General features: G+C 42.5%; 1 long non-coding RNA gene across 13 annotated transcripts; it reads left to right on the top strand.

Annotated features, from left to right (window-relative positions):
- The first annotated feature begins 28,741 nt into the window (after positions 1-28,741).
- Positions 28,742-129,178, top strand: LOC138925004 (uncharacterized). 13 transcript variants are annotated; one of them, XR_011440581.1, is made up of 15 exons: positions 28,744-29,766; positions 36,355-37,040; positions 39,060-39,153; positions 40,716-40,822; positions 53,274-53,439; positions 59,068-59,245; positions 61,375-61,571; positions 96,149-96,846; positions 97,868-98,040; positions 98,674-98,726; positions 99,488-99,603; positions 112,550-113,842; positions 114,964-115,025; positions 126,193-126,277; positions 128,405-129,174. It is a non-coding gene; the product is annotated as an uncharacterized lncRNA (long non-coding RNA). The 13 variants fall into 13 exon arrangements; XR_011440582.1 differs by lacking the exons at positions 126,193-126,277; positions 128,405-129,174 and adding exons at positions 48,716-48,951; positions 116,533-122,729 and having other exon boundaries at positions 28,742-29,766; positions 112,550-115,025; XR_011440585.1 differs by lacking the exons at positions 126,193-126,277; positions 128,405-129,174 and adding exons at positions 36,074-36,158; positions 116,533-122,729 and having other exon boundaries at positions 28,742-29,766; positions 112,550-115,025.
- Positions 129,179-144,179: the final 15,001 nt, after the last annotated feature.

Here is a 144,179-nt window from a genome sequence, read left to right as displayed (position 1 = left end):
TGGGGCTCTCAGAGGGTATTGGGGCATTGTGCTGAAGTTCTGCCCCAGCAGACACAGTCCAGTGTCAGCGGGCTGAGGCAGATCCGTCAGTGGTTCTGGCCCACACGGATGCAATGATAGAGAGGCACAGAAAGCTAAATCTGTAGATGCACATTTGGGACTGGGGGTGGAGAGGATGACTCCTTAGGAGAAATATGCTATATGAATTCTAGGCTTTTTTCCTGTAGTCTGGACCAAGTTGAAGGCTCTGCAAATGTTATAAACCAAAAAGAAATTTTTTCCAATATTGTCATAATTGAATTGGTGAAATGAATTCCTACTATAAGTATTTAGTGGTTTATTCTTAATTGATGGGTTTAAGCATCATGCTTTTGTGATGCAGTCTATGTTTATGATCACTTTATGTTTCCATTGTCTGTCCTAGCTCATAATCCCCTGGGAAAACAGGGGCCACGTCTGTGTCAATATACTCTGTACTGTCCAGTAAAGTTCATACCTAAGATAATTCAGCATATTTCTTTTGAGTATTGTGGATTACAGAAAAGATATTCTGTTAATAATGGAAAATGTTCCCAGTGTGGGAAGCAGGGTTCAAGTATTAACGTCCCCGTGTTCTGCACGTGAGGACGGAGGGGCAGGAAAGGACTGGCATCCAAACCCTTGGTCCCTGGTCTCCTGGCTCTGCACTGGTGTCTCCTCCTAAGGCAAATTTAGTTCGTAAACTTTGCTGCACATTGGATTCAAATGGACGTTTAAAAAATATATGAATGCCTGACTTCCACCCCGAGATTCTGACTGAAGTGGTGGTGTGGAGTGCAGCCTGTCACTGTTTACAGGCTCCCCGCATGGTTCTAACATGCTGCGAAGTTTGGGAGTCACCGTCCTAAGGGCTTCTCTATGACCACTCAAATGAATAATGTCATCGCTGCATCTTTCAAAAAACAAATAATAAAATATTATAAATTATGAAACATTATAAATCTTTATTATTATAAATAATAAAAAATATAAATCATTTTGTAAATCTCTTTATAAATAAAACATTATAAATCATACTAAATAATAGATTTATTTATAAATCTATAATTAAAAATTATAAACCTATTATAAATAGAATATCATAAATATTATCATATTATACAATATCTATAGTATAGAGTAGAATAAATCAATATCATAAATATAACATAGAATAGACTAAATAGCCTGGGCTTAAATACATAAATATTCAAAGATATAATATAAAATGAAGGAATTCTGATGGATTAATGAGGAAGGAAACTATTATTTAGTTAGAAATATTGCCTAGCTATTTAAAAAAATCAATTTAAATTTTTAGGATTTTAGGGGGTTTGATAAATAACCTCCTCTATACTGTCCATGTTCAAAACAAGTTGAGAGATGGACACAGAGTCAGAGAAATGGAGACCCAAATATTCAACATATTATGCTGATTGCTGGAAAGATGGGTGGAGAATGTGGGCCTTGATCTTTCAGGAAATAAGACTTGCTACTGGGCTGGATAGATTTCCCCGGGTAAGCTGGTGGCAGCACTCCACGCTGCAGGTCTTCCTGTGGGGCTGGCTCTGTGGAGCTGCGGGGTGGAGGAGCAGAGCAGGAGAGCTCTCAGCGCAGGTCGCAACCAAAGAGGACAAGGGGAAGAGCTGAGCCTCCCCCCATGCGAGCCAATGGGCAAGCCACCCACCTGTCTGCCATGGGGATTTGGGTAAAGAGCAGGAGGAAGACAGCCCTTCACATGGAAGCAGGAAAGAATGGGGAAAGGAGGCTCCACCCCCAAAAAAGAGCCTCTCCTTCCACATTCACTAGACTATCGATTATAGATAGAGTTCAGAGTGAGAGAATGAATTCCTGAGAAAACAGAGTAATATTTAGGTGGCTGTTTTTCCGCCTGCTAAATGAAGATGGTCTTTCTTAGCATCAGAATGGTGGAAGAATCGCAAGGAAACAGATCAATAACTTGACACACAATTTGGGGGATACTAGGTTATTAAAGATTTTTTAAAAATAAAGATAATAGATATTGGTGTAGCATAAATTGAAGCAACCTTTCTGGATATAAATTTGGCAATTTATTTTAAGAGCTTTAATATGCTCATGTCCTTTGACTCAATAATTCCATTCTTAGAAACCTGAGACTGTAATCACTGGTAAGGTCAAAGATTTATGTCTAAAGATGTTCATTCCAAGTTATTCATCACAATGAACAAAATGAAAGCCCCTAAATGCCCAACAATAGGAGAATGATCAAATAAATGACAGTGATTCCATACTGTGGGAGTTTTGTTTCAACTCAAAAATGAAGCATTTGAATACTTTTCAACGGGGTAAATGCTTGCAAAAAATTAAGTAAAAACTACAGGGTACAAAAAATTGCATAATCCTAAAAGCGCAAAAAATAAATTTTATTTTAAAAAATATTGGAAGGAAATACATCAGAATGTTAATAGTGACTGGGATTGTGGGTATTTTTGCTTTGTTTTTTCAAAAATAAAAATTCCGGTTTTTACATTATTTTTTGATGAATGTTTATTGATGATGCTATTATTTTTTTAATGCGCATATTCTTCTCTGAGGTCTGAACGTCACGAGAGCCTTCAGCATGGCGGTCTGGAAGTGTCGGAACCAAGAATGAGAACCACCTCCAAACAACCAGGGAGTAGGCAGCGCGGTGACAGCTTCCCTGCCCGAAAGCTAAGAGGTCTGAGGGTGAACATGACGCGCTGGAAATGGAGTAGGGTGCTTGCCATCGCCTCTGGACGAGCAGATGTAGTGTAGCAACAAACACACGGTTTGAAAGAATAGATGATACTTGTTCTTTTTACTGATTTCTTGAAGTAGGCTATCAGCCAGTAATATACAGACTCCTCTTAGGACTCAGGTTCTAACAGAGGCCAAGCCCATGAAGTTTCTGGGGAAAAGCCTTTTGGGAAGAGGTGTGTGACTGAAATCAGGGCAAGGGAAGCGGTTCGGCGAGCGTGCAGTCGCAGCTGCTGGAGCGAATCCCGGTACCTAAACCATTCGGCTGGTGGCACGCCGGAGCATCTGCCGGCGCTCCTGCCCAGGCGCCCACAGCTGCGCCGCCAGCCTAGGGCGCCCAGAGGCCCGCGCTCGGCGCAGGGCGGCTCCGCCGCTTTAACTGGGACATCCAAAATAGCCCCACAGAAAGCCAGGTGGATTTATATGCAAATCTAGCTTATAAAATTCCTCAGAATGCTATTTCATCCAGGGCTGGAGAATTTGGCCTTGTTCGGATTCAAATATCACTGCAACAGAACCTCCAGCTTCCTAGCGTTGAAAAGCAAAGCCTGCGATTTGGCTCGAGGGAGAGCTGAGGCCAGGACAAACCGTGCAGAGCGCAAGTATCAGGACCAAACAACGCCTCCGAAGTTAGGCGCTTCTCTCAGCCTTTTCTCTTCCACCTTTTTGTTGTTAGTAAGTTTTCCTTTTTACTTAAATCTAAATGTTTAGAGACAAAAACATCCCAGAAAACAAAAGCATATTTACTCAGATTGGTGCTTGACCTTGATGAATCATTAGCTGAAATGAGGACTATTCAGGAACATCTTATTTCTTCTGTTTGAAATGTGCCCCTTTTTGGAGTTTTGGTATTATTTATTAAAAAAAAAAAGCTGTGACAAGTGGGCTACCAGCTCCTCTCTCTGCATAAAGTCTCTGTATTTTCAATACAGCCCTGAGTTGCATTGGACAGTGACCTTGGAAGATTAGAGAGAGATAATGGAGTGATTACTGTCTTTTCTGTGTTTCCTTAGAACTGCATTCTTCTCTTTTCTATATTTTATGCTGCTGAGCCCAATCTAGTTTGAATTGTCTAAATTATTAAATGGTAAATGATGTAATTGATCAGGATTAGGAAGTTAAACCAATATGCTGTGAAACGTGGGAGGCGGGCAGCAAGGGTGAGGTGGAGATTTTTACAACGTGCAGTGACGTTTCAGCGATATGGAATTAAACAGCAGTACCCTCATGTTCCTCACACTGCCTCTAACTGGAGTTTTTTCCTTTGTACTTGGCAAAGATGTGGTTCTATTGGCTGCATAGTTCTGCCTTGAGGCAGGTCCCTCTCCAGGCATTTTCTGTAGACTTGGGAGTAGGTTGGATCTGGCGACTAGAAAGGGGAAATGTCTCATGTCTCAGCGTCTCATTTGCTTTTCCCCACCGACTCCAGCAGGCGTGAGGACCTAAACCCACCAGGGAACAGTAGGGAGGAGTGGGAGAGAGGGAATCAATCTGTTCTGATGTCTGGCTCCCTGATCCTTGGAACAGGCAGACAGCGTCACCTCTGAGCCCAAGTGTTCTTGTATGGGGAAAGCGTCCTTTTAAAGAATTAGTCTTCAGCATTCTGTCAATTACGGCCTCCAAATCTGGCTGAGTAATTAAATGCCAGCTGACAGTAAATATCAAACTGCTTGGGAGCCTTAGAGAGATATAGACAAGTGGATTCTGTGTGATTGCTTTGGTAATTTGCTTTTTAATCTTTAATACCAATTAAATGCAGGGGAGCTGAAGCCCGAGCATTGCCCAGATGAGACAGCCCATCAGCTTATGCCGTGAGCTGTCCAGCACGGATTTCTTGGCTCCTGTGACTGCAGCAGGCCTTGGGAGACCGGGAAGTCTGATGGGCAGGGACTAATGGACGCTGTGCCATCAGCAGGCAGACAAGCCCTTGCCCGCAAGGCATTCTGAGGGCTGGTTCCTCAAAGGCTATGGTTAGTTACCTCCCCTATGCTTTCTCCCCTCGGTTGTCCCCAGCACCACTGGGGGTCTGATTTTTTTTGTCTTCTTGCCTTGAGGAAAGGGGGAGAGGAAGAAGAGAAGCAATGCTTACTGAGCACCTATCAGGTGCAGTTGCACGGCAGAGGTTGTTCTTTGGTGGTTCCCACCAAGACACCAAACTAGCAGGGGTGCAGGCTCCCGCCCCCATGACCAAGCGCTGAGGAACTTAAGAGCAGTGGTTCTCAACCAAGATGATCTGTCCCCACCCCAGGGCACTTCTGGCAATATCTGGAGACATTTTTGGTTGTCTAGCTGAGGAGGGGGGTGCCTCTGGCTGATAGTGGGTACAAGCCAGGGATGCTGCAGGCGTCCTACAACGCGCAGGGTAGCCCCCACAAGAAAGAATTGTTTGGCTTAAAGTGTCAGCAGTGCTGAGGTTGACATTCTGGCTCTAGAGTGAAAATAGGAACTTAAAGAGAAAACTGAGGAAATTCTTGGGGTTATAGAGAATTTGTCAACTTGTGAGTGTGAGGGAGCGATGGCTTTGACTTGGGCAGATAAGAACCGCTGGAGGCTGCTTCTGCTTTCCCTCCATCATTGCTTTAGGAAGTACAGAGCCTGTTCCATACCTATGGCAATGCAGCTCTAGTCCAGGTGTTCCTGAGAATAAATTAGTACAGCACGAAAGCCCTGTGATTGTTAGGAGCTAAAAAACAGGTGAGAAGTAACGTACTTTGGGCAGTTGCTTCCTACGTTTTCTCATCTAACCCTTCTCTACCTCCCTCTCCTACCCCACAGTGAATTATTCTCTAAGGAGTGTCTCCTTTTACTGTTGTTTCTTTTAGGTTGACAGAAAGTAAATGCTTGAACTAGGTGGTTGTTTTGGGGAGCAGAGGGTGATTGACTATAGTTTACTGGTACCTGAAGTTCTCTAATCTAGGGTTCATTCATCTGAGCGAATTAGGCTAATATTGACTGGGTTCTGGCTTCCCCACACTCATTGTCTGACAGAGTGGCGGATACTCCTAGGAAAAAGGAGCTCACTAGCCAAAATAATGAGACATATGAGAAATATAGCTATTTCAAAAGAAAAAAGGCATAAAGAATAGTGCATTACAGATTCTACCAGAAGCAGAAATATTAGAACATGTAGAACAAGATTTTAAAACAAGCCTAATAAGCATACTAAAAGAGACAAACAGAACAAGAACAGGAAAACAAATGGACAAAGTAAAAATTTTGGTGTGAAATATATAATAGCTGAATAATGATGGGTTATTTAGCAAAAAGAATGTAACTGAGGAATGAATTAATGATATGGAACACTAGATTTAGGAAATTTCCAAGAAAGAAGATAGAAAGCACAAAGAAATAGAAAAGCTAAGAGAGATGGAAAAAAGAAATAGTAGAGTGGAAATCCAGTCCATAGGAGCACCACAAAGCCAGCCCTGCAGAGGAGATCGAAGGATGCAAGAGATAGAAGTAGAAAAGAGAAATTCTTGGGAGAAATAATGGAAACAAACAAACAAAAAATAAGAGAAAGGAAAGAAAGAAAGAAAAAGAAAGAACTCATGTAGTACCAAAGTAGAGAAATAAGGGAAAACCCCAAACCTTATTAATTACAACGAGGAAATAGTGACTTTATAGTGGAGAAGCCTGGAAGATCCCACCGTAACCAAGTGATGTGTCGACATTGTTTACGCCTGATCTGATGCACTAAGAAGGGTGCATCGCTTCTGTGGTATCCTTCCCCAAACTCTGTAACCTCCCTCTAATAATCAGAAAGCATCAGATAAACCGAAATTGAGGACATTCTATGAAACGCTTGACTAGCATTCCTGAAAAGTGTCTTGGTCATGGACGACAATGAAAGATTGAGGGACGGTCACAGGTTGAAGAAGGCTATGGAGATAGGACATCTAAATGCAATGTAGATGCAACATAGGATCCTGGCTTGGATCCAGAACAACAAAATGGACATTAGTTGAAAAATTGGTGACACGTGAAGAATGTTTGTAGTTTACTTAATAATATTGTATCATTGTTAATTTATTCTTGTTGTTAGTTTCACCATGATTATGTCCAATGTTAACTTTAGGGAAAAGGGAACAGGGAACTTTCCTCACTGTCTTTGTAACTCTTCTGTAAGTCTAAAGTTCTTTGAAAATAAAAAACTAAAAAAATACTATTCTCCAGTGTTAAAAAATGTGATGACAAACTAGTTATTGTATGAGCATTCCTGTGGCTCCGCGTTCTCATGAACACATGCTGTGGATGAGGAGCACAGGGTAAAATCTTTATAATCTTGAACATTCTAATAGCTGTGTAGTGGCATTTTGTGGTTTTGATTTGTATTTCCATAATGACTAATGATAATGATTTTGGGCGTCTTTTCATATGCTTATTTGACATCCACTTGATGAAGTCTGTTCAGATCTTTTACCTTTTTTTAAAATTTGGATTTCTATTTTTTCCTTATGCTTTGAGAAGTCTCTATATATTCTGGAAACTAACCAGAAATGTGATGTACAAGTATTTTCTTGGACATTTTGTGTAAATCACTAAACTTCTAAAGGGAAGATAGATATGATCTATGTTACCTTGGGTTAGGAAAAAAGTTTTTAGAAACAACACTGAAAGTACAACCCATAAAATAAAAAATTAGTAAGTTGGACTCCATTGAAGTTAAACCTCTGGAATGTCTTTTTCTGGTCTTAGCATTTTTAGGGTAATGCCGGCTTCATCAAGTGAATTTGGAAGTGTTTACTTCTCTCCTATTTTCTATTAGAGGTTGTGTAGAAATTGATATTATTTCTTCCTTAAATGTTTGGTAGAGGGGGCCGTTCCAGTGGCCAAGCGGTTAAGTTTGCATGCTCTGCTTTGGCATCCTGGGGTTTGCTGGTTTGGATCCTGGGCGTGGACCTACACACTGCTCGTTAGGCCAAGCTGTGGCAGCATCCCACATAGAAGAACTAGAATGACTTGCAGCTAGGATATGCAACTATTTACTGGGGCTTTGGTGAGAAAAAAGCGTAAAGAGGAAGATTGGCAACAGGTGTTAGCTCAGGGCCAATCTTAACAGAGAAAAATATTTGGTAGAATTTGCCAGTGAAACCATGTGGGCCCATAGTTTTCTTTTTTTAGAGGGTTTTTTTTTTTTTTTAAGATTTTATTTTTTTCCTTTTTCTCCCCAAAGCCCCCCGGTACATAGTTGTGTATTCTTCGTTGTGCGTCCTTCTAGTTGTGGCATGTGGGACGCTGCCTCGGCGTGGTCTGATGAGCAGTGCTATGTCCGCGCCCAGGATTCGAACTAACGAAACACTGGGCCGCCTGCAGCGGAGCGCGCAAATTTAACCACTCGGCCACGGGGCCAGCCCCTTTTTTTAGAGGGTTTTAACTATACAAATTTAATTTCCTTAATAGATACAGGGCTGTTGAGGTTATCTATTTCTTCTTGAGTGGGTTTTGATAGTTTATGTCTTTCAAAGAATCAATTCATTTCATCTAAGATGTCGAAGTTATTGGCATAAGTTTGCTTCTAATATTCACTCTTATCATTTAATGACTGTAGGAGCAGTAGTCGCGGCTGCTCTTTCATACCTGATACTGGTAATTTGTGTCTTTTCTCTTTTTTATTGATCAGTCTGACTAGAAATGTATCAATTTTACTGATTTTTCTCTAAAATCCAGTTTGGAGGTTCATTGATTTTTCTTAGATTATTGATTTGAGATCTTTTATAATGTAAGCATTTAATGCTATAAATTTCCATCTAAGCCCTACTTTAGCTGTATCTCGCAAATTATGATATTCTGTATTTTCATTTTCATTCAGCTTAAAATATTTTTAAATCTTGCTTGAGACTTCCTCTTTGACTAATGGCTTATTAGTAGTGTGTTGTTTACTTTCCAAATATTTGAATTTTCCAGTTACATCTTTGTTATTGATTTCTAGTTTAATTTCTTTATTGTCTGAGGTGATACTTTGTACAATTTCCATTCATTTAATTTTTTAAAGCATTGCTTTATGTCCAAGAATATGGTGCGTTTTGGTGAATGTGTCATGTCAGTTTAGGAAGAATGTGGATTGTGTGTCAATTTGGACTATTTTGGTTCATAGTGTTGTTCAGGACTTTCATATCCTTAGTGGTTTTCTGCCTACTGGTTCTGCTGATTACTTAAAAAGAGTGTTGAGGATGCCAACTGTATTTGTGGATTTGGTTATTTCTGTTTCAATTATGTAAGTTTTTACTTCATATATGTTGAAGATCTGTTGTTGGTTGGATACACAGATAGGGTTATTATTTCTTCTTTGAGAACTGAACCCTGTGTCATGTCCTTGCTTATCCCTGATGATATTCCTTGTTTATGAGTCTACTGTGTCTGATATTAGAATATCCACTCTAGCTTTCTTTTGATTAGTGTTTGCATGGTGTGCAGTAAAGAGTTAACGTAACAGGCCTAAGGCTGCTCTCCTTAGAAAGGCCTGTGGGCAAGCTTGGCTCTTGGTTGGCATCCGGGAATTTGGATTTTGGAGGTATTTCTGCCATTGCCTCACTAATGAAGGAGGCTTACTGTGCTTCGAGTGTTTGTGTAAACAAAGAGTTGCTCACGGGAGGGAGCGAGCATACGGAAGCCGGCAGGTGGACTCCTCCAGACTCCACCTCTGTCTTTTTCTTTTGTAACCTGGCTGTGTATCCTCACGACTCACTGTAATAAACTTTAGCTGTGAGTACAACTGTATGCTGAATCCATGCATTCTTCTAGCAAATCTCCAGGCATATTATGGTCTGGGGGACCCCAACCCACGTAGTGTATTATTTTCATCTTTTGTTGTTGTTGCTTATACATTGTTTTCTTTTAGTTAAATTTTTTATTTTGAGATAATTGCAGATTTACATGGTTTGTAAGAAATACTACAGAGAGGTCCTGTGTACTTTTTTCCAAGTTTCTCCCAATGATATGATACAAAATTATACAAAACTATAGTGCAATATCACAACCAGGATATTGGCATTGATATAGTCAAGATGCATAACGGCTCCATCACCACAAATATCCCTCACGTTACTGTTTTCTAGCCACCTCCTGTGGCCCCCTCTTCTAACCCCTGATGACCACTAACCTGTTCCCCATTTCTATAACATTTGTCATTTCAAAAATGTTATATAAATGGAATCATACAGTATGTGATCTTCTAATATTGACGTTTTCCCTCTCAGCATAGTGTTCTTTAGATCCATACAAGTTGTTGCATGTGTTAATAGTTTGTTCCTTTTTGTTGCTGTGTAGTGTTCCCTGATATGGATGTACCACAGTCTCTTCAACCATTCATCTATTGAAGGACATCTGTGTTGTTTCCAGTTTGGGACCATTATGGAAAAACATTCATGCACAGCTGTTTGTGTAAATATAAGTCTTTATTTCTCTGGGATAAATGCCCAGGAGAACAAACACTGAGTCATATGGTAGCTGTATGTTTAGTTTTTTAAGAAACTGCCAAACTTTTTCACAGTGGCTACATTATTTTACATTCCCACCAGCGATGAATATACAAGTGATTCAATTTCTCGTTGTCCTTACTAGCATTTGGTGTTGTCACTCTTTTTTATTTTAGCCATTCTGATAGTGTGTAGCAATAACTCATCGTGGTTTTAATTTGGATTTCTTTGATGGCTAACAATGCTGAACATCTTTTTGTGTGCTTATTCACTATATCTTCTTCAGTGAAATATCTCTTCACTGTTCTTTTGCTCACTTTCAACTTGATTGTTTCTTTTTTCACCATTGAATTTTGAGAGTTTTTGTATATTCTAGATACAGTTGTCCCCCCTTATCCACAATTTTGCTTTCTCCCATTTGGTCTACCATGGTCCAAAAATAATGCTGCATCACAATGCTCACATCATTCCCCTCACTTCATCTCGCGTGGTAGGCACTGGATCATCTCACAGCATCACAAGAAGAAGAAGAAGGGTGAGCACAGTACAAGAAGATATTTTGAGAGAGACAGAGACCACATCTACATAGCCTTTATTACAGTATATTGTTATAATTGTTCTATGTTATTATTAATTATTGTTAATCTCTTTCTCTGCTAATTTAAAATTGAACTTTATCATAGCTATGTGTGTATAGGAAAAAACATAGTCCCTATATAGGGTTCAGTACAATCTGTAGTTTCAGGCATCCACAGGGGGTCTTAGAATGTATCCCCTGTAGATAAGGGGGTTTACTGTATTAATCCTTCGTCAAATATACGCTTTGCAAATATTTTCTCCCAGTCTGTAGCTTATTTTTTATCCTGTTAACAGGAACTTTTGCAGAGAAAACATTAATTTTTCAGTCCTGCTTTCTTTCTTGCCTCTTTCTGGGATTCCAATAACAGGAATGTTAGATTTCTTATTATCGTTCCACAGATCACTGAAGCTCTCTTTACTTTTTTTCCCTCAGTTTTTTTCTCTTTGTTTTCAGATTGGATAACTGCTTTGTTCTACCTTCTAATTCACTTATTCTTTCATCTGTCTTTTGTATTCTGCTGTTAAGCCTGCCCACTGAACTTTTTCCTCTGATTATTGTGTTTTTTCAGTTCTAAATTTTCCATTTGTTTCTTCTTTATATCTTCTGTTTCTTTGCTGACACTTTCTATTTTTTTCATTTGTTTCAATGAGGTTTGTAATTGCTTGTTGAAGCATTTTTCATCATGGCTGCTTTAAAATCTTTCTTAGATAATTCTAACATCTCTGTCATCTCAAAGTCTGCATCTATCATCTTTTAAAACTCAGTTTGAGATTTTCCTGGTTCTTGGTATGATAAGTGATTTTCAATTGAAACTTGGATATTTTCATATTATGTTATGAGACTCTGGATCTCATTTAAACCTGCTTTATCTGGGTTTTTCTGACACTGTTCTAAGAGGGGAAGTGAGAGTTGCTGCTTTATTATTGCCAAGTGGAAGCAGAAGTCCAGGTTCCCCACTCAACCTCCACTGACACCCAGCACAGTTGCTGTCCATTATTGCTGGCCTGGAATGGGAATTCTGACTCTGCGTGTGGTCTCCAGTGACACTCCAGTGGATGTGGTCTTGTTACTGCTGGGCAATAGTGAAAGTCCTGACTCTCCACTAGGTCTCCTCTGACATCACTCCAGGAAGGAGCGGCGGGGAGGCCTTGTTACTGATGGATTGGAGTGGAAGTCCGGATGCCCCTCAGGGTCTCCACTGCAGCTGTGTTGGCAAGGGAGGATTCCTTACTGGCTAGCAGGGATCAAGTCCTGACTCCTTGCTGGGACTTGCCTGACACCAGCTCAGCAGGGCTGTTGAGATGCCTTGTACAGCCGGGTGAGAGTGGAAGTCTAGAGTCCGCACATGACTTTTGCCAGCATATATGTGGGTTCAACCACAGCCTTTACTGTGATGTTTGCCTGGAATAGAATGGATGTTTCATAAAAGTATTCTGTCTTGCTGGACTGCCCTTTCCTTGTCCTTTGACTAGAGAGAGTGGGCTTTTGTTGGGGCTTATTTTGCCTGCATCTGTTGGTGTTTCTAGGTTGCTGGCTTCTTCAACTGCAAGTCTAGGATATATAAAGAAAAAGGAAAAACACAGGCAACCCACTGCAGTGTTATTTTTTAAGTCCCAACTTACCTAGCTGATCAGCCTTCTTTTTGCCTTTCAGAGTTTTCTATTGTTTGCTTTAGATATAGTTTCTAGGGCTTCAGGGGGAGGAATAGAGAAAAGTATTCACAGGCTCAGCTTCCTGGGACCAGATCTCATACTTTTATTTTTATGTTTAATGTGAGTTTCTTGTAGACAGCATATTTTTAGGTCTTGCGTTTTTTTAATCCAATCTGATAATCTCTATATTTTAACTGCCATTCACATCTAATATGATTACTGATATCTTTGGATTTAATTTTACCACCTTGCCACCAGTTTTTCAGTTGTTCCATCTGTCCTTCATTTCTTTTTTTTTGGTTAATTGAACCATTTTTATTTCATTTGTGTTCTCTATTGATTTATTTATACCCCTTAAAATTTTTCTTCAGTGATTGCCCAAGGGTTTGCAATATACAATATTAATTAATCAGTTTACCCTCAAATAAAATCATACCATTTCATGTGTAGTGTAAGAACCTCACAATCACATATTTCCAATACCTCCTTCCCACTCTTTGTGTTATTATTATATATATATTACTTTTATATGTGTTATAAGCACTCACTATATTGGTAGTATTTTTGCTTTAGACCACCCATTGTCTTTTAGAGTAAATGAAAATATGGGAAATCTTAATTCTGTTGTACCTTCACTTATTCCATTTCCCATGCTTTTTATTTCTTTGTTTAGATCCAAGTTTCTGTGTCATATCATAATCTTTTTGCCTGAAATACTTTCTTTACTATTTACTGAAGTGTAGGTCTTCTGGCAGCAAATTTTCTTAGTCTTTGTCTGAGAAAGTCTTTATTTCTCATTTATTTTGAAAGATACTTTCACTTGGTATAGAATTCTAGTTGAGAATTTTTGTTTATTTCTGCACTTTGCAAACGTTGCTCTACTGTTTTCCAGCCTTCATAATATTTGAAGAAAAGTGTAACGTAGTTATTATCTTTGTTGCTCTATACATAATGTGTCTTTTTTCTCTGGCTGCTTTCAAGATTTTCTCTTTGTCTTTTGTGTTCATAATTTGACTCTTCTATGACTAGGTATGCTTTCTTTTGCTTCTTTGTTTTGGTATTTGTCCTGCTTGGTGTTCTCTGAGCTTCTTAGATCTGTGGTTTGGTGTCTGTCATTAACCTTGGAAAATTTTTGGCAATTATTTATTCAAATATTTCTTGTGCTCTGCTCTCTCTCTCTTCTTCTGCTGGCATTCAGTTGCCTGTTTGTCAGATATTTGATTTGTTCTCAAATTCTTGGATGGTCTGTTCAGTTTTTCTCTTTCTTTTCTTTTGTTTTTTGTTTATATGCTTCAGTTTGAGTAATTTCTTGAGATTTTCAAGTTCCTTGATTCTTTCTTCAGCTTGCTGAATCTATTGATAAGCTAGTTGAAGGCATTTTTACCTCTGTTACTACATTTTTCTTTCTAACATTTCCATCTTATTATTTCTTATAACTTCATTTCTGTGCTGATATTACCCATAAAGTCTTCCATCTGGTTTACCTTTTCCGTTAGCACCCTTAACATATAACATACTTATTTTAAATTCACTGCCGTGCAGTTCCAACATACATCTCCTGTCTGAATTTGGTTCTGATGATTACTTTTTCTCCTGGGAGTCTGTTGCCTTTTCTCACCTTGTATGCTTTGTAACTTTTTCTTGAGTGACATACCCCTTGTGCAGGACAATAGAGACTGAGGTAAATATTTTTTATGCCTGATAAAAGATATATCTTTCATTTTGCTAAGACTTTAGTACAGGAGTTTGAGTTAATATATTTAGGAGTGGGGCTGGGTTTGTTACTGCTATGGTTGTGCTTGGTGAATAACAGACTTCAAACTTCCTTAGCAATACCTTGTGTTTATGGTGGGGGCTGGTTTGCTAGAGAATATTTTTCAATGTATGTTCCATCCTCTGGCTTGAGGTCTTCACTGTGCCCTGCATCTGAGAGAAGGTATGTGTCTTATAACTTACTTGTTACTCCTTGCTTGTCAGCCTAGCCATAGGGGTAGGGGACATTTTCTTTTGTTCTGACTAAGCCTCCATCTTTGTTAATCACTGTGACCCTGGGTCTCAGGGATGTGGCCTTGACCGTGCTGGTTCTCCTCCCCCTGTGTGATTCCCCTCACCTAGGGATGGAGAGGTGTTTTTCCTGTTACCTTTTCTCAGCTGCAATAGGTCTTCACTAGTGCCCCAGGTGACAGTGTTTGTTGTCTGTGCCTCACTTGTTAAAGCGTTTGCTCCAGAAAGAGGATGGAGAATAAAGGCAGCAGTGGAGTTTTGCCCCTCCTGCAAAGTCTGCTCTTCCCCTCCTTTAGGTCTGCACCATAGGGAGACTCTGGAATCTCCCAATCTTTTCTGTGAGTACCCAGTAGATTTTTCAAAGGAACAGCCTGTAACAACGTGTGGGCTCCCCTAGTTCCTATGTCCCCTACAGGCTTCATCATCTATCACTAGTGCCCTCTCATCCTCTGTTAATTTGTCAGTTCTCCCAGCTAAATTCCTCTCACTGGTGTCTGACTGCCTCTTGTCAAGGTAAACGAGTTTTTGCATCTCATCTCTCCTATTGGCACGTCTCTAAATTTTGGAACTGTTGGTTGTCCTGTGAGCTCAGCACTCCAGCTAGTTTAAGAAAAGTCATGGACTTGCTGTTTGCACTACTTTCTGAAAATATTGTTGTAGGGTTGGGATTATGGTTCTTTGCCAATCTCTATCTCCCTGAGGTAGTTTGAAGTTCAAACCAGAAGTGCGAAATAGTATTTTTAAAGTATTGAAGAATATTGTATTTAGAATTATATCCAGCCAAGTTGCTATTCAAATATGAAAGTATAATGAAAATTTATACAGATATACGAGGCTTTGTCATACAAAGATTCACACCAAGACAGTTTTGGTGAAATACTTAAATACCAGGAGAGAATAATCCAGAATATTTTACCAACGTAAAAGAAGTAAAGGTGATAAAATACCTAAGCATGCTATCTTTTAAAGAAGGAAATTGATTCATGGTGATCCAGAGTTCAAAGTCCAGAGTTATATAAATATGATGGGTGTTGAGGATCAAAGATCCTAAGAGTGATCTAAAGTTTCTGTTTAATTTGGGGAAAATAATAATATTTTTTAAAAAGGTAAGAATGGAATAAAAAAAGGTGCGCTAAAATAAAAAAGTTAAACTATATGATAGAAACAGGTTCAAATATATCAATATGACAGTAAATCTTAAATAGACTAAACTCACCATGTACAAGACAAATATTGATAGATTGGAGTAGGAAATATCTAGACATAGTCAGAAGTGCAGACTTCTTCTCTGGTTCAAATGTTCCTGGTAGAAAGTTCTTTTCACTAGTCAAACTTTATAAAACATATACTTCTTGTGCAACATTTTTCATCCAATATTTTAATGGGAAAAAGTTGTATTTATACCCACCAAACTCAATTTAATTTTTGGCAAAATGATTTCAGGAAAAATAACAAGTTATGTTATAAATATAATTGGTGAAATCATTTTAGAGATTCTGAAAATCTTGACAAGTGTTAGCAAGGAGAATGTTCATCTTGGATTTTGCTGAAAGGCACCTCAGGATGCTTCTCAGTTGAGCAGTTCTCTGCCATTGTGTGGTTGTTCTGAACATGTTTCTACAGTGCCTTTCGTATTTGGCTTAACGTGGTAAAACAAGTCCCCAAGAAAGTTGAGAAAGTGTTGGAGAAAATTGTGGAAGGGAAGCAAAATGAGTAAGAAAAACGATTGAATGGAGGAGATATTACTGTGAATGAGGAAACTTTTGTTAACAATCATGTTGATTTTTGGCGATTGAGAATGGATATTTTAAATATGTTATGATGTAACAAGTTTGTTACTGACATATAGGCATTTTACTGCATTTATTTATGTTTTATGAAATAGATCAGGGGTTTTGGTTGATATGTAGTGGATTATTGGAAAATAAAATCAAGCAGAGTAGACTCCTGGGTGTTGTTTCCACATAAGATGCCTGATTTTCAGGAACAGATTGTTGACCTTAAATGGAAGTTGCCTGTAGATGAGATAGCGCACAAAGATTAAAAGTGAAACGATGTAAGAAGACAAATAAGGCAAAATAAAGTTAGTGTGGCTATCTTAACATTAGATGAAATAGACTTAGGCATTTCTAGGGATGGAGTGGATCACTCTATAAAACAGGGTTCAATTCACCAAGAGGATATGGTAATACCAAATATGTATGCATCTAATAAAAATCCCTCAAAATCTGTGGAGTAAAAATTGGTAGAGCTATGGGAAGAAATGGATAAATCCGTCTTCAAAGTGGGAGATTTCTACATACATTTATTGATAATTGAATAACTATTCTTATTTGCCTGGAAAGTTCCTCTTTGTCTTTGTCTCAGTCCTTTCTCCCTGTAGTTTCCATTTAATGTTTCTTAATTCCACTTCATCAGGTCATGTAGAAAAAGACTATTCCCATGCATGTGATGTGGAGCAATTTATTTTGAGTTACTATTTTTGTATAGTATAAGGTAAGGGTCTAAGTTCGCTGTTTTTTTTGCATATCCACTTGCCCCAGCACTATTTGTTGAACAGATTATTCTTTCCCCAGTGAATTTCCTTGGCACCATTGTCAAAATAAGTTGGTTAAAAACATAAGGTTTATTTCATCTGTTTAATTCTGTTCCATTGATCTCTATTTCTGTACTTGTGCCAGCACCACACTGTCTTAATAACTGTAGCTTTGTAGTATGTTTTGAAATCTGGAAGTGTGAGTACACCAACTTTGTTGTTTTTAAAAAATATTGTTTTGGATTTTCTAGATGTTTTGCATTTCCACATAAACTTTATAATCTGCTTGTCAATTTCTGCAAAAAATGCTGCTGGAATTGGGGGTGGTTTATTACACAGCAGTGGATAACTGAGCAACACCATTTCCTTGGAGTCAGTTTGTCATGTGCTAACGTCTGAGTCTTCCTCTCAGGAGCTGCTTCAAAGACATGTGTCTCTTATCTCACACAGTGGGTTTCTTTTCCTTTCCTTTTTTTTTTTTTTTTTAAGATTGGCACCTGAGCTAACAACTGTTGCCAATCTTCTTTTTTTTTTCTGCTTTTTCTCCCCAAATCCCCCCAAGACACAGTTGTATATTCTAGTTGTGGGTCCTTCTTGGTTGTGCTATGTGGACGCCACCTCAGCATGGCCTGATGAGCGGTGCCATGTCTGCACTCAGGATCCGAACTGGTGAAACCCTGGGCCACCTAGGTGGAGTGCGTGAACTTAACCACTCGACCATGGGGCTGGTCCCCTCTTTCTCTCTCTCTCTCTCTCTCTTTTTTCTTTTTATCCATGTGAGGTTCTGAAGGGAAATGGAGGCACTGTGGACAATTAGACCGGAGCAATTTGCCGGCAGACATGACTCAGCATGTCCGCTGCAGGCAGCGTATGAGTCCAACCATGTATGTAAACACTTATGTAACCTGCACTGTGTGCCTCTTTCGTGTGAAAGTCCTATAAAAGCAGCCGCAGGAAAAGCCATGGGCCTCCCTCCCCCTGTTGGCCAAAGAGAATAAAGCATGTCTACACTGCCATCAGCTCTCTGCATCTTTTTTCAACTCCCCGAGCCGAGCCCTTTGGTCCAGTCCTCCGCTGTTCCCCTCCTGCATACACTTTGTGTAGTCAGCAGGATTCCGAGGTGAGTGGACCTACGGCTCCTGAGGCTGACGGGATGGACACACTGCCACCCACTAGTATGTGATGCCCGGTGGCGGAGGTCCTGTTGAACTGGGCCCCTGTGGAAGGGTGGGAGTCCGTAGATGGTACCCCTGTCAGCATCAAGACGTCTCTTGTAGCCCGAGAGAGCAGGTGCCGGAAAGGCCCGGCCTGCCGTGGGACGTGCAGGTTGGCAGTTTTTGACAGCCTTACACTGCAACATGGATTCTGCCTAGCTGGATGCGGCCTGTGTATGGGAACTGCAAGCCAAGGAGGACGCCCTGGAGGCGCAGGTGCGGCAGTTGGAACAGGAGTTAGAAATGGCACCTCGCAGCCAGCTGGGTGCGTGTGGTCAAGACTGTTGTCCAGGGGTATACACACCACCCGCCGCAGGTGTTGCCGGTGCCGCGGCATGGGGTAGGCACCGAACAGTTTCGCCTTCCAGGTGGACATGAGGAGACACACAGACCATTGCAAAACTAGAAGAGGCTGGGATCGTGTGACCCTCCCACAGTCCTTATAACTCCCTGGTTTGGCCTGTGAGGAAGCCTGATGGCACGTGGCGTATGACTGTGGACTATCGGGAGTTGAACAAGGTGACTCCTCTGTTGCATGCCACTGTGCCCTCGGTGCATGACATAATGGATCAACTGACAGTCCGGCCGGGATAATACCACTATGTTGTCGACCTTGCTAATGCCTTCTTTTGAATCGATGTTGCCACCGAGAGCCAAGAACAGTTTGCTTTCATCTGGGATGGCAGACAATGGACTTTTTGCGTGTTGCCGCCAGGATACCTCCCCAGCCCCACTATTTGTCATGGGCTCATTGCTCAGGACTTGGCTGCCTGGGTTCACAGTGATGCAGTACTTGTGTTTCACTACATTGATGATATTATGTTAACCTCTGACTCTCTTGCAGATCAGGAACAGGCTGCTGACTCCCTGCAGAGACATCTGGCAACATGTGGTTGGGCTGCCTGCGATGCCAAAGTCCAGGGGCCTGGCTTATCTGTCACATTCTTGGGGGTTGTCAGGTTGGGTAAGACAAGGGTGATACTCCCTGCCAACGACTCTAATGCAACTGCAAATGTTTCTGGGCCTGCTGGGGTATTGGTGGTTGTTGAGCCCCCATTTAGCCCAGGTGGCGAGATCCCTGTATGGTAAAGAAAGGCGCCCCTTGAGACTGGACAGACGCTGTGGATCAAGTGTTTGAAGCCGCCAGCATGCTGCGCAGCAGGCACAAGCCTTACAGGCGGCTGACCCAGGACAACCGTATGAAACGGCCTTACAACAAGCCAACCAGGAGAATTTGCTAATCCAGACGCTGATGGGAGACCCGCTACAGGAATGGTGGTTTAACCTGTCCTCCCTGTGGCAGTGGGTTCTTGTTACATTGGGGGTGTAGCTTGTCTCTTGATAGCCATTTACTGTTCTCTATATTGTTGTTGTGGTATTTGGGCCCAAGGCACTGCGCCATGTGCACGTGCTTCATGCAAGCCCCCTGGTACTGCTACTGCGGTCTAATGGGGGTGGAGTGAAGGGAAATAGAGGCACTATGGACAATCAGACCGGAGCAATTTGCGGACAGGGGTGACTCTCATGTCCACGGCAGGCAGCACATGCGCTGAACCGTGTCTGTAAACATATCTTATGTAACCTGCACTGGCTGTGTGCCACTTTTGTGTGAAAGTCCTATAAAAGAGGCCGCAGGAAAAGCCACAGGGCTCCCTCCGCCTGTTGGCGGAAGAGAATAAAGCGTGTCTACACTGCGATCGGCTCCGCGCATCTTTTTTCAAGTCTCCGAGCCCCATGGTCTCGTCCTCGGCCGTTCCCCTCTTGCATACAGGTACTTAACCTTTTCTCTACCACATTTTATATGATTTAGTTTTGCTCATAATTTCATCCAGTCAGTCACGGATTCTCTCATCTTTGTCTCCCCTGTCTCTCAGCTGTGAGTCGCTTACGAATTCAGTAAGGATACTTTTATGTAACTTTATGCGAGCGCTGAATAACAATTGTTGAGCAGATCAGGAGCAGCTTGGGCCCAGGTGTGAGCCATAAAATCCAGTCTACAGGTGACCCTGGGGCTTGACTCCTTAAAACAATACTTTAGAAATTATAGAAGAGTACTGAGAAACATCAGGGAGAGAGAAATTTCATCTGTGAGGACAAAGCTGAGGTCTTCTGAAGAAATTTTTTGTCTTTGCAAGTGCGTAAGATTACCATTCGTTTTTGATGAAGAAAGAATTCAAGATACTATCCCTTCAGCCTTACCTCATCAAAGATGACTTAGGGTGAGATCTCCAAGTAAAGGAACACATCTTGCCTGGAAATGTGCAAGACGGCTGAGACAGGGCTGTTCTTCCTCAGTGAGAGCTGGGCGGGAAAGATCAAGGCACAGTAGGAGAAAGGCCTCGCTCCGCAGCGCTAGCGAAACCACCCAAAGAGACTCAGGCAGTCTTTTTGTAGTTGAAATTATATTAAGGGAAAAAGAGATTCAAGAGGGTAAAGTTGACCCACTAATAAGTGAGAGGTGAAAATTAATGCTGACTCTCCTTCTGCCTGAGACTCAGGACACACTTGGCAAATCAGTTCCCAGCAAGAAAAACAAAGCCATGTGGACAATGAGAAAAATGAAGACCTTGCAGAACCAGCCCCTGAGGGAAGTGTGGTGATGGTGGGGAAAGTGAGCCATACAAAACCTGAATGCAGTGGTCCCCACTTATCTGCAGGGGATACATTCTAAGACCCTCAGTTGATGCCTGAAACTGTGGATAGTGCTGAGCCCTATATATTTACTATGTCTTTTCCTATACATACATACCTGTGATAAAGTTTAATTTATAAATTAGGCACAGTAAGAGATTAACAACAATAGCTAGTAATAAAATAGAACAATTATAACAACATACTGTAAAAAAGTTATGTGAATGTGGTGTCTCTCTCATTCTCAAAATATCTTATTGTAATGTCCTCACCTTTCTTCTGGTGATGTGAGATGATACCATGTCTAAGTGATGAGGTGAAGTGAGGTGAATGACCTGGGTATTGTGACGCAGCATTAGCCTATTGACCTGATGATGTGTCAGCAGGAGGATCGTGGAGCCATGATGATGCCGATGGTTGCGTGTCAGGAGCAGACGAGGTCAGTGGTTGGGGATCCTCAATAGTTGAAGGTTTATTGCCGAAAACCTTTGGAAGAACGTTGTAATTAGAAGTTGCTGTCTCTTCATCAAAGTGTTGCTGCAGAGGTTGTAATCCTTTGATGATCATATGAGTGAAAAAAATCGCTATGTTTCATCCGAGGATTGTATTCCATAATTTTGTCCTTTAATGCCTGTGCACTTTGGTACACTGGCAAATTTCAGTAATGTCCGCATTGCTCGTTCTGCTTCAGTTTCTTCTTCTTCATCTTACTATTCCTCTGTAGATGACTTCCAATTCCTCATTTATTAACACTTCTCAATGGCCTTCAATATGTTCTTCCACTTCTTCATCAAGTGCATCAGCAAATCCTTCTCCACCAGCTTGTCTTGCTGTGTGACTGATTTTCCTGACTTCTCCATTGATCCCGGGGAAGCCTTTAAAATCATTCACAACTTTACTGCATAGATTCTTCCAGCAGGCATTTACAGTTTCTGGTTTTAATTCATCCGTTGCCGTTTGATGAATGTTATTCTGTCAGCAATGGTGACTGATTTCTAGCATTGCATTATATCTAGATTGGGGTCTGCATCAATTGCTAATCGAATGTGGTCAAATACCAAGTGGGTCTATGTGGCCTTGACAAACCAAATGATGCCCTGGTCAAGAGACCAAAGCAATGAGGTTGTATTTGGAGGTAAAAATACAACCTCGACATTTTCATTTTCATAGCAAACAGATTCAGGGTGGTGAGGTGCATTGTCTATTATTAATAGGGTTTTAAATTCCAACCCTTCCTCTTCCAAGTATTTTTTCACTTCTCAGATGGCGCATTGGTGGAACTGTTTCGTAAACAAGGTGGTCGTCACCCACACTTTCTGATTATGTTGGCAGAACACGGCAGATAATTTTTGTTTTGTTTTTGAGAGTGTATGGGTTCTTCAGTCTGTACTCTACGCCTGGCTTTATCACATGCCCTGCAGTGTTGCCACATAGCACCATAGTTAATCTGTCCTTCCGTGTTTTATGCACTGGTGCCTCCTTTGCGCTTTTATGAACATAGGTTCTACTGGGCATCTTCTTCCAGAAAAGCCTGGTTTCGTCACAACTGAAGACTTGCTTTAGATAGTGTCCTTTCTCCTTAATCAATTTCTTCAACTCTGCTGGAAATGTGGTAGCAGCTTTCTCATCGGCAGAGGCAGCCTCTCCAGTAATTTTTATATCTTTCAGTCCAAGCCTATTCCTGAGTCTGTGTACCCATCCCTCACGTGCAGTAAATGGCTTGGTGTCACTGGTTTCAGGAGATCCCTTGCCTAAGTCTTAGTACAGCCTGAATGGTTTCTGGTGCAACACATTGCTGTCAATCAAAACACGTTTTCTGTTCATGTCTTACACCTATAAATGCAATGCCTTTCCATCTTAACTAAGCAGTTATCACGCACTGTGGCCAACTTTTGCAGTTTGAGGTGTGACAGCAAAACTAGCACAAATTTCTTTTTTCTTCTTCACAATTTCACAAATAGAAGATTTGTTTTTACCATAGATCTTAGCAAGCTTAGCATATGATTTTTTTTTACTTTCCTTATTAAGTTGAGAACTTTTACTTTTTCACTTAGAGGAGGCACTTTAGGGCTTCTCTTTGGCACATCTGAATTGCCAGCGTCATTACTCTTGCGCTTTGGGGCCATTGTTAAGTGAAAGAAGGGTTACTTGAACACAAGCACTGTGATACTGCAACAGTTGGTCTGATAACTGAGACGGCTACTAAGTGTCTAATGGGTGGGTAGCATGTACAGTGTGGAAATGCTGGAAAAAAACGATGATTCGTGTCCTGGGTGGGACAGAATGGGACGGCACGAGATTTCATCACTCAGAATGGTGTGCAATTTAAAATTTATGAATTGTTTATTTCTGGAATTTCCATTTAATATTTCCAGACCCCAGCTGACTGTGGGTAACTGAAACCACGGAAGGCAGAGCCGCAGATGAAGGGAGACTACTGTACATGAAAGGCTTGCTTATGCCCTTTCTCCATGCCTCATTCCTCGCTCTGATTTATCCTTTCCTGTGATATGCCATTTGTGATGAGAGAATCCCAGAGATTGTTGTCTCCGGGAATGCGGCTTATCAAATCTGACTCATGAGGTTGCCTCTAGTGAGTGTGCCCTGATGAGCGTAGTAGGATAGGAGAGGGAGACCGGGTTCTCACTGGCAGTGTGATTTTAGGCAGACCTGTTACACTGTGAGTGTCCTCATCTGTGAGGAGACAGGCACAGTGCTTATCTGAAACAGTATCCTTCCCCCTCCTGTGTAACAACACTCACAACCACTCCTCTGGGCAGCTGCCCCTTCTCCATTCCATATGCTTTTGGTGGAACTGCCCATCAGGGTGCCCTGCTTTGCTGAGTATAAGATCAATCCACAATCCAAGCCAGGTCAGCCTACAACAGATACTCTGTTAGACTGAGGGGAAGATGAGGGGACAAAGACGGTCAGAGTGGAGCCATCTGGGGCCACACCAGAGAAACGCCACGAGACATTGTGCTGCTTCCTGGCCTTCCCAAGGAAGCTGAGGCGACGCTGTATCCTCCCACTGAATACTTTTTTCTCTTAAACTTAAGTTAACAAAAGTCCATTTGGTTGTTTCTAACCAAAGAAGGTTATCAGGTATCAGAGAAGAGGACATCCCAGTGTGTAAAGAGAAAGCTTTACGCGGAAGCGTGGAACCACTGTATTTTTGGTTACCGGGATGGGTAAACATGTACATCAAGTCCTTCAAGTCTGTGTGGGTGAGGGGCTCCCAGCGGGACCTGCAGCGGTATGCTGCGCTGCTCGGAACCTCGCTTTCCTCCTTGACAGCCCCGCCTCTCTGGCTGTCTTCCAGGGATATTTTTAGAGTAAATAAAATGATAGGAAGTGCTTTGATGATTTTGGAAAACTGATTAAAAATTAATCCAAGATAGTATGAAAATCTGGGCCAAGCCCCTTTAGCCAGCCCTCGGGATCTCAAAATACCTGATAGTGATTCATACGAGAGTGTGCTCCTTTGCGTTTCTTATTCTGTCACACTCTTCCCTATTGATTTGCCAATCTGGCCTAGAAAGGAAGGAAAACACACAAAGACAAAAACCCTCGGCAACTAATTAATTATTTTGCCAGTTTGAGAAAGAAGTGGGAAAAAACCCCTTGAAAACCAAATAATTTTTAAAGGAATTCAACCAATACATTTCTGTAGAGCGAATATGTTGGACCTGGTAGGAAGCAGAAGGCTCCGCATTTGCATATTTTTTAATAGGGGCTGATAAAAGCAAACACTCCAACACAAATAATTATAATATTTTAATTGCATTTCTTCAGGGCTTAAACATTTTTTTAAAAAATAAACATATATAAGACAAAGTCAGTGTTACTAAGTAGCAAAGATTCTGCCAGACCCAGTTGTTCTTCTTGAATGACATGATGAGCAAGTGTGGTTTGCTCATCGCCTGGAATTGCAGACTTGCCGGGGGTGCAGTCTGGTGCTCTGAGTCTTGTGGAGAGAAGAAAGTCACAACTCATCTTCTGTTCTTCAGTACTTTTGTCACTTACCCACTTATTACTCACCAGCACAGTCCATGGCACATGGCAGGGAGTTTAATAAGCACTTCTGAATGGGAATCATTTGCCCCATGTTAGCAGCATCATCTTACAGATTTCGTGGATCACAGAATACCAGAGAGGGAGGGGACCCAGAGAATTCAGTGATACCTACACACTGAAAGTAAAGGGACTCTAAAATGCCCCACTCTCCCGGGGTCTCAGGGAGCTAGTTGGGGGCCATAGCAGTGGGGAAAGCACCTCCAGCAGCATCCAGCAGTGGCAAGCGGGTTTTCCCCGAGGAGCTGCTCTGAGTAAGGGGCTCCTCCTCTCCCCTCTGCTCTTCCGGAGCCACCCCCACATTCTGAGGCATCTTATCTTGTATTCCAGGTCAAGCTAGGGACCCTTTGATCATAGGATCATATTGCTGGGAGAGACTTTCATAGCTATGTTTAATCTTACTTCACTGGAGATCCAAAGAGGTTTACAAATTGCCTAAGCTGGTGAACTCTTTAGGGTCACAATTTTGTAGGCAGGACTTGGAAAAATGTGGCTCTAGAATGGCTTTGAAGTAGCTTCAAAATCTTGGGCAAATAAAGTCAAGCCCAGCTGGGTTCCCAGTGAATGGACTGCCCCTTCGCCCCCCATCTAGGTCCTTTGGGCCCCCAGATGCAGTCCCAGGTGAATCCCCAGACCCAAGTCCAACCCTGCCCTCAGGCTTGAGAGGTCTCAGGCCTTGCTAATCAAACTCACGTGCCCTGGCCTGGAGCCACCCTGGCTTCTTGTCTGGACGTGGTGTGTTACCTCCATTTCTAGGAGCGAGGCCTTTCTCTAGGTCCTGTAGTTTCTCTCCTGCCTTTGTCTGTTTCTCTAAAACTCCTACTCTTGGGATGATAAAAACCTGGATTGGAGTTGCTAAGTGTGCCTCAGGCAAAATGATAGACTCTGTGAGTCTCAGTTTCTTCCTTTGCAAAGGGAGGATAATAATACTACCTAGTAGTGATATGTTATGGTTGGTATTTAGGGTGGATTGGCATAGTAAAAAGTCTGGAATTGTCATAAGGAGGTGCTCAATGAACTGTGGAAAAAGCTGTCGTTGGTTACTCCCTTGGCCTTTCTTAGGCGTGTGGCCCTACTTTCTCTTGCCATTCTCTTCTCCGGAGCTGGAGCACTGTTCTGGCCCCCAGTCTGGCAGTGGGGCCTTACTTTTACTGGACAAACATCCGGTAACCCTAACCCTAACGTCCACTTCTCCGGGCTTCCTGGTATAGTCAGCTGTGGTTTCCCAGTCACTGGCTTCCGCTCGTCTTCCAGTTCCCCTGTTCCTTATTGTAGATTCTTCCGTATGGCTGCCTGTCTGGATTCAGCCTGGTGTTGCCACCTCCCTTGGGGAACTTTCCAGGTGCTGGCTCCTCCCCAGAGGGCAGGCGCAGTGTCAGGGCCCAGGGCCCCCTCCTGCCAGATCTGACTGTGGCTTTGACTGGTCAAGACTCCGAGGGAAGACACCAGAAGGCTCCCTAACCCAGGTTCGCTTTAGTGACGTTCACTGTTATGCACGCCTGCCCTCTGGCCCTCCTCCCTTCAGTCCTCCCAAGGCTCAGAAAGGGGAAACGTCTGCCTGCGACCCCCGACTCAGAACTGCTACCCAACTAAATAAAAAGACAAAATGTGTGGACACTGGGTGTGGTAGGCATAGAAAGAAGTAGACACCATCAGAGGTCATTGAGGCCTGCTGTCTGGTTCCTGGTGGTATGAGTGTGAAAATTCATGAGGCAGAGAAGCAGGGTGGCAGTGGAGTGGAAGGGCGGGAGGGAGGAAGGGCTTAAGAGAAAAAATGAGAGAAGAACAGAACATTACTCAACATTTTTTCAATTTATTCTTTTATTCTTAAATGCTGAAAGGTACTGAAGCTCACTTCACTTGCTTTACGAGTGCAGTTCTAGTATTTATGTCCAGAGTTTACACCACACGTTTTCCTTTGTTCGTCTGTTCCATATGTAGTCTGTGTTCTGCTTGTTTTCATATGTATGTATTTCATCTTCCCAACTCAATGCTGCGTACACTCCTTTGTGTCAGTTGCAATGCTCAGCAAATGCTCGCCCAATAAATGTTTGCACTGCAGCTGCCCCACCCGCTTTATTCTCCCTGCTACCTTGCTCCATTAGCAGCTCTCCTGGTTTGCCTTACCGTCCAAAGTCATATTTTCCCTGACTTTTTCCTCTTGTTCCTTCATCACTTAAAATCCTCAAGTTTTTGTTTGTTTGTTTGTTTGTTTGTTTGTTTTTTTGAGGAAGATTAGCCCTGAGCTAACACCTGCTGCCAATCCTCCTCTTTTTGCTGAGGAAGACTGGCCCTGAGCTAACATCCGTGCCATCTTCCTCTACTTTATATGTGGGACGCCTACCACAGCATGGCTTGACGAGTGGTATGGAGGTCCGCACCTGGGATCCCAACTGGCGAACTCCGGGCCTCCGAAGCGGAACGTGCAAACTTAACTGCTGCCCCGCTGGGCCGGCCTCCCCATTACATTCTTTTTATTTCTGCATCTGCCATTTTAGTTTCGGCTGTCATCACTTCATACCTGGATTATTGCAGTTGTCTCTTTACAATACTCTCTTCTGCTACTCTCTCTACCAATTAGCCTTTCAATCTTCCTGAAAAGAAGTTTATTACCATATGGCTTTCCTCTGCTTAGAAACAGTCCCTTGGTGCTTATCAATAAATTTAGTCCTGTTGCTGGTCTGGCATCCAGGACCAGTCTACCCTGATGTCTGAGGCATCGTGCCTTTCACATTTCCCAGCTTGCAGCCTCTCTTCTCTAGCTGTGTGGGCTCACTCTCTCCAAGGCACACAGTGCCATTCCCCATCGGTGTGTGCTGCTCCCCTGCCAGGGCATTTGTTGCCTTCCCTTTCACCAACCCACATTCAGGGCTCAGTGAACGTCCTTTCTCACCCGTGAAGCCTCATCAGCCGTTCCAGGCCACAGCATCCTCTGATGGCTATGGTACGTATTATTTACTTTGGGATTTAATTGTATATGTTCGTGCACAGGGGCTCAGTTATTTCATGTATTTCCTATCTTTCTGACACAACTGTACACCTCTTATGAGCAGGGGCCAAGCCATGTTGTACAGCAGACTTTCAGCACCATTATTAAGCTCTTCCCATGGCCAGGCAGTGTGATAGGTATTGGGTACAGAGATGAATGAGCATGGATAGCTATAGCTATTCAGTAGTCAGGATTTATCTAGTGGTCTAGATTTTGGCCTCAGTAAGACCTAAGGTCAAGTTCTGCTCTGCCACTTATCAGCAACTTATGTAGCAATTCTCAGACTCAGTTTCTTCAGGGGTTAAATGGGGATATTTATAGAACGGGGTTGTTATAAAGATTAAACAGATCATATGTGTGATGTCTCCATCATGGTGCTTGACACATAAAGATATCAGTAGATACTAGTTCCCCTCTCCTGTGATGGTAAGAGAGCTGTTTTCAGAGATGGCTACCACTGTCAAATGCTCCCTGCTTACTACCTACACAGAATCATTCGATAAAACGAGAGATGAACACAGAAAATTGCAAGTTCTAGTCTTCCAGTTTTACTTAGAACTGAGATCACAGGCCTCCATGGATCTTACTCCTTGACTGAACCACGTGGAACATAAAAGCTGCCAGGGAGCAGTCTCTGTAACTGTGGATTTCCCATTTAGTCTGTAGATCAACCACTTGGTTGAGCTTCTGACCTCTTTATTGCTTTTGTTGCCCACTTGCTCACCTGGCAAGCACTAAGCACATAGTAGGCCCCTTGTGAATACTTTCTAGGTTGAATAGATGGAGGCTTCTTGTTGTGGCAGATTGAAGAAGTGGAGCGTGATGGGCTGGTGCAGACGTCACCCAGAGGGAGGTACCTTCTGGGGAGGGGGGCTGCCTCCACTTCTGTGTAGACAGAGCTGCCTTGCCATCTGTTTTTGCATCTCCCTGCTGTCTCTTCCTCCTGCCTTAGTGCCATCCTGCCTGCCTCTCTGTTCCAGCCCCATCCCAGAGACCTCATAAGCTAAGTGCTATTCTCAGGACCCTGAGTGACCCTGATTGGGGGAAGCGGCCAGATAGGAGGGTGTGGATATGTGTATGTGGAGGGGGGTTAGGAGTGTGGAAAAATGAGAGTAAGTGAAATAATAGGAAGGAGAAAGGAAATGAAGCAGAGGGGGTGAGAAAAGAAGGAGGGAGAAAGGGAGAAACTCAAAGAGAAATGGAGTCGGAAAGAGGGGCTGAATGAGATGGGGAGGTGGAAATAGAGTGTGTGCATGTGTGTGCATGCCCTTGCGTGCCTGAGAGAGGCAGAGAGACAGACAGCTGTAATTGTAAAAGCAAGAATCTGCATCCTGCAATTGAATTGCAGGGCCAAAGGGCAAGAGAGTGAAACCAGGAAACAGCAGGAGCTGAATAGCAGACTGGAGATAAGTTTGAAATTGCCGAGAGCAGTGGAAGAAGTATCTGGGTTGCAGTTGCCTCTTGAATCAGAGATGTTGTGCTCTCCAGGAGCATGGGGATTCTTACTGTTTGGATCCATGTTGGGCACTTCACCCATCCCTCTGGGACATGAGACAGAGAGGGGTGGTGCGCACACTGTTCCCTGCCATTTTGGAATGGGGACAGAGGGATGTATTGATGGAGTCTTGTCAGAGAGGTGTTACCTTTATGACAAAGGGCCTAGTCTCTTAACTCTTGCCTCCAAATTCTCCTCTAGAGCCTGGCCCTACAGTTGCTCTCTATGTAAATCTGGTCCTCAGAAGGGTCCTAAGAGATGGAGCCTTGGACTTTCTACCTGCCGTTCCTCCCCTCTGGAGGCTCCTTCCTTCTAAGGACCAGGGTGCTAGTTGGACAGTCAGAGTGGCATCTCACTTACCTGCTCATGAAGCTTCCGGGAGCCAGGAGACCACTAATGTAAGTTTTTAAAGGTGGACTGGAGCCTGGTGCCAGTGGAGTTGATGTCATGAGAATTGCTTCTCTCCCTCAGACTTTGAAATTGCCTTGCTTCTCGAAAGAGCTCTGTTCCCAGGAAACTCAGTACTAACCTAGCGAAGGCTCTGAGGGAGAGAGACTCTATGATTGTGTTTGGGGAGGTAAAGATATACCTACTGTGGTCCTCTTCTGGGTTGGAGAAGGGAGATGTATGAAGTCACGTTTGTGTCCCTGGGAAAGGTTGAGGTAAAGAAATTGAAGAGTTAACAAGAAGGAACTGGAGCCTCAAGAGTGAGATGGTGGCCTGAGCACCTTGGGCTTAAGCTTCCAGATTTGGGGCTAAAAGTCATGTTTTGCCACCAGAGAGTCTGATGACCTGGCCAACCCTCTTCTCTTGAACCTTCTGTAGTTTCCTGGGCTCACCATGAGGCTTAGCCCTTGCCCCTCTCTGTCAGGTCTGGAGACATTTGAATAATGAATTCTGGTTAAGACTGAAAACCTCGAAGTTCCATCTGTAACAAGACTCGAAATAATTACAGCTGATGATTGCCTGGTACACTCAGCCAGAAAAAACAGAACAGCTTTTGGCCGCCAGCAATTACAAGCAGCACCGGCTCCAGCACAGACAGAACTTTTAAATGAATACATGAATACATTGCTGAAGATCAGAAGGCGAGAGAGCCTGTTAGGGCTGAGTATGGGAGTGGGGGAAATGAATTGGCAAAAACTAAATGACTTCACCCACCATGAGAGAGAGAGAGAGCTCCCTCCCCCCACGCTTTGCCCATCCTAATTTATAACTATGAAATAGCAGAAAGAGTTGACATGGGGTGGCGTTCTAGGGGTTCTATGTTTTTGAGCTTTCTCCAATTTGAGCTCCCATCGTGGGAGACAGTGAGATAAAGTAGCTTGCTTGTCACTAGTATGGTTTGGAGTTAGAGAACATGGTGCTTCTTCTTGCGTGGTGTAGGGAAGATGATATAAGTTTTGGAATCAGAGGAAACTGTGCCCAAATCCCGGTTTTGCTGTAACTGTTATCTTGCTTAGCCACTGAACTACTATGAACCTCAGTTTTCTCATCTGTGCATACCTTCTTCAGAGTGTTCCCATAGGGACTAATAAGATAGTGTCTATAAAGCATCTTACATTGCTGGCTGGAATAGAATAAGTATTCAGTAAGTATTCAGTGGTCTTCATCCATCTGCTCTTCTTCCATCCATGAAGAACTCTCTACTCCTTTCTTGTTGGTTTTATCTCATTTCTTTAATCCTTACTTGCATTGGCTGAACCTATTTGACCTCACTCATTTATTTAGAGGAACCAAGGTGTTCAAGGCCCTCTGGGAAAAGATTTGGCTAGTTATTTGTTTAAGGACTTTTAAAAATGAAACTGCAAGAACTTCTGAGCCAAGGTGGAGAGGATAGGGTGATTGTGTTTTTACCTTCTACTTCCTTGACTTCTCATTTTGTACAAGTTTACTTTGATATCCCTGCCTGATTCACATCTGCCTTTGGTGGCTAATTCCAACTAGGATTAGAAGTGGAAGCCTGAAACTCTTGGGATTTTAAAAACTAGTAGATGAACCATCAAAGTTCTTGTAATCAGCCCACTGGAGTGCAGATTTGCAATCTTATTTGAAGACTGCTTTCATTTCGGTGTACTCCGGTTCCTCGCCAGCCTCTCTAACTCAACCCTCCCACTCCCATCTGTGAGTTCAGGCAGGGTTTAAAGGCTGCTTCCTGTCCTCATACACTGGAGCCATCTGAGTGAGAATTCACAGACCAGCCTCTGTGCAAACCCTCTGGTGCTCTCCAGGAAATTATCTCGGCAAACCCAGGGCAGCCGTTTCTTCTCTGCAAAGCAGGGTACCTGGCTAGCTTCCCCTCTCATTATCCATCATCTCTCCCATATTTCCTATTCTCTCATTTACAATCATCTGCATGAGGCTCTGTTGTCCCCCGTTCATTCTTCACTTTTATCTCAAACAAGAGACATCTTCAAGGGGCCCTGGGTTCTATGCCATCTTCCTGATGTCCCCTGAGTGGTCAGGGATGGGGAGTCAGCACATCTCTTGGATCTGATTGGTTGTTTTAACTTTACTCGCAGAGCCCCTCTGAACTTTAAGGTTAGGCATGTCTCAGCCATTTAAGAGGAGCTGCACTGCTTCTGGCTCTTTCTCTGCCTGCCTTTGGGCTTTCTCATTGCTCCTTGGTGCTTGCTTCTAGTAGGGCAAAGGTAGGTGGACATGGAAGAGAAAATGATGCCAGAGAAAGTAGTTTCTATGATTTAAAATGAAATGTATGGAGGCAGCATACACTGGTGAGAGAAGCACTGGCCGTGGGATCAAAGGTCAGGGGTGGAATTTGGGATGCTGACCTAGAGCAAATCTCAGGCTCTTCATGTGTTAAGTGGAGTTGCCACAAGTGTTGGGCATTATGAGTCAAAGCATGTGGAAATGATAGCCGAGGAGGGCACGCGCACTCAATAATGGCACACATGCCTCAGATTAAGTCCTTCAGGTTTTCCTGCTCCCCCTGTGGACACAGGGATGTCACTTTTACCTGTGCTTTAAGGGGATTTAGGAGAAGGGGCTACAGAGGTGTTGGGGGGCAGGGGGACTTCCATGGTCCTATGAGGGCTCATACTCTTTCTACCGTAAGAGAACTCTTCTAGAATTACCTAATATTGACAGCCCTCCCTCAGAGTTGCTTGGGGAGTAGTGATGCTCTCCCCTGATCACTCAGGTTCCTGCTGAAACCCCACCTCTTCCCTGACCCTTTCATACCACTCCCTAGTCAAGGCCAACCTTCGGCTCTGTGAAGTGCTGTGTCAGGCTAAAGGCACTGGCCTGGCTGCAGAAAGCCTGTTGATGCTACTAGCTGACTGGGGTCCAGCCAATTTAAGCCCCTTTTAGATCAAGTTTGGGTACATAAATGGACAGTAATTATAACAGTTTGTGATGCTGAACAATTTTCTTAATCTCTCTAAGCTGCTGGGTTTTGTTTTAAAGAACTTTAACTGCTGAAAAAAAGCTTGACTTCATTGGTATTAATTCTTTTAAAATTTACTGCCTTGCATTATCTATATTATCTACACATATGTATCTATCTACCAACATATCTATTCTTTAGATGAACTTGAGGTTCTCTGAGGGCTGGAATTGTCTCATAGATAGTACACAAATATTTACTGATTATTAAATAATCAGCATTGAGATGGTTCTGGAGCTGCAAAGATGAATGACACATGATTCTTATACTCCAGGAACTCAGGACAGAGAGAGAAAGCCAGGAAGACAGACAAGAAGAGAGAGAGAGAGACAGAGATACAAATAGATAGTTAGAGGGAGACAGAAACTGAGAGACCCCTAATAAAAAAATTGGCGTCTAAATTTCCTGTTCCTATGATAGTACCTTCCATATGGTATGTGAATTTCTCAGTAAATACTTATAAATTGACTGATAAATAAGCCTAATTCCCTCATGGCAGCAAAGAATGTTCTGAACTTTAAGTGGAATTAGTAACTGGTAGAGGATTTTTGGTTAAACTTGGTGGTGTGAACACATGGTTTCATCTTGACTCCTCCCCTAAAGTCCACTAAAATGGCAGTAAAGGAGTAAAAGAAAGAAATATCAATAAATACAAGAACATTAACAAAAGAGACAGCATATGAAAGAAGACCATAAATATTAGGAGATGGAAAGAAGATGAGAGAAAGGCCTTTCAAAATAGATAAGCTAAAACTTAAGCTCCTGTGTGTGTGTGTGTGTGTATGCGTATGTGTGTGTATTTGAATGCTGAACACACCGAAAGCAAACTGAAAAGTCTTGGGCCTTGGATTTGAATTCACTAGCTGCCTCTGTGGCTGAAAAGAGAAGGTTGGTTTGCCAAAAAGCAGTAGACCTTAGATTACCTACCCCTGCCTGTGCAGCTCTGTGACTGCTCTGTCCCTACCCCGGCAGAAACTGGGAGGTTTGCACAGGGGAAGAAGAGGTGAGACATTGTTCCGAAGATAAAGCAGGACTAAGTGACAGTTTGCATACTAAACAGGGAGACTTCCAACCGCCTTCTCTCATCCTCCTCCCCAAACCGGGCAACCAACCCTTCTAGTGGGAGATGGGATGATTCCTCTCTGGGAAAGTTGATTGGCATTTAATCAAAGATTTTCAGATATTGAGCATAGCCCAATCAAAATGAAGCCCGCTTGAGCTATATGTCCATCATGGACTGGCTAGGGTTACTGTTCTAAGTTGTCCTCACCCTGGGACTCAACGAGGCAGCTATTATCGGTCACGTTAGCCATCATCATGGCAGAAGGAACTAGTGTTGTGAATTCTGTGCAGGTTCCTAAAGCTCCCCACGGAATGATGCATATCATTCTCGCACACTTTTCATTGGCCGTAGCAAGTCATTTGGCCATGTCTAACTTTAAAGTTGGTAAGGGACTGAAACTTTACCATGTGCCTGGAAGGAGAATTGGAATATTTGTGCACAATTTGGACAGCAGCCTTCCCATCTGGTCCCAAAATATTCTATGTACTCTTCTTCCCACATGCAAAGTACACTTATCGCTCCTTGGGGTAGATGGCTCTGCTGTCTCATCTAGTGATAATATCAAGCTCAACCTCTGGAACAGTGGTACATGCTACCAGTTTCTTTCTCAAAGGATGCTGCTTGGGGGGTCTGTATTTCAGGCACACATGTGGCTCCCAGCAATCTGGTGCCCCAGGAATTAAACACACACACACATACAGATACGCCACACCCCAAACAAAAAGCCCAATAACAAAATAAACAAGTTCCTTGCCTCCCCTCCATCCTTCCAACATATAATCAGGGAAGAGGACAGAACAACTCTGCTCTTATTCAGAAAGGGGATAGTGGTGAATGCCTGGGCAGTCATGCTTAGCCTGGCCCCTGGCCTCAGGAGGCAATGTTCCTTTCCTCAAACTTGCTCCCTGGCCCGCTGTGTTCTGTGGGTCCTTGCTCTGCCTTTTCCAATGTTCTCCCTTTTTTTTTTATTATCCTTCATTGCCTCGTTTGAGGTGGAGGTTGGGGAATAGCCTTCCTTTGGCACAAAGCAGACTTGTTATCCTGCTTCTCCACAGATCATGGGAATTCAGGGGTCATTTTAAGTTTTGAAGGGTCACCGTCCAGGCTGACAGTTCACTTGACAGGATAAAGCTCTCAAAAATGTAGTTAGCTTATTACTTATTTGATTATAGTCAGTGCCATGTGCAAATAACCACACACACACATAGTCCCTTTATTAAAAAAACTTCTTAAATTTGCTACATATATTTGCTCTCTTGCTCTCATGTCTTTGTCTTTCTCAATTTAATTATAGGTACCTTGGAAAAATCTGATCAGGCTTTGCTGGGAGAGCTATACCTGTAGCCTCATACCTAAGTCATTTTTTCATTTGAAAGGATTTTCTGGATGCCATAACTTTTTTCCAAAAAATGAACATCTTAGTCCATTCAGGAGTTTTAGCATTGGAGATGGTGGCCATGCTTTTGTGGACCTTACTTTAAGGTTAATTTATAATCATTCTTTAAAAAATTTTTCTGATAGACTTTCTTGTTTTTTTCTATTACCATTTGGGTTTGAGAAGCTACTCCCTCTTCCAGCCATGAAAACGGTTGACACTGACTCTGTTCCATTGCATTCCTATTTGGTTACCCGCAAGTTCTTTCCTAGGCTCATCACTATCTTTTGTATTTAGCTTTATACCAAATATAACTAACATCAGCAAGTGCACACTCCTAATACTTTGGTTTCCTAGGCAACAAGTTCACTAGGTTACTGGATTAGAGTTCTCCAGAGAATCCAAACTGATAGGATGTATCTATATCTATATCTATATCTGTATCTGTATCTGTATCTATATCCCTCTCTCTCTCTCCTTTTCTCTCTCTCACTCTCTTTCTCTCTCTCTCTCCATAGACAGTCTGAAGGTCTGAGAACCAGGAAAGCCAGTGATGTCAGTTCTAGTCAAAATCCTAGTCTGAAAGCAGAAGACCTACGTCCAAGCTCTAATGAGGTCAGAAGGAGAGAGGAAGAATCTTTTTTTATTCAGACTTTAGTTCTCTTCAGGCCCTCAGATGGTTAAGGCCTACCCGCAGTGGGAGATGCAATCTGCTTCCCTCGGTCTACCTAGTCAAATGTTAATCTCATCCAGAAACACACAGACACGCCAGGCAGTGATTAGCCAAATATCTGGCCACCTTGTGGCCCAGTCAAATTGGCACATAAAATTAACCATCAAAGTTATTTTCTGTTTCTCGAGGTATCTCTGGTGAAAGTTTTACGCAGTGTTTCCCAGTGTCAAGTGTTCCCCATTGTCTGGCGTGGACCACCGCTCCTCTGCCCCTGTAAGTCTTCTTGTTGCTCACTGCCAGACCAGTGATCTGGCGCCACATGTTTTAGGTATTTGATGTGGCAGCCCCCGCTCCATGTGTCAATTTCTGTATCTTCAGGATAGTAAGAAGCAATTCTAGAATCTCAGTGGCTTGTATTAACATAGGTTTATTTCTTACTCACATTGGCTGTTTCTTGTGGATTGTTTAGGGGTTCTGCCCTGAGTCATCTTCACTTCAAGACAGAGGCTGGCACAGCCACCACCTGAATGTCTGCTGCTTGCCGTGGCAGAGGGAAAGAGGACGTGCATCGCTTCTGCTCACATGCCATTGGTCAAAATAAGTCCCATGGCCACAACTAACTTCAAAGGCCACATGTCAGACCATGTGTCTGGAAGAAGGAGAACCAAAATATCCGTGCATAGCCCAGATGATCACCATCCAAGTCCAGCTCATGCACACAAAATCTCCAGTCCGCTTTTTGGTGGTTTTCTCTTAAATATGAATGGAGAGCCAAGGATCACCCTATACTTGACAAAAGCCTCTCACATGGAAAACAGAGACCAGTGCAAACAAATTTTAATAAGGAACTAGGAAAAAAGAGATAATTGAGGGAACAGAAGAAAACTTTAAAAAAATCCTTCAATTGATCTCAGAATAAAAATGTTGCATCCCTGAAAGAAGAACAGGGTGCTATGAAACGGAACAACCACAAAAGAAGGAACTGCCCTTAACAACTGAATATGATCAAAGGAATTTTAAAGTTCAATGGAGGAGTTTGAAGATAAAGTTGATAAGGCAGAAGAAAACACCCAATAGGTCAGATGTAGAAGAGAAAAGATATGGATTGATCCAGAAAGCCCATCCTTCAATTCATAGGAATTAAACAGAGACAAGGTATTTTTCAAAGAAATATTTCCAGAAGTATCCCAGAACTGAAGGCAATTATACCATATTGAAAGGGCTAAACCAGTGCCCATTACAATGAACACAAACACTTCTACCTCAAAGCCCATCACAGTCAATGTTCAGAATACTAGTGATGGGAGAAGCTCCTAAAAGCTTCCTGGGAAGAGGGGTGGTTGTGGGAGATGGGGTGGCAATCCCAGTGTTAGGGATCAGGTTGGTGCTGGTCTTTCAACAGCAACTTGAAAGTCAGAATAACATCCAAAGATGAGGACCTGGGGTTCAGGAAACTGTAAGACAGAAGTGACAGAAAATGCCCAGGAGGAAGTGGACAGGATTCCAGCGGAGCAGGGGGCCTAGAAAGCAGACAGTCCCACTTGGAGCAGAGGAGTGGAGGCCTCCGGGGGTGGAGGGGTCTGCTCCTCGAGAGTGGGAATTTGCAATGAGGAGGGGTGGGGCGGAGAGCTGCCTATTTATATCATAGCCCTTTTTATTTTTTTAAGTGATGTGTGTGTATTATCTTGTTAAAATAAAACCCAAATTTAAAAGTGTTTTGGTGTAGCAGTGCACTGTAAGTTGGAAAACCCACGACATTGATTTCTGATTACGGTCACTAACTCATTGTGTGACCTTGATGAAGTCATTCACCCTCTTCAGTGATGTATTTCATATCTCTTCATTTACAGAATAAGGTGGTAGGCTTAGACGATTTCTGAGGTTCTCTCTGGCCCTTATGTTCCAGAATTCTATAGGGATACAAGTGTCACAGTCACCTTAAACAGAATGGCCATGGCTTGCCTCAGTTTGCCCTCCTCTTGAGGCTAATGTGCTGTTGTGTGAATGAGATTCAATCTCCTTTTCAAAGAAAAGACCAGGCCTGAGGGCCAGGATCTGAAATCCAGGGCTGAGTGCCAGTGTGGGTTACATGGGAAGATGGCTGGTGCATATGGTTTATTTTGATGCTTTTAGTTCTGCATCCTGGGGACCCCTCTGAGGCTCCCTGCTGTGTAATGGGGCTGGCTAGAAGCTGATCTGGCAGCTCGTTAACACTCAATTAAAGCTCTTCTCTACAGTGTGGCATTAACTTTTAAAAAATTTATACACTCAATTGAAGGAATTAAAGTGCAACTGTGGTTTTCAAAGCGGCTCATGTGAGGGAGGCTGTGAAATTGTTCTCATCTGCCCAGTATTCAGTTTTCAAATTTATATGTGCAATTGAGTTGGAAATTAAAGTGCAGTTTTAAGGTGGGTGTGAGTGTCTAACATGGCACCACATTAACCATTTTAAATTTATAAACGTAATTAAAATGGGATTACTTTGGAATTAAAGAATATAGGGAGAAAAAGATATGTGCTTTTTCTTGGGGATGCGCTGCCTTTTCCCCTTCCTATAATCTGAATTCTTGATGCGTATGTTGTCACCAAAGTCTCAACTCCTGTAGAATAGGGAGCTAAATTTGCCATGCCAGAGCAGTAAAGATATCCTCATCACGTTTGACACCACCCTTCCTTGCTTCCCTTTCCCATGTCGAAAACAAGGAGGTCTACTTCCCACAGCATTTTGGAGCGTGTACAAGTTGTGCACTTATCATTTTAAGGCTCATTAGTCTTGAGGATGTTAACTTACCTCAGTGAGGTTATGGCAAAGATCCAGAGATTACATTTCCCAGTTCCCGGAGTTATGTGTGAACTGGTTTTCTGGAATTAAGGGGACAAGTGCTCTGGACACCTTTCTGTAGGCACCAGGCTGGGAGTCTCTTGACTTCATCCCCAGATTGAACGTGTGGCTTTTTCAGGTGGGGTGCCCCACATACAGAAGGCACCTTCTAGCACATGAGGAGTTTGCAAGGTGGGGCAGATGCTGGTGAGAAATAGGGGCAGTTCCCCATCCTTCCATGGATCCAAACAGCATATTCTAGAAAACTATAGAATTACTCTGATGCTTGCCTTTTCTAACTCCTATGACATGCTCAGAAAATTCTTTAAATATTTTCTCCTCTTCCGGTTTAGACTGGTTCGTTTAAGACCACTGGCTCTTCTAATTGTATGGTTACGATGGGTCTGAATTATCTGCAGAAGGCCCGCGGCTCTGGAAAACTCCAAGGTAAAGATTTGCTTTGCTTGTTCTCAGAGACCATGAGACACAGGGGATGCACATCTGCGTGGGCTTGCCTCCAAATGCTCCACCTTCCCTGTCCATCGTGCCTCCTCTAAGGTGGGCACCTGGTCTAGGTTCTCCTGTCACCCCTCCCTCCTCCCTCATTGCCACTCAGTTGGCTCCACTGTCGTCCCGGAGCGGTGCTTAGCTCAGCAGGAGGATAGTGGTAGCTCTGGGGAGCACCTCCCCACCGAGGCCTGAAGCCCCGGGCATCCCTGGCTTTCTTAGGCTAGCACAAACTGTCCTGTCTGGGGGTCTTCCTCTCTTTACTGTGCTGAGCAAGCGGCGGGGGATGGGCATCACCTCATTGTGTCTGTAATCTCTGTCCCTTTATCCTTCTTCCTTGCCATTTTCAGAAGTCTTTGAATCAAGACCCCTTTCTCCTTTTTTCCCCCTAATACATTTGCATGCTCACTGAGGTGAAAAATTATGATTTCAAGATTTCACTGAGTCCTGTTTCAGACCCTAGGCCTACTTAGCAGGGCCATCACTTGGCAATTTGGCTGGGACTCGCAGTCCTTATTGAATACCTGTGCTGCTCCAAAGTGAGGACATGCTGCTCTGCAGCCCCCAGGGTGCCTCTCTGCCCATTCAGAGTCATATATATGGTTTGTACACCCTTCCGAGGGCAGGCCCAAAGAAACTGCCGCGTAACCAACCACACAGTGAATCACGGTAAATGAATGACAGGAAGAATAAAGGCTTGGACCAATTCATTAGAAAAAAATCCTGCTTAAAAAGTTCATAAGAAAAGGTTAGGCCTTAATCTTTGGTAAGAAAGTTAGTCTTGATATTAAAAAAAGACAAAACAAACAAGAGGACACCGTTGACTGCTTTACCCTGTGCCACATGTCACCAAAGATTTGCAGGAATCTCAACAAATATATAAAGGACAACAGGTTAGAAATTGAGAAATTTAGAGTGAAGAGAAAACATAAATGTGAAAATAATAAATCCTTTACTCCTCCTTTTTTTTTTTTGTAAAAAAAAAGATGTGTTATAATTGTTGGTCAAGAGATATACAAATAGGGGTACCTACAAATGTATAGGGCACAGCAGCCGGGCAGTGACCCTGGGGCACGTGGCAGGGCCTCTGGGACTCTGAGCAGGTTGTGCCATTGGGTGCAGAGCATTTGCCTTGGCTGCTAGGAAACATGGAGTCAGTGTGCAGCTGGCCCACCCAGCCAGGTCCATTTTACATGCAGTTCTGTGAACCGATCTTCACTGGACTTCATTATTTTCTTATCTATCTTTTCTCTTCACCCCCAATTCCTCAACTATTTCAAAGTTTCTGCAAGTCTGTGGTGACTTGAGACAAAAAGAAAATTAGTCACTGAGTTAGAAATTATTTTGGGGTTTACTCAGAGGATGTCAGAAGGCTCTTATGATGAATCCTACTAAATTAACCTAACTGAAGGCAAAGATGGAATGAATTGTCTGATTTACTGGACTTTATCTGTGAGTATCTTTACCAATTTTCAATTCATTTAGTGAGAATTACTGCACAGCTATTTAGTGCATGACCCTGGTTTGGGGAGACTCTTCTGGAGATCCTGGGAATAACAAGCTGGACGGAGTCCTTGTCTCCGCTGGACCTTACTCGCAGGTGGAAGAGGTGAGGGATATGTGCTTTCCAGGTGCTGGCAAGTTGGAGATGGAAGTGTGTGGGCACTGGGTCCACTCTCTCTACCCCAATGGGTAGGTGGTCCTGCGAAGAGTGAGCCCATCTGAAGGATCAGGGGGACATGATTTTGTAATTGGTTTCTTGAACTGTGAACGCCTCTTGAATGGTGAGAGGAGCTCTGAGTGTAAGAGAGCGGGAGAACAGCACTGAGCTTCCGGCTCGGGAGCGACCCTGCCTGGAGCATGTCACTGAAAGCTTCTGGCTCCTCCATCTGCTCCCCTCTGGAGCAGAGCTTCTCTGTATTGAGAAGATGGAATTTGGAACTTAACCAGACTCTACTGTGCATGTGCGGTCTCTCCCTGGCAATCCATAGGCCACCAGAAACACTTTGCAGGGAAGCAGACAATAAGCCTATAAGTGAGTAGGATAATTTAGAATTATATGTGGTGTAAAGCAAAATGAAACAGGGAAGTGTGACCGAGGGTAATAGAGTGGTCAGAGGTCGTTCTCAGAAGGCAGTGTTCTGGGCAGAAGAAACAGCCACGCCAAGGCCTGTGATGCGAACCATCTGGGGCTGCTTATGGCGCTGAGGAAGGCCTGGAGCAAGCGGAGCCAGAGAAGCAAGGCTGTCGGCGAGCTTGGCGAGGGTCTCAGGGTCAGATCATGGAGAACCTTGGAGGCCACTAGCACTTCTTCCAAGAGCGATGGCAAGCCACTGGAGGGGTTTAAGCAGGGGAATGATGTGATCTGATTCATGTTGTAAAAGTTCTCTGACTCCTTTACTGAGAATGGATTAGCAGGGGAGGTGGGGTGGAGAGTAAGAGTTGAAGCAGAGAGACGAGTCCCGGACTGTCTCAGCAGTCCAAGCGAGAGAGCAGGGTGGAGCGGTGGTGGCCCCGCTGTCTGGGACATCTCCCCAGCATCACCGTTCTTGAGCATACTCACTGGGCCTCTGCACCTTATTCTACACTGAGTCCCTCAGAGCCCACACCACACACTTTAACAGGTGGCTTAATGGATTTCCATCCTGTAACTTTTCCCTAAGCCGGACCTTCTTAATTAGACTGTGAGTGTGTCTAGGGCAGATGCTAATGCTCACAGCTGGGAATGCTTGCTTAAGTTATAGGTCCAGGGGAAAGGTGTGGTGGTGTGGGAATAAGTGTGTGTGTGTGTGTGTGTGTGTGTGTGTGTGTCTACTTCAAACTGGCTTCCAAGGGCTCAACTTCCTTTATTCCTGCGAGTGGGATGTTAAACACTGGTAATGAGCATCATGGAAACACTCAGACATTCTGGAAAAGTCTTTTTACTCATTGGGCCTCACTTCCCGTATCTGTAAAATGACAATGTTAGATCTAAAATGCACTTTCCATCTCAAATGTGGACAAAGACCTATACTCTGGACTTGGACCTACACAGTGTCTGACAGCCTTTGAGAACCTCCCCTTGACGTGGGGGCGGTGATGTGAGCGCCTACTGCTGCTATTTATATCAGCTTTGTTCTTGTACAGAAGTACAAGTCTTCCCCTTAGCTTATTTATACCATTTTTTTATTTTACCCAGAATACCTCTTTCCACCAATTATTCCCCCAGATCAATATAAAGCTGGGTTTCAGCCTAAACTGAATAATCAGTAATAACAAATGAGTGAGGTGTTACCGTGACATTGTAGGAAATAACTGGCTGCCGAGTGGAAGCAAAATCTCCGATGAGTCTGGAGGACAAATCGGTGACAGAGTCCCTGCCTTGTCTCTTCTGGGCTGGAGCAACTTGAGGGCAGTGTCCTCGTTTCTGGGTATGGGACCATGTCGAGCTCACCTGCAGGTACTTAACACCTGTTTACTGTTATCACGGAGACTGACAAATAATGGAATGCCTCCTGCCACCCAACATGTGGAAAGGTAATTTGAACTGGTATCAATTCAAACCACACCACTGCAGCTGAGACAAGAACTCTGCTTATCTTGAGGCCTCACAGCTCCTAGGGGCTGCAGGCCAATGTAATTTGCTGGTGCTTTTTAACTCAGCAGTAATTTTTTCAGCAAACACATCAAACTCTTAATGGGGTTTTTGAAAGTAAATCTCCTTTTTGAAGCAAGAAGGAAAGAAATAAACAGTTATTATTTCATTTCTCTTCTTTAAAAGAAATTTCTTTTGGTTTTGGGAGGGGAGTGTTGAGTGAATGGACGGGGGCAAATGACTCTCAAAGCAAATAGTCCCACTGCAGCATCAGCGTCACGTAGCCATTGGTCGGCCCAGGAGCCGTGTGGATAAAATAGTAAGCGCCAGGGTAGCAACAATGTGGTTGCCACAGACAGAATCAGATGAGTAGTTAAAGGCCTGGCATTCTTCAGGGAAACAAATGATGGATCAACCCTGCAAAAGTAAATAACCTGGCTCCTTAGATCTATGTGGCAACTTTAAATATTTAATAAATCCATGTGCGTCTGAAGAATTTGTCCTCACCTCGCTCCTGGTCACCTGTGATTTTGGATGAATTTACCAAACATGTCTTTTTAGGGGCTTCTGATCTAGGCCATGGATGCAGGAAGCACCATTTAAAATTCTCATCCTATCCCTTTCTGGGCACAGTGTTCATCACTGAGACTGACACAACACACAACTGTTGGGGAGGCCGGGTTTTGGAAATTGTTGGGGATGGGGGCCATCTGGGACATTGGCATACCTCACAGACATCCATCACAATGTATATCTTCAGCTGGAAAGCAGCGCATTGAACCCAAAACATGACACAACTCAGAAAAGTAGCTTATTCCTTGCTGACAGCTGTTTGTGGCTGTGAGCATTTCCAGGCTGGAAGGCCTGGGATGAAGAGGATGGCAGAGCAGTGCCCTACAGCACCCTTTGTGGTTCACATCATGCCCCACAGAAGGTGGTGGCCCCATTAGAAGAGGCTACTCAACATTTCGTGCTAGAAGGCCCATGTGTGTGAAAGCAGTGACATGGCTTTGCATGGTTTTTGACGATGAGCAGTTGCCGCTGTGCTCCAGGAGTGCTAGAGATGGGTGGGGTAGGTGGCCAGATTTGCACAGCCTTAGTTGTAGTAAGTTTGCCTGAGGAAGGAACATGGTGGAAGCTACAATGCAGATGTACCTCTAAGGTTGTTATTGCTAGACGCCTGTTTCTAGCTGCCCGGTGGGTAGCAACTGGCAGCTGATACCTATTGATTGGTGACCAATGGCAGGATTCATAGTGTGAAATGGGCATGACCTGTTTACTTAGGGAATGTCAATATTTTTAGTCTTATTTGGAAACCATACTGAGTTTAACTGAATTCAGAGATACTAAAGGCTGCTAGAGATCTCCAGGAAGGTGTGTGGTTTGGATTCATTGAAGGGACAAGATGCAATGTCACTGAGCCTTTTTATGCTCCACTGTCTAAGTAATTAGACAGTGGTGCTCAATAATGAATGATTTTATTTATTAAAGTCAATACATAGTAATAAAGTGCTTATTATATGTCAAGTCTTATGCTAAGGATGTCAAGATAAGGCCCAAAAGATGTAATCTTGGCTCAAAAAAGCAGTAGGTCTCTACCAGAACTGTGATCTCGTGGATAGGATGATACCTGTGGATCTTATTGGATAGTTTGTGCAAGTATATTCTTTGGTAAAGAGTAAAGAGTAGAACATTTATTCAGGGACAATTTCTGTGGTTATCTGTAGAACTTCAGATCAAGTGGGAAAAACAGGGAAAGACAATGTTATTTGGAACTTAAAAACAAGTAATTAAACTTAGGAAGCAGCAGAAGTAGGCTTTGGTGGTAGAGTCCAGATTATTGCCTTTGTGGGTGCACAGCTGGGACCAGGCTCAGCAAGTCCAAAGCAGCGTGTGCTGAAGCGAGCAGATGGTGAGGTGGGCCCTTCTTCTCTGGTCTTGCTCAATGCTGATAATGCAACAGATGGCCCCTAACAGCCAAATGAGGACAAGTTGGGCCACACAATGGGTCTACCTACTCATCTGTGTGCCCTGGGTTTCCCAGTTCCCCAGAGAGGAGGGGAATGCCGGCTGTGGCGGACATGGTTTTCTGGGGCTGATCTTCACATTGAGTAGAAGAGAGGATGGAGTGAGGGTCGGGGAGGAGGGGAGGCTGTGGGGAGGCTCTGATGGCTTGCTTTCCTGAAGTGACAGCTGGCAGGCAGCTGTGGAGAGATACTGTGTGTGTGTTAACAGCCACAGTGACTGGATGTTTATTGAATTGCTGTGGATTTTCTAAAAGCAAAGCAAGCATACTAAATTGCTGCAAATTACCAAGGGCTTTCCTAATGTTCGATAAAAATACTGTGAACGTTTAAGGACACAGGCTCGGCAAATAGTTCTGAATGTGGTGGTAGGGAAGCTCTTGCTTTGAGAACAAATACACTGGCTCTTCAATACAAATACATGGAGTTAGTAGGATGATGACTGTGCCAGAGGCTGGACATTACAAATTCAAGTTGGCATCCTTCCTTTTTCAGTATTTGCTTCCGTTCACTTCAAGCTGTGTTCCTCTGCCTGGCCTCTGCCTCTGCCCCGGCCGGCCCTGCCATGGAGAGAGCGTTATTTTGCTGTGTCACCTTGTGTGACATGGTGCATCTCAAATCTGGGTGTATCTGCTTATCTTCTGGTTCAGAGAGAAAACAAGCTAAGGAGGATGGGCTAATTTTTAACTGTCTTCCTTGATGGTCCCCAGTTTTTGTGACCTTTCTCAGTGTCCCGAAGGCTACTATCACTTTCAAAGAACAGGACTATCTTGAAGAAGGCAAGGCCAGAGGTGTAGACTAGGATGCATCTCCTTTTTAGAAATTAACCCCCTCTGTACTTCGTACCTGGTTTCCTCAGGTTCAGCTTAATTTCTCTCTGTCCCTGGGGCTTTGCAGTTTTGCTCATTTCCTCCCTTACTTAGGTCATGTTCTTTGGGCAGAAATAAACCATAGATTTTGGCCTAAGGAAAAAAGGATCACTAGCTTTGGAGGTTTGTGGCTTCCAGCCTTGTACTGGGAAGTACAGGAAAGTTGGATCTCTGTGGATTAAATTGCACCCCAGTGTGTAATTCAAAAATCAAAAGGAATAACTATTTAGGGGCCAAGTGCTCTTTGAGCACGGCAGGTGGCTAGGTTTGCATTTCTTAACCTGTGTCATTTGACGTTTTGTTTCCACAGGGAGGGTATGAGGAATTTCATTGCCTTCTAGCAGTTAAATTGCATTGAGAAATCTTACACTAGCCTGAGTGGTTTGCAACAAAATTTCAAGGACTAGATGGTCTGGCTCCTGTCTGATGATAGTTATTGTGTCTAACACCATCATCTTCAGGTCTCAGTTTGGAATTCTTTTGGTAATGAGATGATCTTATTGTAAACCAAAAAGACTGATACAGTTTCCCAAAGCAGTGAAGCTGTGCTTTAGTGGTATTCCCAGGCATGGCAGCCAGAGGTATTGAGGTTTAAAGATAGAGTAGGAGATCAGGAGGGAAGCCCAAGTACTTTTGGGTTAGACTAGATGCTTCTCAAATCAAGATACTAAGTGGGGAGGAAGCAACAGAGAATACAGTGGGGCCAGAGGGGGACCGGACTAGCAAAGGGACAAGGCACATTGGAAATGAAAAGGAAACCAGAGCCATATGTCCTAGCCACTGCACACCAGCCAAGCCATGACTGAAGTGGCATTAGCGTTGGGACAAATAGGGGAAGACAACCAGCAATGGGATAGAAACAACAGATGTTTTCCCTCAAGAACAATTATTGAGCAGTAATCACAGGAAGAGGCAGACTCCTGCTGTAAGCACATGGACTTTATTAGAGCCTTGCAAGTTGGTGCTCTAAGCCCCATCTGATGATCTTTGAGTCCTTAGCCAGGACTCATTCTCTCCTGATGGGACAAAGGCATGGTCAACCTTCTGGGGGAAGCTAAGTGCATTCTACAGGTAGCCCTCCTGAAGCATGGCTTCTCTGGGTTGAGGAGCTCTGGGGATGAAACTTAACTTTCCTAGGATGTGATCCCATTCCAGGACTTGGAATCTGTGCTGCTGGGTGGCTATGTTTGTAAAGGTGGTCACAGAATCGAACACGTGTGACCTACATCTCTCTGAGTGCCACTTTTCTTATCTGTAAAGTGAGGGAGTTGGGTTTCCTGATCTCTTAGGTTCCTTCCATCTCCTAAATTATCAGATTCAGTCTCTCATGCTACACATCACATTCCTTGGGGGAAAAAATTAAGGAAAGACAATTGTGCAATGTCCTGTGCACAAAGCTCAAAGACGCATGTCCTTGGAAAAGCCCATCCATCAATCCATCTGTCCATCCATCCGTTGATTCATTGGCAGTTTCAAGGATTAATTTGTTGATTCAATAAATATCATTGAGCACTTATAGTGTGGCCAAACCCATGATATTGTAAGTTCTGTGTGGGAAAGGACTATGTTCTTTATGTTGACACTGTATCTCTCCCCCATGCTTGGCAAATCATAAATGCTTAAACATTTGCCAAAGGAATGAGAAAGATAACTACACCACCTGTTTCACAAGAACAACAGGGTGGGAAGTGGTTCTGCTTCACCCGTGTCCACTTTCCTGATTTCTTGGAAGTTGTACACATTTCAGTGTGAAATAAATATTTGTTAAAGGAAGGGAGGAATCTGTGCAGCCACAGGTGTTTGTGTTTGTGTATCTTGGCCATATGCTTGTGTGTTGTCTCCTTAGGCAGTGTGGGGCAGTGAGGAGGGCGTGACGGGTCTGGAGTCAGGGGACCTGGATTCGCCTCCTCGCTCTGTTTCTGATAAGCTGTTCCCACTTGGATAAATCATGGAGGCTGCTGGACTTGTCTTTTCCCATCTGTAAAGTGACAAGTCTCTTTTGGCTCCTTCCAGGTTTAAAGTGCTTGATGAGAACATGAGGATAAAAAGATGAAGGCAGAGAGCATGCCCCTGAAAATGATAGCCATTATTACTTGAAAGACAGGGGCTTATCTTCTTCATTGCACTATTAAGGAAAGGGGTGTATAGCCTTTGACTATTCAGTGAATCTTTTGAGTTACAATAATACAATAATTGGCAAGTGTTTACTTAGCAGACACTTTCGTAGGGATCATTGTGTCACAGGCACTGCTACACATGCTTTACAACTATTAATGAATTTAATCTTCATAACAACTAAATGAGGTAGGTACAAGCATTGGCCCCACTTTATAGAGCAGAAAACTGGGACCCAGAGGAGTGAAATTATCGCCCTGCGGTTCCCCAGCCTGAAAGGTCAGAGCCGGCATTTGAAGCCAGGCGTTCAGCCACTAAAGCCTGTGATGTTGACCACCTTGCTACGCTGTGTATGCTTCAACCACGTTATACTCTAAGACGCCTACAACAAAATATGAACCCTGGTCTCTACCACGAGGTTCTCACCGTCTAATTGGGCACATGAAATATTTAGAGAACAAGAGAGTGGGCAGTAAAGCTGCAATGGGAGGTATAGATCATTGAAGAACAGGAAAGCACATAAAAGGTACCTTACTTTTATATAACACTTTATGCCTTTCTGAGAGTTTTTACATCCATCATCTCCTTTACTGCCCATAACAGCTATCATTATTTATTGAGGGCTCACTCTGTGCCAGGCACTGGGCTAGGTGCTTCACTTATGTTATCTCAACCAGCCTCACAGCAAGCCTATTTTACAGGCATCACTTCTATTTTGGTGTCAAAAACCCAATTCAACTTGTTCATGTAAACAAAAGTGGAGGCGTTAGGACTGACTGCAAGCACAGCTGGTTCCAGGGACTCAAACAGCATCACCGGGACTTGGTCTGTTTCTCTTCCCTCTTCTCTCCTTCTCCCCTCCTGTTGTGGCTCTGGCTTCCTCCATGTTGGCTTCACTCTCAGACGAGTTCTTTCCTTAGGGTAGCCCCAGACAGTCCTGGGCTAATGTCATCCTTACTGCCATTGATCCTGGCAGAGAGAGGACCTCTCCTCCACAGCATGTTCAGCAAACATCCTGGGATTGAGCTCTGTGCATGTGACCTGTCCCTGAACTGGTCACCAGCGGGGGATGGAATATGTTGATTGGTCAGACCTGAGTCATGAGGCGAGCCCTGTAACTCCTGGAAGGAATCGACCTATCAGACCCCAAAGGAAGGTAAAGATGATGTTTCTAGAACAAGGGAGGATGGATACTGGGCAGACACAAAAGTAAAAAGTACATCATGATGATTTTCCCCATTTTGTGGGAGGGGGAACAGGCTCTCAGAGGTTGGTGCTGACACGGCCGCACCTCTAGAGAGAAGTAGAGCAGGGGTTTGTGTGAGGCGTGTCTGGTTCTTCTCATCCATTTTACAGATGGGAAAAGTGAGGCACGGACTGGTCAAATGCCTTCTGGATGTATCCAGATGGAGGTGTTCAAGGACTCGGGGCAGTGCTCTGCAGAGTGGCAGCTGACAAAGACAGTCTTGAGACAGACATCTCCATTGTCTCAGGGAGCCTACGTGGCGTAAAACAATCTGAAGAATTGGCATCGCATCCTCTATCAAAACCTGACTTGGGCTTTTGAACCAGAGCTTCTGGGGGAAAACCCACATGGTCCCTAACTTTGGAGTAGAGACATGAGTGGTTCCTGTTGGGTGGCTTCTTTCAGAAGCTGTTTTTCAAAACGTGGTGCAGAGTGGTGGCACCAGGTCCAGGACCTGGGAGCTTCGGCTGAGTCAAAGGTGGCAGGCTCACTAGTGGGCCTCTGCCAACACCGTAACACACAGCCAGCCAGAGCGCTCGGCCTCCTGGGCGGTGCACAGCTCTTTCTTTGCATCTGGTCTTTGGAAGAAGCTGACTTGGTCAGGGGCCAGTGTTCAAGAATGTCCCACTGAGAAATGGACCGGCAGTGTGTGGCGGGAAAGCACGGTTGAAAGGGTCAGATTGCCCTAGGTGTAAATGTTAGTTTTTGTTATTATCAGCTGTGTGGCCTTGGATGTCTTAGCTAACCCCTCTGTGGCCACTTCCTCATGTGTGAGATGGGACCTGTAGGCAGCTTTCCTTATTCAAGAGACAGGTGTCCTTGGACTGAGATCGGACCACAGTTGTGGAAAAGGGCCCTCACTGAAGACAGGGCTCCCCAGCTAAGGAGGAAGTGGACAACCCACCAGTTCTGAGCAGTAGTCCCAGTGCAAGTGCTCAGAGAGCTGGCTCCTGTGTGGCCTTCGTGCCTCTGGGTACTTGTGACCGTGCCTGCAAGTGCTAGGCACACACTGTCATGGGCTCCTACCTCCCATACCTCCAATGATCACATGTCCTCCCAGCTCTGTCCCCTCAGGTCCTCTGCCAAGTCCCCTGAGGTCTGTGAGCATAAGCTTGTCTATAGCCCACCCCACCCTCCTTGCCTTTCATCCAAAGGCCAGAATTCAAACCCCGGGGCCAAGGAGGGGATCCCTACATGACTGACCTGGGCTCACATCTCTCCGCCTCAGCTGGTTGCATGTGAGCAAATCTCTCTATACGTCCTCAGCCTGTTTTCTGACTTGTTCTTATACAGAATAAATCAGATAACATCTGCCAGGGCTTAGCTGATTGTTTTGTCATATTACTCAGAGACTGACAATGTGACTCCCGAGGTCTTGAGGCCTCCATGTCGCTTTTCTCCCCCGACAGGCCCAGGACAGCCCACCTCTGTGTGTCCTGAGGGAAACTGACCTGGCCCCTCCCGGGGCTAAGTTTGGGGAGGTCCTGCATGGCTGTGCGCCCTTCCAGCTCTCTGCACTCCCTTCTCACTTACCTCTATTCATTGCCTTCTAACCCCCTTCCAGCCCTGCGCTCAGTCAGACCTGCCCTGTCTGGGTTATTCTTAGTTATTCGCTCTCTATCCCCTCAACTGCCTCTGTTCTGTCTGGTCCTAAGAGCTATTTGTATCCTGTCAGATAATGAAGGACCCTGGTCAGAGCAAGTTCCCAGTTCTGCACAAGGCAGCCCCCTCCCTCCATTCCGGGGGATTTGGGAAGAGGGAAATCTGTTCTGTGTCACATTCTTCCCCAGCCTGCCCAGCTGTAAGGGCTTTCCTGCCGTTCACCTTCCCGGACTAGCATCTCTTCTCCTCGCTCTCCCTCCTGCTTTATGCCTCTCGCTGCTTTTCCACAAACTTCCCAATCCTGCCTCCCACTCTCTTCCCAAGTGTCCTTCCCAGCATCCTGGGTGACCCCCTCCTTCCCCTCCCTCAACCACCTGCTCCTCTGCGCCTACCTTCTCTATGAGGACGTCCCCGACTGCAGGAGAGGGAGGAGGGAGAGCTGTCGTTGTCCTCTAAACCCGCCCCACCATCAGCTCCAGGCCTGGGGTCTCGATATGGGGAGAAGGTAATGTGGTACGGTTTTCTTTTTGTTCTAGTTCTCAAGTAAGAAGTTTGTCTCCTTTCCCATCTCAAACTTCCCACTTGCACACTGCCATTGCAAAGTGGGTAAACGGAAGTTCTTCACCAGCACAGCACACGGTGGGCGCCACTTTAACCCTTGTTATTAAGGGCAATGTGTCAGTAGCTCAGCTCCTCCTGTGCTGATCGAGGTTCCACTCCTGGCCTGAGTGCGGCTGTGTAGGGCTGAGAATGTGGGCTCTGGATGAGACGGCCCGGCCTTATCCCCAGGTGCTGCTCATAACCCCAAGGCAGGCAGAACCTCAGCTCCCTCATCTACAAAAGAGGAGTGGTACCCAGGCTGAAGGGGGATTAAAGAGTCCACTGTACACTATAGGAAAATGCCTTACAAGATACAGAGAGGTTTTCTTGTTGTGGTAAGATACACATAACATAAAATTTATTATTTTAACCATGTTAAAGGGTGCAATTCAGTGGCATTAAGTACATTCACAACATTGTGCAACTATTACCACAATCTAGTTCCAGAATATTTCCATCACCCCAAACAGATACCCATCCCCATTCCCTGCTCCCCTCAGGCCCTGGCAACCACTCATCTACCTCCTGTCACTATGAAGTTGCCTATTCTGGGTATTCCGTATAAATAGACTCGCACCATATGTGCACTTTTGGACCTGGCTTCTTTCACTTAGTATATACTGTTTTCAAGGTTCATCCATATTGTAGCATAAATCAGTGCTTCAGTCCTTTTTATGGCTGAATAATATTCCACTTTGTGGCTACATAACGTTTTACTTATAAAAAGGTAGTTTTAATTTAAAATCTCATCCAGAGACTAGTAATCATAATAGAGAAGAGGTGATTTGAAACTAGGGAAGACAATGCTTAACCTGGAGGAGAGGAGGCCTGAGACCACCTTTGAAACACCTTGGAAGCTCTCATGGAAGAGCTAGACCTATTTCCTGTGCTTCCCACTGGAAAGACCAGGACAAATGGGAGACAATTTTTGACTCGCTTCTGATAGGCTTGAGAAAACCTGGTAGGACTAGAATGTGGTGATCTGGGGCCTTGGAGCCATTGAGCACAGTGATCTGATAGAAGAGAGCAAATGGCACTGAGAAGCTGTCGAGCCAGAACCGAGGAGCAGCCACAGGAGTCCAATGGGAGGTGGGGGTGAGGCCCTGGGCCAGAGCTGAGGCAGGTGGAGGAGGTCGTGAGTGTATAGAGAGGCTGAGGTCAAGGGAGAAGAGGAAAGGGGCTTTGGACCCAGGCCAGGAACAAAACTTGGGAGCTGGTCATAAGGGCTTAAAGGCACATGAAATCTCAAGAGTGCGTTCTTTCTCTTCACCCTGGCTGCCACCACCCTAGTCCATCTGGTCATCTCCTACAGCTTGCTTACAAGTTCCCTGGCCCTGGTCTTCTTCTGACTCCCCCAAGTCATTCTTCCCCCTTAGTCCCCCTTTGACTTGATAACCTTTAGATCAAGTTTCAGCTTAGACGTTAGTTCTCCCAGAAAGCTTTTCCTGACCTGCACCACCATAACCCACGAAAATATCTCAGCTGGCATCTCTCCTATGTGTCCCTGTTGGTCCCTGCATGCCCTATTGTAGCTCTAGACTGTGAGTGCCTGCTTGCTGGTGTGTGTCCCTGCAGGATATACTCTGTGAGAATGGTATATCTTGTTTGCCATGGCATCTCTGTCGTCGTAGACCAGTGCCTGCCGCATGATAGGCAATCTGTACATATTTGCTGAATGAGTGAATGAAGAAATGAATGAATGGCACCGGTGGAGATAGTGGTTAAAGTGAGGTAGGCTTGAGCTTATTTTTCTAACAAATAACTATGGAGTAATACACCTTGTGGAGCAGCGAGGTCTCCACATCTACCAGTTTGGATGACCACCTATCTGACGTGTTGTAGGAGGATTTGAGCCAGTTAGGGGAAAGGACCACATGACCTCTGAAACCCCATCCAGCTCAAATATTCTGACATTTGATGACTTGAAGAACTGCTCCTTGCCCTCTGCCTGGGCCATTTCTCATGCCAGCTAAAACCCCATGGGGCCCAGGTGTGACACAGATGCTGACCAGGATTTTTCAACCTTGCAGGTGCTGCTCTTCATAGACTTTAATCTTGGAATGCATTGCCTATACAACATTTTCATTAATCACCCCTTCTGCCATGGAAGCCTGGAGTGGAGGCCAGGGAGGTGATGGAGAGGAGGGATGAGGAGAATCTGATGTCTGAAGGAGCACTATCCAGAGCCAGAAGAAGGTAAGAGCTGTGAGTAACACGGATGACTCTGGGTTTGGGGTATGGAGAGGGTTGAAGAACAGAATTGTGGGCTGATGATGGACTGGACAGAGATTTCACTGCTTCCCTCTTGGTGGAAGCTGTGCAAGTTCAAAATCTATGATTCCAAATACTCTCTCCACCAACTTCCCCCAGACTCTTTACCCTTGTTCTTCCTAAAGGCATCAAAATCCACTTGTCTCCTTTGTTGCAAGTGTTGGAATAGTGCTTTACCTCCAACTAGTTCAGAGTACTTTCATATCCAAAGGCTATCGTCCTCTCAATTCCCTTGGTGTGGATGGGGACGTCATCAGAGCACTCCTTTTATAGAAAGAGAAACTGAGGCATTGAGAAGTGATACCACTTGCCTGGAAACTGGCCCCCTTCTGGTGAGCTATGAGCAGCAGTCAAAGGGTGAAGAGCAGGATGAGAGCCCACGTGGAGGTTGGGGTGTGGTGGTAGAGTGATGGGACGGGGAACCAGTAGATATGATAGAAGAGTCTTGGGATCTCATTCTTACTCTTTTTTATTTCCTGCCAAGTGCCCAGAGCTCATTTGGTTTTGTTTTCCAGGAATGTTTTTACTTTGGTTTCCTTCTGCAGAGTTGCTTGCCATTCCTCTCTGAGCGAAGCCTCACAGGGGCCATTCTGCCCCGAGACCCTTTTATGCTGGACACCACAGTGTGTTCAGTGAGCTATTTTCTTTTTTCTTTCTACTTGTCTCTGAGTTTTTCCTTTGTGCAATGCATGCAGAGGCCCTTTCATTGGAGGAGCTGCTCCCCAACACACAGGCGTGCTCCCTTTATCGTGTTCTTTCTTTCTTCCTCCCTTTGGACCACAAAAATTGAGAACTGTAGCAAAAGACAGAAATTTCCACAGACACAAGCTCTTGAAAAGGAGCACATGGAATGTAACAAATTAAATGCCACCCAGCAGAGTAGGGGGCCTGAGAACAGAGATACAGGGAATAAAATGTGGATCAGATGAAGCAGGAGAGAGCACGCAACAGGAGTGCACTTGGCAATGAGGCTTCTTGGAAGAGAAGCATCGCATGCTGGTGAAATGATTGTGCCTTCCTGATGCACCCTCCACCTCCTCGCAGCCTGCCATGCCAAGTTGACCGCCCTCTGCTAGCTGTTGCAGTATTTTTAGTCTCTGATGGGAGCCCTCACTCACCAAAGTGGAGAGGACTTGATTAATTAGCAGAGATCTCTTTCATCCAGACAGTGGGGGAAAGGCCCGAGCAGTTTAAGGAGAAAGACGGACAGTGCTGCACTGGACCCCTTCTCTCACCGCACCCTCGCCTGCCACCAGCCCACACCCAGGCGCTGACGTGCATACGCACTCATAAGCACTCTTTCCCCACTTGCCACCGCAAAACTTCATCTCTTTCCTTCTTTCCTTGGGTCATTTCAAAGGCCCTGGACCTTTTGGAGGAAATGGCACTTTCTCTGTTGGAAAACAGGGTGTGATGATTGAGGCGGCAGTTGGATTAAGTGAGCAGAAGTTGGGGTCTTTCCAGCCATGGGGCCTTTGATGTAAACTAAACATTTCCTGTAAGCTGTCAAGTGTGAGGGAAGGAGAGAGATTGGGGCCAGCGAGGAGGGCAAGGGTGGCCCCTCTGTCCTCTTCTGACCTCCACCAAGCACAGAAGCATCCTCAGCCCTTTAGTCCTGTCCATTCTCTTCTTAATAGCTTTGCCCTGTGGACAGGTCTGGGTGGTCCAGGGCTTCTCCCTTTTCAGGACAAATGCATCCAACTGGGGTTCTTCCCAGGGGGCCCCCCACATCACTCAGCTCATTAACAGAGAGCCATGCCTTGGAGTGGCACAGGTAATGAAGCATCACAGGGTGCCCGTCAGCTCTAATAAGACGGAATGAACGGAGGGGAGAATTAACCTGGTGGGATTAGTTCACTCTGCAGCAAGATGCTTGAATCACCTCTTATACCTCGTGCTGGGAATCTTAAACACACTGCTCTCTCAGGAGGAGTGCTGGCTGGGGAGGAGGGCGCCTGGTAAGGCTGAGCTAGAAAAGACAAGCAGGGCTGCACAGTGGGGGCCTGTGGCTGGTGGCCTGCAGCCCATCTCTCTGCTGGGAGGAGGCCAGTTTTCTTCCCAGGACATGCCTCTGAATGCTGGGCTGAATTGGAGCCCCATGGACCAGGAGCCCCCATCACTGACAGTCCTGGCTGGGCCAGGGTTGGCAGGGAGAGGATAAGGCAGCAAGTCTCTAGGGGCCATGCTGCACTTGGTGATACAAGGGTGCCTTGGGTCTGGACAGATGCCCAGGTTGAAACTGCAGACACTTGGCTTGCCAATTCTGATCCTCATTCACGTGTCTCTTGGCCACAGGAGGAGGTGGAAAGAACAGAAAGAACACAGACCTACAGCACTAAGGGCATCACCATTCAAAATTCACTGTGTGCCTACTGCACGCCAGGCACTCTTCCGGGTGCTGTGGATAGAACAGAGACATGAATAAGACATATCCTCTGCCCTCGAGTGCCTCACAGACTGTAAGAGAGGTGAGCTGGCAACCAGCTCCAACATGGGTCCAAAGGTAGCCAGGGATCAATTAAGTGTGCATGGCAGAAGGAGTGGAGAGGGCTCAGGGAAGTCTCTACAGCAGGAGCAGCTTTCCTGCCTTCTTTGACCCACATCAGCTGCTGCATCACACCAGTCAGAGGATCCGAGAGTATTGGGATCAGAGAAGGGTGTGGAGACCCAGTGGTTCCTGAACCTTGTGATTCATCCTGGGTCCATGTTAAATATACAGATTACCAAGCCTGTACCCGGGACTGACAGAATGGGAATTTCCCCAGTGCCTGGGAACCTGCATTTAGACACACATCTCCGGTTATTCTGGTAATTAGCTAAATTTGAGATATACTGAAGTAGACCAATTTCTCTCTATAGAGGAGACACCTTCGACTCCAAGACGGGGGTGTGCAACGAGTGGTTCAAGACAGTTAGTTGGTACCTGGGTAGTGCCAGGCCCCAAGCTCAGATTCGGTGTTTCCGAATTCAGTGCTCTCTTCACTAAGGAGGCTGCATGTGATGACTCGCAGGGCAGGGAGGGAAAAGCTAAGAAACATACTGTGGGGACCCGAGACACATACCATTCTGTGTCAGGGCAAAGTCTTCTGTGGGACTTGAGACGCATATTCAGAAAAGTGGGGGGTTGGGGTGTTCAGCAAGTTCCCTCTGCTCGCTGGCTCTGGCTAGCTACCCTCCTGTTAGCCCCTCCTTCTCCGGGCCGTGCTCACCTCACTCCTGGGAAGTCATGTTTTCCTACTTGGAGGCTTGCAAAATGCCAGACAAACTAGTGGCTTCCTCATACTCTAAACACAGATGGCGGTGTTCAGGAGGGAACAAAGCCTTACCACAGAGAGTTGCCAAACTCCTGTTTTCAGAGACACTGCTCTAAAAAAGTCACGGAGCAGTAAAAGTGTAACTTTAGGGCATAATAGCTTTCTTGAAAGAGCACTGGATGCCTTTTCAATCCTGGGGTGATGACTTTCATAAAATCTTTCATTTGTTGAGCACGGAGCTGCTGTCGCTTGTTGGCATGTGGCCTTGGCTTACCAGCCATCTTCTATTCAATATGAGAAAAAAAATGTGTTTCCACAAAGTGTGTGTCCTGTTACATCCAAGCTGAGAAACCTTCACTGGTTTTCCAAGGCAAATGGTTCCGTTCTAAATCTCTGCCTGGCTCTCAAGCCTTTGGCAGGCTGGCCCCATCCTACCCAGCTGCCTTGCATGTCCTGCCCCGCTTCCTGTGTGTGCAGCCCTTCCTCTGACTCCACGAGGGCTCTCTGAGGTAGGTAAGGGCGTATTGCAGGTAATATCTTTATTTAGTGGGTGAGGCGAAAGGCTCAGAGACGTTAAGTGACTCACTGTGTGAGTGGTACACTTGAGACTCCTACCTAGGTATCTGGATCCTAAATCCTCCTCTCTTGACACTTCTAAATCTGATCAGGCCACTGCGTCACTCCGGGTTCATTCCTACCTCCGAGCCTTTGCAAATGTGTTCTTCCTCTGGATTACCCTCTTTTTCTTAAACTTTTCATACCTTCAAAACATAGCTGAAACTGCTCCAAGACCCTTTCCCAGTTGCTCTATCCCTCCACCACTGTTTACTGCTTTTGTTCCAATCATAGTGTTTGCTAATTGTCTAACGCGTATCGTTTTCTCAGCACATCTAGTTTATAAATTTCATGATGGCAGGCACTTCATGATTCTTTGATCATACCCAGCCCAATAATAAACACAGAGTTTAAAACTGTTTGCTGAAAATCTTTGTGGAGAAAGCCAATGGCATTTATCTTCCTGAGGGAATTAACGACAATGACCCCATTTAGCATATCTCAATGTGTTTGGTTTCTCCCCATCTTATTAGTGTAGAGACGGAAGCTATCTGGCTCAGAAAAAGCATCCAGCTGTTCAGAGCAGCTGGAAGCCAAGTAAGGGTTATTTTGGGATGAATTATTTCTTTTCTTAAACCCTTTCAAAGAATATTCTCTGGGATGGCGCTGCTTGATGGAGAGGACTCCCCTCACTCTCACAAAACTGAGGTGGAGAGATTACAGGGAAAGACCAGGGATGGGCTAAGAAGAACAGGATGCAAGCTCGCTCAGCTTTGAGCCAGATGTGTTAGGAGCTCCCGCTTGGTCCTGTCACTGTTCTGTCTAACACCTGTTCCTGGGGGCAGGGAGGGACGATGGATGGCTTCAGAGCCTGCAGGGGTTCTTAACTTGCCTTTATCCATTGCTTTGTGCATTTGGGGCCTACTATTTGCTTATTCCCCTTACTCTGTCCCTGCCTTTAAGGATATCACAGTTTGATGAGGATGTAGAAAAGAAACATGCATATAAATAAACAAGATAATTGCAGTTGGATCAGTGCTTGGAGGGGAATAATCTAGGTGCTGGGAATAGCGGAGGGAAGGGAGTGGTGGGGGGAGGAGCTACTTTGGGCAGGTGGTCAGGAAAGACAGCTTCCTTCCAGCTTCAGTGTCACTCTGCCACACTGCACTTCCTTAGCAGGGACACCTCCAGTCTCAGTTTGCGAAGCACCGTCACTCACGTTGTCCCAGTGTCCAGGCACATCATTACTGAGAAGGCAATTTCCACTCTATTCCTCCACAATCTGCTCTTTCCATTTCTACTCTTTAGAAGACGGCTAAAAAAAGAGGAAAAAAGAGGAAAGAAAAGGGAGAAAGACAAAAGAAAGGCTGCAGGCTTGGATTTTGGAGATTGGAGTTCTCAGTCAGGTTGTGCTTCGAGTGGCTCCTCTCACGCAGGCCCCAAGCCTGAGCGCTCCGGCCAGGCCTCACGCAGCCGCAAGGCCTCCGCTCCTTTCCCACCTGCTAAGTTACCATCGGACTGTTCAGGAATGGAAAGCCCTTCACTGCTTGAATCACCAGGAATTTATATTTCTCTTTCTTTGCTTCCACAGCATGTTGTGTCTCTATTAAAATAGTATTTTCACCTTTCTTCTCAGCATAGCCATGTGCCTATGTCTCACCTTTCCTACTGATTTTCTCAGTCCCTTGCTACAAGGGCCAGGTAGAGCATCACTAATTCTGATATTTTTACCCCTATTTTGCAGATGTGAAAGGTGAAACTCAGAAAGGTCAATCAACTTTCCCCAGGCCACATAACTGATAAGGGGCAGTATAAACACTAGCATGAAGACAGGATGAAATAGTGGTGGATAGCATGGATTCTGGAGTCTCTCTGCCTGGGTTCAAATCCTAGCCCTGTATTCAACAAGCTGCGTGGCCTTGGTGAGTTTTTTAAACTCTCTGTGCTTCACTTTATTGATCCATAAAACAAGGATAATAGTGCCTACTTCATAAAGTTATTGTGAGGATTAAATGAGTGAATGCATGTAAAAAGATTAGAAAATGTCTGGCATATAGAATACACTCACTAAATCTTAGGTATTTTTATCGACCTTTTTCCCTGTTTACATCCGGTCACCGCTAGCAGCCCTCATCTCCCAGACACTGACGCCCACGGGATCTGCACATCACCTTTTCTCATCTTATTTCCCCTCTCTCCTTCTCCTAACCTGACCACCTGCCCTCTAGACTGCAAGGCCGATCATTAGCAAGAGCCCATGTCTTCACTTTCTTCTTGAAAGACTCCATGTCTTTGCCTTCTTCTATAAACGCTCCACCATCTTGTGCCTCTAACTAAAACCTGGCTCTTCCCTGGAGACATGGCTTCCTCTTTGGGCCTCTCAAAGGGCTCCTTTGGCCTCCGGGCCCTCCCAGGATGCATCTGCCCTCCTCCTTAGGGTGCCCCCCCTCTTCGCTGTGCTCCACTATAAAAGGACTTGCTTGGACCTGCATGTCATCTGACTGAACCAGCCACCTGCCGTCCCTCTTACAGGTACCTAGAGCCCCTTTTACTCTGGAGAATTTAGCTCCTGATAATCCCTCTCTGCAGCACTATTTTTGTGCTCGCTTTGGTGATTTAATAAACAAATAATAATGCTTCAAATACCCTGACCTCCATTCCTCCATGGAGCTTCTCCTCTTTCTTCACTTATCCAATTGTCCTCTTGGTCATGCCTTCGATCTCATCATTACCAAGAGCTGCAGTCTCCTGAAAAGCATAATTTCAAACATCCCACATTCTGACCACTACCTCCTGTATTTCAAGTCCACTTCCTCAAGGAGCCCATCTCCAGCGCTCACTCGACCCTCTCTCCCAGGATTTCTGATGCATTGATTCTAAAACCTGTCCCTGTCCTTGCTGTGCTTATGTCCCCAGCTTAGATCCCAGGTCAATAATGTGCTATACCCCCACCTTCAATGCTCTTGCCCTCGTTCTCTCTACTACCACTTACTTTCTTTCACTCAGCCAAATCGCAATCCAGTTTCATCCAACCAGGTTGGACTGCACTTGCACAACTGAACAAGTTTAAGAAAAATATACAGCCATACCAGCTTACTTTAATAAGCCATCAACAACTCAAGAGGGCTGGGATGCTGTCTGACGTTCATAACTACGGAGCACTTACACACTGTCTCCCTCTGCTAGATGGCTACATCATGCAATCTCGTCTTTAATGTTGGACGGCTTCCCATCAGTCCTCTCTCTCAGCTGATGACCTTGTTTCTATTTGATTGAGAAAATCGAAGTAATATGAAAGAGTATCCACAGGCTCCCACCACACATCTATCAGCCTTGCACTTGTACATGTAACATTCCCTTCTCTTCTGCCGCTGCGAGTCACCGACTTCCTATCTAAGGCCAGTCTTCCACTTGTTCATCTGATCTCATTCCCCTCATCTATTCAAGGACAATGCTCTAGCAATTTTCCTTTCTTTCTCTTGCAGCATCAATTTTTCTCACTCTACTGGATCTTTTCCATCAACATACAAACATACTGTTGTTGCCAGTGTTTATACTGTCCCTTATCAGTTATGTGGCCTGGGGAAAGTTGATTGACCTTTCTGAGTTTCACCTTTCACATCTGCAAAATAGGGGTAAAAATATCAGAATTAGTGATGCTCTACCTGGCCCTTGTAGCAAGGGACTGAGAAAATCAGTAGGAAAGGTGAGACATAGGCACATGGCTATGCTGAGAAGAAAGGTGAAAATACTATTTTAATAGAGACACAACATGCTGTGGAAGCAAAGAAAGAGAAATATAAATTCCTGGTGATTCAAGCAGTGAAGGGCTTTCCATTCCTGAACAGTCCGACGGTAACTTAGCAGGTGGGAAAGGAGCGGAGGCCTTGCGGCTGCGTGAGGCCTGGCCGGAGCGCTCAGGCTTGGGGCCTGCGTGAGAGGAGCCACTCAAAGCACAACCTGACTGAGAACTCCAATCTCCAAAATCCGAGCCTGCAGCCTTTCTTTTGTCTTTCTCCCCTTTCTTCCCTCTTCTTTCCTCTTTTTTTAGCCGTCTTCTAAAGAGTAGAAATGGAAAGAGCAGATTGTGGAGGAATAGAGTGGAAATTGCCTTCTCAGTAATGATGTGCCTGGACACTGGGACAACGTGAGTGACGGTGCTTCGCAAACTGAGACTGGAGGTGTCCCTGCTAAGGAAGTGCAGTGTGGCAGAGTGACACTGAAGCTGGAAGGAAGGTGCGTTTGCAGGTATGGACCAGATATCTTTGGAAGAGTCAATCTAAGCCTAGAGGTTGATAATTGTAGGAAGGCAGCAGTTCTTTTTGTAGAGAGAAGGCGACAGACAGACACTTCCAAGGTGCTTGTTCTAGGCTGGAGCCCCCAGTTTGCGCTTGGCTCAGATGTACCATGTTACCTGCTGGCACTGGCAGTCAGGGGAGAGGTGAAGTCCATCCACCAGCGCAAAACAAAGTACCCTTGTCACATGGCTACGCGTCTTTATATGTGGGGGAGGGTCAGATTACCTGCTTTGTACAACAGTGGACTTTACGTGTTGACACTGCCATTTGGACCAGTAGTGTTAAAATGGACACTGCCCCCAAATGGCAGAGTCCCAATACCCCCCTTCATATTGTATGAAGAGTTGGCCTCAGGGCTTGCTAAGGTTCTTCGATGTTCCAACTTACTGAGATTCCCTTTCTAACTCAGGGGTAAATCAGGACTCATGGGAGCACAAAAGACTCTGGTTACTGACCTGGTGGAAGGGGGTTGGGACATGGAAAGTAACCAGACCCTAGAAAAGGCTACTTGAAAACAAAAAATGCTGGGCTTACTGACAGTGAAAGCACACTCCTCCACACCCCATTCCAAGAAAGTTCTCTGGGCCAATACCCCCAGGATAGAGAAGATGGTGACCCTTCACTGTTCAGTGCCCACTGAGCAAGAGAAAGAAGATAGTGATTCAGCAGGAGGGATTTGAGGTGGACCCATTCCACTTGTTTCTCCCCTGCAGCTTGTAAGAGTGGCTATGAGAAACCCAAGTTCAGCAGGCTAAGATCTTCTCCACCCACCTCAAAAGTGTAGAGGTGGCTGCTGGGGCAGCAGGCAGGTGGGAGGAGGGAAGGCAAGGACAAAAGGGTTCAGGCTGAGTTTGCTTTGACATAATATTCCCCCAGAGCTGAGAGGTGGGAGATTTCCCGGAGGCTTTGGTTCCCCAACAGGCCTATTTGCTAAGCTGGGGGCATGTAGAGCTCCTGTCTCTTCTCTCCTTCTCGGCTCCAGCAGGTTTTCTCTCCCTCTGCATACAACATGCATACTAATTGGAACCTCTCCCTGAGAAGAAGCCTTCTTTCTGACAGATTCTGTAAGAATAGACATAGGTTTTGAAAAACCCAAGATGGCATTGCCTGTAATTATAAAGTAATTGGTGTAATTGAGAACTCAGGGTCTTATGCAAATCACCCTCCTGTTTTTAACCTTACATCAAGACAATTTTTATTTTTAAATGCAGAAAAAAAAAAACAACAACAACCAACATGTGCATTTGGATATGGCTCTTGTGCATTTCAGCCTGGGCCCCTGTATATGCAAACTACCAGAGAGGCGGTGGTGGAGCAACTGGCCTTGGATTGAAGCTCAAACCACTTCTGGTCCTTGTGTGTCTTGGAGAAAGTCGCCAGACTTCTTTCAGCCTTTGTTTTCTCCATCTGCAGAACAGGGATAATAAGAGTAACCTCCCATTGTTGGGAGAATTAAATAATATAGGTGCATAAGCATTAGAAACTATAAAGTGCTATTCATAAATATTGTTTCCCCCTGCCCCCTGGTTATTTCTTTTCTCTTTTTTGGAACTGGAGTGTAGTACAGTGGGAAGAGAAGTGCTTTGAAGAAGCAGGCTGGAATTCATGTCTCAGCTCATATTTAAAAACGGTATAAGTGACCCTATTTTTTCTCTTGTGTACAAAGGAGATTGGGTGGGGTCAGATGATCAAATGACAAGATCAATGGGAAAGCACTTTGAAAGGTGTCAGGGGCTACTGAACTACTTGTTTAACTGGTGCTCCAACCAGCCCTGTGTTTTGTCTTCACTGAGGTCTTTTCGTGAGCAGTGGTGTTAGCTGCTATGACTTCACTGGATGCAGCTGAGGTTGAAGTCTTTTAATATGAAACACTCCAATACCCCAGGTAGGAGTGATGATAGTTTCCTGTGGATGCTGTAACAGCCACCAACTTGTTGGCTTAAGGCAACAGAAATTTATTCTCTCACAGTTCTAGAGGCCAGAAGTCCCACATCCAGCAGGACCATGCTCCCTCTGGGGACATTAGGGGAGAATCAGTTCCTTGCCTCTTCCGGCTTCCTTGGCTGCATCATTCCAATTTCTGCTTCCATCTTCACGTGGCTGTCTCCTCCATGTGACTCCTACTCTGTGCGTCTGTGTCATCTTCCTGAGTGTCTCTTATAAGGACACTTGTGATGGCATTTAGGGCTCACTCGGATAATCCAGGGTATTCTCCTCATGTCAAAATCCTTAACTTAATTACACCTTAATTACAAGATCCTTTTTCCAAATAACAAAACATTTACAAGTTCCTGGGATTAAGACTTGATGTATTTAGCGGCTGTTATTCAGCTGACTACAGGAGTGAAGGCAGCCTGGAGCCAGGCTGTCTGGGTTGGAATCATATCGCACTACCACGTAACTGTGTGACCTTGGACAAGTTACTTCATACTTCTGCGTCTCAGTTTCCTCATCCGTAAAATGGAGAAAATAATAGGATCTACGTCATAGGATAGTTGCGAGGGTTAAATACATTAATATACACAAAACATTTAGTAAAGTCCTTGATTCGTGGTAAGCTCTCTCAAAATGTTCACTGTTATTATCTCTGATTTTTCTTTAATACCTGGTTTTAGATTTGCCATCATAGTTTCATCCAAACTCTTCCAGAACTGGATTATGTTTGGCCTGAACAAGCCTTTTGGAGTAAATTACTTTTCGTTTGCTCAAAAATTACTTTCTCATGCTTAAAGAAGTATCTCCTATAAAAATATTTAAAACTATACAATCTGGTCTGTTTTTGCTTTTACTATCATTTCATGATTTTATAAAAGTTCATCACGTCCCCACTTACGCATTTTTATGTTGGGGAAACAAAGTCGTTATAGCCTGACCCTGTACAAAAGAAGGAAATTGACTCCTCTTATGTTACATCATATCATATGCTAGTAATTCCCAACATTTCCCTATAAACAACCTGTTACATTGACCCCTTCCTCTCACTCCCAACCACCTCTGAGCCACAGGTTTTAAATTAATGTTACTTATGAGGTAATATAATTAAATACTAAATACATCAGTTTTCACCGCTAAAGAAACAAATATGCCTGCCAATAAGTTTGTTATCAAGCTGATTTGACATGCTTTTATCAAAAGGCAAAATTGGCTATTTTGGGCATTCCATTAACTTTTAAAATAGCACATAATCCTCAGTATGATAAAGGCGTATATGAAAAAACACACAGTTAACTTTATACTCAGTGTTAAAGACTGAAATGTGAAAGACTAAAAAATTACTTTGCCATCAGGAATAAGACAAGGATACTCATTTTTATGACTTTTATTCAACATGATATTGGAAGTTCTAGCCAGAACAATTAGACAAGGAAAAGAAATAAAGGGCTTCCAAACTGGAAAAGAAGAAGTAGAATTCTCTCTGTTCATGGATGACATGATCCTCTTATATGTAGAAAACCCTGAAGATTCCCCAAAAGGTTGTTAGAACTAATATACAAATTCAGTAAAGTTGCAAGATACAAAATCATGAAAAGAACCAGTTGCATGTCTATATACTAACAATAAACAATCTGAAAAGGAAATTAGGAAGACAATTCCATTTACAATAGCATCAAAAAGAATAAAATACTTAGGAATAAATTTAACCAAAGAAGTGAGAGACTTCTACAATAAAAACTACAAAACAATGCTGAGAGAACTTCAGGAGGACATAAATAAATGGAAAGACTGGAAGACAATATTGCTAAGATGACAATACTACCCAAAGTGATATGTAGATTCAATGCAATCCCTATCAAATACCAACTTGTTTGAAGAAATAGAAAAACCTGTCCTAAAATTCATATGAAATCTCAAGGGACCCTGAATAGCCAAAAATAATTTTGAAAGAAAAACAAAACAAAGTTGGAGGACTCATACTTCTGGATTTCAACACAATATAAAGACATAGTAGTCAAAAACAGTGTGGTACTGGCATAAAGACAGGTGTATAAAACAATAGAATAGATAGAGAGCCCAGAAATAAACTCTCACATATACGGTCAAACGCTTTTCAGCAAGGGGGCCAAGACCACTGAAGGAGGAAGGACAGTGTTTTCAACAAATGGAGCTGGGAAATTGGACCCTCATCCCTTACACTATGTACAAAAATTAACTCAAAATGGATCAAAGGCCTAAATGTAAGAGCTAAAATTATAAAACTCTTAGAAGAAAACCTATGGTAAAATCTTCATGACTTTGGATTTGGCAATGACTTCTTGGATATGACACCAACAGCATAAGCAACAAAAGAGGAAATAGATATATTGGACATCATCAAAATTAAAAAAAAAATTTGTGCATCAAAGGACACTATCAACAGAGTAAAAATGCAGCCCATAGAACGGACAAAATAGTTGCTAATCATATATATATGATAAAGGATTAACATCCAGAATATATAAAGAACTCCTACAAACTAGCAACAAAAAAACCAAACAATTAAATTAAAATATGAGGAAAGGAATTGAATAGACATTTCTCCAGAGAAGAAATACAGATTGCCATTAAACATAACAAACTATGCTCAACATCACCAGTCAGTAGGGAAATGCAAATTAAGGCTGCAATGAAATATTACTTCCTGCTCATAAGGATGGCTACTATCAGAAAACCAGAAAATAACAAGTCTTGGCCAGGATGTGGAGAAATTGGAACACTTGTATTTCTGGTGAGAAAGTCAAGTGGTGCAGCTGCTGTGGAAAACAGTATGGTGGTTCCTCAAAAAATTAAGTGTAGAATTACCATATGATTTAGCAATTCTACTTTTAGGCATGTCCTGTAAGAATTGAAAGCAGGGACTCAGATATTTGTATGTCAATGTTCATTATTCACATTTTTCACAAGCAGCATTATTCACAATAGCCAAAAGATGGAAACAACCCAAATGTCCATTGAGCGATGAATGGATAAACAAAATGTGGCATATGTATACAATGGAATATTATTCAACCATAAAAAGGGAGCAAAGTATTGACACAGCTATAACATGAATGGACCTTACAAACGCTATGCTAAATAAAATAAGCTAGACACAAAAGGACAAGTATTGTATGATTCCACTTACATGAGGTATCTAAAACAGTCAAATTCATAGAGACAGAAAGAGGAATAGAGGTTACTAGGGACTAGGAGGAGGGAAGAATGACGAGTTTGTGTTTAATGTGTACAGAGTTCTAGTAGAAGATGATGAAAAAGTCCAGGAGATGGATAGTGGTGATGATTGTACAACAGTGTGAATGTACAACAGTGTGAATGGCCACTGAATTATACACTTAAAAATGGTTAAAATAGTAAATCTTACATATTTTTATCACAATAAAGAAATAAAAAATAAATAGCACTAGTCTTCCTTTCTTCCCTGTAAGATAAGAAGCCACAGAGTGGTACCTGAGGGGATGTCACAGAACAGCACATGTCACAGACCATTTAGGAACTCTCCAGCCACACCTTGGTCTTTCAGGCAAGGAAATGAAGACTTGTAAGGTCTTGGTTGGGAAAAAATCATGATCCAACTGTTGAGTCATCAGGAGGAGGCTGTAGGGCTGGTGACATGGCTGCTGATCTGTAAGAGTGGAGGTGATATGTTATGTGTTGCTATGATGGGCAGACGCTGGTGAAGATCCTGCAGAACCAAGGGCTCTCGGGTGTGGTCTGCATTTTGCCATGCTGAGCACCCCCAAAACAATCAAAACATGATTGATAAGTCTCTTATACGAACTGGGCTTGGTACTAGGGTGCAGATAAATTCCTTCAAGGAGCTTACAGGCTCGTTGGAGAGCTGAGGCACAGATATCTAAATAAAGGCAACAATAGTTCAAGACAACAATAGCTGAGCTATCAACTGTCAAAGCAATTGAAGAGGCACTAACTGCTGGAGGAACTCACAGCCGGGCTTGATGACTTGAGGCTGGTGGCTGTTAGGAGGCAGAATTGCCTAGTGGCTGATGTCTTTGGTGTGGAGAGGCCAGGCCCTGGGCTCCTACTCCAGCATTGCCTGTCCTTGTTGACCTAGGACCAATTTCTTAACCTGTTTGGGGCTCTGTCCTCTCACCTGTGAAATGGAATAAGCTTATCTCCCCCACACGGTTGTTGTGCGGGTGAAGTGAGGTAACGTGCACAGAACACTTAGCACAGTACTAAGCACATTTAGTACACATTCACTGTGCGTGCGAGAAGGAGGCACTGGAACTGTGTCTTGAAGGTGAGAAAAGAGAAGAGAAGAAAGGAGATTCTAGGAATGAACAACAGTCGGGTGGGTGGCTGGGGTGTTCAGGAGCAGAAGCAGTCAGTGTGGCTGGAGTGAAAGGCTTCTTTCTCGTACAGTTTTCCTTTCCTGCAGAGAGGAGGTTAGACACTGATTTGCCAGCTACAGGGCTTATGGAGGAAAAGTGAGTTTGGACAGTCTCAGAAAGACTGGCTCTGAAGCAGGAGGAAAGCCCAGCTGTGGGCATATTCTTGCTGCCTTTTCTGGGTCCTGTCCACCTTTGGCCAATACTCTCTGGGTCACTCAGCACTATCATTCTAAACATTTAGCCTTGATGCCAATGTACAGACTGGCCATAGGAGTCAGCATCCCACATTGGAGTGTTGTATACCATCCTTGGAAATAACTTTTCAATCATTTATTAGTTCATCAGAAATTTAATGAGAAGTGGGTAACATAATTTCTGCCTCATAGAATGAGATGAGATTGTTTGCAGGATATTTATGGTCTTCAAATGGTGCAATACAAGCAATAATGTTATCTTGCAAAAACGAACTTTGAATAATGAATAATATTCAATAGGTATCAGGGGCTACCCTGTGGGGAATTGGGAAATAACTAAAATTTCATTTTAAAAAAAGGAAAAATGAATTAATATTATCCCATATGCCTTGTATACTAGCTTTTACTTATGGTTCCATGAAATTGTGGATGTTTATGTTGTGATTCTCTGAAATTATCTTGTTTTTCTAACTCAAGTCTATTTAGGTATTTAATTAATCTGTGTAGTAAATGTCATAGCTGAATGCTAGTTTTATTTTGCTTTTCTCAATGAAAATTGATTTACCTGCTCAGTGAGACCAAGAACTTGATTACTATGCTTTAGAACTTTTTCTTTTTCTTAACATCTCTTTCAAGATGCAATTCTATTACGGTACAATCCTGGTCGCAGCGGAGTCAAAAGACCATCGTCACCCCCTGGCATGGGTCAGACATCGATAAGCACAGGGCTGATGCCCCTGCATGGGGATTGAAGACGAAACATTTCCAAGCCCTGCCCTATGTCCTGTTCTGCTTCTTTCTCCCTATCTCTTATTCTTAGTTTCTCCAATTTCCTTTCTACCTTCCTGTTCACTTTCTTTCTTCCTGCTGTATGCCTTCAGCCTTTCAGAGAAACCTGTGGCCGTCTATACTATGCTGGCTGCAGTGGCATATAGGGCTGTTGAGGTGGCCCTGAGGCCTGGCCTCTGCATGTGTTGTTGGGCCTTCACTTCTCTATCCCCTCCACTCCCAGATCTCTGCTGCAGCCTGAGATCCACCAGCTGTAGTCAAAGTAGCTCTCTAATGCCTCCTTCATTCATTATGCAACAGATATTTATTGAGTACCTACTATGCCTCAGATGCACACCTACCATGTCAGGGAGACAGCATTGAACAAAACAAAGCTCCTGTCCTCACAGAGCTTAACTTCTAGTGAGGAAGCAGAGGACAAACAAGTAAATAACAGGTGCATGTATGGACTCTCAGATGGCGATAATGGCTTTAAGAAAGTGAAAGCACCGAAAGTAAAAGGGTGGTTGGGAAAGGCCTTGCTGGTGAGGTTAAGTCTGAGTGAGACCTAAATGACAAGAGGAGACAGATACACAGCTCTCAAGGGGACACACATTGTAGAAGAGGGAACAGGAACTCCAAAGGCCTCAGCAAGAGACTCTACGGTGTGTTTGAGGATCAGAGAATGGTCCCAAGGGTTTGGAGTGAAGTGAGTGAGGAGGAGGGGTGAGAAGGAGAATGCTGGATGATACGTTAGCTTCTGGCTTGGCTGATGGTGTCTATCCTTCTTGGCTAAGAGTTGAGCTGAAAGATACTTCATCTTCCTTTTGATAGAGTCATTTCGACTGATGTCTTTCCATCAGCAATTCAATATTTTTCTGGGTGTAGCAAGAAGGAGTATGAGGTGGACAGCTATTACTTTTGCCACCCAATGTCTATTTCCTGTTCTATGACAACTGTATCCCACTTTCCCTCTCTGGAGCTACTCATCTCCAGACGAGCCCGTGTGTTCAGATGGGGCGCCATTCCCCACTGACAGGTGCAGTCTTCGACCTGGGTCTCCACTAATTAGTACATTGCGTTTCCTTGGCCATTAGATCACGTGGCCTGATCTAAGACAATGAGACACATGAAACCTTTGCTGGGATTGCGGGAAAAGAGATTTGCTTTTACTCACTCATGAAGTGCTATGCGAGCTGTAAGGTATGTAATGACTGCAGCCATTTTGAATCCATAGAAGGAGCCTATCTGATAGTGGAGCGCCCCAAAGGAAGTGCAGCTAAGATGGGAAAAACGGAGTCCTGGTGACATAATTTACGGCCTTGCATAAAACCATACTTGAAACCAGTAATACACCTTGAATTTCCTGTGAACCAATAAATTTTATTATTGCTTAAGCCAGCTTCAACACAGCTTGAAAATTTTTTTTGTCACTTGCACCAAAAAGAGCACCGCTTAACTGATAAAAGTGATATGAGATGGTACAGTGAGGCGATTAAGTCCACAGACTCTGAATTCAAAACTCGCTCCGTGGCCTTGGCCAAGGTCCTCAACCTATCTAGGCATAAACGTCCTTACCTGTAAAGCACAGGTACTCGTGTCTACTTTAGGAGTGCTGTGAAAATTAATGGCGTACATAGAACTTTGGAGGCACATAGGAAGTGCTATGTAAGTGTCTGCTGCTGTTATTATTTTTTTTCCACTTGGCTAAAATAAGGTTTCTGAAGCTAGGTTATGTTAAGCGACTTCCCCTAGCTACTCAGAAAGTCAGAGTTAGAGCTGAAATTAGATACCAGGATTCTTAAGGGGCAGCTTTCAGCAGTTATTCACCCAACAGAGAAGGCGTTTCTGAGTGCCTACTCTGCTCCAAGCACTCTGCAGATGCTGGAACACGGACAAAGATCGGAAATTGTGTGAGAACATGGCTGCTATTTGAATACATTTATTTTCCTCCAGTTCCATTACAGGGTTCTTTACCCAGCAGGCGATTAATCAGTGGTGTTGACTAACCTTCCCTGACACTCCTTGGCCTCCCAGAGAGGAAAGGCATTTTCTGAAGAGAGTTTCTCTGGGGACTCAGTGATCCACATGGACGGAAGCTCTGCTGCTAGGGCCAACGTGCTCTGGGTTGGCCTGGCAGCACCTCTGCCCTGCAGGGTGATGGAGCCAGCAGGCTGAGGCTTGGAGCTGCCGTTCTGCCCAGCTTCCCTGGGCATCTGCTTCTGCAACTTGCTCTTGGTCTCTTGATAAATTCATTACCAGAAAATGAAGCTAAAATGTCCTAGTGACATCAAATATTGATGAGAGAAATAAGGACTAGGATAAATGATGAGACGCTATGCGCAGGTCCTGCTGCGTTCTGTTTTGCTGGGTCTGCACACATTTGTTCTCGCTCCACATTTGGTTTGTTCCCATGAGGCTTGGTCCTCTAATAGGAAGCATATTGGAACATGACTGAAGTGCTCCAACCCCAGCGTCACACCAGAGAGGGAAAAATAGACATGTCTCCTGGTTACTGTCAAAACTATGAAACCCAGTCTTGCCACTTAACAACCTTCTTGGCAGGTTCTTGGCACCCTCAGGATAGCGTGCAAAACACATTGCTCCCTGCTCAGAAACGGCTAACGGCTTCCAACTGCTGTGGGACAGAGTCTCAGCTCCTCAGGATGCCATTCAAGGCCTTCTGTGAGCTGCTCTAGCCTGCTTTTTCAGTCCTCCCCTCCTCTGTGCTACCCGGAGTCCTGCACTTCAGTACATCTAGACTACTGGACTCGCCAAAGAGCGTCTGCACTGAGCTGCTGGGCTGAGGTTATTCTTTGAAATGTCCTTGCCCAACTATTCTGTGTATTGAAATCTTCCACTATCTCAAGGGCCAGGCCAAATGCCTCTTCATTCTCAAAAAGTGTCCTTTGATGTTCTCCCACACAGAATTAATTCATGCAAAGATAAAACAAAAGAAATATGAGCAGTGCTGGGGAGGGCATAGAGAAGCAGGCGCTCCCGCTCCTCGCTAGAGATGGCGTATGAGTGGTCTGTTTACAGAGGAGCTTGAGCTATAGGTTTCAGAATCCTTAAGCATTCACAACTGGACCCAGCAATTCCATATCTAAGAATTCATTCTAAAGAAACAATGAGGAAAGGGTAAAAATTAATTTGAGTATGAGGCTATTCATCATAGTGTTCTTTAAAATAGTTAAAAATTGGAAAGAATCTACCCACAAATAGGGAATTTGTTAAATAAGTTGTGATACATCTGTGTGATAAAGTAATATTCATCTCCTTAAAAATTACGGTGTAGAGAAGTAGTTGATGGTTTAGAAAAATGTTCATGATGTTTTTGTAAGTAAAACAAATCGGATATAAAATTATGTGAAGTATGATTTGGGAGAGAGAGACAGAAAGAGAGAGGGATGTTCGAACCTAGGAGAAGCACTGGGAGGATCGGTGCCCAAAGGTTGGGTTGTGAGACCATGATCAAGGTTTACAGTATTTTTCTCTCACAGTCCCAGTCAACAGAATCTTGCTGATGCGAATAAGTCGCCTCCCATCTTCTTCGTTTTAGACCAGGCTTCCCTGGCTTTGCTTCCGGGGTGGAAGAGAGCACCACACAACAATCCTGCCTACACTTTAACCCTGGAAATCTGTCCCCAGGCTCCTGCTGTTCAGGGAAACCCGCTCACTTGCCCTCATGTTTCCTCCAAGGGTCTTTTTTTTATTCTAGTCTTATGTTGGTGACTCTCCTCCTAACCTTTTCAAGTCCCAGGCTTAGGTTTTGGTTCTTCACATTTGGACATGACTTTAGTCAAGGTCTGACGAGCTCTGTGTTCTACAATGTTGTTTTCACATATTTTTATGTCTAAAGATATGAGCTCATCATTACTGTTTTTAATGCCTATAAGAGTGGGGCAGGAAATGTTTTCCAGCAGAGATTTTCAGCCATTTCCTCTGACACATATACATCCGGGATGCTCTGGGAGGTTCTGGTAGTCAGGGTTCTCTAGAGAAACAGAACTAACAGGATGTGTGTGTATATGATATGTGTTTGTATGTGTGTGCATATGATATGTATTTGTATGTGTGTGTGTGTGTGTGTGTGTATGAGATTTATTATAAGGATTTGGCTCACACAATTATGGTGGCTGAAAAGTCCCATGATCTGTGGTCAGCAAGCTGGAGACCCCAGAAGAGCCAAAGTTTCAGTCTGAGTCTGAAGCAGGAACAGGCCAATGTCCCAGCTCGCAGTCAGGCGGGAGGAGTTGCCTCATTCTCAGCCTTTTTGTTCTATTCAGCTCTTCAGTTAACTGGATGAAGGCCACTCACATTAGAGCAACCTGCTTTACTCAGTCTACGGATTCAGATGTTAATCTCATCCAGAAACACCCTCACACACACACTCAGAATAACGTTTGACCAATGTCTGGGCACCCTGTGTCCAGTCAAACCGACACAGAAAATTAACCTTCACAGAGGTTTTAAGACCAGTTGCTGGTAGATGCCCTTTTGATCACAGGTCATGCACACTTACCAGTGTCATCCTTTTCTCTCCAGTGCTCCCAGCCCCCCACCGTGTCCGGAATCCTGGACAAGAATAGCTGCTTTTTAAGAGCTGGAATCACAGGATGTCAGAGGTGTTACAATGAGGAAATTGAGGTCTAAGAAACAGGGGGACGTGTCCAAGGCCACATGTCTTTTAACTGGCAGAGTCAGGACTAGACCCGGGACCTGAATATCATACTGCCCTGGTGTTTGTCCTCAAGGAGGGCAGGAAGCTGAGGAAAATTTCATCCTCACGAATCTCAGAAAAGGAGCTCGCCGTCATTGCATTGCCCGAACTTGTGCCCCTGCCTTCCCCCTTACCCCATTCACTCCTGACTGCAGACTGTGTTCTCTGCTGATTTCCTGGCTCCATCAATACTCTCTGACATTTTGACACTTCTCTCCCTACAAGTACAGCTCTGATGTTGTGTCAAGTTCTGTACAACAAAATTAACTAGCTAATATCTGTGAAAGCTTTCTGAAAATGAGATGCATGGGCCTTCTACCAATGCAAGGAATGTCTCTTCTTGTCCCTTGTGAAGCTCAAGGCTTGTGAAGTCACTGACCCCTGGCAGATACCGGGCCCCGGGGGCTCCTGACCAGTCCTGGGGAGGGAGGACCTGGAGCACCAAGAGCCCTCTTTGAGTTTGTCAGTTTGGTCTATTCTGGCTCTTGCTGTTGGGTTATTTCCTGTCTTATTGATCTTTTTGTTTTCATGACATACTCTTTCCTTTTGAAATATGTGTCCAGACTCCTCCATGATTTCAACATTCAGTAACTTTGAAGGGCCATCCCTTGTTCACACTGTGACATTCTATTTCTGCTTGTTAGGTCCTTATATCTGAACAGACAGAATGCATTACCGACTGAGAAGACTGAATTTGGGGCTGGGAACACAATTAAATCTCAGTGCTTTTAATGTCTACTTGTACCAAAAAATCTGGATAACCAGAGGTCAAGGTTTATTGGTTTTAATTACGTGGAAAGCAAACATATCTAGCTCCAGATTATGAGTATTAGGGCTTTTGTAGTTTTCCTTGTTATTATTGCTTTTGAACACTTTGTAGGTATTCTGCTTAGTATTTTTTTTTAAGATTTTATTATTTTTTTTCTCCCCAAAGCCCCTTGGTACGTTGTTGAATATTTTTAGTTGAGTGTCCTTCTAGTTGTGGCATGTGGGACCTCAGCGTGGTTTGATGAGCAGTGCCATGTCAGCACCCAGGATCCTAACAGGCGAAACCCTAGGCTGCCAAAGGGGAGCGAGTGAACTTAACTACTCAACCATGGGGCTGGCCCTTCTCATTAGTATTTTTGCAGGTATTAGATTTACCCCAGAGTATGACATAAAGTACATGTCATGTCTGTCTCTTCCTCCCCAGTGTTCCATCCTCCGCTTCATTCTTTCCATTAGAAGCAGATCTACTTCCACAGATTATAGCTAAGCCTACAGAAAGCTCCACACAGGCCCCATGCCCTCCCCTCACATACTTACCTGTCCAGGTGGGAGGGTGACACTGGGGGTGACCAGGTGGGAACTGTACATAGAAAAGTCAGGAGGGAGCAGGCTAGAGCATTTTGGAACTTTGGGACAGGCACACCTGGAATCAAATCCTAACTCCCAGGTGCCTAGGGATCCTGTGTCCTAGCCGAGGGCCTAGCATGGCACCAGGAACACAGCTGTTCAGTAAAGACCAATTTCTAGCAGTGGCTGGAAGATTCTTAGGGCTCTTGGAGAGCCAGAGGGCAACAGTGGTTAGCCTTCATCTGTTGGTAGTTAGCTGTGGAAAGAGAGTGGCTAGGAGGTGAGAGGAGGTCAAGATGAGGATCAAGTCCTCAGGAATCCAACCTGGTGTTCTAACCACATGTCCACGTGCCTTCCAGCTAGTGTTCTAGGCAACCCAAGGCACCATCTCTCTCCAGCCCTGCCAAAGATCAAGGCCTGTGCCTTCACAAGGACAAGGTCCCCCCTCTGCCCCTCACTGAATGGAAGGCTGATCGTGAGCCGCCTGTGTGACAGCTTCCACAGCTCTGCTCTGGCCTTTGGTGCTGATGGCAGGAGTCCTTAGAACCAGGAAGGCTAATCCCACTTTGAGTTACTCAAAGAATCTTTGCAGGGTTAGAACCAGAGAATCTGATTTAAAACCTCTTAATGTTGCCTTTAAAGACCACAAGTACTTTCAAAGGAGGGGAGTTCTATTTGAAAGACATATTTGAACCATGGTCTTTAAAGGCCTGGGACCGTCAAAAATAGACAGTGGCCAAGCTTCACCAGCCTGTTCCTGCCTCAGAATCTTCTTAAAAAAATTCCGAAGTTGAAGACTGAGGGCTCATCCTCTGCTCCTGGGGCATCAGCCATGTCACCTCCTTCCCCCAATTCGTGCTCCCCCTCCCCTGTCCCACCTCGCTCTGGTTCTAGTCCCTCCCGAACTCCGTTTGGACTGTTAGCCTCAGAGGAATCACCAACCATCCCTCTCTACCAAACCCCAAACTTAGGCCTGGGGAGAGCTGTGCTCCACGGAAGAGAGCAATGAGAGAAGGGTCCCCCAGCTGGCCAGTGGAGATATAGGAAGGAGGAAGCAATCCAAATAATTGTTTGAGGCTGGGAGTAATACAAATCTGGGAAGGGGAGAGACAGCCAGCTGGGCTGCAGTGGGCACAGAGACCACAGTGCACCTCAGCCCTTGCCGGGTGTACTGAGCACAGACTGTGTGCCAAGCCTGGGTGAGAGCTTCGGGTGGAGTATCTGAAGTTTCCACAGCAATCATATGAAGTCCTGCTGTTATTATTCCAATTTACAGATAAGGGAAGTGAAGCTCACATACAGTTACTTAACTGTCCTTTGGTCTTGTTCGCATGCTGTTAAGTGGGGATGCCAGTCCTTGGACCTAGGTGGTTGCGTACCCAAGCCCACTCTCTTAGCTGTTACAGGCCAAGGATAGGTAAATGTTCCTGTAAGGCTTCAGATGGGAAATATTTTAGATCCTGCAGAGTCTGTCACAAGAGTTTGTGTAAGTGCTGGTCTTTGCCTTGGCAGCGTGAAAGCAGCCATGGACCACACACAGATGATCGGGCAGGACTGGAGTTGGCCGCAGGTGGCAGTACCCTAGCTGAGGGGAACTACCAGCTTTGGGAGGCAGCCAGCTCTGAACTGCACTCCCCACCTGTTCACGGAGTGACCCTGGGCTGCAAGGCCCTCTTCTGCAAAATGGGGATAATAACACCTCTCTGGGCACCCTTGGAGAAGGATTTAATGAGATAATGTGTGGGAAAGATTTACCCAGTGTCTGGCATGTAATTCTCTCTCAATAAATGTAGCTTTTTTCTTCCTACCTGAGGGCAGTCCCGAAGGAGGGAGTCACTGGTTGTAGAGCCCGAGGGCAGGAATAGTAACCTGTACTTAGCACTCTACAATGTGCAAAGGGTGCTCACAGCACTGTCACAACTGGGTTTCAAGAAAACCTTCTGAAATAGACCCCCCAGACGGTAAGGCTCCTGCAATTTTACAGATGAGAAGATGCAGACCTAGAGGGGCCGGAGACCCGCCTGAGTCCACCCAGCTAGGTTCTTAGCCCTGAATCCCACGCATTTGATAAACTCACATCCAGTTTTGCAGCTTCCTGTCTGACTCTGTGCAAGGCTCCCAGTCTCTGTGTCTGACTTTCTCTTACATACAGTGGGGATAATAAAGCTATTCCCTTCCTAAGGTGAGAATTACAATGATTTAATGTTATAACTCTCATTTATTATCCTTATGAAAAGGCTGATTCACTGAGCTTTTTAGGACCCTTTACTTTCTAAAGTAAGTCACACTGTTGTCCCTCTGAGCCATCAGGCCAGCCCTGTTCCTCCCTGCCCTGCTCTGTTTGCATCTTCTCTGCCCCCCTCACCCCTACAGTTCAGCAGCTCAAGTCTGCTGCTCCTGACCCTTTATGTAAAGCCATGGACTATGCGGATGGTGGTGGCCGTCAGTGGAAGGGACCGAGACGCCTTTGTGTGAGCAGACGGGTGTCAACCACAGTGGTCTGATCTGTCATGGTTGGCAGACACACAGTGAGCCCAGTGCCACGCCCCTTGGCGACCCCACTGGGTGATACGTGGTGTATTCTGACTCTCAGGGCTCTTGAGTTGGGTCTGGCTGGACGGTGAAGTCTTCAGGCAGAGGGTTCTTCCTGGAGCAGTTATTCCGCATTTACTGTTTTCGAGGATGGTGGCAGCAGGAGAATAGGAAAGCTGAGTCAAGAGTTGGAAAATGGCCCAAATATTTTCCTAGTAAGCCAGTGGAGAAAAGCAGTTCCGTTTACAAAACTGTTGGATTCATACCATAGCACGACTATTTCCTGCCATTGACTGTTCTTTGCAGTTTGGTTTAGGGCTCCACTTCATTGCCTACAGTGAATCCTTTTAGGCAAATCTCTTCATCCTCCAATACCTCAGTTTCCACAGATTTGGAAAAGGAATAATGATGTTGGAGAGGTTTTGAAAGTCAGTAAGTTAATGAATGAAAAAATATCCTGTAAACTGTAGGATGTGGGCCAAATGTAGTCTTGTATGTGTGTGTCAACCCACATGTACCTTTAAAATGACACTTCAGAGAGAAGCTGTTACCCTCATAGAAGTGTGGCTAAAAAGCACAGCAGAAGGCACTAGTTCTCATGTGGTACACACACCTTGGCTTTTCCGTTTTTAAAATTACTGTTGTATTCCCAGTTTTCCCCTTTTTTGGAACTTTCTCATCTCATCCCCATCAGCCTTAAGTGCTGAGAGCCACTACAATTCCAATTTGCATGACAACAGCAGTTTCCTTGCTGCTGCCAGAAAGCCACTGCTGATCATATTGTGCGTGTGTGCGCGCGCGCAAGTGTGTGTGTTTATGACAATTTTATTGAGGTATGATTTACATAGCAAAAAATTCACCCTTTTAAAGTGTACAATTCATTGTTTTTTTAGTATAGTCAGAACGTATTGTATAACCATCACCGCTATCTAATTAGAGAACATTTTCATCACCCTAAAAAAACCCTCAGTACTCATTAGCAAGCACTCCCTATTCTCTCCTTCTCCCAGCTCCTGGCAACCACTAATGTACTTTCTGTGTTTATGGATTTGCCTATTACAAACATTTCATATGTATGGAATCACACAATATGTGGCATTTGTGTGTAGCTTCTTCCACTCAGCATAATGGGCTCAAAGTTTGCCCATGTTGTAGCATGTATCAGTATTTCATTCCTTTTCATGGCCTAATAATATTCCGTTGTATGAACATACCATATTTTTTTATCCATTCATCAGTCGGTGGATATTTGGGTTGTTTCCACATTTTTCTATTATGAATTATGCTGTGATGAACATTTGTGTAGACATACGTTTTCAATTCTCTTGGGTATATACCTAGAAGGGGAATTGCTGGGTCATATGGTGACTCTATGTTCATCTTTTTGAAAAACTGGCAAATTGTTTTCCAAAGTGGCTATACCATTTTATATTACTGTCAACAATGCATGACGGTTCCAATTTCTTTACATCCTCACCGATGCTTATTATTATCTGACTTTTTGATTTTAACCATCCTAGTGGGTATGAAGTTTTGGTTGGATTTTTCTTTTCTTTTTTTTTTTTTTTAAAGATTTTATTTTTTTCCTTTTCCTCCTCAAAGCCCCCCGGTACATAGTTGTATATTCTTAGTTGTGGGTCTTTCTAGTTGTGGCATGTGGGATGCTGCCCCAGTGTGGCTCGACGAGCAGTGCCATGTCTGCGCCCAGGATTTGAACCGACAAAACACTGGGCCACCTGCAGTGGAGCGCGCAGACTTAACCACTCGGCCACGGGGCTGGCCCCTTGATTGGATTTTTCTAATGAACAATGTTAACCATATTTTAACTGGCTTGTTAGTTGTTTGAATATCTTCTTTGGAGAAATGTCTTCAAATTCTTTGCCTATTTTTAAATTATTTGTCTTTTTATTACTGAGACGTAACAGTTCTTTATATATTCTGTATATAAGTCTCACATCAAATATAATTTGCAAATATTTTCCATTTTGTGGGTTTTCCTTTAACATTCTTGATGGGATCATTTCAAACACAATTTTAAATTTTGATTAACTCCAATTTATTTTTTCTTCTGTGTTTGTGCTTTTGGCATCATATGTAAGAAACCGTCAACCAATCCAAGGTCTATGCTTTCTTCTAAGTGTTTTATAATTTCAGCTCTTACATTTAGGTCTTTGATCCACTTTGAGTTAATTTTTGTATATGGAGTGAAGTAGGGATCCAATTTCATCCCTTTGCCTGTGGATATTCAGTTGTCCCAGCACCATTTGTTGAAAATAATATTCTTTCCCCAATGAATTGTCTTGGCATCCTTGTCAAAAAAAGCTATGGATTTATCTCTGGACTCCCAGTTCTACTCCATTGAACTATACGTCTATCCTCATGCCAACACCACACAGTCTTCCATCGCTCTAGTTTTGTAGTAAGTTTGGTGAACAAGAAGTCCTCCAACTTTGTTGTTCTTCTCAAGATTGTTTTGGCTATTTTGAATCCCTTGAATTTTTATACAAATTTTAGAAGTGTGTCAATTTTGTGAAAAAGGCAGTGAGATTTTTATAGGGATTACATTGAATCTGTAAATCAATTTGGGGAATATTGCCATCTTATCAATATTAAGACTTCCTGTCCATGAACATAGGATGTGCTTCCATTTATTTAGATCTTCTTTCATTTCTTTCAAAAATATTTTGTAGTTTTCAGTGTGCAAATCTTGAACTTATTTTGTTAAATTTGTTCCTAAGTATTTTATTCTTGTTGATGTTATAATGAATGGAAATTTGCTTAATTTCACTTTTGGGTTATTCATTGTTAGTGTATAGAAATACAATTGTTTTTTGTATATTGATCTCATATCCTGCAACTTTGTTGAATTAGTGTATTAGTTGTAATAGTTTTTTATTAGATTCTTTAGGATTTTTTTTAATACATGCAAGATCATGTTATCTGTGACTTGAGATAGTTTTACTTGTTTCTTTCTAATCCAGATGCCTCTTATTTCTTTTTCTTGCCTAATTGCCCTGGCTGGAACTCTAGTATAATTTTGAGAAGTCAACAGAGGTACATCCTTGTCTTGTTCCTGATCTTAGGGGGAAAGCACTCAGTCTTTTACCATTAAGTATGATATTAACTGTGGGGTTTTTATACATAACTTTTTGAGGAAGTTAGCTTCTGTTCCTACTTTGTTGAGTTTTCATCATTAAAAGTTGTCAAATTTTACCAAATGCCTTTTCTGTATCTATGAGATGATCATTTGGTTTTGTCCTTGCTTCTATTACTATGGTGTATTACATTGATCTGTTTTATTATATTAAACTAACCTTGCATTCTTGGGATAAATAGCACTTAGTCATAGCAGATATATATTTTTCATATGTTACTGGATTCAGGTTGCTAGCTTTTTGTTGAGGATTTTTGCATCTACATGAGGATACTGGTTAGTAGTTTTATTATCCTGAGATGTCTTTGTCTGATTTTGGTATCAGGATGATAATGGCCTTACAGAATAAGTTGGGAGATGTTCCCTCCTCTCTTATTTTTTGGAAGAGTTTATGAAGATCTGATGCTAATTCTGCTTTAAGCATTTAGTAGAACTGACCAGTGATGCCTTTCTTTTCAGGAAGCTTTTTACTAATTCAATCTCTTTACTTGTTATAGGTCTATTCGGATTTTCTGTTTATTCTTGAGTCAGTATTGGTAGTTTGTGCTTCTAGGAATTCCTCTATTTCACCTAGGTTATCTAATTTGCTGACATGTAACTGTTAAAAAAATTCTCCTTATAATCCCTTCTATTTCTGTAAATTTGTGATTAGTGATGTCCCCTCTTTCACTCTTGATTTTAGTAATTTGAATCTTCTCTCTTTTTTTGTCAGTCTTGCTAAAAGTTGTCAATTTTGTTGATCTTTTCACAGAACTAACTTTTGCTTTTGTTGACTTTCTCTATTGTTTTTCCTTTTTTCTATTTTATTTTCTATTTTATGACACTTTAGTTTTAATTTTTCCTTCCTTCTCTTTGCCTAGAGTCTCATTTGCTCCTCTTTTTCTGATTTCTTAAGGTAGAAGATCTGGTTATTGATTTGAGATCTCTCTACTTTTTAAATATACACATTTATAGCTATAATTTTTCCTCTAATTCCTGCTTTCACCACATCCCTTAAGTTTTGGAATATTGTGTCTTCATTTTCATTTAATCTCAAAGTATTTTCTAATTTCCCTTGTGATTTCCTCTTTGGGGCATTGGTTATTTAGGATTGTGTTATTTAATTTTAACATATTTATGGATTTCCCAAATTTTCTTCCAAAATGATTTCCATTTTATTCAATTCAATTCAATTCTTCAATTTTATTCCATTGTGATCTGAGAACATACTTTGCATGATTTCAATTTTTATGACCTAACATATAGTGTATCCTGGAGAATGCACCATGTGTACTTGAGAAGAACATATATTCTGCTGCTGTTGAGTGGAATACTTTATAGATGTCCATTGGTTTATAGTATTGTTCAAATCTTCTATTTCTTAAATGATCTTTTGCCTAGTTATTCTATACATTATTGAAAGTGGAGTATTCAAGGCTCCAACTTTTATTGCTGAATTGTCTGTGTCTCCTTTCAATTCTATCAACTTTCGTTTCATGTATTTTTGGGCTTTGTGGTTAGGTGACACCATATTGTTTTATGTTGCACTTCAAAGGATCCCTTCTTGGGCCTGATAAGTTTCTGTCTGTCATACTATTCTTGTTTCCTTAACCTGCTTTCTCTGGACTTAGTGCAGTCAGGTTGTATTTGAACATCTATCCAAAGCTCTGTGACTTGTTTTACTCTAGAGCTTGCTTGTGATTGATTCAGTCTTTCCATTCAATGGGGTTTATAGCTGATGCTGGATAAGAGATGATAACATATTGGAAATTGAAAAGCCTGTGGATATTATTTAGTCTACTCTCATCTTTTTTTTTTTTTTTTTAAGATTTTATTTTTTTCCTTTTTCTCCCCAAAGCCCCCCGGTACATAGTTGTATATTCTTCATTGTGGGTCCTTCTAGTTGTGGCATGTGGGACGCTGCCTCAGCGTGGTTTAATGAGCAGTGCCGTGTCCGTGCCCAGGATTTGAACCAACAAAACACTGAGCCGCCTGCAGTGGAGTGCACGAACTTAACCGCTCGGCCACGGGGCCAGCCCCAACTCTCATCTTTTTTTGTAGGTGAAGAAAATGGAGCCCAGAGAAGTGAAATGATCTATCTTAGGCAATACAGCAAATTAATGGCAGGGACAAGGCTAGAATTCAAGATATTTGACTCTTTGTTCACTATTTTTCCTGACCACCCACATCTGCGTATCGTTATTCAGTGGTTTCTTTGTGTATGTCTACAGGCTTGTGCTTGGCTGGAGATTCACCTGGGAATCTGGTTTTAAAACGTCCATGTCTATGCATGCGAATATGCATATGCGTATATTTCCTATCTGTTTCTCTCTCAGGGATTCTCATTCAGTATGTCTGGGATGGGACCCTAAATCTGCATTTGAGAAACTCTCCCCCAGGTGATGCTGATGCACAGCCAGGTTTGGGCACATTGGGTACTTCCATGGACTCACAACCCTTACTTGTTCCTGTGGTTTTATGACATACACACTCTTAGTAAAATTTTTCTTTAAAAAAATAGATCTTCTTTATAATCTTTTAAGTCATTTTATCATTAGACAGTTTTGTTTATACCTGCTTATCGCAGTTCTCTGGACTGTTCCCTCTCTGCTCTTTCATGTAGCAAGTGAAACACTGAAGGAGTGAATATTTCCCACCTCATCTAGAAAGAAGCCAAAGAAGGGACTAACTGGTAATAGTGTAAAGAGGCAGATGATAAATATTTTAGGCTTTGTAGGCCATACAGTGTTGCAACTACTGCAGTTTGCTGTTGTAGCGTGAAAGCAGCCATGGACATTATGTAAATGGATCGATATGGCTGTGTTCCAGTAAAATTTTATTGATGAACACTAAAATTGGAATTTTATATACTTTGCACGTCACAAAATATTTTTCTTCTTTTGATTTCTTTCCAACCATTTAAAAATGTAAAAGCCTTTCTTAACCTGCAGACCATACAAAAACAGGCAGTGAGCTGCATAAGGCATATGAGCTGTGGTTTGTTGAACCCTGAACTCGGGTAATCTAGAAGCTCCGTATCTTAGAATCCAAGCTGAAGAACATCGTTCTCCAGTTCTCTAGTTTGGCCTTGGCTACAGAACCCAGAGCTAAGTTAGGCAGCAATTGTAATAATTGAGTTTTAATTTCAGAATATACTTAAAATTTGATTAAATTGTGTTCTATATTATATCCTCCCTTAATTATGCCTAGCCATTGTATGGTACTTTTCAGCTCACAAGGGCTTGCACGTAATTATCTCATTTAATTTTTTAAAAAAATCACTTAAATTTATTTTATTCACGTAATTAGAACATGAAAATATTCTTATTGAAAAACGATCAAACACAGAAGAAATGAAAGTGTCCATTGGTCTTGTTCTCACCAGAGAAAACTGTTTTGAGTTTGGTATAGATTCTTCCAAAACTTTTCTTGCATATTTATATGGGCATTTTAGGTGTAGTTGTGTTTTTTTGGTTTTTCTTTTTGTTTGTTTACTAATGTGGTAATGTGTACATATTCTATACTTTGCTTTTTGTTACTTGACAATAAATATATCATAAAGAACGTTCCAAGTCAGTGCATATATCTCTTTGATTTTAGTTCATGCAGACTAGTCCATAGTTTCTATGTATCATATCTTGTTTATTTATTTTTATTTATTTTTTTGAGGAAGATTGACCCTGAGCTAACATCTGTGCCCATCTTCCTCTACTTTATTTGTGGGATGCCGCCTCAGCATGGCTTGACAAGTGGTGGGTATGTCTGCACATAGGATTTGAACTGGCGAACCCAGGCTGCCGGAACAGAATGTGTCAACTTAACTGCCACACCACCCGGCTGGCCCCCGTCTTGTTTATTTTTTCTTTATTGATGATCATTTTAGTTGTTTCTATTTTTTCCCTGCTACAAACAATGGTGCAGTAAACATTAACACATATATGGAGGATGTCTGGGTAGAGGGTAGCCACATATTAAATTTTAATAGGTACTGTCTAACTGCCCTCCAGAAAGAATGAATATTTACATTCCACCGATAGTGTATAAGAATCCATATTACCCTATACCTTTCCTTTTTCTTCTTTGCTACTCAGATGAGCGCAAAATAGCATCTGCTTGATTTAATTTGCATCTTTTCACATGTTTATTACATGTATTTTCCTATCTGCAACTTTATTAATGTCTTTGGTTGCACAGGCATTTTTTTGTAGCTGTTTTGATCATCTTTCCTCTTTGGCCATTTCTTTTTGTACTTAGTTTGAGAAAACTGACCGTTGACCACAAAAGTTAAGAATTTCTGATCAGTGAAGGAAACTGTGGATAACTTTAACAGGTGAATGAAAGATTGATAGAACATACTTGTAAAATAAAATAAACGTGGTCCCACTCCTTGGTGTGTACCCTGAAGAATGTGATACGTCAAATGTGTCACATAGGTCAGATGTGATGGCTGTCAAGGAGGTCTACATAACAACATGGAGTGGAGAGCAGAATGTAAGACACAAGATCTATAGCTCAGCACCATTTCTGCACATTTATATTATTAATGCAAGCAAATGTAATGTAGGTTCCTTAGAGTGGGTGCCTGTGAGGAGTAGGGCAATTGGAGTAGTGATCCGGAATACAAGCTAGGAAACCAGTAGAAGAAACCTTGTATAGATCAATGAGAGTCATAGTCCAGCACTCGGGAGTTTGACTAGCTTAATGCTCTGCATCTGGGTTCCAAAAAGAGGCAAGGTCTCACTTATTAGAAGACTACAAACATATAATCCTATAATCATTTCTGACATTCATATGATTTGTTTTCTAGCTTTAGCTTTTTTATCTATTAGAATTGATTTTTCTGTATGTTTTCAAATTGGAGATGTAACATCAATACCTTCTCATTGACAATCAATGATTTTAACGCTGTTCAAGAATCCATGCCTTCCTCACTAACTTGATGTGTAATTTTTATCATATCCTCATGTGGGTATGGGTTCCACTGATTTATTTGGATATTTTTGTGGAATTTTCATGCTATTTTAATTATTATAGTTTTATAAAATGTTTGTATGTCCTGTCAGGCAAATCTCTACTTATTGTCCTTCATTTTCAATACTTTATCAGCTAGTTTTACACTTTTATAATCCCAATTAATTTTGTAATCAGCTCATAAATTTCATAACAATTTTTAGGGATTTTTGAAGTGGCTGAATTTATTGAGTTTATAGACTAATTTAGGGAGAATATTATGACAATGAGTCCTCTCATCGAGGAACAGGGCGCATCTTTCCCTCTTACCTGGCTCTCTGCTTTCTTCACTAAAGCTGTAATAGTTTGGTTCATATAGATCTGACACGTTTCAAATTAGGTTTAGTCATAGTACTTCATGGGATTTTTCCTATTATTAACATAACTGTTTCTATTACAACTTTTTAGTTTAATATTGCAGGATATTCAAATGCTTCTGATGTTGATCTTACCATATTGGTGAACTGTCATCAATTGATTTTAATAGTTTTAAAATTTATTCTTGTGGACTTTTTAGGCAGGCAATTGTACATTTAACAAATAATGGCAGTTTTCTTCTCTCCAGTACTGTTTTCTTGTTGCGCTATGTGGGATTTCTATTACAATGTTGTTTGGCAATGTTGAAAGTGAGCTTCGTTACTTGAAGGAGAAGTCTTCCAATGTATCACCATTTAGCATTTGATTGCCTTGCATTTTCTGGTAAATATTTCTTATTGAGTTAAGTGTAAGGAATTTTCCTTCTACTCCTAACTTTCTAATAGTTTTTTTTTTTTTAAGTCAAGAATGGGTATCAAGTTTTGTCAGTGTTTTTCTTTGGTTTAATTTAACTGGTTTTAATTGATTTAATTTTCTCAAAAACTCAACAAGGCAGGTATAAATATCTCCATTTTACAGAGAATGAAACTAAACAGCATAAAAGTTAAGAAAGTTGCTCAAGGCTGAACAAGCAGTGTGGAGAATGTACAATTAAAAACTGGACTTTCTGCAAGCTGGTATGCTGTTTGCAACGCTGTTGTGGTCATGGGCCACTTAAGTTAGTGAAACGAAGCTGGAGATTAGAAATGTCCTAAAATTTCATATTATTGATTCTACTTCTGATAGTATATCCTAGGAAAACAAAGTGTGTGCAAAATTTATGAACAAGGATGATTATCATATCACAAATTACAAATAATGAAAAAAATGGAAAAAGTCCAATAAGAAGTGGTCATAAATGAAATATGTTCTTATTAAAATACTTTTGAAAACTTAGTGACAAGAGAAATGCTCATGATAACATAATATGTGAATGAAAGCAGTAAGCATGTTAAATTCTTGAAAATCTACAGAAAGAATATGGGTGAGAGGAATGAAAGGAAGGAGCTTACTGGCGTACCAATAATGGGAAAGCTCCTCCTTGGGAGGATCTTGGAAATAAGCAAATCTTACTTATTCAGTCCTCCTTAGAGGGACAACAGCTCAAATATCTAGCTAGTCAAGTTTATGTGGGGGCTGTAGCATGTGCGCCTTCCATTCCTGCCGTGAAGTTCTCAGTATGTGCTGTGCCTGAATCTGATCAACGCTTGCACCTTGTCACTGAGAATTCTGCGTCATCGGCCTCTCTCTCTCGGTCTCTCTATCTCTCCATCTCTGTCTCTCTGTCTCTCTCTCCCTCTCTCTCTCCGGAATCCTCTGCCTCTGCCAACTCCCCTTGCCCTTCCACCAGCCAACAGCTAACAAGCTGTTACTACTGGCTCTGTTGAAAGAGCCTGGCACCCTTCATTGTAATAACCCTCTAGACAAGGCAAATGAGGCAGCTCTGTGGGTACGCCCTTCACCTGGAAAGGAATTAGTGGCCCATTAGCTTATTGGGGAGCTCTTCTGACTTCCTCTGAGATAGGAATTTGGTGCATTCAAGAACATGGAGAAGATGCTTTTTGGACCCAGGACACAGCCATGGCCTATTGGGAACTGGTCTGGGGTCTTCTCTGTCCACAATCTAACTTTCCAGCTGATGCCTATCAACTGCTTTATTGCTTCCCTTTTGCAAGCAACTTGTTATTTTATCTGAATTTAGATAGCTCTGGCTTGTCTGAGGGAAGAGAATAGGTGCGGGGCAGTAGTACAAGTAGCAAAGGTTTCTCACAGCTGATATGACAACTAGAAAGAAATTTCTTCTCCAATTTGGCTCTTGTTTCTGCCTCTCATTGTTTCCTTCTAAGGTGTGGATCAACTCCAACAAACAAGGCGTGAGCGTGGAGGCCCTCAGGCCCTTTTAGATTTCTTCAACGTGTGAACTATCAACTCTTACTATGTGCCAGGTGCTTTGCTGGGTACTTTTCAAGAATTATGACACTTAATCCACACAATAATCCAGTTTGTTAAAAGCTATTACTATCCTCATTTTAGAGATGAGAAATTAGGACTTAGAGAGGACAAGAAACTTGGCCAAGATTTCACAGGCAGAATGTAGCTTAGCATGATAACAGCGGAGATGACATTCACTGACTGCTTTCTATCTGCTAAGCATGTTATCTATGTTAGCTCATTTATCCTTACAACAACCTATGAATAGGTAGTATTATCAACATTTTAGAGCTGAGGAAACTGAGGCTCAGGTGTTAAGTATCTTGCCCAAGGCTACTTAGTGAATGGCAGAAGCGAAGTTTGTACCTAAATCAGTCTGACTCTAGAACTATTAACCCTTACACTCAGTTTCAGCAAATATTTATTTAGTGCCAATTACTTGGCCGGTGCCATGCTGGGTTTTTTGAATCCCAGATTGAATAAGGCCATGCTTTCAAAGAATGCATAGTCTAAGGAGAAGCAGACACAAAATAGGTAATTCCAACATAAGGTCGCAAGCGCGAAAGATGGGCACTGAAATCATAATAGACTTTAAATCTTAAAAGGCAAACTGGAATTAGTTGAACACACGGTTGTGGGGTGATTAAGCAGTGGTACAGCGGGACACTGGGGCAGCAGGATGGCTGAGGCAACAGTATAGTGGAGACGACAGCACAAGGCTGCGGGGCAGATGGGAAAGGCTTGAGCTTCATTGGGGCTGAAGGATGTGGGAATTTTTGTTTGGCAAAGCTGATCAAGAAGCTGATTAAAGCAGCATCCTGAACACAGAAGACATAATATGCCCCGATAAGGAGTTTGGAAATTATCTTGGAGACAGCCAAACATTCATTAGATTTTCAAATCAGTAGAGTGATATGATCAGAATGGATCAGAACAGAGACTTGAAGACTAGTTAGGAGGCTTCCATCACCACGTAGACTAGAGAAGACAAAGGCCTGAACAGATTCTGCACTGCTTGTCATTTTCCCTCCCCTGTTTCAGTCCAGGAAGCTGAGCTTCCTCTGGGTGGTATGGATGGAGCTGCTGACAGCCCCGACCCTTCCCGTGTACATCTGAGTTCTGAGAGCCAGGACTGGGTACCTTCTGGACGGACAGCTTGCTTGCCTAGGCTGGTGGCTTGGACGGTGACAGAGAGGCTGTAGATGAGGCAAAACTGCATTAGCCTCATCTAAGTCTTTGTTGACAAATTTTAAATTTCCAATTTCATGGTTTGATTACAATGAGGTTAATTTACAAAATTCACAAGCTGTTAGGGGACACTGGGAAATCCCTACAGATCAATGTACGCAGTGGCAGCCGCCACCAGCCTTAGGAAGCACAGCTGCTCTGAGCTCTCCGTGGTGCTCCTCCTTGGAGGCTCATTTCTCCTGGGACACATTGGCATTGCATGCCCCAAACCAACAAAATGTTTAATTCTAGATTCCTGCATTGTGTTGGGAAAGGAGTTCTTGGGAATGGTAGAGCGATTAATGGAGCAAAGTGGTGGGGGCAGGGGATGGAGAAGGTTGGGGAAAAAGAGAAACAATCCACTTCTAGTGAATTTGAAAAACTTATAAGTGGAAGGGATGTTTTCAGATTAGCTCTCTGTGACTGCACCCTTTTGACCCTTTTGAGTAAGAAAAGTTAGAAACACGTGAGAGAATTTCTTCTATTTTTTTTTTTGAGAAGATTAGCCCTAAGCTAACATCTGCTGCCAATCCTCCTCTTTTTGCTGAGGAAGATTGGCCCTGAGCTAACATCCATGCCCATCTTCCTCTATTTTGAATGTGGAACGTCTGCCACAGTATGGTTTGACAAGTGGTGCTATGTCCATTCCTGGGATCAGAACTGGCGAACCCCAGGCTGCCCAAGCAGAGCACGCAAACCCAACCACTATGCCACTGGGCTGGCCCCCACGTGAGATACTTTCTTGTAAAAACAGCTTTTGATTTTAACCGTGTCTCTAAAAAGCAAGGAGACCTTGGCAAGGTCATTCATATTACTCTGAGCCTTTTCGTCATCTAATATTTGAGAACCATGGGTTGGATGATCCCCAAAGTATTGCTAAAGAAAGCCTTAGGAATGGGGATAGTCCAGAGTGGGAACTGTGTGAAAGATGAAAATGGGCTGATGGGCGTTTCCAGCAAAGGAAAGCATTCCTCAGTTTTGGACCTTGGACTGAGAACTAAATGGCTTAGCCATCAGTGTGAGAAATACATTTAAAAATAGGTTTTTATTTTTAACAGGTCATGTGCATGGAACAAAATTTAAAATGGACCAAGGATGTGTAGAGTCCAAAGTAAATCTTCATCTTTCCCCCATCTACCAGCATCTTCTTCCTCTCCGTGGAGGCAGGAACCGTTATTAGTTTCACGTGTTCTCTTCCAGAGATAGTCCATGCTTTTACTACAGGTGTTTACATATCTATGTGCGTGTAACTTTTTAAACACAGTGCAGGATACTATATGTATTATTTCTAACCTTGCTTTTCAGTCATGCCATTTTGAAATACCATCCACTGTAGAGCCAGTTCTTTGATTTGGTTTGTTTTCAGACTACTTGCAAAGTTCCCTTTCACCTTGGAATACTTATGAGCTGCGAGCTTGAAATGGTATTAGCAAATTCTGACCCTTCCTCTTCAATTTTTCTGGACTGACGTCTTCCCTCCTGGCAACCAAAATTGTTTGGTTTTATAGTTAGAATTTTTCACTTGTTGGTGAACTGAGGAAGATCACAAAGAAGAAAGGAGGAATGTGTGGCTCTGCAAATAGTTACTAATTAATTGGACAGGCAAAGAGTTCAAGGTGCAAGAGCGAAAAGTGTATGAGCCAAGAAATATTACATCATCACAGTTGCTGGAGAGAGCCATACGACAAGAGCAGTTTATGCATACTGTGAGAGTCAAAAGGCACAATTTTTTATTCTCATTCAGTATATTGGGGTGGAGTGGCTGCAGAATTCTAGGCAATTGTCCTTTTCCCAGATTGCCTCCGCCAGGCAATCCTGAGTCCTTGAGAACCACAAATCCCTGGGAATGAACATCCTGATGGAGCGATGACTGGCAGTCTTTAATCCTGGAGCTCCTGTCAGGGTGCAATGGGAAGAAGAAGGCCAATTTAGCCTCATCCATATGTGCCCTGCACTCAGGAATAATGTATTTTGACATGTGTATTTCCTCTGGGATCTTTTTTCTCAGCAAAACACCCCAATTTTAGAGAAGTAAGTACAAGAATTACATAGGCTATAGAATATTAATTAATGTTCCTTGTAAGTGGAAATGTTGCTTCTCACGCTGTTTCTCCTAGTAGCTGACATATTTCTATAATTTGGTAATTTTTCCTATTTGTACTGAATATATTTTCTCCATCTACCCTGATAACTTCCAGTTTTCCAAGATGGGATGACCTCCCAAATTTTTAGTATTTTATGAAAGCTTTTGGGTTTTCAAATATCATCTTCTCATAAGCCAAGTCGCAAATTCCCATTTATTTCTTAGGTGTTTGCAATCACTAATATTAATCCTCATTAGCTCTCTGGGCTGCCAGCCACATCTCTTCACTTCCTCCCTAGGAACTGGCCTGCCATGTACTGGCTTGAACAGCAGCTGTGTGGGAAGTGTTCTGCCCCTTGTTTGCTCCAAGGACCCTGAAAATCTACATGGCCAAACATATAAAATGAAAGGTCTTTAAAAGTCATTGAATCATTTTTCCAGATTAGTTTTCCAAATGTCAGAAGAAACAGCAGCTCATTAAAACTGCAGCTGTAAAATCCACCAACACCACACGTAGAAAAGTGATTACAGAGCAAGCTTGATTAATTAGGTGTGAAAATTTAGGACCAGCGTGGTAATAGATGATGGAACTCACCCAGCAGCCTGCCTTCCTTCCACTGTTGTTTTGCTGAATGGCCAATTTTCCACTTGTCTCTTGTATGGAGATCACATTTCAGAGCTGGTAAAATTTACGTCTAGACCATGGAGCCAATGGAAGACCATGCATGCGCTGCAGACAGAGTTCCGACTTTGGCTTTGTCATCTTCTTTCTTTGTGGCCTTTGATACATTAAGAAATCTTTCTGAGTCTCATTTTCTCCATTTATAGAAGGTGAATTTCTATTCCTACCTATATCCCAAGCCTTTGGATAGAAGCAATTTTGTTAAAAAACAAACAGAATAAACTCTGCATAATCCCGTATGTGCCTTTGAGATCTTTGGGTCTAGGACGTTATTTTCATTGTTTAACATAGTTCAGAAATCTTATGATGTGTTTTATCGAATTAATCTTTTGAATGGAGTAAAATAGCATTTGTGAAAGTGCCTAGCCTGGGGCTTAGTCTATAGAAGGTATTCCATAACTGTTTAATGATTCACCATCTTCTGAATGGAGAGGGTAGATTACCAGTTCCAAACAATGACAATGGAAAACAATATACTCATCGGGACAGAACTACTATGGTGGGCAAAACACAACCCATCTTTGATGAGTCAGAAGGTAGCATTGTGCCATGCTTTAGGGTAATAAATATTAATCATTGTTGTGAATATAGTGCTGATAACATTACATTTCTGCTAAGCCCCAAACTTTCAGTGACTTCCAGTTGCCTACAAAATGAAGTCCAATTTCCTTGGCCTGTAGCAGCTCTGCACCCAATTCTAATGTGTATGGGGGTGGTTTTCCCACAGCAACAATTAATTCTCTGACACCAGCTGGATGTGCTACAATTCAGCTCAATTCTGACACTATCTACACAGAGACAAGGTCAGATTCCACAGGTTAAGGGCTCAGTCCCACAAGACTGCCCTCCACTTCAGATGCCAGTCGCAAGTCCAGGTTGTCACCTGTGCTTCTGATTGAAGGCTATAAATCAGAGGTTCCCACAACCCCCTCCTTGAGTTTTATTAATTAGTTAAACTAGAGTGGCTCACAGGACTTAGGAAACCAGTTTACTAGCCAGATTACTGGTTTATTACAAAGGATATTAAAGAATATGAATCAGCAGCCAGATGAAGAGATATGTAGGGTGAGGTCCCCAACAAAGGAGGTTCTGTTCTCGTGGAGTTTGAGCCTCGTGTTGTGGCATGTGGAAGTGTTCTGTTTCACCAACCTGAAACTTCTCCAAGCCTCATCCTTTTTGGTTTTTATGGAGGCTTCGTTTACATAGACATGATTGATTAAATTATTAGCCATTGGCTATTGATTCAACCTTCAGCCCCTCTCTGCTCCCTGGAAATCAGGGAGTAGGACTGAAAGTTCTAACCTTCTATTCATGGTTGGTTCCCCTGGCAAGCAACCTCCATCCTTAGGTTGCTCCCCAAAAGTCACCTCATTAACAAAACAAAAGACAAATTCCAAGGGTTTTAGGAGCCCTGTGCCAGAAAAGGGAACTAAGATTAAATACGTATTTCTTATTTTAAATAAAAATATCACAGCCTGCTATGCCAGGGCATCCATTATCTGGCCCCAATGTTACTTCTCACTATTTATCTTTGTGCTTCTGAAACATCCAAATTATGTTGCACTTTGCATACATCCCAGAATTCCTCACTTCCAAGCCTTTGTTGCTCATTAAATACTGTACTGAGCATTTCCTCTATCCCAGGCAGCACTGTGTTATATCCTTGGGGATACAAACATGAATGTATATAGTTCTTGACCTCTCGTAGCTCTTTGTCTAGTAAGGACAGGCATATAAGCAGACATTTATAATTCAGTGAAACAAATACAGTGATAAATGCTCTACCGTACTGTCTAGCTTGAGAGTTTCGTGAGTTTGCACATGCACACATGCGCTTATGTAACTAAGCTAGATTCTCCCTGGCAGATGTTTAGAAGTGGGTTTGAGGGGACAAGACTGAACTTGGGGAGGCTGTTAAAATGCTCTAGGCAAGGCTGAGAAGGTACTGAGCTAGGACCTTGTTAGGAGTGAAAGGAAGGAGGGGACAGATTTGGGAAATATATAGTGAGTAAAATCAGCAACCTCCAACTGGAGCAGAAAATACAAGAGGAGGTGATGATTTAGGGGAAAAGCTAATGATTTGCATTTTCAACATGTTCAGTTTTAGTTGCCTGTGGGATATTGAGGTAAAGTTTTGACATATGAGTCTGAAGCTCAGAGGATAAGGCTGATGCTGGAAATATAGATTTAGGAGCCATTGGCATATAGACGGTAATTAAAATCATGAGCATGGTAGTGGTTACCCAGGGAGCATGTGGAGTGAGAAAAACAGTGGGTGGAGGACAGAACCCTGTGAAATGGCAGCCTTTACAAAGCAGATGGAAGAAGATGAGCGCACAAGGGGCAAGAGAAGAAACCATCCAAGGTACAAGGAGAGCCAGAGAACGTGGTGTCATGGAAGCCTCAAGAAGCAAGGAATGATTAATTATAGCACACGTAGCAAAGAGATCCAGTAAGAGTAGGATTTTAAAACACCCATTACATTTGACATTTAAGATCTCTTAAGTGGCATTTTCTGAGAATATATTGAATTGAAGATGGAAGCAGAAGCCAGATTACTGAGGGTTAGGAAGAGGAGGAAGGACATTCAGCAAGTATAGATTTCTCTGGAAAATTACAGAGAAGAAGGGGAAGAGGCAGACTAGATGGTTCCTACCTAGATGGTTACTGGGTAGTCTGGATAGTTCTGGTCTAGCTGATGCTGTTTCCTTTTGATAGAAGACTCTGACTCAACAACTGTTCCGTATTCTTATCCAGAGTTCCAGGAATAATTAAATTAATAATTCTTCTATGGGAAAACCCTGAAGATCTTTCCATGGAGAAGTATTATCTTTGTCTGAACTCCTACAACATCAAGTCTATGGTCTTCTGATGGCATTCATTTTTGTTTTTATTTAAACTCCATATTGTAGTTATCTATATATTCATTCCTTTATTAGATTGTAAGTAACTCGTGTCCATTATTTTAGTCCAATATTTATTTTTCTACATTCTACATACCTGTATTTTAGAATATAAAGTATCCATTGGGATGCTGTAAGGCCAGTAAGACCTCAAGAAATAATTATTGATGGGATACATATATATCTGAACATCAATCACGATTACATAGAAGTATATTGGAACTTTGGTTGACACGGAGTTTTGTTAACAGAATCAATTAACAGAAGATGACCTGTAGGTAATATTTTTACATTAATTGTTAACAAGTTCTTTAGATTGAGCTTCTGCTACATGTAATCCTTGGAAAAGTCGAAGCTGAATTTCTCACAAAGATGACAATTCCCACAACCTCATGGTATGGCAACTTTAAATTGGTGGAAAGAAATGTCCACAGGAAAGCCTTGACTTAGGTTCTCTCATAATGTTTGATAATAACAAACATTATCTTAGACAAAAACCATTCTTAGCAGGATTGGTTCAGGGGAGTCCTAGGATTTATAGAAATACAAGCACACTTTTCTCTTTTTGTGTCATTTAAAGGGTAGTGGTTGCCAAATCCCACTTGTTTTAACATTTGTATTTATACGAAGAATTATGTGTTTGGACATTCTCATTGGACCTCTTTAGAGATCAGCGTGGATGCACGTTTTCTCAGGGAAGTAACTGTAGTAAGAGGACGTGGAAAGATATGGGTGTCAATTCCTATGTCTTCTCAGAAATCCTAGCACTAGAATGAGACTTAAATTGTTTTCTTCCAAAAAAGAATTTTAGAGAAACTGGGCCCTTCAGAATTTAAACGAATTTATTTCCTTCTTAATGGCAGTGGCGTGTTGGACCTCCTTTACCCCAAGCAGGAGGAAATGATGATTTGAATTGCTTTTCTGGGTGAAGGAGGAAGCTTTCTTGGAATGAACTGCTTACATGAGGGTTCGCTAGTGACAGCCAGCCATTTAGGTCCTCACTGGTGATGCAGCAACGTCCCCTCAACTCTGAGTTGTCGCCAAGTGAAAGACTGAAGTAGCAGCAGGCTGGCTTCCTGGGCCTGAGACCTGTGCAGCCGCATGAGACCCGGCCCTCAGAAGGCCCCACACTTGGTTGAATGCTCTGCTACCACTGACTTGAAATTCTCTTTAATTCTGAACAAAGGGCTCTGCGTTTTCATTTTGCACTTGGCCCCACAAATTATGTATCTTGTCTTAAGTGTCAAAATTGGTCCATACCCAGGGGGACCCTGAGCTCTGTTTGTTTTTATGACTAGAAGACTCTCCTTCGACTGTTGCAGGTCAGAGCACTGCATCTCCAGGAGCAGTGAATGAGAGAGTGGGAATGGCTACATGCTCACTTGCTATTGCTCTGGAAACAGCTTGCAGTATTCATCGACCAGAAGAATCATCTTCATATATGGTAAAGTGAACATTTTATGTGCTAAATAAGACCATTGGAGTGTCTCTTCCAATTACCTTTTTGGGGAGAAAGAATGGAACATGCTGGTATGAATGAATAGCAACTGAGTGTTCATTTAAAAGGTCAAATATATTTGGTCCCTCCACTTGGTATGCTTGTCTCATTGTTCTACCTCTTGGTGTCTCAATCAGGTACTTGTTTCAAAGTCTTGTGTGGCACACTCAGGATTTGATGAGGCTGGTACATTGTGTGTTTTTTGGATTAATGTGTTTTATTAAGTTTTCTTCTCAAAGAGTTTTGTGCAGAGCAACGGAGAATGAAATTTGTACTGGAATGCCATTGGGGGACATGAAGAAAAGCATTTGTTGGATAAAAGATGTTTTAAGATTGTGAATTCAAACAAGTGAGTCAGAGCTCGCTTGGGGAGTGATTTTCTCAAAACAGTTGTGAGAAAAATCTCATACAGATGCAAAGAAGATGTCTGGAAGCCTATAGCCATCCTTCATCTCAGACAACCGCTGACGACTTCAAATATTTGTGAAGTTTCAAGATGCTAATAGCGACGTGGAATTTACGGTGGGAGCATAATTCCAGTGTAGACAAGGATGGCAGAGCAGAGCCTCTTGATTAAGTTAATATATATTGATATTTCTCCTGTTGTTTTGACTTCCTAGGCTGTTTAAATTCAGTCTTGTCACAACAAGATACAAAAGAGGCTGCTATGACATTGATTTTTTTAAAATCCTGCTTCCGAAGGATAGTGTGTTTTTTGTTTTGTGTATATGTGTGTGTGTTTGTATTCCAGAGTTGACAGTCAGGAAGGAAGAAATGTTAAAATTGTGGCACAAATAATTATGTTAAATTGTTGAGCATAAATTATCAGGGGAATACATTTTGATTGTAAGCATAAATCAATTTTATGCATCACAAAATTGCTATCATTAGAGTTTGCTGAGGTGACTTATTTCTGGCAGTGGTGATCACAATGATAGTTTGAAAATAGAAACTCTGGTGTCTGAGGATGCCATAAAAACCTGGACTCACTGATTCATGGGGAAAAAACTATGAATAGGAGAGTTTGTGCATGTGAAGAGATGCCCGTTTCACCCTCTTTAACCTGTGACAAGCGAGTGTTCACGTTCCTTCAGCACAGCCTTAGCTGCCCTGGCAGCCTCTTCATTTGGTGTAGCCTACAATACTTGCACTTCCAAGTCAGAGCCAAATTTAGCTGTACACTTCTGGCTTATTCTCGCACCGTTAAATACACATCATCATTTAAAAAGATTTGTTTTCGCACACAGACAATATACTACTACCTAGCCATCTCTTTATGATCTAAACAGAAAGAACCAATCATATCTATAACTAGAATATCTGTAAACCAGAATGTTAGTCTTTGCATTTTGTGTTTGGATGTTGGGGGTGGGGGGTGGAAAGAGGGTATTTACATTTGAATATAGATGTGTCTAATCTGGGTATTTTCAATACTCAAAACAAAATAATAGTACTTTTCTTAGGAAGCCCTAGTCAGAGAAGCTAGAAAGTTGTCTTTCTTGCCCAGATTATAACCCTGTTCCACCCTCGTGTCTGTGGACAGACAGCATCCTTGCTGAGACTGACGGCAAGCGGCCGCCCGCAGAGACGTGCCTTCCCTCTCCTTCATCCCTTGTTCTGTGGTTGAACTTTCCTTGGCACAGCAGAAGTTCTTGACTGTTTTGGCTGGAGAGTCTGCCAGCGGGACTGCATGGAGAAAAAGAAGTAGAGGCCAAGGTAATGATAATGGAGGAATAGCCCCTATTCTACTTAGCTGTGCCCAAAAGGACTTTAAAATGTGTCCTGATAAAGGTGATGGAGCAAAGCTCACCCCCAATTGCTGTCAAAAGTGCTGGCAGTTTCTTTCTGAGATGGCAATGTGCCCTGGGACACAGAGGAAGGAGCATGATGCTGAAAGCATGGACTCCGGGGCCAGTCTCCTGGAGTCTGAGTACTTGGTTCTGGTTCTTACTGGCTGTGTGACTTTTGGCAAAGTATTTAACCTTTTCCTACTTCAGCTTTCCCATCAGTAAAATAGGGAAAATAACAGTAGTCACCTCAAATTTCTGTTAGGTGGCATGAGATAATACACAGGAAATGGTTAGAAGAGGTTGTGGCACATTGGAAGAAGAGTATGTGTCTTGGTTGTTATTTATCTACATATGGACAAGACAGAGCATGTCAATCACGCCTCAGACAGTCATTCAGGAAGTAGCTACAGTTATAACTTTATATCTAAATTCATTTCTACCCTTTGATTTGGAAAGGAGAGTTGCAGTATTCACTCCATAAATGGTTTTTTAACTGCTTTTATTTTCTCATCCACAGTCTGGGGTAGGTATTTTAGTCAAATTTCTGGAACTTTTACAGGAGTCTCAAAAACGAATGAGATGTTGAGATGTCCCTGGAAGATAAGACATCATGTGAGTCTCTGGAAAATAGTCAACATTGGGAGTTAAACTGACCCTAAAGCAGTTTGAATTAAAGCAGATGTTTTTAAATGACATTTAAAAAAGAATAAATGCAAACAATAAATCAGAGGTGAAACAAGTGGAAAATCCGAAACCGTCATTTGTAGATAATATGATCATATGCTAAGAAAAACCAAGAAAATTGAACCATTATAACTAAAAACAGAGGTCAGCAAAGTTTTCAGACACAAGATTAACTTAAGAAGATCAAATGCATTTCTTTCTACTAGCAGTAATCAGCTAGAATATTTTAAAAATCTAAGATACCACCTATAACAGCCGAAAACAAAAACAAAATACATAGTAATTAACAAAGTAGCACTAGCTATTTATGAAAAAAATTTATTAATGGATATATAGAAACAATCCAAATATATGACGAATCGTTTCCTACTCATAGTATGATAATTTATTATAATGATGTCAATATTCTCAAATTAATCTATATATTCAATACATTTCCAATCAAAGTACAAGGTGGATTAAAAAAAAAGAACTCAATAAACTTATTCTAAAATTTGTATGAAAGGACAAAAGTCCAAGTATAGCTAAGTCACCTTTGTAAAAGAAAAGTATTGCTTTCCCATGTATTAAGATGTGCCATAATGTCATAGCAATTCAGAAAAGTGGACACTAGTATAAGAACAGACAGATGAATGGAGAAAAATAGAGAACTCAGAGATAGACGCAAATGTATTTAATGTGTTTTGTAGGTGGTACTGAAAAACAGTCAGGAAGAGACTGTCTCTTTAATCGATGTGATTGGGGAAACTGGCTTACTATCTAGAGAAACATACAACTGGATCCCTTGCTGAACCCATATACAAAGGTAACTCCAGATTAATTAAACACATACATATGAAAGGTAAAGCTCTAAAGTTAATAGAAAGTAATATCAAGAAAATTGTTGTGATCCAGGGTTGGGGAAGACTTTTTAAAACACCAAAAGCGTACAAAATGCATAAAAATACATAAAGGCAAAACTTGATTACAGTACGTTAAGGATATCTGTTCAAAAAGGGATATCATGGATAAAGTCAACAGTAACATATTGAGAGATGATATATGTGATGGAAAACTGACTGATTAATATCTAGAAATTATTGCAAGTCAGCAAGAGAAATGCAGGAACTTCAACAGAAAAATGGGATATGAACAGGAGATATGCATAGGATGAAACTAAAAGGAGACCAAACAAGCGTATAAAGAGATGCCAAAACTCTTCTGAAATTAAAAAAATGAAAACTAACACCCCATTTAATTGCCAATAAAGAAGGCTGAGTAGTATGTCAGTGGGGATGTGGGGATACAGGAGCCTGCATGGTGGGAGTGTAGGTTGAGGGTTCCATTGTGCAGGGCGATGAAGCGGTACTTGCTTAGATATACATATACCTTAAGGTCATGCAGTTCCCACCTGGGTATATTTCCCAGGAAAGTTTTTCCAGGCCAATTCGGGCACATGTACAAGGATGTTCATTACAGCATTGTTCTTGGTAGTGGAAAGATGGAGGCAAACTGAATGTATGTCACCAGAGGAATGGATAGATAAAGCAGGATGGAATCACATCATAAATTAGAATGACACATTTGGATGTAGCAGAACAAACCTCCCCAGCATAGGGACTAATTCTTAAAACCACGGTGTTCAATGTAGAAAGAAACTGAATGAGATCTCTAGCACAATACAATGTATGTAAAGTAAGATACATGTATATAAGTCAAATAACATGTTTTATACTTATACATAAAGGAATATATATGTGTGTGTATGTATGCATGCGTGCACCCATATGTCTCTATCATCCATGTCTCTCAAAGATGTCCACTTGGTTGCCTGTGGGAGAGAGGGTAATAGGAGTGAAGATGAACACACAAATGGGACCGTGCATGAACCAATGATGTAGTGTGCCCATAAATAAGACACATGCTTAATTCAGTTCTCCGCAACTGAGGTCAACACTCATGTGCATCCACACACACGGACACACACACATGAACACAAACACACACAGACTGGGAATACATAATCAAGGAGTTTAGGAACCAGTATCCTCCACATCCTCACCAAACCCCCGTTAAGACCATCCAGGAATGCTGCCTGCTGTGCAACAGGAAAGCCCCTGCGCTACAGAATGATGCTTTTGCTTCTGCAAGCAGAGACTTTGATTTCTCTTATGCTGAGATTGATGTACCTTTATTTTTGGCATAGAACCACTTTTCCACAAGTGGAATATCAAGACATTCCTCTCCACCAGAGCAATCTGGGAATTTCATTTAGCTTCATTATGATAAAACTTCACCCAACCTGAGTGCCTGATAAGCAATTTCTATTGCCTTTTCTGTATTTGTATATCTAAAGAAAAGGTGAGTTTTACAAATTTATGCAGATGCTAGAATTCTAAGATGAAAAATAGTGGGAAAAAGCAGCTCACATACCTCAGAAGCTAAGTAACAGCAAGGTTTCAAAAACTGTTTCCAGATTTTCAGAAAATCTTTTTCATCAAGGGATAAATCAATTTGCGGGTGCTATTGACAGCCATTTAAACTGAAGATGGAACATCTCGATTCGGAAAAGCAAATTAAAAGAGATAGCCAATTCACTCTTTATGCATCCAACATTTAATCTATTTTCACAGACTTTTTAGGTCTTTTTTGCACCCTTTAGGAACTTAATTATTAGAGGTCACTATTTTTTAAATCAGATTTTATCCATTAGAAAACCCCTAATTTACAAAAAAAAGAAGGCATAAAACAGAAATGGAATCATTTACTCTCCAGTCTGAGATGCATTAAAGCTTTCTGGGAACTAGAATATTCTATGTGCATTCTATATGCCATGTATTTATTGTATCTTATATATGCCTAGTACTCAGTATTAAATAATTATTTATACAGACTGAAATAAAAGGTTAATTGTGCTCAAAAGGTTAATGAATTTCTATATTAGCAGAATTTCTTTCAAAAGTGTTTCCTATGCAAGTGATTTGTGTTTATTATTTTTATAGTCTTCATTCAGTCAGTCTTGAATCTATTCTTCCACTCGTTAAACACTGAATTCCTATTCCATGCTAGGGACTATTGGGGCCTTTGGTGTCACCCTCACTAGCCTGCTTGTCCATGACAGGGCCCGTGTCTTACTTCGTCTCTGTAGTCCCAGTCCCAGCAGAGTCCATCAGAAACAGGACGCACACGTGGGCCTGGGTGAAAGGGAGCTGTAGAGGATCGTTGGCTCTCTCCTCCAATTCCATTTGGGACATTGCACATTTTTCTTTTCGAAACTTCATAGAGAGGCCATTTTTCCCATTCCCTATATCTTTGTCCTCTGTTCTTGACTTAGTGTTTAATAAGGAAGATGCCAGTATGATATTTCCTATTCTTTATGAGGAAATTTAATTCCTATCATTGTTCCTCAGCATCTGAGCAAAGAGAATGAGTAGCAATGTTCCTTTGTGCCAGGCACAGTTCTAAGAATTTTACATGCATTTAGTCACCCAGGCCTTATCACAATCCTCTAAGGAGGTGGAAAAACAGCCAGCTCACATTTTTCAGATGCTAAACAATGTATCAAAAACTGCTTCCAGATTTTCAGAAAGTCTTTAACTTCATCAAAGGATAAATCAATTTGCAAGTACTATTGACAGCTACTATCACAGCAATTATTATTCTCATTTTACCAGTAAGAAAACTGAAACCCAGAGAGTTTAAGTGACGTGTTCAAGGCTGATAGTTAGCCAGTGGAGAAGACATAAATTCTGTCATGGGGCATAGCTCAAACAACTTTTCCAAATGAGTCTCCATCCCCTTAGACTTGACTTGGAGGATAGAGGAGTGTTCTACTCAAGCAAGAGCCAGTAATCTATGGAAAAACAAGTCTATTCCACCCTCGGCCTCCCTCTTTCCGATCTGAGATGATGTCACTAAAGGCCCCAGTGAGGATCCACTGCTCCGGCAAGTAGATGAACCAAAAGTGTCCTGAAACCATGTAGCCCATATTTTGATGGCAATGAGAGAGGAAGGGGAGGAGGGCTGGAAGAAGGATACGGGTGGGGATGGAGAAAAGACAGACCACAGAGATGAAGGTAGTAAAGAAGGGAGTATAGGTGGCCATTAATGAAAGGTCCCAGGGGAAATGTTAGTGCTAGTCTGAATAATTTGGCTAATGAATATGGGCAAAGTAAGCTGTCCTAGGAGGAAAGGACAGCCTTGCCCTTTAGTTTTACTTGTCTGTCTTAATGGAAGGTCTTGATTCCCCAGCCTCCCCAATGCTCACCCTGTTCCAGGGGGGTTTATAGAGGGCAAACACTTCATTTCAAAATCTTCTAAGATGGCTGGATTCTAATTTAAACTCTAACGTGTACCTTGCAGAATTGGCAATAGCTTATTTTATTTGGAGGAGGTGGTAGAGAGAAGTGGCTGAGAAAGAGTTCTTTCTTATTTTCATTTTTTTCCTTCGTCTTAAGCAAAGGGTTTCTTGTATGTAGAATGGCTCTCGTAAACTAGCATTTTGATGAAATTAGAGGCATACATATTAATGCCACTTGTTTTTCCAAATTCCCCAGGAAATGGTCTTGAAGCACAATGTTGTAGGTTCTGTCAAACTCACATGTCAGACAGGGGTTACTTGAGAGCCGAATTTATTATCTGAATAATCCCTCACTCGCCTGTCCCTGCCACATGCATCCTGCAGTGTGCCTTAGAGTCTGCTAAGCCGTGGATGGTACCACTCTGTCAGGAATCCTGCCTATGCCTTTGGCTCGTGATAGCTGATTGAAGAGTGTGGCATATGTCCCCTATATATAGAAATGCACATATCCATACATGGCGGCATAACTACAGATAGACACACCGACACCCCCACATGTGGGTCTGTGCAGATTTTTTTCTTGACTCTTTCCTTCAACCCAGTGATTTTCTAACGATCTGTTACCCATCTAAGACAGATTGCTTTTCATGGTTCAGCAGTCCCAGCACAGACATTCATTTTAATCAATAGAACAGTCAAAAGAAAGAATAGATACTTGTTTTTTTCTTTTTTTACATTTAATTGAAAATTTTCAGGTGATTACCAACTTGTGTACTTCTCAAAGTTTAGGAAGCAGTAGTAGATAAGTACATAAAGTAAATGCAAAAGCATCAACTGGCAGGGTTTGGGTCTGTGGGGAGGAGAGCCTAGATCTGGTGAAGTGATGCAAACTGCTTCTGCACAATAAGCCAGTTCCCCCCTGGTGTCTCTCCCACCATCACCACCAAGCACACTTAATCCTCAGGAATGTCTCTGTTGGTCCCTCTCCTTCACCCTCATGGCCAGCACTGTAGTTCAAGTTTTATTATCTCTTCCTTGTGCTCCTGCACGTCTGCTCAATCCTTCTTTCAAAATGCTCTTTGAATTAGCTTTCTAAAGAAAAATCTAACCATGCCACTTCCTCGTTCAAAGACCATATCTAACTCTCCATAGCTGTGTGGCCTTGAGCTTGTTAACTTAAACACTCGGGGATTCAGTTTTCTTACCTATAAAATAGGATTAATAAGTCCAGGTGCTTTAGCAGAGAAGGCAGAGTTCTTTACCCTTCTACTGAATTAATTAGTCTCTGAACACACCATGCCTTTTCATATAACCCTATCTCTCTCTGGCAAACTTGTACCCTTCCGTCAAGACTCAGGTCAAATGTCCCCTCTACTGTAACCATCACTCTTTGGAGGAATTAAGCATGTCCCCATTCTGGGTTCCCCTGCAGGTTTGTTGGCCATTGCCTGAGAACAATACTGACTATTGGCAGCATTGATGCTCCCCATATCTAGGCTATAGGCTCTATGAGGGCAGAGGCATGCCTCATCTTTCCATCCACTATCACCAACCATAATGCCCAGCACAGAGTTGAGGAGACACTGTGAATAAGCAAGCATATGATCTGGAAAGAGTCTGGTTCATATAGCAACATCTGGAAATTGGTCTTTATGACAAAGTCTACTCTGCTAGGAAACTTAGGGGAAAATTTTTTATTCAAAATTATCCTATTGGTTGATGTTGGGTCAGAGTCTAAAGCCCTCTTAGGTCACTGAAGGCAAATTATTAAGAGAGAAAACCATTTTGGGGGCCAATCTTGATTGATTTTGAAACATTTCAGTATTTTTCTTGATTCATTTAAAATGTGCAGATCATTGCATATGTAGACCATTTCCTTCCACAATATTTTCTCATATAACCTACCCATATATTTTCCTAATAGGACTGTAATTTTATGGGACACATATTATACTCTCCTTTCATGGTGGAGAAAGTGAGGCTTTTGTGGAGTATCACTTGGGAGAGCCTTAAGAACTCCTGCTATCCAGACCAATTACATCATAATGCTGGGGGTGGGTCCAGGCATCAGTTTTTCCAAAGTTCCACATGCAACACCAATTTGCAGCCAAGTTGATAACACTGCCCTAGCCTTAGAGAATTTAGATTCTACATCCATGGTGACTTCGAGCTGGTGGAAACAAGACTAGAACCTGAGTCTCTGACTTGTGCTGGGCCTACTTCCAGGACTTTGTTCTGTCTCTTCATTAGGACCCCACACATAGTAAGGCATCAAGTTCCATTCCAGAGTGCCCGCTTCCTCTGGTGTCACTGAGGCAGGTCTTCTAGTCTCTCTTTTCTTGTTTGCAGGCTAGGGTTGCTAATATTATTCCCTGAAAAAGATTCTATATGGATTCAATTGGATGTGACTCTTATAGGTGAGGGCAACTTAAATCACAGAGGGCAATGGATATTATAAAATTAAGAATAATAATTCCTGTTATGAAAATAGATCCCTTGGAGTAGGGTGGGCTTTTTATAGAGGACTTGGTGAGAAGCTTGGAGGTCGAGGTCCATGTATGCAATGCTCTGCTTCACGGCTGCCTTTGGGGCTGGGAATTTTCAGCACCAAGTATTTAGAGCTATCCTCTGACTCCCAGCTTGGGCAGGGTGGTATAGGCTGAAACAACTCATGTCTTCTTAGTATGTTTTTCTAGTCACCTTTCTGCCTGAAAGTGTATGGTAATTTGCCTACCCCCTGAAAATAGACTGTACGCAGACTGAGTATTCTGCAGGCAAAATTATACTTAGAGTGTCTCAGGTTATCAGAGTAAGTGGTAGTTGTCTGATTATAAAGTGGAAAGATATTATTCAGACATGGATATATCCGTAATCAGCAATGATGAAAAAGGAGGTCTACAGGAAGTGAATGGTAATCAAAGGCCATTTAGGGGACTTTTTTGCTTGGGTGTATTGAGTCTCTCATATGCCTTGAGAATGACCCCATTGCCTTTGCAAAGTCCCATTAGCACTGCAATTCTCAAATAGCTTGGGAATGTGGATGCATATACTCTAATTTTGGTAGGATTCACACGGCAACATTTTTGAAAGGCTCTAATAAAACAAGGTTGGTTTCCAATAAAAAAATATGAAACAAAAATATGGTCTTCACTAGTGGTTGCAGGATAATTAGGCTAAAGTCTGCTTACCCATGTGCAGGGGACTTATTCTAAGAAGTCTGAGACCGAAAGGATTTGAGATGAAGAATTTTACTTCCAAGGGAAGGAAGACAAGTAGTTTGATCTGGTTGTGGGACAGTCAGAGCTGCAGCGTTGAGACCTGACTCTATCCTCATCTGCTGGCTGACGGACGTGTAGGGTTAGGGTTATACGGCTCTTAGCTGCTGAGCAGACACATACTGATGATCAAATAAGCAAATGTTATCTGACTTTCTTGAAAGCTGATACTTAAAAATTAGAACATAAATATGATTTATAAAAAAGCTCAGCTTTCCTGCCGTCAGACTGGTGACCCCAGTGTCTCCACGAAATAAGCCTCTGAGACTTTGTGGGGTTCTGGGAGAGAACATAACGACAGTCTGAACAAGTGATAAAAAATCGGCACAGAAAACTGCCTTAAATTCTCTAGTGATCGCGAGGTTTCTTGGTTTTGTGATAGTGTGTGAAGCTGACCTCGTGAACTGAGGATGTGTACAGACCTCCTCTCTAGTTACGATCACTTCCTTTTCTCTGGGAGCAGAACAGAGACAACCTTTTTTCACATGCAAATTGCAAGAAATGCTCCACCTGTCCCTGTGACTTCCCTTGACTTAAAAAATCATTCATAGTCCTGCTGCTGTCTGGGGGGGCATTCACAAGCCTTCCTTGTCCCTTTAAATGGGTGTTTAATAAGCTTAGAATGGCACTGCCTCCAAGAAAGCCAACAATGGAGAATTAGAGCCTGTTTCCTTAGATGAATATGAAACTTTAAAATAGTCCAAGAAGACCCCTGCAATCCCTGCTAAATGAGATTTGATTTCTCTTTGAGCTGTTTCTAATAGCTGGAATTACAGAACATTGCTGTTTACAGCTAATAGGTTTGTGAGAAGGCAGCTCGCTTCGTGATCCCTGTGACACCGTTTACACCTGCATTCAAGAAGCAAGTCTCTCTGAGAATGGAAGCTGCGCGCATTGCTCAGGGAGCTGTGCTCGCCTGCGCTCTGCTCTCCCTCATCCCAGGCGCTGCCGCATCTTCGTCCCTGTCTCTGCCTCTTTCCCTTATTTCTCAGTATGTTTAATTTGCCTGGTTTTTTTTTTTTCGTCAAAGGAATTTTACCTATTCTTTTTTGTACCCAAATATTTTCTCTAGTTTGTTGTGCTTGAGAACCAGAAAATGGAGGAAATAAAAGAGCTCTAGACAGTTTGGCCCATATAATTAATTAGGAGAAATGTAGGCACCAGACAGACTGAACTTTGCGTTCCTCAAGGAAACCAGGTCTTTCTTTGTACATTTTGTTCTGTGACGGGACCCGGGTCACAAACATACACACGCCTGTGAGTGAGGGGCAGCTGCAGTTGGGTCAAATACAAAGAAGCAAACTGCTCTTTACACCCAGGGCTCCCCCCAGAAATATTGATGATGGTTAGTTACAATGACTAACATGCATAATAATTAGAATTAGTACCACTTTGAGCACTAACAGCATGCCATACCTGATTATTGTGTGCATCTTGCCATTTAGAGCTCTCAACTGCTTTTGGAGATAGATGTAATCATTCCCATTTTACAGAGGGAGAGCCTGAGTAACTGTCACTCTGAACCTCGAGGCAGAGCTGGCAAATGGCTGAGCCGGATTTGAACCAAGCTCCATCTGACTCCAAGTGAGATACTTGTAAGACAGTGGCAGCAAAACACCAACAGGAGCCAGCTGTATGCTGGGAACCCCGCATCTGTTAAATCATGTAACCGCCACAACTGCCCTGGGAGAGAGGGACTTGCATTATTTCCCATTTTACAGTTGAAGAAACTGAGGCACAAGCAGCTATGTACCTTACCTAGGTCATACAGGCCAGTCAGGAGGCGTGGGTGCTGGGGTACAAAACTAGGTTATCTGCTCCCAGAGCCTGTGCCCTTAGACGGCTGCTGCCTCCACATTCTCTGAGCTCTGGAGAGAGGGTCTGCAGACATTTGAATCCACTCAACAAACACATTGAGCACCTCCGAGATTTCAGTCTCTTCACAGTCATCTCTGAGAAACAACTAGAACCACCACCTTGGGTTGGGTTGGTGGGGAGTACAAGGGGGCTACTCACTCTCCTTTCCTAAACATCTTTAAAATTTGATTTTGAAATTCCTGTCTTTAAATGAAAGCTACCAAGAGTGAGGTGTCCTTTTAAGTGCAATTATTTTGACTAACCCTCACACTTCCCAGGAGGGGTTGTCCTGGGCCTTGTACCCTTCTGTGGATAGTATTGGTCCATGTGCTAGGAAGCAGGGGTCTACAGGTGAATAGAGTGGCTGAGTGAGAAACAGAGCCCCAAAAATCAGAGAATGAATCCCTTCCTCTCTCCCTCCCTCTATTCCTCCCCCTAACCCCCTCCATCTATCCATTCATCTATCCAACTATTTATCCATCCATCCGTTCATCTATGCAGCTATCCATCCATCCATCCCTCCCTCCCTCCATCCATCTATCCAAGTACCCATCCATCTCTCCATTCCTCCATACTTCTATCCCTCCCTCCATCCAACAAAATGAACTGACTACTCTGCTCCTGTATTAGAGGTAGGTACTTGATACAATAGGGACAATGGAATCAGTGGTTTTCGTAGGAGAAAGAGTTAAAAGCACTTTCATAGAATACATGATCTATTAGCATCTTCTAGAGAGGGGAGATGGCAATAGAGATTCATGAATATTTAGAAAGTCTGTGAAACCATCTCTGTGATATGGAGTGATGGTGTCTTTTCTCTTTTGATTCAGCTTATTCTGACATCACTCATCCCATCCCTTAAGCCAGCCACATTTTCTCCCTTTACTCACCTTGTCAAATTCCCCTTTCTCCTTCACAGTGTGTCGTGGGAATGTGAGAAATAACAGACCCTGCAAACAGTGTGAAAGCGGATTAATAAATCATTTTAAAGTATTAAAATTGATATTGGGTTTTTCTGCAATATTTTATCATTTGTAATTTATTAAGCATGTTATTTGTCACCTTGTTAAACAAGAACAACCAATATTTCTTTGGGGGATCTGATTTCTCAATGCCCTTAACCAATATGGATTGAAAGTGACAGGATCTTCTGTGCAGAGGGTGGTAGGATGCCAGCCTGGAGGTCAGCTGGCAGTTGATTTGTGATTTCTTAGTTTGTAGATTGTAAAGATGGTCCAAGTCTCTCTGCATACCCAGTATAGGCAGAGTTGTGAAAAGTGCACATGCTTTCCCTCCCTCATGTGTCTCCCTTCCAGTGGGGCAAGATGGGGGATGGGTAAATCTCATTCCCACTGTCTCAGGCTCTCCTGGGCTTGCCATCACTCACCAAATACTCATCAAGAGCCCACTATGTGCAGGTAATATTGGAAGCAACTGAGATATATCAGGAAACAAAACAAACAATGATCCCTGCCCTTATGGAACTTATCTGCTAGCAGGAGGGGAGCGTTAATAAAAAATAAGAACAGTAAAAACCTAAATGTGATAGCAGGTTACCAGCTGATAAGTGCTATGTCGTAAAAGGGGGAAAAAGAGAAAGGTAGAATGTGTGGAGTGAGTAGACTAATAGCCCTTGTTTGCAAGCAGCAATGCTATTGGTATAGAGTAAGTTCCTGGCATTTTCCTGGCTGGAATGACATTTGGATCTCAAAGGACTGGAGCCAAGAGTACAGTCCCCATTCACCAACTCTATGAGGTGCCTCTAGGGCAGAAAGAAATCATCAAGGGAAGGCTGTCATGGCCTGTGATGCCCAATTCCAACGGGAGGCTGCCCCTTTCCTGCACTGCCCCATCTACTATCTGCACTGCAGAGAAGGACTGGGCTAACCCCCAGGACCTTCTCTCCCTTGTCCTTCTAGGAGGAAGGCCGGGCACAGGTTGGAGAGGCCAGGTGGACCACACCTGGCTAGGGAGGTGCAGAGCGGCCCCTTCTCTTTCAGAGGATGTCTAGGAAAGCCAGCATGCCAGAAGGCAAGGTCTGTCAGCTGCTGGAGAGTCTGGGAAGCTCAGGAGGGTAACTGCTCAGCAGCATGGGTAGCAAATGTCTACATCTGGACGACTCTGGCGATTCAGCTGTTTCCCTTTCAAATCTGTGCTGACCACTCTTTCGGTGTCTGACTTTGGGCTATTTCTGGATGGAACTATAAAACCAGGGGCTTCATTCCTGGAAGTTGTGGGTGAGCTTCTGGAGAGAATGAATACGTAAACATCTGTCTCCCAGGGCTTGCATTTTGCTGATTCTACTTGGCACAGCGCTCTCGTCTGAAGTGTCTCATTGATTTCATCTAAGAGGCAGGCTGTGCTTCTAGTTACTGGTCACGGGGAATCCCAGAATGGAGGAATTAGGGAGGAATGGGCAGCCCCAGGAAACCCACCTGTGTAAGTCACCAGTGCCGCTTAAGGCAGTGCTTTGGGGCACATGGGGTTGTTAAGAATCAGTGATGAAAGAATGAAGGAGTTTCTAGTTAGCATGCAGGAAATTACAGAATCATGCAGTTCATTATATTTAGCACAGTCTTAGGAAAGAATTCTGGCTTCCCTGGTGGAAGTGTGTCAGTCACACAAATGACATCTGCCACATGTATTGCAGTGGGGGAAAGGGGTGAGAATCATTGACTTAGGAGGAGGGACGGATAGCAAGGGCTAGCTTGTTTAGAGACAGCTCAGTGTTTTTCAAATGTGCCATATCATAAGAATCCTTTGAGCAACTAGATAAAAATACTGATTCTTGGGTTCCATACCCGAAATGAATCAATCAGAATGTCTGGGGGAGGAGCCTTGGAGTTCCGTCTTTAACCAGCACCCCAAGGGACAAGGCTGCACATTAGAATTAACCAAGGAGCTGTTCCTGCTTGCTGATGCTCAGACCTCAGCCCAGAGACTCTGCTGTGATTCCTCTGGGTGGGGACTGAAGGGAAGTTGCTAGTGTTTCAAAGACTGGCAGGTGATTCTCATGTGGAGTTAGGGATGAGGCGTCTGTGTAGAAGAGCCGGGTCAGGATCTCTTCCTTGCTCACTGTGTACCCTTGAGTGGGTGACTTGTGCTGCGGAACCTCAGGCTCTCCTGGGATGAATGGGGTTGTCCCTACCCTGCCTCCTCACACGTCCTGGAAGACTGAATGAGATGGTGGATGTGAGCTCCGTCTTCCATCTCTGTGGGGAATGACCCGTGGGCACTGTAGCTCCCTCTGAGCTCCTGTCTGGATCCCTAGCCATTCTCTTCCCTGGTCTGTGCCTGTCCAGATGAGAAATGCAAAGGGCAAGGGGGAGTTTAGCTCATACGGTAGCCCAGCTAGGTTCCGTCTGCTCTGGCGTGTCCTGGTGTCTCGCGTAATGAGGAGGGAAGGCGCTGGGCAGGAATTTGCTTTAGTGCCGTCCTGTCCACCCCCACATTATCCTGACTTATTACGTCGTAATAAATTGAACCATTCCACTTCATTATTTCATATTTGAGGAGATTTATAGATTGTCCTGGTGGTTGAAGAGGCAGTGATTAAAGAAGCAGCGTGCTAATGAATAAGGCTCTGCACAAAGCCATTTTAATTAATGCACAGCCCAGGGGCTGTAAACCGCTTGCTGATAACAAACCTGCCCATTGAGGAGTTGAACTGACAAGTTCCCACAGAATAAGGGCTGACGGGCAACAAGGGAAGTTATTCAAGTGGCAATTAGGCTACTAAGCTGTGCCTCCTCCCCCACACCCGGCTCGCGGTAGCACAGCCGCCAAACACAGATTTAGATTTTTCTGCAAAAGACTTTCTACTCTCCCTGGTTGCTGCCACCTCACCGTCCTCCATCCTCTCCCATCCCAGTGGTTCTGGACGTTGTGATCATACTTGAACTTTCTGAAAGTTTTGCTTGGCTCAGATATATGGAATGGAAGATGCCTGTCATCCTTCACAAAGCTTCTGTGATACAATTCTTTTCACCCTAAACTTCTTCCAGACCTCTGGAGATTTAGTCAAGTCTCTTGTTTTTCTGAAAGGCTTAAAATGTTTCCTTGCTCTTCCTTTCAATTTTTTGTGGAGTGATACCTGTTGGCAGCTCAGCTTTGGGGCATTCCACCCCATCAGCTTCTCAGCTGCTAAACGGCCCTGCCTCCCTGTGGGCAGGTGCATGGGAGGTGGTTGGAGCCTGTCAGGGTCTCCAGAGCAAGCCCCAAATGGTTTCCACCCTTGTCACACTGCTCTGCACCCCAGGGTTGCTCAGTAAATGCTGTTTCCTGACAAATTAAGTCCCAAAGGTGACGAGTAACACACTAACCTTTCTCTGTTCTTTCAGTGGTTTCCTGCCAGGATTTGACTTGTGGAGACACAGCAGTGTTGTGAGAGGACGGCTTTTCAGCAAGTTGACAACTACGATGCTTTCTGCCACGAGACAGAGCATGATTAGTAGTATGACTAACACTAATAATAGTGATTCTAATAACAAAGGAATGCAGCCATAATAAGAGAAAAACCCTGGCCAACAGAACGATCCGACGAAAAACATATTGATAATGAAGTGGAGCTTATTGAATTAACTGTTCCATTTGGCAGACACATCAGCAGAACCAAAGCATGGAAGAATGTAATCAAGAGTGTGACTCTGATGACAGACCTGAACTCGACTTGCAGATGGGGGAACAGCCAAGTAAATTTAGTTATAATCTTGAAAGCTGGGCTGCTGTATATCTCAAGGAAGCTGTACAATCTGGAAGAGATTTCTGGATGCCTGCCATCTAACTTGGACAGTTTTATTTTGGCAATAAGTTATTATTATCTGGCTTCCTACCTGCAAGGACTCCCAAGGGAAAGGTCATCCTGTGTGACAAGGACCTCAGTCCTCCTAGGACTGAAGTCTGTAGTGTTTGCAGAGCAGAACTCCTGGTCAGGAGGGGCAAAGTCACATTCCAGTTGGGTAGGTCAGACATGCAGAAGGAAGTAGGTGATTTCACTTGTTTTCCCCATTTTCCTTGAATAAATGTCCCCTTGGTGCACACTGGCACCCAACTCTCTGCCTGTCCCCTCTCCTGCACAGCTAGGGCCTTGATGGCTTCTTAGTTGCTCCAACTTAACACCCAGAGTCTGTGATGTCGCTGTGCACCCACCTCATCTTGCTCTCTAAATTCTCTCTTCTCCCTGTGATGAGTCATCTTAGCTGTGCTGCACCTCCCTTTCTAAGTTTGTCTCCACTCTCCTCCCAGGAACATACTCTTTTCTCCCCTATAGAAGGCGGCTGCAACATTTACATAAAAACTAAAGTTTTAAGAAATGCCAAGAAAAGGCTAGGGTGCGTCAGAGAATTAATATTTTAATGTAATGTATTAAGAGCACGTTAATCTCAGAAATAATAATTATATTAATGATAATACTTTGCATTTTTCAACAATAGTACATTTTATCCTAAGTGTTTATGGACTATTCTCATATTATTTAATTGACCTGCCTTTCATATTATCTTGATTTAATATTTGGAGAAACTGAGGCACCAAGGACGTATGTGAGGCAAAACAATGAGATTCCAAGTAGGAACTCGCCCACTAGAGAGATCTACTGGCTTGACGAATTCTGCATTATTTATCTTCGATCTTTGGTAAGCAATTCTGAACTCATTGCTGGACATTTTATGACCAGAATGAGGAGGAGTCTGAGACTGAGAATTCAGGAAGGCGGATGATGGGCAAAATTTTGTGATTTTCAGTGCACTCATCATAGATCCCATTTTATCCACCATCTCCAGGCAGTAGGTCAACTATCAGGTGTATTTTGGGAATTAAACTGAGAAAGAGAGTGTTTTTGGGAAATAAGACAGAATTCACTTCTAAATGACACATTAAGCTTAATTTTTAGTAGTGGAGAGTACTATCTACGCACATTGATAGCATCGATAATCTGGGAAGACTAAGCAACACAAAAGACAGGAATTTCAGCCAGCAGAACATGGAACAGAGGCAGTTCAGTTTATGTTAAAACCAAGGGAAAATGATTTTTTAACGCAAATCCTACCTCCAGGACCTACTCTGGTCAAGTATAATGAAGGGCCAGGCTGGGAAGGAACATGCCAAAGAAACTGAAATCCTGCATGAGGACTGAATGGGGATGGCAAGTTTTCTCATTTGTCCAAACAACACTGGCTCCTGAGAGGTGCTGGAAACAGGAAGAAAGGAGGACGAGATCATTCTGCAGTGCCCCAGCTGCTTCCCCGACATCTGCTCGGGAAAAGCGAATCCTCGGTCATTGAGATTTTTTAAGGAGATATAGAAATTATTTCTTTGCCCTTAAATTCACATATGCCAACCAGAATTTCAGTAATTTTGGCCATCTCAAACTGCCTTCTGCTTCCTTGTATTCTTTCCAGAGCATGAACTGATTTATCCTTCCTCCTCCGTTCTTACCCTTTTGATTATTATCGAAGGCACTACCTTCTCTGGAGAAGTTTACAGTGTTCAAGATACTTTCTAGCACTTTCTTCTATTTCTTGTACTGTTGAGCTGATCAGAAGAATTGAATGGATATGGCATCAGCTTGAAAAGATATGGAATCCAATATTTAGAAAGGGCTATCAAAGGTCAATCAAAAAGGCGTGACAAACCCAAAGGCCTGGGGAGGCAGCCATTGTACATAAATGAGTGAGATAATACCCATGCAGGAGTGCTAAGTGGCTCTTACTAGGACCAAGCATAACACCTGTTCACTCTGAATTACTTTTAATAGTGAACGTATGGAGAAAACCAAATGGTTCCAAAAGACTGAGAGAGCTATAACTTGTTCCAAAGGTAGGTAATTTGTGATACTGGGTGGCCATGCTCTTCCAAGCAAATGCACCTCCAAGTTGCAGAGGCAACTTGGCTTCCTAGCCAAGGGCGAGAGCGGGTGGCATGTTTTCGTGGCGACCATCGCATCAGATGGATGTCTTTTATCCCTTCTCTGCAACAAACTTTATCTCTTATTACCCACCTACCTCTTCTTTTCTCCTATTTTCCTCCCTAAAATCTCCTCTTCTTCCTCTATTTTCTATTTTTTATATGTTTTTATCTATAGGCATGTTCAGACATAGGTGGATACCAGATTCATTAGTAAGACCTGGTAAAAATAGGGAGGAAGAGAGTGGTCTTCCTTTTAGACAATCTCAGATGGCGAATACTGAGGGAAGATGATTTTACAAACTCTTTGCCAATGCTTGCTATGGGTCGTATTTGAGAATTTATTGTTCTCTATCGAAACCGTTTTTGTTTCACTTTAAGCAGTTTTCACTTTTTCTTAGATTTAGAAAACAGTCAGTTATTTCTATTATTGTAATTAGCCCTGATACATTTAATAATGTAGTGGACTTTCAACTCTGTAGATTTCATTTCCTAAGTGTCATGAGTCAAGTTCCTGGGGAAATAGGGATTTGACAGCTGGTGATTGACTAGGGTGTGCTCTTGGCCACAGCACCTATAAGGGAGTGAGAGAAGCAGGGCTAGGCCGTGGGAGAAATTGAATTGCACTATAGTCACAATAATAGCCTCAGCTTATCCCACAGGACATTCTAGAAGCTGGAATGGCCCTTCAGAGTTGTCTCTGATTGAAGCCAAGGGGCCAGGCCTTTGCACTGCCAAATCAATCACTCAGCAAGGCAGCTCCTTTTGCTGGGGGAAATTCCTGGGGGAGACTCAGTGGGCACCATTCTGGGGAGGGAGCTCTTCTATCTTGGTGGATGTGGGAGTGAAGGATCCGGTCGGTGCACTAAGAAGATGAACAGGTAAGATTTCCATCCAATTCCTTTCTGGTCCAGACATCATTTTGTTTGTGAAGTATCACATGAGATAAGATTAACTTCTGGCTCTAAGAGTTGGGAACACTGAAACACCAATATGACTATTATTTATGGATGAAACATCATGCTTTCTTTCTTTACACTCTCCCTTTTTCACTTTTTTGTAAGTTTTCTGTACAATTCTGTGACAATATGCATGGTTCTCTCCCCACAAAACCTCCACTGGCTTTCTGACAGCATATTTTGTAGCTGTTTATAAGTGACATATAAAGCCTGTTCCAGGAAAAACAAAAAGATATGCCACTGTATTTTTGGGCATACATAGAGCATTTTTTAAAGGGATACTCCGAAGAAGTTTAAAATTGTTTGCCTGCCTGTGCTGCAGATGTTAGCAGATGCATGATTCCTTCGCCACCCATGTCCCAATTAGAAAGGCTCATCTGGGATTGGATTCTGAATCCTTGCTTCCCTTCATATTAGATATCCAGTTTCACCTGTGTCTTTTGTCAACTGTTCTCTCACAGGTATGTCTGTGGTGAGTTGGCATGGCAGGGAGTGGTGGAGATAAGCCACAGCAAGTTTTAAGGATCTCACATAAAAAGAAAACAAAATACGAAAGATGGTGCCTGTGGTCTACAGAGTTGATGATGTTTACTGGGTGATGGATGAATGTGGGGAATGAGGCAGTGTGCCCTGATCAGGGTGAAATGGCTGAGCAGGAGAACGGCGAGAGAATCAATCACGAGACCTGCTCCACCAGCCGGCTGGGTTCATCAGTCTCACAGCATCTCTCAACAGGCTTATAAATTACTCCTGATGGAGGGACGGCGTGTTGGGCCAGGTTTCGGTGACTTCTCCAGCAGAGATCAATAGGCTGCGGTGAATAGAAACAACACAACTCCGATGACGTAGTTGGCGATGCACTTCAACTTGATTTCTTCAGCCATGCTTGCTTTTATAAACCCATATATTTTGTGCCCAAGCCTAAAGCCTCCATCCCCCCAAAAGTCTGGGCTTAATTTAATACCTGTATGTAGTGTACCATAGCGCTTAAGGACACGGCTTTGTGGATGTGAATGCTGCCTTCACTTGCTAGCTGTCTGACCTGGATGATTAACTTCTTTGTGCCTGAGACTCCTCACTTTTAAAAATGGCAATAATTAATAATAAATGCTATTCTTTCCTCATAAAATTCTTCATAGGATTAAATTAGCTAATATTTATAAATTAGTTTTTAATGATTTTAGCAGTTATTTTTATGGGCTTAGCTCTTATTGCCTGATCAACCTCAACTCCATTTAGTTTCAGAAGATGAGCTTGTGTCTTCCTTCACTGATAAAGCAACATTCTGCTTATCAGCCTGAATTACATACACCCACATCCATCCTCACTTATTTTTTCAATCTGGGAGGGGGAAGTGTGTCTTTTGTTCTTCAAGGTCAGCTCTACCCGTGACCCTCACCCTATTCCCTTCCATGTTTCTCTAGGTCGGGCTTCACATCCTACATTCCCACTTACTGTCTCTCTAAGTTTTTTTTTTCTTTTTGATGGCCCCAGATTCTTACTCTCTATATATCTGAGTCTCTCCAATTCAAAAACGATAAACAAATAAAGCAAGTCTCTGCCGATCCTGAATCTTACTCTTGTTACTTTTATATTTTTTCTCTCATTCTTATCTAAACATTTCAAAAGAGTATTCTAAACTTCATATCTCTATTTCCTCAGCTTTTAGTTATTTATTCACCAATAGCATTTTAATTATTCTATTGAAATAGCGAAGATATTCTGGTCTATTGAAATTATTCTAGCAAAGTCAACCATCTTCTTATTGCCGAATCCAATGGACGTTTTTCAGTGCTTACCTTCTAGGGGATCTCTTTGTAGCTGTTGCTACTGTTGCTCATTCCTTTGTTGAAGTCCTCTATTCTCTTGGCTTCCATGACACCAGATTTTTCTGATTCTTTAAAAATTGCTTTGGGTGTAGTGTTATCAGTATTGCCTTTTTATAACTAGTCTCTAATATTATTTCTAAGTTTTTTTGTACCCAAGAATTCTTTAGGAAAGTGTTTTTCAATTTCAAAAGCCTAGGCCTTTGTTTACTTATTTCTTTGTCCTCTGTTGTTGATAGCTAGTTTTATTACATTAAGTTCAGAAAATGGCCTGTATATTTTGAAATATATTGAGATTTTCTTTGTAGTCAAATCTGGATCATGTTTTTATCCATTTTTCATGGGAATTTGAAAAAGCTATATTTTCTCTTCTTTATATGTATATATATATGCAGATTATGTTAAATCAGTTTTGTTAATTATAGTTTCTGTCATTGCTTATTTTTGTGTATTTGATTTGTCCATTTATGAGAGTTTTATTAAAGTCTTCTACTTCATTTACTCCAAATATTTTTGGGGTATTCAATGCCCCAATATTCAATGCCATTTAGTTGACACATAACTATTCATTACTTTTATAGCTCTTTGGGGAATTGTACCTTCTGTCATAAGTTTTGCTTCTCTACTCTGACATTTCCTCTTCTGCCTTCTTCAAGAGACGTTCCACAAAGTCGTACTCCTGCTGCCTGCTTTCTCATTCTACCCCATGCCCTGAGAAGCCACCTTGGCTCTTAGGGGTCAAATTAGACATATATGCAGTAATACTCAAATTTAATTTTTGAGTGCAGACATTTACCCAAATTTCTGACTACTCTAATCAGCTTCCCAGTGGACCGCTCCACCTGGATATTCCACAGTTCCCTCAGACTCAATATATCAAAACCTCTCTCATCTCCTTTGTCCGTAAGCCGTCTCCTCTATAGATATTCTTGGGCTCCTTTCATGGCCTCACCATTTACCCAATCACCCAAATAAAAATCTTAGGAGTTGACAAACTTTGGTCTATTGTTTTTCTGGAGTTTAAGAAAAATAACAATCTGGAGGCAATTGTAATTCATAGTTTAGGGAGAAATTCCTACCTGATTTTTCACAGTAACCTAAATGAAAGAGTTATAATCATCCTATGCCCAGGTCGTAGTCTAGTGCTCTTCTTCCAGATACAACCAACCTACGAATTTGGGAATAGGGGATCTGGCTGAAGCAGCAGTGGTGGAGGCCAATGACCTCAGGAAACACCATCCTAAATTCTGGATCCAAACTAATGGCTAGGTGATCTGGAGCGATTGTCTTGAGGGCCTCAATTCCTATATATCTTGGAATGATTTGAGGATTAAATAAGTTGATATAGATGGAGATAATTTTTTTCTTGAGGTACAAGAAAAATTATTTTGATAATCTCATTATCTGGTTGCAATGCTTTCAAAAGTTAACAAATGTAGTCTAGAGACTGATAAGCATAATATCAAAACATAAAAATGTATCCTTATATCAAGGAGCAATGGGCTTCGGCTGCCTCAACATAATGTCTCCTTTACTTCAAGAGATTTGGTCTATCCTGCTTTTTTTTTGCCTTTGATAAATCATCCACATTCATTTAACCTTTTTCCTGAGTTTCCACTCTCCACCCATTTAATCATTTTCACTCTTCTGTCTTGGACCATCTCCAATTTCTCTGTACCTTTTGGAAATTAGAATTCCCAAACTGAGCATAACACTCTAATAAGGGCCAAGTCTATGCCAAATATAGCTCATGACACTCTTTCTTGTCACTTGAGTGACAGACGACACTGTTAAGACTTCTTAGTAGCTTAACAGTTTTAAAAGGCACACGCCTACATTGCAGACCCCAAGATGAAACTTCAAGGATGTGATTGGCATGTGCTTATGGAAGCAAGTTGATGCTGTTATTGATCTTCTCTGGAGAATGGGGAGGTGAGCCCAGACTTTCTAGAGGACGCAGCTCAATGTGTCTCATGAATGGACCCAGGGGAGCCAGTACACACTTGGGATCTGGAATAAGAGCATGGTGTTTGAACTTACAGATTTTTAAAATAATAATAGAACCAATTCACCTACCATTTAGACCTCAGCCGTTTTAGGGTTATCCTAATGCGGTTACAATGACTCTAGTTATTTAGCTTGCATGACTGCTTCAAGTTTTCTTCTTCCACAGAAAGAAAGCATTTAACTTACTTAGTTGAAGTGCAGAGGGTTCCACAGGGAGTAGCGAGAAATAGAATCTGGAGCAGGAGGCAAATTAGTGCTGATAAGTGGTCTGATTGGTGTCCCGGAAAGTCTGAAATATTACGGTCTCATTACACAGAAAGCACTGTGATTCAGTGAGCTATTGAACAAATGATGTAGAGAAGGAAATTAATTTGGGAGTGGGGAGGGTGGAAGATCTTGCTTCAGAAATTTTAACAGGGTTAGAACTTTAGGAACGTAATGAAGACAGAAAGTAATGATTTTTGAGGAAGAAAGTGGATTGGGCAGTCTAGCACAAAGGTACATATTTCAAGTGTGTTGCTCGTACAGCCTTTGATATGAGAGGCAGCTAGGCAGGTGGCAGGTCTTGCAGCCAAATACCAGTACAGTGGGCAGTGCGGGCACACAGGCATTCAGCTGGCATTTGGAGACTAAGTAAGTTGCTAGGAGGATCACTCACCACTAGATCCCAGGGGCAAAAATGGGAGATGGGTAAACCATGCTGCTGACTACTATCCCTCCCAAATGGCTCGTGGCAGGAACCAAAGCCTTCCCTCTTCCTCTCCACTTGCCAGGATGAGGCCGAGTTCATGCTGAACTGGTTACACATTCTCTGCAGTTTGGAATGATAGAGAGTGGATTGTTTTGGCTGGAACTAGATGAGGACAGGTGGTACCACCTGCTACAAGTCATTTCCTTCCAGTTGGCTCTACAGCCACCATTCTTGGTCTTTTTGAGGTTTGGTGTGGTTGACAGGGAGGGGAGGAGAGGAGCGACGGTAGATGAGGAAGGGAATCTGGAGGCACTCAGCTTTGTCAGTAAATCCTAATGGGCTTTCACAAGTTGGCAACGCCTTTCATATGTTGCAGCAGATGCACTGGCATTGAAAGATGGTTGTATAAGGACATATTTGAATTATTGATGTTCCAAGATCCCTATGGTGGCCTCTTTCTACTGCAGATGCCTGAGATCTTTTTGTGCTTCACTGAGGTGAGAAAAAGTGCTTGTCTTTTTAGAAGGCTGAAGTTCTTGGAGCCAAGAGTCCTGATAAGGGACCCCCTAGGAGCCCAGCCTTTCTTTAGCTATCTCCCTGGTAGGCTGTCCCTCAGCCTGTCAATTCTTACTCAGACCTGTCCGGCAACACCCTCAGTGTCTTCTTGAAGTTCAACCACAGCAAGCCAGGCAGATGAGTGCTCTCTAGAGCAGGAAATGAGTTGTCTAAAACTGTCTTCATTAGTTATTGAAGCTGACAAGATAATCTCTTGCAAGCCCCAGTGATACGTGAAAACCCATATTTCCCAATGGTGGCTCAGTGTTTGAGTACAGTCAGGCTCGCTATCTGAGTTCTCTTGTGGGAGCTGCAGTGCCCGAGAGCAGCTTGTGGTAGAGCAGCTCTCTGAGCCTGTCTCTCTGTATCAGCTGGTAAAAAGGATGCCTTGTTGATAAATGCCAGGCCGGAAAAGCAGGTACAGGCGCCATGGCCAGCCCTGGAGAGATAGAACTGACCAGGCACACTGGTGATTCTACTGATCAAGCTCAGAGACTTCCTCAGCCTTCAAGGTCTGTGCCTGGCTCAGCAGGACTGCTAAAGTGTTTCTCTCACTGAAGAACTTGGGACGCCATGTCTTCTGTTGTTCTTGGCTGCCTTTATGCCCCTTAACCTACATGAGCTTCCATAGAGCAAGAGGAAGGAGACTTGCCAGGCCTATTCCTGAAGAATGTGGTCACATTTATCGCATGTATATCATGGGTCAGACACTAAGCCAGGCCTTTGCATACAGTATCTTTGATCCTCACTGCATCCCTGTACAATGGGTATTATTTCTGTAGTAGCTTGAGCAGGGAGGTACGCCGGCTGGAGTGAGTGGGAGATACTAACATCCCTAGGAAGAAGGGACCATTACCGTAGGATTAGGAGGTCAGGGGATGGCAAGGGTGCTCCCAGCGTGGTGAATTCTGTGGAAACAGCCAGATCGTGTGATGTGTGGTCTTTGGGTTTAGAGGAAGGTGACTTCTGGCTGGGAATCCACGCAGACTTTCTTTTCCTGGCTAATTGGACGTTTGTTCATGGTGTCTCTCCACTCATGGAAGCAGGTGACAAAGAAAGGAGACTGTGGCGTCCACAGGAGGGAAACAAAGCAAAACAAAGCCCAGAGAAGTGCAGCGCTATTAATTCAAATTAATGACCCTCAACTGCCGATGAAGCAGGTGCCTGACAGACTGCTGTCTCTTGGAGGGCAGCAGATGAGAGCAAATGAGGGGCTCTGCTTGTCTGGCAAGGTGATGAATGCGCCCCTCCCTGTCCTGGCTCCCCACATTCACCTCTTACAGGTGTTCCCTGTCTTCTGCAAATTCCCCCTCCCTGCTCTCCTGCTGCTCCAGAAGGCCTGCAGGTCCAAGCGTTGGCCCAGGGGGCTCGCCTCCAGAGGAGAGGCCCATTGAGAGCCCCAGATGCAAAGTCACAGGGAAGCCAGTGCTGGACCTCCCTCTACAGAGACTTGCCCAAAACGGAGACGGCTTCTAGGCAGCACTCGAGGGAGGTGTGGTTGCCGTTTAGGCACGTTTCTGTCGTGATCTGTCAGTTGTTATTTGTCTCTGCTGAAATAAAGATGTGTTTGATTCCAAAGGCCTCTTTTATTCACTCCTTCAGTCACTCAGGCACTATAGATATAGAGATGAATAAGACATTGCTCTTGAGCCGTATCTTCACAAGAACCCTTTTAAGGGAGGTAAGTTTAATTTTACTTTAAGTCTAGGGACTCACGGAAGTTAAGTAATTCTCCTTAGATGACGTGGCAAATAAATGGTAAAGACAGGACTCGAATCCAATGCCTCTCATCCCAAAGATTTATATTAATTTTACCACAATGACTAGCCTATGTTTTTTCCCTCTGTACTCTTTAGCATGAAGATAGAATATTAAAATAACCAAGTTTTAGAAGGATCACAGAGAATTGTAATCAGAGCAGTTCTTGAACATTGCCTGATCTAACTCCTGACCTTTCAGAGAAAGGTGGAGGCCCGCGGTGGTAAGGGGAATAGTCTACCTGGAGGTTGCAGGAGGTAGGGGATGTCAGGATGTCAGGATGCCCAAGACCTAAGAAAGACAACCAAAGGGGGAAAAGTTGAGATGTGTGTATTTTCACACACGCAGCTTCATCCATGGACACGGGCATGGCAATCCCAAAAGCAACCTGTGCTGTTTAACTTACATGTTTTTTGCCCCTCTGTCCTGTCAGTAAGAGCTGTATTAGACACTAAAATAGCTTGCCTACAAATCTGGATCTTTGCCTTCTCTTCTATCTGAAAAAAAAGGGGCTTTCTTTTAAAAGTGAATGGAAATCCAAAGGCCTCCTGCCCTGACTCTTGACACAGCCCCCCGGGATTATTTTTTGAGAAAATCCAAACTCTGATTTTCTAGATTGAAGCCTTGATGGTAAGAGGCATTGCTATTTAAATAACATGTTTCCTTTTCTGAGAAGAAGGCATCTCATTCTGCACAAGCTTTTCCATACATCTAACTGCAGACACACAGCCCCAGGAAAGCTGGTGGGTCTCGGATTCGTCCCATGCTTGCTGATTGCCAGAGACCTTTCTCTTTAAAAAGGTGCTTCTTTCATTGCAGCCTTTGCACAAACAGGACTTTGGAGAGAGTTCATACTTTGAGGGGAAAGTAAGTAGCTCTTCACTGTGCTCGACTAGCAACTGCAGACGATGCAGAAGCCGGGGTGCCAGGCACAGGGTCTCCCGCTTTGGAGGCTGTATCCAAATGCTTCTCTTTCTTATGTCATTTCTTCATTCATTCATTCAGTAAATCCATATTGAATGCCTCCCATGTGCCAGGCACTGTGCTAATTGCTAAGAATATATGTGAAAAATAACTTCCACATTGATCTCTCACAGACCTCATAATCTAGGGAGGGAGAAAGGCCATCCTACAGACTATTATACAGAGAAGAAATTGTATCATATGAAGTAAAGAGAAGGGACTTCTAATCTCCTCTGGGGGTGGAGAAGGGAGTTAGAGAAAGCTGCCTGGAAGGGGTAAGGTTTGGGTTAAGATTTAAAATAAGGAACAGAAATTAGCAAAATGCTAAGTGAGAGTGAATGCTAAGTGAAGTGAGTGGTCAGTGCAATTGAAGTTGAGAGAGCATTTTTTAAAGGTTCATAAGAGAGAATGGTGCATTGCAGGTAGTTTTATTTGATTACAGTCTGTGTGACAGATGGGAGTGTTGAGAGGTTAGGTCGGGGACAGAAAGTTAGGACCAAGTTCTGAACTTCCTAGCTTAGAATGCCATGCCAAGGTAGGAGGTTGAAAATTATCCAAAAGGAATGGAATACTATGGAATGATTTTAAGCAGTAGAAGACCTTAATTTATTTACATTTTAGAAAAATCATGGAGAATGCATCTGGAAAAGGCAAGACCATTTAGGTTTGATAAGACAGTGACTAAGCAAGTAGGAAAGAGGAGGGCAATTCCAGAGGTAAGAAGAAAGCTGAGTAATGAGACTAGAAGATGGGTTGTATGCAGGAGACTATGAGGAGAGAAAGAACGGTTTCCAGGTCACTGGTATGGAGAACTCAGGAGGAGGAAGAGTTTGGGGAATGAAGAGCATGGATTCTTCCTTGGATCTGTCGAATCTGAGGGACCTGGGCACCAGCCAAGTAGAGATGTTCAGGAAGCAGTTGGTTAGACTGATCTAGAGCTCAGCAGAGAGCTCTTCTAGAGATAGACTTGGAAAACACGAGCAGTCGAAACGATGAGAGCAGGGGAGATATTCCAGGGAGAGTGTGTTTAGTGGGGAGATCCTGGAGAGCATGGCTGTTAAATAGATGGGCAGAGGAAAAGGGGCTCGTGAAGAACACTGAAACCCAGCCACTGGAGAACAAAGGTGGGAATAAGGTCCTAGGAGTGAGGAGAGCGTAGAATTCTAGAGATAGAGCTGCCAATATTATCAAATGCTGCACAAAGGTCATGAAAGACAAATGAAAACTATTCACTGAATTTAAAAACTACAGAGACCACAAGTAATCTTCAGGAGGAGAGGATATGGAGACAACTCTTCCAGAAAGCTAGGCTGTGGAACAAAGCATAGAAATGAGCCAGTAGCCCGAAGGGCGCACGAGGGTGAGGGAACCGACTACCCCGCGTCACACAGTGCCGCCTCTGCATGGTGACAGCAAGTCTTGGGTAAAGAGTCACAGCAAAAACCAGATACCAGGAAATGGCCGAGCAGCGGGATGACCGCCTTGAGAAGGAAGTTACTACAAGTAGATCAAGAGAAAATACCACAGTTGCAAGTAGTCACTAGAAATAGTTTCCTGATTCATACACGAGGAATAATTTCTGATTGTGACCACCATTTCTTAATGGTGTCGCAACTAAGAGTGTAGTCTCCAGAATCAAATTGCCTGGATTCAGACTCCAGTTCTGTCACTTATTAGCTGTGTGAGCTTGGGAGAGTTACTTAACTTTTCTGCGTTACAGCTTCCTTGATTATAAAATGGAGACTGTGATGGAATGTCCCTTGTAGGATTGCTATAATGACAAATATGTACATTTAAAACACTTTGTATAATTTCTGACACACAATTATCATTCAATAAATATTAGTTATAATATCTTTACAATATGTTGCATCTGTACAGTGCTTTTGATCATACGTAATGTTTAAAGCTTTTGCACAATTTACTAACCTTATGGAACACAGAAAGGGTACTAATAGTGAAAATAGTGCTATATTACATCCATATGGTTCTTTCACAGTTTAAGCCAACTCGTGGGAAAACTGGGACCCAGGGATTTTGCGTGACTTACCTAAGGTGCTATGGCTTGTAGGTAGAACTTATACCTAAGTCTTCTGAGTTCGTGCTCTGTGTCTCTCCTATTACTGATTATCATAGGACTTTAGATTTAAAGGGACTTTTAGTTTGGTAGCTGAAAGAAGATGGACTTTGGAGCCAAAACCTTAAGTCTGATTGCATCCAGGCTTGGCCATCTTGCTCCCTCCTTCTTTTCTTTTTTTTTTGGTGAGGAAGATTGTCCCTGAGATAACATCTGTGCCAATCTTCCTCTGTTTTGTATGTAGGATGCCGCCACAGCATGACTTGATGAGCGGTATATATGTCAACGCCCCGGATCTGAACCTGTGAACCCCGGGCTGCCGAGGTGAAGTATGTGAACTTAACCACTATGCCGCTTTGGCTGGCCCCCTCCTTCTTTTCTCCCTCTATTCCTTCTATATCCATTCAGCATCTGTTATATGTCAGTTACTCTTGTGAGAATCAGCAATTTCTTCCCTTAAGAAGTTTATAACCTTGATGCTTTTTGTCATAAAGTCTTATTTTTGTACTATTATAACTACCAAAATGTTATTTTTGTTAGAATTTGCCCAATTAATATATTGGTTAATATGTTATTTTAGACTTTTACTTTTGAAGTCTCAACATCTGTTTTTTATGTATCTTAAACATTTTGCATTTTCTTGTACAGTACCTGACATGTAGCAAGCACTTCTTTTTCTCCTTTCACTGAACTTTCTCTCCCCCCCCCTCCTTTTTCTCTCCTTCCTCCTTTCTTTTTTCTTGGTCTCATTTCCTTAGGGCAAAGATCCTCAAACTTAGTATTCCTTAGAATTTCTTGAGGAACTGGTTAAAAAGTAGAGTCCTAGGCTTTACCTTAGAGATCTTGAGTAATCAGGTCTAGAGCGGGAGGAACAAGGACTGTTGTTTATAAACATCTCCACTGATTCTCTTGCTGGTGGACCTTCCCTTGAAAACAGGTTTCCCTGGGTACTGAGGTTAAATCCATTTATAGGATTGCAGGTGCTACATGAAGACATTTTCATTCGCGCTAAAGGGCTATGGAACCACAACATTGGTGGTGTTTAGCCCTTCCAGTCCCCAGTGAGCATGTGATTTGGATTGACTCCACAGGTTAGATTCCCTAGTCTTGTTATTGAACACAAGACAGTAAGTAGCCAAGAAAGGAATATCAAAGGAGAGGGTGGCTTCCATCGGGAGAGCTAGAAAGCCATTTGACTCTGAATGAGGAAAGTGGGGTGCACTCTTTTCCAGGCTTTTTCAAGTAAACAGCTTAAATAACTTGGATTAAAGACTACTTTAATGTATCCTGTCAATCTATTTATTTTTGCTTTCAATAAACATTTATCAAGACAGACTTTATAGTATATGACATGAATATGACCATAGGTAAGACCTATATCTATTGCCAAGGAAGTCATAGTTTGCTGGAAGTGTGGTGGGCATGAGACAAGCAATGCGAAGTGAAAGAGACAGAAGTAAAGAAGTATATACAAAAATTACGAAGGTGGGCAGTTTATAGTTGTCTTTAAAATTCTCTGAGGGGCTTCAGAGGGAAGTTGGAATTGAAGCTGATTCCTAATGACTAAGGAGAAGACTACCAAAAATGGAGAGATATATTGCAGGAAATAAAATAGCTTGTTAAACAGTCATATTAGTATAAAATAACATGATTATAGCTCATCATGGGGTTTAGCAAATAATTTTAGGAACTCAAAACTAATATTCCTTGAATCACCTGTCTGATCTCTGTCCTTCAAGTTCATGTGGTATTTGTGGCAAATTACCTAGCTCTCCAACCAGCATCAGTTGCTCATATTCAGGCAGTGTGGCTTCTCCTTGCTGAGTGGTCTGTGGGTGGTTCATTCTGCTGCATTTCTCTTCCCTCTCCAGCTCCTCACTAACTGTCGGCGGTCTTCCTCAATGTTTCATTCAATCAGTGTTTCTCCAGCGTTCTATTGTATTTGACTGCTATGGAAAACTCTCCCTTTCCCTTAGTCTCCCTTTGTCCTCTTCCAACTCTTCCAGAACAGCTAAGTCATCTCAGGCACTGACTTATTTTCTCAGAGAGTAAAGTTGTTAACTTCTTTCAAGGGTGTCAGTCTCTGAGGAAGATAAAGGGTGTTGCTGAGGGCAAGGACCTAATGGGGAATCTTGACGGACAGGATGAAATTTCATGGTGATGATAATGATATGATTGAAAATCAAGATTTGAGGAACCCTTGAAAAAGCAGCAGGATGGGCTGCGGACACTTGCATATGCTGAGCAGCAGGCTTGCAAATAGTTCTGTAGTTGCTTATCTGGAAGCTCTCTGAGTTTCAAGAAAGTTGGGGCTCAGAATTTTGGTTGAATCTCCTGCCAACTCAGCAAATGATAGGTTCTGTCAGACAGTGTGGGACTTCATGAGAATTGTGATCTCTGTCCATTGCCTCCTTGCTTTACTTACTTTTTGTTTCAATTTCCTTCCATTTTCATAGGTCATAATATGTTTATTTTTACCTTCCCATTGGATACAGAAGACGAAAGAACACCAGCCTATATTTGGGGACCATAATAGGTCAGACAGAAAAAGACGGTGGAGTCTGGCAAGAGCCTCCTTTCTGAGGCAGCTACCAAACGCGGCTGAGCTGTCTGATTCCCCTTCTGAAAAGGATAAGGCAGACTTCAGGCAGCAGCCTGGTTTCCCAAGGATGGCTGGGTGCGACCGAGGAGAGAACAGAAGATGCCACTGAGCTCATGCTCCTGCCTTCAGGCAGGACTTCAATTAAATCACTCCAGGGAGATCTGAGTTCTTTTTTTATTCAAATACAAGAAAAAGATCAGTTTCTGTAATATGTGGTGAAAAAAGATTTTATTGCTTAATAACTTTTGCATTAAGAAAATTATTACCAAAATTAACAAATATTTGCTGAAGCTTAGTTGTCATTTATTGCGTACTTATTATATGCCAGAAACTCTTCTCGATGCTTTACATACAGGATCCTGTTAAAGCCACACAAGATCGTATTAAGTGCTACTAGATTAGTGCACAGATGAGAAACTGAGGTTGGCAGAGATGACTTATTGAAGTTAACGTGGACAGTAAATGGCAAAGCTCTGATTTCTCTGACTCTAAATTGCATGCTTCTGATTGCTACTCTTCATTGCATACAGCACAAGACACAAGGATATGTTTAAAAGTATAAAATACAGTCTCTATTTTCAATGCATACATCCTGTTATGGATTCTAAATTCTTCACACTTTATTTAAACCTACTGACTCTTTTTAAATCTTAGAAAAGAAAAAAATAAAAAAAATCTTTGTATAATTTTAATGTTTAATAAAGACAGTTACTAAGTCACTTCTTAAGACTTTTTTTTTTGGTGAGGAAGACTGGCCCTGAGCTAACATCTGTTGCCAATCTTCCCCTTTTTTGTTTTTTCTCCTAAAAGCCCTAGTACCTAGTTGTCTATGCTAGTCGTAAGTGCTTCTAGTTCTTCTATGTGGGATGCCATGATGAGTGGTGTGTAGGTCTGTGCCCAGGATCTGAACTGGTAAAGCCCAAGCCGCCAAAGGGGAGAGCACGAACTCAAGTACTATGCCACTAGGGCGGCCCCAAGGCTTTTTTTATGATTAAGAATCGTTCTATAATCCATCTTTCAGTGACTTGTCAGTTCTTGTTGTTGTTCTCTGTGTTTCTAAGCTCCTACCAATGTCTCTTATGTGATATAATTCTAAGTGACTTTTGTACAGAGAATTAGTATCATGTCTCATGGGAGAAAGGACTCCACCGTCCTTAGAGATCAATCCTGGTGTCATATTGGCCTTGTCTCTCTCCCCTCCCACCCAAACCCTCAAACCTGAATCTAAGAGCTAATAGCTGGTCTCTAAAATATTGTTAATGAGAACTTAGAATTGCAAGTTCATGGGCATTTCGTCAGCTTTGGCCTTTAACATCCATCCTCTTTCCTTACAGAACTGCAATTTCTTTCTTCCCCATTGCAAACAGTCCATTAGAGCTGTCACACAAGTGCTCTGCCTCCCTCTAACCAAGCTGATGAACATGACATACAGGTTCATCCTTTATCCCTTCTCTTGAATTTGAATCTTAAGCTGTGTGAGAAAGAGATAAAAAATGCTGGGTTCATTCATTTGACCAGCCTGTTTCTGCCACATGACTATTCCTACTCTCTTGCTTTTTAGACAGATAGAGCTGCCTTGGTTTTTGTACATTTTCTACCTGAGTACCCAACATCCTACCCTAAATTCCCCTTTGCTTAAAATTGGTGAGATGTGGGTTCCCTTCCTTGCAACCAAATAAGCTTAATTGATTCTCCTTTTGGATACCATGTCTGTTCATTAATTTACTCAGTAAATTTTTATTAAGGGTCTACTGTGTTCCAGGCACTGTGATCAGGACTGACACTACAACTGGAACCATCAGATGACATCCCTACTCTCTAAAGACTCACAGTCTGGTATGGGATAGAGGAGAAAAACAGGCAGGTGAAATTCATTATAGCAGGAATCCAGTTGCACTTTATGGAAGGTGCAAGACTTTCAGGAAGTTTAATCAGAGAAAGCTTCCTGGAAGAAGTGAAGTGTATGCTCAAAGCAGAAGGATAAGTAAAAGTTTGCTAGGTAAAGAGGTGGAGAAAGAGTGTTCTCAGCTGAGGGAATGGAGAGGATCTCTGGATGCCTTGAGCGAAGAGAGAAAAGGTCCCACTGGGGAACCAGAAGCACTTTAGCCTACGGAGAGCATAGAACACAGCGATGGTAGGGATGAATTAGGTTGAAGATAAAAGGAAAAAGACAGATTATGAAAGATCTTGTAGGTCCTGTCAAAGAATTTCTACTTAATTAGAGTCAATGGGGAAGCACTGAGAAAATTTGAACAAGGAAGTGACACTTTTAGCTTTGTGTTTTAGAATGACATTTCTGACTATAGTATAGAGAATGTCTCGGAGAGGGGCAGATCGGCTGCAAGACGCCTGCTGCAGAAATCTGGGCCAGACGTGACAAAGGCCAAAGTCAGAGTTGGACCACGCAGGGTGGAGAAAAGATGACTATAGAGGCAGTAAGCTCTAGAACACAGAGGACAGAGTGGTTATTTGGATGTGGAAGTCGAGGCCGAGTGGGTGAAGAGCAGAGGATGAGGAGGAATATGTGCTGTGAACAACCAGGAGGAACGTAGGGCCCTGCTCTGAGACTGGGAGCTCAGGGAAACGATTAGATTTGGGTCAAAGAATGAGTTTACTCCCTAATTGTGGGCAAAATTGGCCTGTGCCCTCTGTGAGCTCATCATCTGAAAGTATTGGAGAGCATCAACAAGACAAACATCGCATGTGTGTGTTAGTGAGTCTACAGGTGATGAAAGTTAATATTTTTGTTCTGCCTGAAAACCTTGGATGGAAAGAATGCAGAGAATGAATGAAATGCTTGAGAAGAAAGCTGAGGACCTGCTTTGTCTGACAATCCTACACAAAATGTGAAAGAATGAGGGTCCTGGATGAAGCTCTGCTGTCTGGAGTCTGTGTCCTTTGGGGAAAATTGTTCTGGGCCCTGGCAGTGCTGGTTATGCATTCCATTAGCAGCAAGAGCCCATGGTGTGTATGCCTCAGGGCTGTTTGTCTACCTGAGAGCTGAGTGCGTGGGAGTGTTTACACTGGGGCTATTTCAGCCCAGGTTGGCAGATAATTAATGAGTTTGTTTTTGAGCTGGGGAGTTGGAGCTGACACAATGCTGGCAGGTGCCTTTGTCTCAATCCCTTCCATCCATCTTTATTGGATTTGCCCGATTCTCCTTCACTCTCTTTTCTTTCTTTACTTTACATTGAAGGCAGCTGGAAACAGACCTGCAGAAGGATCCTCCTAGGACAGTTATGACTAGGGGACGTCCTCTGTGTGTATGTGCCTTTTCTAATGATTATTGTCCACCTGCAACTCATCCTCTTCCTTCATCATTTATGTCTTGAGTAGAACAAGGAGAACTGCATTCTAAAAAAATGGTTGCCGGACATTTCCCAGGAGGATTTCTTCAGTGATGAACTTAATTGGTCTCTCTCTCTCATGTCTTGATTTTCTTCATGTGTGTGACAAAAGAAAATAGATCTTAACCATTGTGTCATATGAGACACACATGAAAAGTGGTTTTATAGCTATTTTCTTGTTTCTTCCTCTTTCTGGAAAACTTCAGCTTAACCTCTAGACCCACCCCTAATGCTGTCTTCTTGTAACATCTTCTCAAGCCCCCTCCTACTCTGCTACTCGTTTTCTACTCTAGCAATGGTAAATGGCACGGCTCAGTTGCTCAAGCCAGAAACTGGGAGTAAACTTTGACTCTTTCCTATTCTTCAGCCCCTACATTTAATCAATTATCTGATTCTGTCAACCATATCCACTTAACATCCCTTAATATTTTTGCGTCTCTACTCCCACAAAAGTATTTCAGATCACTGCCATTTTTGGTCAAATTTTTAATTGTGGAATTAGAAACTTAAATATTCAGGAGATTGTTATGGAGTTCATATACATTATTATTTTTCATCTGAATTATTCCAGCAACCCCCTGATGGAACGCCTCACCTGAAGTTTTGCCCTATTTGCACTTCCTTAATCCATGTTTAAAGGGACTAAACAGAAACCTAAGCGTTTTATTCCCTTGTTTAAAAAATTTTAGTGGGTTTTGGCTGTTCTCAAAATTGGGCAAATCTACTTAGCATCTAGTAAATAAAGTTTGGCTTAAAGACAGCTCCCTTTCCCTTGAAAATATCTTACTCTCCTTTCCTTTGAGAGTTTGTGCTCCATCATAAATATGTCAGGTTTTCCCACGTGTACCCTTCTTCCTAGGATGTCTTTTTGTCTGTCCTCATTCCTCCCGCTCCTTCCCTTGGCTAAATTCTACTCACCGTTCAACTTATAGCCATGCCCACTGGAAATCTTTTCCTGCCTCCTCTTAGCCTAGGTTATCTGTCCTTCCCAGATGATCCCAAAGTGCCCTGTACTTATTCACGTCACCATTTACTACAATGCATTGTAATTACCTCTTTTCATATTGTTTTTGCACGAGATAGTAAGCTCTTTCAGGTCAGGGATGGTATCTCGCTCACCATTATTTTATTCTCAAAGCCTGTTTTGGTGTATTAGGTGCTTAGTTATTGGAAGGCCACAGACAACAATATTTATTATTTCCCCTGGATTCTCTGCTGGGCACCTTTTTTATATATTTACGAAAGCACGAACAGCATTGCTTTGCAATTGTCTGTTATGTGTCTGTGTCCCCCACTACGTGCTATGTTCCATATTGGCTGGGACCATATTTTATCCATCTCTGTAAATCACATGGGACCTAATACATTTCTGGACCATAGTAGGTGCCTGCTACATGCTGATTCTTGCTAGGCATTGGAGGTATTGTGATGATCAAATCCTTTATCTCCCAATCTTTACAGAGTTTATTTCCCTGTCATTAATTAGCTGTACAGTCTGAAGAAACAGCAACCTTATCTATAAAGTGAAGATTCTCTAGTTGATTCTTAAAGCTAAAGCCTCTTCCAGTACCAGCATTCTAGAATTCTGATTCTCAGCCTAGTTTGCTTCCTGCTCATTCTGAGATAGTTATGGAATGGAAGATGTTGGCATGTCTTATTATTTCTTGATGCTTACCCTGTGTTGCAGCTCCTGTTCAATCCACATAGCTGAGACTGGTTTGTGGGTGTGAGGTAAAAGGTTGGGTTCTGTTGCTTGTATGCAATCCCTCTTACAATCCTTAGGTCTAGGCAGCCTCAGGATTCTTGGAAGACTTACATGGAATGCCTACTCTCAGCACTACTCTGTGCTAAGAGCCAGAGGTGAGATGGAGTGGGAATTCTTGTTATTGACAAGGGTCTGGTAGCAGTTTCAGTAAGTTTTAGAAAGAAGCTGAGACTTAATTCATTTTCCTTTTCCTAGTATGGATGCTGAATTTGGGAAGACAAAACAGCAACCCAGCCTTTCTTAATCCTGCCAAACAGCTATGATATGGAGAAGAACGTCTGGAAGTCCTTGGCAGAAGATAGTCATCTGCAGCTTCCCAAGATTGATGAACATCTCTGGAGATTAAGCGGCTTTCCCTCCTGAACAGACACCCAGCAGCTGATCCCTTTCCATTTGCTATGAATACTACTTTTTGCTCTTAAGGGCATCCAGAAGTATAACTAAACTACACCCTGCATCTCCCCTTCTCTAGAGGTTAATAGTGCATCTTTGCAGCCTGGAAGTTCCTTTAGTGTCCCTTATTCTGCATAGCACATCACGCCTGTGAGTCAACTGCTTAAAGTTACCTCCTCAGCTCCCTGGACCTCCTCACAGCAGCCTGGCTGCGAAGCCAAATCCTGCAAACCCATTTAGGGAAGGAAAAGCCTTTTAACTTAATTTCCTCCTCAGAATTATCTGTGTCCCTGATCAAAAAAGTGCTCTTCTACCCTTGCAGCGTCTTCTAAATGATGTCAGATGTTACAGATGTCACCCAGCAGCAAGATTCTCAAGTTGCAGGATGCTTAATGCTTTGGAAATGATGTAAGTCTGAGAGCTGAGTGAAGTGCAGTGGTGAGGAAAGCTTATTTCCAGAGTCCAGCATCCTCCACCCATCTGAATTAGGGACACCGTGAGTTATGGCAGCTAAGCCAGCTTCAGAATGGATGGCTCCCTCAATTGCTCAAGGCAGACCTAGGAAGCTCCATTTACCAAAGTGCCCTCCAGTGGCCTCTTTCCTAGCAGGCACTAAATGTATGTCATGGGGAAGTCTTGGAGGATTTTCCCTCCTTTCTGATTTGGGTTAGTGAGGGGCCTTTTGTGCTGAGGCGAGTAATCCCTAATGATTATGGGTCAGATTTAATGTTACTTCTCTGCTATCTTATTATCTGAGGTTTCCCCAGCCTGGTCTGACTACTGGAGAGTGAAGAACAATTGTGCCCCAAAGATTAAGATGTTCTCAACTACAAAATGGGGATAAGAAGAGCTTTTCTTCACTGAGTTTTTGGTAAGATAAGTGTCTTAATCTCTTTGGGTTGCTATAACAGAATACCATAGACTGGGTGGTGTGTAAGCAACAGAAAATCATTTCTCACAGTTCTGGAGGCTGGGAAGTCCAAGATCAAAGTGCCAGCAGATTTGGTGTCTGGTAGGGACCTGCTTCCTGGTTTACAGATGGCCGTCTTCTCTCTGTGTCCTCACATGGTGGAAGGGGCAAAGGAGTTCTCTTGGGTCTCTTTTATAAAGGGACTAATCTCACTCATGACCTAATCACCTCCCAAAGGACCCATCTTCAAACACCATCACAATGAGCATTAGATTTCAGCATATGAGTTTGGCAGTTGGGTGGGGCACAAACACTCAGTACGTAACAATAAGCCAAGGTACTTTGTAATATGTACTTTCCACAGGTCGAAGACTTAAGGCAGTGCACCACCTCAGAATGTTCACATCATCTTGTTATTTCCATCATAGAATTTGTCATCCATTGAAATTGTCTTGTTTAATTTCTGTTGGTTGTTTATTATCTATCTTTTTTTCCCCAACATCCATCAAAATGCGAGATCTAAAATCAAGCAATTGTGGACTTCCAGATTTTGACTATGATGGATTGGGTTGTAGCAGACCAGTGATCTCTATTAGAACAACTAAAAATGTCAAGTAAAAAGCATCTATTTGAAGATATCAGAAACACACTGAGGCATCCAGGACTGGAGGTCCAAAATACGAGAAAGGGGAAACCTCTGGGATGTGACTCAACATTCTGCTGCTCTTTTTTCCCTGGGGGCATTTGCTGATTCTGGGCTTAAAACAAGGAACTGAGAATTCAGATGAAGATCTCAGGCAGAGGACCACTGCTAAGAAGCACAGAAATAAGCAGAGCTTTTGGCAGCCTTCTTGGACTGGAGAGACAAAATCAGAGATTTGAGGGGTCTGGATCAGAAGGGAAGGCTGGAGAATTGAGCATAAAACTTGGCCAGTTTTGCTCAAGACTCTTGCCAAAATCTAAGATTTCAGGGACAGGAGGGTAAGAATCTTAGCAGAAAGCCTTTGAAAAACAGAACACAGACTTTGATCATCTTAGAGGAGAAAAGGACTAGAGTTCAGGATGCAACAGTATGAATGGCGGCTGGTGAAAATCTCAGGCTCCCACTTGGGACCTCTAAATGGCAGCCAGAGGGAGGAAGGGCCAGATCAAACAGCAATCCCTCCTCAAAGAGATGCGTTAGGGCATCAGCTTCACACTGTCTGCCCCGCAGAGGAAAGGGTGAAGCCTCTCGGGAAGAATCTAACATTGTTTAGAGCTACTACAACTTATTTTCAGTGTCATACAGTCAGTAAAATAGTGTCAGGTGTGCCAAGAAACAGGACTGAAAACCAAGAAAAAAAATGGTAATTCTAATATTCAAATCACCCCTAGGTTTGTTTTATTAGATAAGAACTTTAAAATAACTATGAGTAGGGGCCAATCTTGTGGGACAATCATTGGGTTTGTGTGCTCTGCTTTGGTGGCCTGGGGTTCGCAGGTTGGATCCTGGGCGCAAACCTACACTGCTCATCAAGCCATGCTGTGGCAGTGTCCCATACTAAATAGAGGAAGATTGGCACAGATGTTAGCTCAAGGCCAGGCTTCCTCAACGAAAAAAACAAAAAAAAAATTATGACTAAAATATTCAAGAAAATAGAGGAAAAGAGGGACAAAAATAGAATTTCAACAGACAGCTTGTAATTTATTTAAAAAAAATCAAATGGTGGGGGCCAGCCCTGTGACCAAGTGGTTAAGGTTCTGTGTGCTCCACTTCAGTAACCCAGGTTCATTGGTTTGAATCTTGGGTGTGGACCTACTCCACTCATCAGCCATGCTGTGGAGGCATCCTGTAAACAAAGTAGAGGTAGACTGGCACAGATGTTAGTGCAGGGATGATCTTACTCAAGCAAAAAAAGAGGAAAATTGGCAACGGATGTTAGCTCAGGGCAAATCTTCCTCACATACACACAAAAAAGATCAAATGGTGTGGTGATAGGTACTGAAATCTACACATGCAATAAAATTTCACAGAAATACACACAGAGTCAGAATAAGCTTTTTACTTTATTAATTGTTAATAGTATTGTATGCACATCATTGTCAGGTTTTGATAATATACTTTGGTAATGTAAGATATCATTATCAGGTATACAGGAAATCTGTACTGCTCTTGCAACTTCTTGTGAACCTTAAACTATTTTAAAACAAGAAACTATAATATAAAGTCACTAAAAAATGTCAAATGTAAGTTCTAGAACTAAAAAATACAATAGCTGAAATTAGGAACTCAATAGATAGGTGTATCATTAGATTTGACAGAGCAAAAGAGAAGGATATGGGTCAATAGAAAATATCCAGACTGAAGCACAGAGAGGAAGAAAATCTGAAAATACAAGGAAGAGATTAAGGAACATATTGGACACAGTGAATTTAAAGTAATGTAGTTATTTTATAGTCCCAGAAGTAGAAGAAAACTAGAATGAGCTAGAAAATATTTGAATCCTTGATAATTTTTCTGAACTCATGAAAGGCAGCAAACCACAAACTCAAGAATCTCTATGAACCAAAGCAAGATAAAGATAAACTCAGTCTCATAAGAAACCTACAGAAAATCAAAGAGAAAATGAAAATGTTAAAGCCAAAGGGAAACATACATCGCCTTTAAAGGAGCAAAAGGAAGACTAACAGCTGACTTTTAAATAGAAACAATGGAAGACAGAAAACAATAGAGAGACATCTTTAATATGCTCAAATAACAAATAAGAACAAACAAGCTGCCAAATAACCCTGTCAACCTAGAGTGATACATATAACAAAATTATTCTTCAAAAATTGAATAAAGGTACTAACAGACAATCAAAATCTGAGAGAATTAGTTACAGTAAAGTGCACTGAAAGAATTACTAAAAGGATTCCTTCACATAGAAGAGAAATAACTCCAGATATAAGCCAGCAAATACAAGAACAAACAAAGAACAATAATAGAAAGTGTTAATATGTGGATAAGCATAAATAAACATTACCTTCAAAAAACAATAATAATAACGTCATGTGGGGTTTAAAACAAATATAGAATTAAAATCGATGTCAATTAAAGACATAAAATTTGGGAGGGGAGATGGATTTAAAATGTCCTGGGTTCTAACATTGAAGGGAAGTGGTAAAACTAATAATTTCTATCAGAATGTAATTAGTTAAAGATGTCTGTTGTAATCTCTAGGATTACTTCCAAAAGAAGTAAAACTAATAAGCTAATAGAGGGGACAAGTGAAATAATAAAAATTTCTTAATCAAGTAATCATATACTAATCAAAAAGAAAGACAAGAAGGGAGAGAAAAATACGTTAACAGGTCAAACAGAAATAAACAGTAATCTAGTAAAGAGTAATTTACTCTCTTCAGTAATTATATTCAATGTCAATAGAGTAAACATTCCAAATAAGATATTAAAATTGTCAGACTGAATAAATGCTACTATAAGAGACCTACCTCAAATATAGGATCACAGGAAGATCATCTGAAAATAAAAGTGTAGAAAACACAAATAAAAGATTAAAATAATTGTTGGTTCATGTTACACACTCAATGAATAATTGTTGGATAAATATATATTAATTTTGTTCAAGTGATAATGAAGTCACTGATGGTACTGAATAATACTAAATATTAATATTTTATATAGCATTGTAAAAAGGAATATTTGACTTAAAAATTAGTGTTTACTAACTGCGTCAATGGTCATGAGTGAATACCCCTAAGATGAAAAGCTTAATGTGGATATCGTATAAAGTTCATAATGAAAATGTCCTTTTTGATATTCATAGAATTGTATTGTCTACATATTCAGCTGATAAACCTGTTCCTTTGTTTATTTACTATCATTTCTCATCCATCTAGTATTTCTGCTTGATTATCAGCTCTGAAAGGCAGGGCTTAGGTTCAAACTCGATTCAAAGAACCGTCTACTGGTAGTCTAGGACCAATATCCATGGGTGTACTGAGGACTGTGGATACATAGAAAGTAAGAATGAAGGAGGAAACTCTCATTCCTCAGGAGTGACTGAGTGCAGAGGGCGACCTGAGAGAGTCAATGTTTCTTGGCTTCTGCAAACATAAAACTCAACTACAACTACTCTACCTGTGGTGCCATACAAAAATTCTAAAGCAGTTTAAAAATACACGTCCAAATTTGATGACTTGCTGGATGGAATGAGTTTTGAAATTAATTTCTGAAAAGGCAGAAAATTACATGATTCTTACTGTTATCATTACAGAGTAATTTATCCTGTGAAATTCATCCATTAACTCATCCAGAGAAATTTATCTGATAATTTACCCCTCCTCACAGGAGTTCTTTCTTGTTCCTGCTCCTCACTCCTGATCCAAGCCCATCCTTACTTATTCAAAATAACCATATGAATGACCCGAGACGCTTGGTGGAGGTTAAGGATCGTGAACTGAAAGTCTTGGTTATTAAGTTTGAGACTTTACTCTTCAGGACAAGGAAATATTATATCTTTCTTCCCCGCCTCTCATTTTCTCCCATTTTCCCTACTATCCTTTCCAGGCCCTTTTCTCTTTTTCTTTTTTCCAATATTAACACAACCCAGCTACTGTCTTCTTTATTAAGAGCTCTTTGGATTTTTTAAGGTAAATACTATGTAGACCAATTGTTGTTAATTGTTGAGCAATTACCCATAATGGTTGCAGTGATGAATCATAGATAATCTGTGGTTTGAGCAGGGCGTAATTCACTGTGCTGTAACTTCATGAATTAATTGTTCGTCATTGGCCCTAACACGACCTTATCTCTAAAATAGTGTACCCCCAATAACAAACACAAGAACAAGGATGGCTGTGCAAACTATCCGCAAATCACATACTGAAACATTTCTTCAGTGGTTTTGAAAGTTTTACGGCCACAGTCTTTTTCATGAGTTGAGGAAAACCGCAAACAAGTGCTTCTCAAACTTTAGTGAGCACACAAATTACCTGTGGAACTTACTAAAATGCAGATTTAGTAGATTTTGTAAGTCTGGGTGTGGATTGAGATTCAGCGTTTCTAATTAGTTTCCAGGTTAGACCGATGCTGCTGGTCTTCACATCACAATTTAAATAGAAAGGCATTAGACCAGTGATTCTCAACGTTAGCTGCACATTAGTATCAAATGGAGAGTGTTACAAGAATATCCACGCCTGACATTCACCCAACAGGACTTGAATCAGAACCTCTGAATGTGGGACTCGGCACTTTCAAAAAAACTTTCCATAGGGCATACAGGGTTTAGAACAGCAAGTATAGCCCCTCTCTCTAGAAAAAGTTCATACGCATGATATTTTTGCATGGGATTTCTGGCGATTGAGGACCCCCAGAAACCAATATACACAAAATTAAGAACCTATGCTTCAAAAGAAAAGTCTTTGAAGGAAATGGGACAGGGCACCCTCCCACGCCAATGTATTCCTGTTATGGGCTAGTAATTGTTTTCTCCTCTATTTCACAAGCTGAAGCCTTACCCTCAGTGTAATGGTATTTGGAGGTAAGGGCTTTAAGGAGATAATTAAGGTTAAATGAGATCATAAGGGTAGGACCCTAATCCCATAGACTGATGTCTTTGGAGAAGAGGAAGAGACACCAGGGATGAGCCGGCACAGAGAAAAGGCCGTGTGAGGACATAGTGAGAAGGGAGCTGTCTGTCAACCGTGTAGAGAGCCCACAGGAGAAACCATACCTGCTGGCACCTTGCTGTTGGACTCCAGCGTCCAGACTGTGAGAAAGGAAATCTCTATTATTTCAGCCACTTGGTCTGTGGGGTTTTGTTATGGCAGCATTAGCAAACTAAGACCGATTTTTGTTCCCTAAAAGTGGGACGCTGCTGTAACAAACATCTAAAAATGTGGAATTGGCTTTGGAACTGGGTAATAGGCAGAGACTGAAAAAGTTCTCAGGCAGTTAGAAGAAGCTGAAACTGCCTCAAGGAAATTGTTAGTAGGAACATGGACATTAAGGGTTACTCTGTTGAATTCTCAGCCAGAAATGAGGAACATGTTATTGGAAATTGGAGGAAAGGTAATTTTTGCTATAACGTGTATTCTAGTGTTTTTGTGGCAAATAGAAATTATAATTGATGACCCTGGATATCTAGTTGAGGAGATTTCTAAGCAAATGGTTGCAAACTAATACAATTCCTAGGGGAAGTTCCACTCCATTTTTTTTTCTTTTCTTTTTTCCTTTCTTTCTTTCTTTTTTTTTTTTTTTTTGCTGAGGAAGATTGCCCTGAGCTAATATCTATGCCAATCTTCCTCTATCTTTTAGTATGTGGGCCAGCAGCACAGCATGGCTGCTAAGAGAGTGGTGTAGGTCTGCGCTTGGGAACTGAACCTGGGCCACCGAAGCAGAGCACGCTGAACTTAACCACTAGGCCTCTGGGGCCAGCCCCGCCTCCATTTTCTTGACTCATGTCTATATCCACTTTCTTTCTTTCTTTATTCATTCATTCCTTCATTCATTTATTCATGCATTCAATAAATATGTGTTGAATATCTATTACTGATTTGGACATTCTGTGAGGAATCTGGGTATAGAAATTCAAAGATGTAAGCGCTTAATGCTATCTCTAAGTGGTGTGCAAATAAACAGTAACTGCCTTAATGTGTTTTAGAATTACTCCTGTGGACAAGAGAGAGACCCATACCTTACCTCAAACTTTTATCTTTCTGCTTACCTGTCTTACTGATGTTGACCAAAGTAGAGCCAGATCGATAGTATTTGTTTGCCTGGCCATGTATTGGAAGGATAAGGATAGGAAGTTAAAGATGAGGCACAATGAAAACTATTTCCTCAAGTTCATCATCTAGTTTTAGGATTTGATTGCTGTGGTGCGGTGGTTCCAAAATTCTGTGCTGAGGCAGCTTGGGGTGCTGCAGCAATCTCATGGGGGCACCAAGATTTATTTTAATTTTCTGAAGAAAAACATGGACACCTATCAGACACTGCAGAATCTATTAGTTCAAGGTAGTTCACAGTTTCAATAGCAGGTCACGTTCATTTTGGTGTTTCCATATCTTGCAAGGCTTGGTTTTTAGTGGTTTATGTGATTAAAAAAACAAATATTGCACACAAGTCATGTAGAACAGGAAGCACATGTGGTAGCATGCAATCTGATTCCAATCTCAGTCAAGGTTTGAGAAGTTGTGTGGTGCCCAACAGGTGCATGTGTACCAGTAATAAGTAATCGCACTTAGGGATGAAATAAAAATGCATTTTCTTTCAATTTATGTTTTTGAGAAATGGCTACTAAGTTAGGAAATAAAAACTTCTCAATTTTTTTTTGTAACTAGTTAATAAGTGAGACATTTGTGTTTTTTCCTTTGTTTTGTTTGTATTTATTTTGGCCTAGGGCATTGTAAAAAAGATACTGAATTATTAAAGATGCTGTGCACTGAGAAAGTGTGGGAACCTCTGGTGTGGTGGTTTGTCTGGACCTCTTAGAATGACCACGCTGAGGGAAGCCAGACACCATGCAGGCAGTCCAACTGCCCTGAGACTGTCAAGATCTGAGGAAGCCCAATGCAGCCATGTGGGAAAGGTACTCGGAGGGAGAGATGCCCAATGACCCTGTAGCTATTCCAGCTCTTAAAGCTAAATGCAAGAGTGAAGAAACTTTCAGATGACTCCAGCTTCAACTGTCATCTAACTACAGCCATATGAGAGATTCACCACACACAGCTACTCATGAATTCGTCAGTTTTCAGAACCATGAGAGATATAATATATTGTTGAGTTAATCACTAAGTTTGGGATAGTTTTTTTATAAGACCATATTTTTTTTTAGAGCAGTTTGAGGTCCATAGCAAAATTGAGGAGAAAGTACAGAGATTTCATATATACCCTCTGCCTCTACACATGGATAGCCTCCACCATTATCCACATCTCCCACCAGAGTTGTCCATTTGTTACGATTGATGAATAGACATTGACACATCATAATCACTGAAAGTCCATAGTTTAAATTATGATTAGCCTTGGAGTGGTGCATTCTATGGGTTTGGACAAATGTATAACGGATAAATGTTTGGATACATGTATAATAACATACATCATTAAAGTATCATTCGTCTTTATCGTATCATTTTCCCCGCCCTAAAAATCTCTATGCTCTGTCTATTCATCTTTTCCCCTCCCCAAACCCTGGGCACCACTGATCTTTTTACTGTTTCCTTGGTTTTGCCTTTTCTAGAATGTCATATAGTTGGAATCACACTGTGTGCAGCCTTTTCAGATTGATTTCTCTCACTTAGTAATATACATTTAAGGTTCCTCCACGTCTTTTCATGGCTTCATAGCTCATTTCTTTTTAGTGCTAAATAATATTTCATTGTCTGTTTGTACCACAGTTTATTTACTTGTTCACCTACTGAAGGACATCTTGATTGCTTCCAAGTTTTGGCAACTATGAATAAAGCTGCTGTAAACATCCATGTGCAGGTTTTCATGTGGATATATATTCTCAACTCCTTTGGATAAATACCAAGGAGCATGGTTACTGGATCTTATGGCAAGAGTATATTTAGTTTTGCAAGAAACTGCCAAACAGTCTTCCAAAGTGGCTGGACTATCTTACATTCCCATTAGCACCATATGAGAGTTCCTGTTGCTACACACCCTCATCGACATTTGGTGTTATCAGTGTTCCAGATTTTGGCCATTCTAAAAGGTTTGTAATGATAGCTCATAGTATATTAATTTGCATTTCTCTGATGACGTACCATATGACACAACTTTTTGTATGCTTATTTGCCATTTGTATATCTTCCTTGGTAAGGTGTCTTTTAAGGTCTTTGGCCAACTTTTCAATAAGGTTGTTTGCTTTTTCATTGTTGAATTTTGAGTTTTCTTTGTATATTTCTAATAATAGTTCTTTATTAGATGTATCTTTTTTGTTTTTTTAAAGATTTTATTTTTTTCCTTTTTCTCCCCAAAGCCGCCTGGTACATAGCTGTATATTCTTCATTGTGGGTCCTTCTAGTTGTGGCATGTGGGACGCTGCCTCAGCGTGCTTTGATGAGCAGTGCCATGTCCGCGCCCAGGATTCGAACCAACGAAACACTGGTCTGCCTGCAGTGGAGCGCGCGAACTTAACCACTCGGCCACGGGACCAGCCCCTATTAGATGTATCTTTTGCAAATATTTTCTCCCAGTCTGTGGCTTGTCTTCTCATTCTCTTGTCAT

The sequence above is a fragment of the Equus caballus genome, chromosome 7 (genome assembly GCF_041296265.1).
Source record: "Equus caballus isolate H_3958 breed thoroughbred chromosome 7, TB-T2T, whole genome shotgun sequence".
Taxonomy (NCBI): Eukaryota; Metazoa; Chordata; class Mammalia; order Perissodactyla; family Equidae; genus Equus; species Equus caballus.
This window is presented reverse-complemented; position numbering and strand designations above follow the sequence as displayed.